Raw genomic sequence first — 113739 nt, forward strand, 5'->3', positions numbered from 1 at the left:
TGGGGCGAAGAACGGAAAATCTATCATAATGAAAAACAACAGTTGGAGAATTACAGTAAGCATACAGCGGGGTGAACAGTGGATGGTTTTTATTCCAACAGATCAGTTTATCACAGGAATGATTGAAATTCAAAGTAGACACGGTTGAAAGTGCAGGCACAGATGACTGAAATGAGATTTACCTCAGACACAAAAAGTCTCCAGAAGAGCTACAGGAAGCCTGGCAGAATAACAGTTTGGAGCAGTTTGCTGTATGCTGGTATTATGCGGGATGGTGTGGCATTATGGGTAAAGCTCAGGGAGGATAACTTGAAGGTTGCTTGATGAGGCACTGTATTAGCGGTGCTTGCTAAGTACCAAGGTAAGACCAAATAAAACATCCTAGTACCACACTGTATATTTCCCTTGAAAAGGTAAATATCTATTTATAAATTTAAAGTTCCTAAAATAAAAAGCCGTCATCATTTATTCACCCTTGTTTCATTTAAACTTGCATATGACCCGTAAAACAAAAAAGAAGATATTATGAGAAATGTTTTGGCACATACAATGGAGGTCAATGAGGCCCAGTGTTGTTTGGTTAACAAGTTTCTTCAAAGTATCTACTTTTGTTTTCTGCACAAGAAAGAAAGTCATACAGGTTTGAAATAAAAAAATATTTTTGAGGTCAACAATCACTTTATTCTTCCTGCAATGATATTGGTTAACTGTTATTATTATTTTTGCTTTTACATAATTAACATTATTTGAAGGTTTCTAATTGTAAAACACACCTCACTTCACATCAAAAACATGCCTTAAATTCAACAATAAGCAACAATTAACAATAAATAAGTTGTGTGGAATAAATAGAAATCACCAAACCAATATTCAAATCAGAAGAGGCAAGGGGTCTGAAAAACGCTTCCTTCAAATACTTCAACTGAGTTGATCTCCATACTGTTTCCGGAAACAGTCTCCAACAGGAAAGAATTCCCAGCAGCGTTCCTGGAACATCTTCCAAACATACGACTCCTGTTGAGTTTAATGGAGTTTAAATTAAAAAGAGAAACTAAAAAGATGGTTTGTATGTACACCAAAATGTAGCCTTGTGTCATTTTCATCCAAAATATAATTTTTCAGAGGTTGCACATATTACTTCAGGCACACCATACTTTTACTCTCATGAAACATTTATTTATATTTCTTTAATAAACAATACATGACATTTGATGTTGTACCTGTCCTGTATGTTCTGTTACATCTTTATTGATGAGGTACATCAGAAAGAACCTGAAGCGCAAACAAAACAAAACCTAATTTAACTTAAAATAAAAACAGCCAACGTGTCCACCCATTTTTGTCTGGTTATACTTTTAGATATTTTTAAATCATTGACAAGAAGTATAATTTGCATTTATTACAATTTACTTAGAATACTAAGACTAAAATACTTATATTTAAGCCTTAAAGGTCCAGTGTATGTGATTTAGCAGCATCTAGGGGTGAGGTTGTGAATTGCAACCAACGGCTCACTCCAACCCTCTCTTTCGAAGCACTGTGCTGACTGACACAGAACTAAGATGATGTCACATTTTTCCCTTCTTTGATGAATGAGATAACATATTTACAAAACGCCCTTTTAAGAGCAGTTTGTGCGTTTAGGCCTACTGTAGAAACCACATGGCAAATTCCATGCAAAGGGACTCGTGGTGCATGTACATAGTAATAGTTATAAAATAAAAGAACGCTTCATTATGTAAGGTCTTTATACACCTCTGAAGACATAGTTACTGTTTTAATATCAAATTTCTGTAAATAGATCCTCCAAAAAATTTCACACTGGACCTTTAACTCATAAAAGTCAGTAATAAAAGACAAAGCACTGATCTTTGACCACATGTTTTCAGTGGCCCAGCAGTACTCACAGGTAGTTGGCCAGGTTGTGCTCCTGAAGCGTGTGCAGCTCAAACCCGTGAGGCACCGTGTCAAAATACTCGCTACCAATGCCACAAATAAAACACTTAGTCTGAAAAAGAAAAAAACAAGACTTAATGGCACACCACATTCGCTGTTAAATAATAAATGATCAATTGACCGAAAACAAACGGTTAGTATGAAGAGCTGTTGACAGAGATTAATGACATATTTACCAACAGAAAAATAATATATATGCACACAGACGCGGCGCAGCTCCCCATCATAATTAGGAAAATGTTTATTTTTCTCAAAATTAATTCACTGCGCTAAATGGAATGCGAGACGACAGGCATCATCAATCTGAATGGATTCAACTTCCATTTCGTTTTCAGATTTACCTCCATGTCCTCTTTAACCTGTTCCTGTTGGTCTCTCAACTCCCCAAACGCATCGATGATCAGACCTGAAAGAAATGACTTGGTTTCAGAAGACATCACAACGGAGCAAGTCACAAAGCACAGTGACACTTTGAACGGTGGGGATTTTTTCGCTCCACACATAACACATCATCACAAGGTTCTCAGATCTGGTCCCATAAATCCCTTCTCAGTGTGGGGATGAATCTGTCTAGTGCCGCTCAGCACCAGTCCGGCGTTAAAGGACAAACTTATAACTAAACAAAACTCATTTACTGATCGTCCTTATTGAAAGGCCATGCACATGTCATTCGTTTCAGTTTCTAGTTCTGAAGCCGTATGTCAGCGGAGGTTATCTCACCCTGAATGATGGCGAGAAGAATAACAATGACGAAGAAGAAGAACGTGATGTCGAAGATGATGCGATAGTGCTCGAACTCATCGCCGGCTGGATCTTCGATTTCATCTCCGATCCCTCCTCCGGCTCTCACACCAACGTACATGTGGAACATGTAACACTGTGTAGATGAATAAAGTTTCAATAAAAACATTTAATAGAAATAGTTTGAGAGACTTTTGTAGCATCTCCCTCTCTGAAGAGACTGTTTCTTTGCATCTAAAATGGCATTTGTTTTATAGCCTAACCCGCTGAGAGAAAGATAAAAGACACTCACTGTGAGCATATCATCACATTTCATGTCCCTTGATTCTCCTTCTTCACTTTGGTCGTAAAACTTGCGAAAGAAGTTAAAGGCGACCACTGTGTAGAGATACACAACAACAGCCAGGAGTCCCACTGTCAGAGCCAGCTGAAACACATAGACGACAGACTTTCATCTCATGCCTTTTAGATAAAAACCCACACTTAAAGAGTATAAATGTCATGGTATTAGATAACACTAAAAAACAAAACAAAAGGAGAGAAAAACAGCTCATACTTAACTTTTAAGCTAATTTATAAACAAGGTAGTGCTAAATAAAAATAATTGGTCAGTGTTAGTGGAATATGTCCATAGTTTAATACTGTAATAGTGTCTATTCAGGACATTTAAAATATTATACCTGCTTGCCGTTATGCGTAACAGATGACAATATCGTCCGCAGTGTTTTAAAACCCATGGCGATGTCCAATAGATGAGCAGCGAAGAAAAATTTGTTATAATGGCCCAGAACAGACACAAACACGTACCAGGTCAGGTAAAGGAAAGACTGACAGACACAAAGAGAAACAAAGACACAATCTAATGTGAGATTTATCCAATTGATCGCTGTTTAAAGATATTTTCTGGTGTTAGATGTTCGGGTTTCCTACATTGTCTGTGAAAACCACTCCCAGCTTCCATATTTGGTACTTCATATCAATGGTGTTTAATCTGAAATCACGAAAAAGGTTTTTGCTTGTCATATTAACCACTGCTGCCATCATCTGGCATCCGGCGATATCTTTGTCGAATTGAAATGTCTCATTTTGGGTCAACAAAAGCAGGTCTGATTTCATCCATAACTCACAAGGAACCCTTTGGTACAGGTTTCTTCCTCTCCTGAGTGTCAGAGCTGAAATCCAGAGCAGCTTTATCCAAACCCAGCAGTTCTCGAACCTGCGCCGAACCGTGCATCTCTTCGTATTTTGCCATCACCTGCAGCATTAAAAGCCATCAAAGAACACATAGAGTTCAAACCATGTGATTTACTGTCACTTACTGTAAAAACATCCAGGGAAAGATAAATACTACTCATGTTAGCCCTGAAGTATTAAAGTTTGGCTCGTAACTCATCTCACACCATTTGTGCTACGGACGTGATATGATACATCAAATCTTATTGTGCGGGGTCTGCTTGTACTTCTCCAAGCCATTAGATGGATGATTTTAACCTGGCAGATGATAAGGGGGGAAGCAAAACATAGACTTGCTTTGAAGGATTTACTTGAGCCGTATCATGGGATCTGAATTTTAAAAGAGTCACGGTTGACTCTTTCAACTTGGGCCTGTAAGCAAAAACCTAGCAACCAAACTCCCACCATTTGCATAAACTACTCCTTATTTCCAAATTCAAAGCGACATTAAAAATAAGAAATTAAGACTAAGACTAGACGCATTCCAGAACAAGAATAATTTACTTACAGGGATATAATCATCCAAAAATGAATTTCTATCACATTTTTGGGTGAAGTATCCCTTTAAAATGTATTTGATTGTAATTTTATGCAGATGTTACTGTTGTCATATATCATTCCAAAATCTTGTGAGAATATATTTAATATGTTAACTTTACCTTTCTTTTCACAAATTTATCCCAGTAATTACTCGGGTACGATCTGAAATACAGCGAACAAGAGGTAAACCATTTTTACTGTCTCGCACTGAAAGATCCACATTAAATATTAAAATGATTTAGGCTGACAGCCATATTGCTTATGAATGTTTAAGTTAGCTTTTGGAAACTCTTACGGCGTGTTGATCACCATCCTGTCCCACTGGCCTTTAATGTCATCTTCTGAAGGTTGCTCTGTGATGTAGATCCCATCGAACTCCAGTTTACGAGCCAGTTCCTTCTCCCGCTTAAAAATGACTAAAGGAACCTGTCAGCGATCAGAGCATTTCAAACCCAGTTAAAGGACAGGCATGTACCGTGGGGTCCAAAATATATATATTTTTTGATAGCATAGACAACAGACATCCTCACTGTCTATGTGTATGGACAGAAACATTTGTGGTGAAAAAAGGTTCTTCAGGATTTAAAAGGTAAGAAAGAGATGGTTCTTTGTGGAAACATTATTGGCTTCTGTGGCATCGCTGGGAAGAACCTTTTAAAGGTAGTTCACCCACAAATTCTGTCTTCATTTGCTCACCCTCTGATTTTTCCAAACCTGAAAAGAATGTCTTTGTTCTGCTAAATACAAAGGAAGATATTTGGAAGAACGTCAGTAAAAAACATCTCATCCCCCATTGACTCCCATAGTATTTATTTTCTCTACAATGGTAGTAAATGGGGGATGAGATTTGTTTGGTTGCTGACATTCTTTAAAATATCTTCCTTTGTGTTTAGGTGAACAAAGAAATGTATACAATCAGAGGATGAGTAAATGATGACAGAATTTGTATTTTTGGGTGAACTATCCCTTTAAGCCCCTTTATTTTTAAGTGTGTAGGCTGATGTTAAAATTAGACTAAACTGGACTTGCAGAGACATGTACAACTGATGTATGTGTTATATTGTGTGTGACCTTCAGACAGTAGTAGCCTATAATACAGCAGAGCGAGATGAGTGTGTGCAGAAAAGCCAGACTGTGAAGAATCATTTTCATGTAGCCGCTGTTCTCCTCCAGCTCATAATACACTTCCTGTGAATCCTTGCTGTTGGAATCACACACAGCGATCTCCAGATCATCATCGTCGTCGCCTTTAACGGTTGCTGAAACCTAAAAATACAAGAATCATTGAGGCATTTTGGTCCCACTTCTGTGCGAGCAACACAAAACAAGGCTCACCTTGTAGAACAGCAGAATAAAATTGATGGCAAAAGCAAAGCACAGGGCCAACAATCTCATGTTGTAGAAATTTCTTGCAAAGCAGTTCTGAAAAGAAAATGAAGACGTAATGCAGGTCATCAGATAGGGCCCATATGGCTGTTAGAAAGCTTGTAAGACAACAGAGAACGAGAGAAAGCAACATACCAGCAGTTTGGTCTTCTGACAGCAGACTGTTTTCCAAATGAACGATTTTTGGACTTCAGTTTCCTCAGGTTTAGAAGAGCCAAGCTTTCTAATTCTCCCTTTAGTCTTCTTTTCTATCTTCTCGACTTCTTTTCCACTGGGAAATGTAAATGCAATTTCTTTATTTAGATTATACAGCGTCATATAACTCGCAATTGTTTTAGCCAAACAAGCTGTCCAATACGTTTCCACCTACTGTTGTGCAAATATCACAGCTAATAGAAACGAAGCATTGTGGATTTGCATGTTGTTACCGAGGGACTAATTCTCGGCATTCTAAGATATTTTAATTTCACACTCAAATTGTTCAGGTCTGGACAGCTTAAATACCCGCGTGAAGTGTGGAGAATATTAAAACATTTCTTCAAAGTTTTCCAGAGCTGCCCGCAGGGTACAGTAATGATACACTTGAAAGCTGAAAAGCAGCGGTATTCCCTGTTAAAGCAGTGGTATTTTCCCTCATTTAAATGAGTGAGTTTGATCTTCTCACGGTCTGGAGCACTTACATAGTTCTCTCATCCTCTGAAGCCTTTTCTTCTGGCACCTGTCGAAAATCCTCCTCAGTGATTTCCACCTTTGGTGATAACAACAAAGCAGAAATAAATGTGCGCAAAACACAAATGTCCACTTAGTTGACAAATGTTGAAAGTGGATGTAGTGAACACACATATTTTGAAGGTGGACATAAATGTTCACTCAAATTTTGACTTAATCCATGAGTTCTGACGTTACATGACGATTTCGACACGATCGCTCATACTTGCTTTCACTTATTAGTAAATGTCAACTTTACGTACACCAATGTACAAACATGAACGAGACAAGTTACATAACCATGAAAAAGTGCATATTGCATGGTTCTTGTTCACAATTATATGCTTTGAACTACTGACCTGAAATTGAGACATGTGTAGAAGTTCATCCAGGCCGGCTTGTTGGTCCCCACTAAACAACGCATACTTCCCTCCCTTCTTCTTCAGACACAAACCGAAAATATCCGTGAGGAGCTGAGGGTCGTTTGACACCGCAGACAGATCCAGACTCATGCCTTGAAGATTACCCTGAGATGAAAATGCACGCGTGTAACTGTGGTTTTCTCTGACGGCTTCTTCTCCATCCTCTGTGACCTCAACCATGGTAGGATCCCGAAGGTCACCCAAAATGTCAGCTAGTTTCATCTCTTTCGCCACGTCAATGATCCATCCGCTCAAGAAGATGTGGTAGAGCAGATAGAGGTTAAACCAAACCACACCCAAAACACCACGTGTGAGAAGCAGAAGAACCGTTCGGAAGATAGAGAATATTGCTGAGAAGACACTCTTGATGGATATTTCCTTTATGTGCTTACGGATGTTACGTACAGAGAGAAGATTCATCACAGGGAGACGTTGTGAATCTTGGGACATGCTGTCTTCTGAAATGCTTTCGGCCTTTTCTTTCTCTTCATCTTTTGATTTCGGTTCCTCTCCACACTCTGAACCTGAGATCTGCGCAGCCAGCTGCATTTCAAAGATGGTATCTTCGCAGAAGTTGACAAATAGTTCCATCTTTTCCTTCCCTCCTCCACTATTTACAACATCAAAGATGAACTGCCGTTTGCTCTCTTTCACCTAAATGAACATATAAATACTTTGAGCTCACTCACTTTAGCGATAGAAGTTACACATCAAACACTTCCAAAGAGAATTATGTAAGATAAGCAATAGTGGACCAACCGTAAATATTCTTTTATTACCTGTGGTTTCTCCCACTGTGTGCGGCTGGATTCGCTGATCTCAAAGTACACCCTCTCGATCCGTTTCCCGCTACCCAGGATTTCGATTCTTCCCAGGTGAGATTGGAAATACTTAAGCACGCTGTCTGCCAGCTCCAGAAAATTTTGCAAGCGGGCATCATTGGGCATATGCTCGGAAAGATTAGTCAGAAGAACGGCCACGTTGAAGCCGATATCTTTGGCAGGTTCATGAAAACGCGTCACAAACTCCTGGTAATCCAAAAACTCGCTTTCTGCTGTCTCTGCGCAGGACAGCAGAAAGCCCATCTCTGACTGGGAATAACGCTTGAAGCTTTCCATGGCTCGCTGGAAGTCCTTTCTAGAAATGAGTCCTTTGCCATCCGGGTCATATTCTTTGAAAGCATCAGAAGACGTGAGGTCTTTGAGTTTGAGGAACATATCAAAGAACTTGAGGATCATCTCGACATTGCTGGATGATTCGACCAGCATGTCCACCATCTGTTTGCCAATGGTCCCATTTACCACATTTCCTAGAAACACAAAGCAACATTTATACATTGAATACGAACGCAGGACTCAAAGGCATCCACATTGTGACAAACAGATGTGCGCGAAAAATAAGAAAACATCTTTGAAATTCATTCTACCTTCAAGCATGGAAAGCAGCATCACCACCATGTCTTTTTGTAAGTCCATCAAAGCCTTCAGCAGCTCTATCTGACTGGAATCCTGCTTACAAAGTTTTTTTATGTCTCTTTATTTAGTTTTGTATTTGTACTCTGCAAATAATGAATAAGGTTCATAGTAATTTGACCACAAACCTGAGAAAGCTTCATCTGCAGGTGAGCAAACACATGGAGGAAGCCCACTACAGCATCCCACAGACGACTGTGGGCCAGACTTTGCTGGTTACCAGTACATGGTCCCTAAACAACACATCAAATCAGGGATTTTGGTTGCAGCTAAAATATATTACATAACCATTTTTTTTTTTAAACCAAGGGTTTATTGGACGCACACGCCTGGCCCAAAGTTAACGTCCGCTCTAGGTTTGATGATCGTCTGGCTAGTGGCTAATAATACTTCCCCCAAACTACTTATATTATATATAACTTATATTAACTAGTAATTCATTTAAATATTTGAATATATAATAATTGTATTAATTGTGTTTAATTTTATTGTATGTTATTTTATTAAACAAACAGATTGTTGAATGGATCTTGTAACATTGTTGCATTTAAGATTAGCCAAGTAATGGTTCTTCTACTGGTAAATATTTCAACAGCCAACTGGCTTTATCTGGATTACTTTATTAATGTATGTACATAAAGAAAGGAATTTTTTGTGAGGAAAAAAAAATGTGTCTGCTTCTGATTGCAAAACAATCCCAAGCTGTTTTTTATATACATTCCTGCTGACACATTTATTTACAATATGTGTTTTTGTTCACGTGCACTTACCTGAATGTATTCAGTGAGTGTGTTGAACACCTGCTTGGCCACGCTGATGGCTTTGGAGAAGTTATGCTGACCACGTTCATCAATCACATCCTTCCCTGAATAATACCAGTAGAAATCGCTGATGGACTCCTGCAGATATGAACCCATCCATCATTCTCAGTATCACACACAGAAATGGAGGTGGCCTGTCAGCATTGAATGGTTAATGGGAACATTATTCAGCTAGAAAACTGTCTTGCTGTTTCGAGTTCTTCTACGACAAGGAAATTCCATGCTGCAAATCTCCAATCACTTACACCAGAAAACATGCATGCAGACATTAGCGACAGGCTAAATGAAACGGTTAAGAGACTAGTGTTTAGAGTTGTGTTAAAGTTGTTTGTCTCGCCTGGATACGGAGTAAGTAATCCACAGTAGAGATGATGATGTTGACTGTTGTGTTGTTTCCAGTTTGAGTCCTCAGATAATTCTGAAAATCTAGGGAAAGAAAACATCTTTGTTAATACAAGTGTATTTGGTTTCTCTTTAAAGGATCGAAAAACGAACAAACTAAACGTAAATACACTTCTGTAGCCAGCCTGCTGTGACTGTCCACATTTATCAAAAATAACATGCAGAATAAAAATAGCTGCAGCAATGACAGATATTCAATCCACGTCCGTACAAACCTGTGTTGTGGCCCTCACAAAGAAGCTGAAGGAAACGGAAAAGGTCGCATGTCAGCTGTTCATCTGTCATTACCCTATCACCTGAGAGAGAGCGAGAGAGAGAGAGGGAGAAATTCCGCAGGGGTATTCAAAAATATACTCCTTTATATAGTACTCTGTCATATGTCAGTGATTTACCCGAATTGTCTTCGGCACCCACTCCTAAACTCTCGGCTTTGATCTGCCTCTCAAAGGCATTCAAATCCAGCACACTGTGACATAAAAATGACATAACCAACATCAAAAACAAAGCCCTCTTCTATACAAACTAACTCAGCAGACACTTCCACTATACCAAAACGAACAGATTGATGGGAAAAAAGTGATATTATACTAAGGTCCTTTATGCTGATTAGACAGAGAAACTCTGAAATTGAACACGGAGTTAGAGTGACAGGCGATAAATGAGCGAACAAAGCACTTCGCCGTTTTAAAGAGCTTTCAGTTTCAGAATGCATTAGCAAATAACAGCAAACCTGCAAGACTGCATCAGGCCGACCAGACTATGAAAGAAAGCCACATCTCGCTTCTGCCTCAGGTAAACCAGCATCTTCTGGAAGGTCAAAGGTGATGGGAAGTAGTCAACAACAGAGCGCTAGGAATAATCCAAACCAATGTCAAAACTATCATATTGGTGAGCCCATTTTCAAACCCACTTGCTGGACCAAAGTATTTCCTCCATTTAATAATGCGATGCCAAGCTTCAACGTGGCTGCCACCATGGGTCCCATTTCACCTAGTTCATAAAACACAGACTAACATTTGAGCATCCAAAAACAAGTCAGAAAAAATGAAGACTCCACTGACTAAACAAAACTGAGTCGAGTTTGACTTTGCACTGTTTATAAATTCGCATCTGAAGAAACTTGGCTCTAGAATGCAGACAGTTTATGTAAATCAACCCTAATTCCACCCATGAGTTCAGACTGATACCTCTGCTGGCGCTGAGGTTCTGTAAGACCATCTCGGCAGCTCCTCGTTCATGTAGTCGTGCCTGCTGAAACAACAGCCTCTGCTTCTCAATCTCTTTTTCCTGCAAAATCAATTAGTGAATCAATTCACAAGAAAATAAACCACACCAACTGTTCCTAGGCCCATTTTCCTGTAGTCAATCACTCATTATGTAATTAATGCAACAGATGTGTAACGCGCCAGCATCCTCTGTTTCTCCAAGTCTGTCTCTTTCTTCTAAAATAAATCGATAACAAATCAGACAAACTGTCCCAGAACCCTTCCGGTGGCCCGTTGCTGACCTCAAATGTTTTCAGCCCATCTTCGTCCTGGTCTTCCTCGCTGTGGCAACTCTGTAAGGATGTTACAGGTCAGCAAGGTTTTTGTGAATCTTGCATTGGAATTGTGATCAGACCCAACAGCAGCTCTTACCTGGGCCATGATGTTGCCATAGCATATGTACAGACCATCCTCTTCTAGTTTCCTATGTAAAAAGAAAGTAAACATTGGCAGCTAGGAGTGTGACATTAATGTTGTTTTAAAACGCATATAAGGGCTTTTTCACACTGTGCTTAACCCCGGGTTATCTTCATTCTTATCTTCAACACTTGTAATTTTGCAGCGGGGTTATCCCTGCATTTTACCCGGGGTATTAAAACCTTGCTCGGAAGCAGGGTAAGCACCACTTTTGCAGGGTCAACCCCGCATTGTGGTGCCAACGTGTGCAGTGTGAAACAAAGCAGGGGTGGAATGATACGACCAGACGCTTAGCAACGGACACCCATTCAAAAACGGAACAGTGCTTTCCTCATTTCACAACCTGTGCGCTGTGTAAACAATCCTTTGAGTTTTTAATTTATTTGAGTAAGTTAAATCTTAGGAGGCTTTAACACAGCCAATAAGGATTTACGAGGCGTAATTTTTTCCCGGATGCGGAACAACAAGGTATTCGGTGGTTAGAGCATGGAGCTAGCAATGCCAAGGTCATGGGTTCGATCCTGGGGGATAGCACATAGTCAAAAACAAATGTATGATACAATGCAATGTAAGTCGCTTTGGATAAAGCGTCTGCCAAAGGCGTAAATGTAAATGTTGTGATGTACAGTGTGAAACAGGTTATGAATACCCAGGGTTACCTCTTAACCCCTGGTAAATTGTAAGGAGTGTGAAACGTGAAACAGATAACCTGGGGTTTGGAATAACCCGGGTTAACCATTTAAAGTGTGAAAAGCCCTATAGTAAATAAAATTTTGCCTTAAAGGGATAGTTAACCCAAAAAAATGACTCTCCCTGTTGCATTTGACAAGTCTTTCTTTCTTATTATTTTATTTTCACAAACATTGATAACCAAACAACTCTGTCCCCCATTGACTTCCATTGTACGGACACAAAACCATTGAGATAATTCTCAAAATATCTTCTTTTATGTTCTGCATAAGAAAGAAAATCATGTTTGGAAAGGTATGGGTGTGAATAAATTATCACTTTAGGAGCCTTTAGCACTTCAGTTACATACTCCAAAGTTGCCCAACTTATTTATTTATTGGCAGATGCGTACATCCAAAGCGACTTGCATTGCATTGCACTATATATTTTTGTTTCTGACTATGTTAAATTCCCTGGGATCAAAGCCATGACATGTTAGTGCCAGGCTCTAACCAGTGAGCCACAGGAAAGGTTAACTTGTATTTTGCGTGTGATTCATTGTCCAAATAAAACACAAAATAAACAATATTTAAGTTGAATTACACTGATTGGATTGTTTTAAAAAACTTTGATATCGCTATAGGTTTTATTTAAATAGATATCATGATGACATCTCTATCATGATTCTTTTGGCCACAATAATAGTGTAGTAAAAATCTGACATCATCAAAGTCTTACCGGCTTCAAGGGTAAAAAACACAACCTCCAATTCTAGAGAATCAACCCCCCTACATAACGTTTTATAGTCATTACAGGAAACCTTTTTTGCTGGTGTTCCTTTATTTATTTATCTAGCTTAACTAGAAAAAAAACATTCTGGTAGACCATTCTGGAGAACCACCGTAATTTCCGCAGGTTTAATTCGGTCTTTTCAGTGGAGAGGATCTACACACAAAACCCCACAAACACATAAATCCATCAAACACAGACTCACACATACACACAAACCTCCTCTCAGTCAATGCACTTCGTCTGTAGAGATTGATAAGCTGACTGAGCGGATCAATCATTTTGCTTTGCTTCGTTCCCTCTTTTACAATCTCTACACGAGCTGCTTTCTGATGGGTAAAAAAGCATTTTATTTACCACAGAATTCATCCCAAAAAAGTTCAAGGTATAAAATACATGTGAAAAATGACAAATGATAGTGAAGCACTATCGGGCAAGACAGCCTCACTGCTAAATCTTCAATCAGTCTATCCTCAGGTGAGCCACATGCGTTCTTTAGCCAGACTCGCTCGTATCCCTGAAGGAAGAGGTTTCCCGCTTTGTGCCTGAAGAAGAAGACAAATATCACATTAAGTCAAGTCATTAACATTAGATTCAATCTATTGAAACATAACAATGACAAAATGTCCTCTTTAACTGAGTGCTCATTCAACAAAAGCCCTTCGGATGTTATCACTCAGAAAATGAATAATGCAATTTGAACAGGAAATGGACTTGTCATAATGCTTGTCATAATGTCTTTCACTAAATACCTGGGCAGATTGTACAAAGGAGCCATTCTCAAGCACGCCACTATAGCCCGCTTCCTCTGTTTGGACAGCATCTTATGCCAAACAGCCCTCTTCATCTTTTGAGGGTGTTCCACCTGATCACAATCAAACAATCGATAGTTACTATAAGAATAGTTTGGTCAAATGTAACCCTGGAAAACAAAACCAGTCAGATGTGTACATTTTTCTTAATGCTGGAAAAATCAGCTTTCCATTGATTTATTGATTGTTAGGATAGGGCAATATGTGGGCAAGATACAACTATTGAAACTCTAAGGGAATCTGAGAGTATAATACTGAGAAAATCGTCATTTACATTTCTTATTACTCACAAAAATATATTTTTTTATATATTTGAGGTAGAAAATTTCCATATTTCTTAATTTCTTAATTCTTAATCTTTATTGAAAATCAAAAGAATTTGAGGCATAAAAGAAAAATAGATTATTAGGACTCATTTTGTTGGCAAAAATTCCTGTGCTACTTAAGACTGGTTTTGTGAATATTATTAAATATTATATTATTAAATATTATTACTAAATATTATTCTAAAAATTATACTAACAATTTACACCCAGCAAAAGTTGATATTCTACAATTGTTAACTAAATATGAATAAGTTACTATATTTTATATAGAACTTCTATAGCAATGACATGAACAATATACAATGAAAATTTAACCAAAATAATAACAAGAAATATAAAAATTTAAGCTAAACAAGAATTGTAATAAAACTACAATAAACTATAAAAACTCTGTCAGATTAGCCATTATAGTTGTCTAAAACAAAATCCATTTAGACCCTCCTTTTTTAACTATTTATTGAAATAAAAAATATTAAAAATCTGTCTAAATAATATTTGAAAATGAAAAACAATATCAAGAACAGCAAGAAACTAAAATAAGTTTAAATTGAGGCATTCAAATTATTAACTGATGACAAATATAAACTAAACTAAAACTAAGCTTATACAGCAATAAAATAATAATAATAAAATTACAAAACAAATTAGCTAAAAATGTTACTAAAAATAACAATAAGAACTAAAAATATTTAAATTAATGAAATTAATTAACTAATAAAACTATAATAAAAGTGAAAAAACTTTGATAAACCTGTTGCAAATGCATACTTAATTTTTTGCAAAACATTTTATGGTACTTGGAGTTCCACAGAAGATTTTTACAGTAAATAATTGTTGATATTGGGATTAAACATTGCTTAGCCTAGCTATTATGGCATTATGTAGTTACATTACATAGTTTAAAAATAGTGCATAAATGATTATATCTGTGACCCGACCTGATCGAGGTGGTAAAGGACACGAGCGATGGTTAAAACCCTCTCAGCACTGACAGGATCTGCCATGTTTTCACACAGATCCTGATGAAAAAAGGAAAAACAAGTGAGGTGAGATGTCTCGAATATCCGTTTCACAAGACATTATCAGCACATTCACAGGTTGTCTACTGGCTCACCGGTTGCAGGCTGTTTCGAATGTACTCCCTGACCTCATCCTCTGTGTCTCTCTAGAAACACATTCATGTTTCAGGTAAATTAATTACAATATTTGTCAAAATGAGCAATGCACTGATCCTACCAACATTGTTACTATTGATCAGTATGAACAGCAGCCATACCTGTGAGAAACGGCTTTTGGCCAGGGCGACTAGGCCCTGATCGTCATGGCAACATCCATTCAGGGCAACCGAGAGAAGTTTTTTCGGTGCGGCCACAATGAGAGAGGTGTGTGCCGAATATCGATCGCCCTTCCTCTTTACCTTACTCCTCTCCTGCTCACTCACGCCTCCCTTTTTGGAAAATCATATAGTTTAATTCGATATTATTGAACAGCATGTTTGGGTTGAATAATGACCTGTTTATAAAATTCCATGTGTGCTTCTAGGTTTACAGGCCAAAGATTAGTTTTTTGTCAGAGTAAAGAGTTTTAAATGAGGGGAAATTAATCTTGGCTGGGATTAAGAGGAACTATAGAGTCCAAGAGGTGATACAGGGAGTTAATGAAAGGAAAATAATAAATACGAATAATCGAGTATTGGACAGATGATACGAGACCTTATCCATGCGAGTTTTGCTGCCGTTCATCAAAAATGTCATGTTGTTAATTTCATTTTGAACAACGAAGTTCTGTTCCTCCCATTTGAAGTTCTAAAAAAAAACATTTTTAGAAAGAGATTTAAAGAGGGCCTGTCAAACGATTAATTGCGATTAATCACATCTAGAATAAAAGTTTGTGTTTACATAATATTAGTTTGTTCACTGTGCATAATAATTTTGTATTTAAAAAATGTTTTACTATGTTAATATTTCCTAAATAAATGTATGGTATATACAAAATAAATATGCACAGTGCACACAGACATAGGCTATATTGTGTAAACACAAACTTTTATTCTGGATGCGATTAATCCCGATTAATCGTTTGACCACCTTTTTTAAGTAAAAAACATAGTTAGTTACAAAAATCAAGTCAAGCTTTTATTTTTGAAAGTGTATTTTTAATGATACAGCCCCCTTAAGTGGTATATATTAGATTTAAATTTACTGTATGGATTTGGCAGACACTTATCCAAAGTGCCTTACTATATTTCAATCTTTATTTTTTTTATTTTAAATATGTGTGTTTACATTGGAGAAAACCCCTGAACTTTGTGTAGCCCATGCAATGGTCTAACAGTTGAGCTACAGGAGCACAGTATGATGTGTGAGGGTGCTCACATGAGATTTAGCCCAGAAAAAGAAGACTTCAGCTACCAGGCAGAAAAGCTTCTCAGCATCTGCGTTCACCTCTCTCAGCCATCTCACTCTGGACGCCAGAAATTCACCAATCAGACCAGAATGAATTGAAAACACCAGTTGGCAGTAATAAGAAGATGAACACATCCTACAATAGCTTACAAGCACAGTTTCTCACCTGTGAAGGTCTATAAATGGAATCAGTAATGGGTAAAATGCGTAGATATCTTGCACCAACACTGTAAACCTTTCCTGGATCTCTAACTCTTGCTCCGAGACATCAACACGTCCCTCTGTCTTCAAATGCTCCTCCTCCAGAAGCACTGACTCCACCCTCTTCCTCAGCTTTTCCATCAGAGGTAGGAAGTGACTCTTTAAGAGGTATTCCTCTGCCTTGCTGATGATTGTCTGGCCAAAAACTTAAAGAAATATACATGCTCTGTGATTATTTATGTACGTTCAAACGTAATAATTTGAGCCTTACTTACCTGCAAGTCGTTTCATCCAAGCACCATCTGCCGTCCCGAGGTGGGCGTTGATGGTGGAAAGGATATGACCCAATAGGGCATTAGAGTGTTTTGGGGTGACAGAAGAACAGTAGCCATCCTCGGATGAATGGTTTTCAGCCTCTCCCCATCGAGAAATATAGCTACATAATAGAGGAAGTGTCACCTCCGTAACTCTTGTTAAAAGGGCGTGGCGGGCAGCTGGCCCTGCTCCAGCCAGCTCTTCCACCTCTGAGAAAGCTTCCTGCAATGAGGGAAGGAGCCTACAGGCTCTCTCGGCTAATAAAAAAGACACAAACATTAATAAGCATGTATGGCGGCAGAGATATGTAAATGTGCACACTATTTTTGCTTTTACCGTCATTTTCTTCATTAGTCGTAATGTCAGAGATGGAACGGAGGTCATCCAGTTCCAAGAAACACACGGGAAACGCTGCAGATAATGCAGCCAGACACTCCCCAAGGACAGACCTCTGCCTATTACAACAAAAATAAAGGCTGATTGACGGATGAACCGCAGGTCTAGACATGAGGTAATATCCAGGGAGAGCAAATGTTTCATGAACGCCAGACTGAGCTACAAGTCCAAAATAAAATATAACCAGATAATTATATTAAGTAAATAAAATGCAATTGTAATTAATATAAATTGTACAACATGTTTGAATATTACCTCTCGATGAAGGTACCATCGGAGGTGCCAAGAATGTAGAGACAACTGATGATCCTGTAACAATAGGTCTGCACTTCATCCACTAAAACAAAAAAAACCTTGTAACTATAAAACTAATCTATAAAAACAGAAGACTGCACAAAATCCACATAAAAGCACATTTAGTGGAGAGATTTACTCTCAGTTTTGCAATTAGTCCCACATGAGTGAAAAAACAAATCTTCATCTTCTTTCATCTAGTGCGGTTTTATGTGAGCACTCTATTCATGAGGGCCATGTAAAAACAAAAGCCACGATTCAGCCCAACTGCGTAAGATTTATTCATAAAACAGTACAACAGAAAAAGATAAATAAATGAGTGAAGGCTTTACTATCAAAATTGCAAAGCGAATGACGTTCACATATGTGCCGCGCCACAGACTCTTATCTCAGGGAGGCCCGCATTCTTGGAGCAAAACAGTATGTGTAGGAATACCAAGTGTTGTTGGGCTTCTCCTCTTGTTCAAAGTGAATGCGATTCGTGATGGATCTTTTCGGCTAAGCCAGTAAGAGAATTTCACTGTGAAAGGCCATTTTGAGTAAGGTCAATTTACAATCTGGACAGTTTTAACATTGTACTGCCCCAAAGCCAGGTGCACAACAGGTGGTCAAGCACGGGTCTCAATACACCGTTTCCTGTGCACACAGGAAGTGACTGGCAAAAAAGAAGCAAGTGGGAAGGTAAGTAATTTGCTCACCCTGAATATTCTGAATATTTTTCCACTGCTTTACCACAATCTCTATTTACATTCCAGCTCATTCATGACACACTAATCTATTCATTATTCATTCAATTAGCTGCTGCTTTCTTTAATCTAGTTCTCCTTCCTTCCACTCGATCATCTCACCGATCAGTCCTCCTTCATGCCGCCTGTGAAAGTCTTGCTGGAAGAGAGCGGTCAGCACTGGGATGAGGGTGCTGGTGGTGTATGTCACGACCTCACTGTCCATCATGCTCAGGGCTCGGTTTAGCCCGTACTCATCCTGGGTCACATTTTCCACCGTTACCTCTAGATCCTCGGTAGCTGCTTCGAAAAACGACCACAGTGACGTCCTGACGGATTCGCTAGCGGTTTTCATTATCATCCTAGAAACAAGCAACCGACTCAGGAGCCAAAACAACACACGGGGGCTTATTTGTGTAAATAAAATAGTTTTTTTTTTTAATGAATAGAAAATTTAAAATCTATTATTTGTTTTTTAAGATTCTATTATTTATATTAAAAAAATGTCATGCTTAAACATTCCGTAATTGATACTTGTATTATTAATACGTGATTAATAATTCTATAATGTATAGACTTCCAAAATTAAAACAACTCAAATAATAACTTGACCACACATTTGTGGTAAAGGGAATGAGGTAAATTTTGTGTATTGTTAAATCAGTGAACCATACTGACTGTCTGGTGTTAACTACCTGCTGTCCAGGGACTGTGCCAGGATTTGTAGGCAGTTTACCACGGCAAGGGCATCATTTCCTAAGAGCAAGCATGGCATTGAGTTTAGCGTAATCCAGATAAAGCAGCAGCCTCTGATTTATGTTTTCCAGGGAGGCCTGGTAAATAAAATTAATGAGGTATGTGAGTATTCACCTCAGCACTACAAGACTGGGCTAAGTGAACAATGGCAGTGAACCACTAAGAGACTGCGGCATCTGAATATAAAGAAGTGCCTCGAAATGAAAATGATCCAAATAAATTGAACCAGCTTTTCAGTATAATTAGAAAAAAGGAAGTGAGGGAGGGTGAAAAAGTGAGATTCAGAAGTAGAAGTATGCTGTAAAAGTATTGCTTGTTGCTGTTCATGTTACAGTAGCTAATGCATTAACAAATGTCAACAAGGAATGAAGGTAGGACGAAAAAATTAAAGAAAGAAAGAAAAATATCCACACCAACCCTTACCAAACAGAGAGATTCTGCGTCTGGCTAGAGCTCCAAGTTTACAGAATAAACTAGAGAATAAAAGGAGACAGAATGTAAGAGAGATGAAATGAGGGTAATGGAGGGAAAACAACAAGATGGATGGAACAGAAAATACACAATGACAGTGTAGCAAAGGTGAACATGGAAACAAAGTCTCATAGACATGCAATCTGTCATACATGTACACTTGCAGCTGTTAATGGGGTTGTAAATCAAGAATATAATTTTGGCCCTTAAAAACAACCATCTCATGAGATTTGGTTCCGTTAATGTTTCATGTACTGTAGTGTACGTCTGCAGAAAGAACATGATAAAACATTGTGTTTCCTACACTGATACTGTATTAGCAGTAATGCACAAAGACACAAACATTTTTTGGGGATCGGTTATTTAATTAACATCTCAGTGAAGTCATCTCTTTTGGTCATATTCAATCCAATATAAGACCTGTTGGTGTATTACCTAAATTGACCTGAGTTCAATTGAAACCATGGATATAAATATAAATAAATAATTATTATTATTAAATTGAATAAAAAATAATAATAAAAGAATCCTTGTAATGAAATCATGAAGGAACCTGAACATCAACATCACAATCATTACAATAATTATTTCATTCCTTATAATTCCCTCTCACAGTTTCACTAAGTACCTGGTGACCATCTCTTTTTCCTTGTTGGAGGCTTGGCAACTGTCTTTCAGAGAAGTCATGACAGTGGAGAAGTAGACATAGTGATTTTTTAAGTATTGATCTACCAGTGGCAATACAATCTGGAAGAGAAAAAAGCAAATATATGCAAACTTAGACATGAATAAAGAAATGCTCCATTAAGATAATACACCAAGGAGTTTCTGGCTTGGAAGGGAACATTTTTAGTACACATTAATGAGATTGATGGTTGTGTGGCGGTCAGGGAACTGCTGACCACATTTATTGATCTTCGTGTAGGAATGAAAGCCTTTTAACTGGCCGGCAGAATATCGTCTGAGAACAGGAGCAGATACCATCAAGCAAAGCGAAACATGACGTGTAATCGATGACGAGACTGGCAGTGGTATGACCCTCAGTGATGTTCATATAGACAAACACCAAAACCCATTATTATCTGCACGTACACAAATGAATTATGACAGTTACGGGTCGACAGTGTACACGTTCATCTCTTAAAGCGGTCGTGGAACAATGTGTCATGGATTCTGACTTCTTTACAATGTTAAACGTCAAAAAATGAGTTAGGCGTATAAGTTGGAATTTTTGTGCTCCATACACTCCCCCAGCAATCATACAGGTTTCAAAAAGGCTTTTTCGAACATATAAAACTTTTTCGCAACAACTTTTCTTAGGCAGTATTGGACTCCCGGAAAAGCACGCGGCAGGGCCACAGGAGATCAAGGGGAATGAGCATGCACAGACGTCACTTTCACTTGTGTGAAGGGGAGAGAGAAAGCATACGTTCGCGAAGTTCAGGTGTTTGTTTGACGGCATTTGGGTGATGAATGTTATATAAACTGTGGATATAACGTTGAATTTGGAGATCGTTTGAAACTGATATATGGAGACGTCCCATCGCCAAAAGATGCCGGACATGAACCTCATGCTGTGAGTGAAACTGATGTCTGTGTTTTGTTGACAATGGGTGCGCACGTGCTTTGGTTCAGCCTACCCCTCTCCCCCGCACGCGCCGTATGTTTTCGGAAACAATCGTAAAGCTGTATCTATCTTTTATAAATGTGATCAAACTAAATACTCTTCGAAGATACAAAGTATGCAATACTGCTCTATAAGTACTCAAGATTAATATGAGATTGGCAGAAACCCTGTATGTTACGCCCGCTTTAATACAAGCTTTAAAAAATTCACTTTTAGATAGAATGCATATTTGTTCCGACACTTTTACTTTTGCAATTTTACATGTCTAATACATCCATGTGTAGCTTATAACACACCAAAAACACAGAAGAACACGTGTTCGCACCATACGACCCTTTAAACACAAAATACACTGCCCCAACAGACAAAAAACACATTTTCTGTGTGTCGAAGCTGAAAAAGGTATTTTATGGTTGTCTGGAGATTAAAACAGGCAGTTATTTAAGCAAGTATTTCCTCTGCAAGGCTGTGATTTATTTTCATGGCTTTTAACAGAACGTTCTGATCCAAATGTCTGGAATGTGGAAGATGTCTGACCTTAATGAAGAAAATTAGTTCTTCGTGGGATATTTTCTCAGTCCTATTATTCTGCTCTCGGGCCTGTGCAACATCTAGAAAATATAAAACATGACATACACAGGTTCCATTAGGAAAAAGTATGTTCTATATTGTATTTCATAAAAGACTGTCAAGCAAATCATTTTAGGTGAACTGTTTAACATCCCTTGCAGATTCCAATCCTTTAAAATTAGGGATGTAACAATATCAAAATCTCACCGTACGTTAATCCCTCGGTCCACGGTACTATATTTTTTACAAAATCTTAAACATGACAAATGATGACTTGAAAACGTGCCATAAGCATCCACTTTTTTTATCCTCTAATCATAACTGAGGTATGAGTTACAGTATGAGATATGTCAAATTACCTAAAAATCCCTTTCATAAAAATAAAATAATTGCACCAGATGAACCTTGCCAAAGGTAACATCTATAATTTTTTCTAACATTCTCTGCAAGGCCCAGAAAACCTATAGTCTCATACAGTCATGTGAACACCATAATATTGAGACCATTTTTCTATTGCAATAACACGATATTGATAATATTGTTACATCCCTATTTTACATTTACATTTGCATTTAGTCATTTAGCAGACGCTTTTATCCAAAGCGACTAACAGGTGGGTTAAGCAATGGAAGCAATTGAGACAGCATAAGGACAACAAGAAGCAAAAGTGCAGTATACAGAGCTAAACTAGATTGATTTTATTTATAATTTAAATATTTGACATTGTTTATTTATTATGATATTAAATCATTATTATTTATATATTTGGTAACACTTTCCTTGAAGCATTTATGTATAATGCATTATAAAAGTAGTTTTAAAGCATTGTAATGCACCTTTTGTTGCATTGTAATGTTTTATGAATAATTGTTATTACAGTTAATACATTATAATTCATTGTTACAATACACATTTCCTATTGGTCATAATTCCTTTACAACTACATATAATGCATCACAACATACATTATGAAGAATTACAATGTATTTTACACTTTAATAATGCAGTATACATACATGCTTCAAGGAAAGTGTTACCATATATTTGTATTAGGAGTAGTAGTAGTAGTAGTAGTATTAATATTAATAATAAGAATGATTATATAATAAAATATTAATTATAAAAACAATATTTATTATTATTATAACATTCATAATAATAATAGTTGTTATTATTATTATTATTATTATTATTGAAAAGCAATACAGTCATATACTGTATGGCCCTGGTGGTGGAACAGGAAAATATATGTCTAACCCAATTCCAGTAAACGCTGGTGGGCTTGCTCCGTGAGACACAGGGCTTGCTGGAGCAGACCATAAGCAAAGCGGCTTGAGATCTTCGGAGAGTCAACATCTGCCACCTTTCTGCTCCTGTGGGGTGAGAATCCAGTCAATGAAAATAAAATAGGCACTTCAAAAGTATTGTGTTCATTCTAATTTTCGGCATCAAAGAGTCCTCACCTCCTCACCAAGAACCCATTGATGTGGAAGAACTTGAGAACATCTTGAGCTTTGTCTCTTAGTCGGCTCTTATCTTTCAAGTTCAGAGCATCGTATGGAACGAGCAGTGGGTGACTGCCCCCTCCTGGAGAAAGAGATTCAGAGTTTTACATGAGCCAATTTGGCTTTGAGACAACCAGAACCAGCAATGTTAAAAAAATGCATTAGATTTGATTGCATTTTTGAGTGTCCTTTGCTCTTTCATTATATTTTATTAGAAGACTCTCTGCAATAATTGATTGCAATACATTTTTTATAATACCTTTTAAACTGTATACAGTATTTAAGATCTACCACCCTGGCAGCTGAACACCCATGCTATGTATACGTATCACATACAGTACCACTTTACTTCGTCTATTTCTTTCATAAAAATGTAAATTCAATGTTCATTTATTATATGGGTAATTAACCATTTAAAATGCAGGACAAAGCACAGTCAACAATTATTCCAAAAGGAACCCTTTCAAAAGTCTTTTGGGGTTTATTTTGCAACAACTGGCTTTACATTGTAAGAACCGGATACAATATTTCATAATGTATAGTTATATATATATGAAGAGCTCTATTCCAAAATGCATTAAGTGCCAAATTTCAAAAGTTTGTCATGCCATTTTGCTGTGTACTAAACCTATTCACTGCTCCATCAATGTTTCATGCCATATCGCTTTATTTCCTTGTTTAAAATGTACTGCAAGATGCGATATGTCCTCTCGACCAATCAGAATTCGCTCCTTAGTGGTATTTGTATGTGTAATTTCTAAATTATTTGTTGTATGTGGTGGAAAATGTTGAAACATGAAATTGAAAATATTTATTTTATTTTACTATTTAGTTTGTTACTATTTATTTTATTTGGCTGTTATTTATTTCATGAATTTGCATTTATTTGATTTGTATTAATTTATAGTATGAGTCCCTGATGTCATATGTTTCATGTTCTGTTGTTTGTTTGTTTGTTTTTAAAAAGAAATAAACCAAAAATGTTTTGAAAAAAATAAAAAATAAATTTGAATTTATAATCGACAATATTGTTGTTTCATTAAACAATCATTGTTTAACATGTTCAGACTGAGCCAACAGACCATTTTAACAAAATGTATGGGTCTAGGTAAAAAAAAATCATTTTCATGAAAACTATTAAAATGGATTTATAGCGTTTTGGAAAAGAGCTCTTCATATATATAGCTGCAGAAAAAAATATTTCCATTAATTTTGAATAAACCATTCAAAATTTTCATTTATTCAGCATTTTCAGATGTATTGTGGACAAGCCAGTCCAGTGTCTGTTGAATTTTAACAAAATCAAACCTCAGGAGTGACAAAGTCATCCAACAGCAATGTGAAAGACTTAAACCATGAAAAGACACATAACCTTGATTTTTATAAAAAGTTTTCATAACAAAAAAAATATATATTTTTGGACTTTTCCTAAATACGTGTGTATTATTGTTGTATTAGTAAATATGAACTTTCTTTGCAGTATTTGAGTTCTGAAAAGATAAAAATTTTCTGTTATTTTCTGATGTTTCTCAAGTTAACTTTCTGCAAATAAATGTGAAATTTTGGAGAAATATTGTTTTTTAATTGTTCATTACAGATCATCATATTAACTAAACACATAACTATAAATAGTAAATTCAGAAAGACTGAAAATGGTCTTTGAAATGGTCTCTTAATTTTATCCACGAATGTATATATACAGTATATATATATATATATATATATATATAAAACCAAGCCCACTATCAAAGTGAAACATTGTTCTTATATTCTTGACCACCCATAGCGATACAGCGACTTTCCCACACCACAGTAGAGCTATTTCACTGTCTTGTTTCACTGTAAGACGCAGGTGGCTGAGAAAACTGATGTAATTTACAGCATCATCTATCACAGCATCAGATCAATAACACACACCTTTATTCTCCAGTTCCTGCAGTTTCTTCACAGCCCAGATATGATGATAATTCTCAGCCAGCTGCTCTGCCATGACCTTCAACAAGGCAAAATGGCATCTATTATTATTTTTAATTTTGTTAAAGTAGAAAGCTGGTCAGCTGTTTATATATGAGGCAATTTCTAAAATGACTTCCTATTAAAGAATGTTCTATGGCCAACTTGCGTTTTAAAACTGTAAAAGCTATTTTATCTGTGCGAGCAATGAAAATATAACGTCCTTATACTGACCTATGTTCAATGTTTTAAAAAATTGAGGTTTTAAAAAGACACAAGCATTTAAATATACAAATGGATACTCTGTGGATATTGCAGTAAAGTTTAAAGGTCCGAAAGGTTTAAATGACACCAAATTATTCATATCGTCACTGTCCTTACAAAAACTCATGTCTTTCAGGACATGGGAAGAAAACACTTTACTTTGTAAAATGATTGAATGCTGTGTTGTTAAAGTCGACAAGCACTTTTTAATAGTTTTCATTGATTAAATATTTGCAAAACCTAGTGACAAACATAGTAGGTGACTAATAATAATGATTTATGGCTAAATATGGAGATACAAGATTTCAGAAGGGCAGCAGTGATATGATAGTTTCTCATTGGGACAAACAAAGACCATACAATGCAAGAGGTTACATTAAGGTTGAACTTACATACTGATCCCAGGTCAGAGTGACACTGCTGGTGTCCACAGGCTTAGGACTGAATGTAGAGGCTCCTTCAAAACACAACTTTATGGAGATAAAACACAACATATGTTCTCTACAAAAAAAAATGCTTTCATCTGGCTTGATATTGAATAAAGGTCAAATTCACAGTCCATTTTAAAAGCATCTGTCTTATACCTGACCAGATTGTGAGATTCTCCTAGCAGGGTTGTGAAAGCCTTGCAGCTCTCCCTCTTTAGTTCTTTCAATTGTGCAGCCCAAGACCAACATGCATTTCAGCGTCTCTTTAATGGCACTTCTATAACCTTCTTTATCCTAAATGACAGATCATCCTCTAAATGTCAGCCAAATCAAAAGATCATTATGATGTGTGTGAAGGAGGGTTAGTTACCTTCTCAGATAGAGCTCTGTAAGGTTTCAGGAGTGGGTGAACTTTAGAGGTCTCTGAAAGTTGTTCTCCGTGGACCCAACCATTATCAAACTGGGGGAAAAATGACACAAATGGCATTAAAACCACAGAACTGTAGGTACGCTATTAAATAACGAAAAAGCATAAACTAGAGAAACTCTGTACTTTGTCCAGTGACCATCTCTCATGTGTGTGTTCTGCATATTTGTTCACCACAAACTCGAGCCCGTCTTGGATAGTCACACTATTAACAAATGCAAAAACTGTTTCAATAACCAATTAAATAAACAGCATCAATTTATTCCCCAACATAAAATAAATGAACCTCTCAAGTGATAAAAACAGAATCTTTGAGATTTGAGGTCAAGTAGCATTTCATATACTGACACTTATTAGGCTTATGGAAATTATAAGATCTATAATAACAATTTATTCAATTTATTTGTAATTATTCAAATTACAAAGCTGTCCTTCCTGTTTTTTTTTTATTAGATATTAAACTGAAATCTAAAAGCCATTCCGAATTGTTGTCAAATTGGTAAAATACTTTGACTGAAGCAAGTTTTTGAGCACATTTCGGATGTGTCAAAAGGAAAGTTCACCCCACAAAAAAATCTGTCTTTATTTACCCACCCTCGAATTGTTCCAAATATGTAGGAATTTCTTTTAAATTGGATGAAAACAGAGAAGAATATTTGGACAAATGCTTGTAATACTGACCATATTAGGAAAAATAAAAATGATATTAATCATCACCCCAGAAATGTTTGCTTTCCTTCAAAATATCTTCAACAATTTTTCCTACTATGGTATTCATTGGAAAATGTATACAGATTTGGAAAAGCTTGAGGTTGAGTAAATGGAGACAGAAGTTTAACTTTTGGGTGAACTGTTCCTTAAATGTCCTCTGCAACACACTTTGATGTGTCCAATGGCTGAGGACAAAACCGTCTCTCTGTTTCCATCGCCAAGTGTCTCTCTCGCCCTGCCCGTGCAGCTCGGGTCAAGATGGTCAGGAGGGATCGCACCAGCAAGCGCACCGAGACTACCAAGAGCCAGCTTGAACAGGTCTGCATCGTAAGACTGTGAATAAAAAACATTTTTACTAGGACTCTTAATGTAACAGGCTCTTAAAGAGATATACACTATAGGTTCAATTTACTGCCTAATGCATAAACTGTATATGGTAAACGCCTCTCACAGGAGCAATAAATTGTCTGTGGCCTGTTATGTCACATTATTGTTTAATGTGGGTTTCCACAGTCTGCAATGACGCACACGTCTGTTTCTCACCTTTGTAGCAAGAGCACTAAATATACCCCAAAACAGCCTTCTAGTCAAATAAAGCTCTTCTTCTGAAGCACAATCAAATCCACAACAACCTCCGTTCTGACAATAATAGCTCCTGTTCTGCTCATAGTGACTGCTCAACAGCTGCAAGGGAGAATAACCACAATGATAAATACAGCTAAGAACATCTGCTGTTGATTTTTTAATCATTTATGTTTATATTTCGACCTTTAATGGCATCTTGGAATTTTCTGACAGCTGAGGAACATCACACACAAGCTTATGCAGCAGGGACTGCAACAAAGAGGGCTTTAGCTTTCTGAGGAAGCAAAGATATTATAAAGGCAGACCATTTTATAACAAGTTGTACATATATTTACATAAACAACTACTGTAAACAGTATAGTATAGATCAGAACAATAGAACTGTATATCATCATATCTCAAAGGGATAGTTCACCCAAAAAGGAAATTTCTGTCTAAATTTACTCACCCACATGTCATTTCAAACCTGTATGACCTTCTTCTCCAAATCACAAAACAAGATAATTGAAGAATGCTGGTAACCTAGCAACGGCGGTACCCATTGACTTGCATTGGTTTTGTGTTCATACAATAGAAGTGAATGGGTACCGCCGTTGTTCGGTTACCAACATTCTTCACAATATCTTCTTTTATGTTCTGCATAAGAAAGAAAGTCATACAGGTTTGAAAGTACAAGAGGGTCATTAAATGATGACAGAATTTTCATTTTGGGTAAAACTATCCCTTTAAAGTCAGTCTGAAAAAAGGACAAGACAACCAAAAAAGGCTGAACTGAGGTGTCAATGTGCTAATATAGTTGCCAAATTCCAAAACATGTTCAAAACAATTAAATTCATATGTATTGGTATTGTGCTTTGCAGAAAACATATCTACATTACATTTAACATCCTCACCCGCACACAGCCAGCAAACAGTCCTGAATAGAATCTCTCTGTGCCTTGGTCAGTGCACTGGCTTTGGAGAGACCGTACACCCCGTGCAGGAGCTCATCGACCGGCCCGGTCTTCAGCGATGAAGAATCACACAGCAGAGAGGAGTACTTACTCAGCAGCGGCAGTACGGCCGCACATATGTATCGATTGAGGGCCAGTGCCATATCTGTACAACCCAATCCCATCTACCAAGAGAAATTGAAAATACATTTATCATCTCTTTTAATGATGCAAGAATGCAACAGATTCTCTGACTCGCGTCTTATTTAAAGAAAAAGTTCCTCCAACAAATGAATCTTATATACTAATTTAAACTTGGAATGTGTTGTGGGAAAACTTCAGTCAGCAATGCCAATGCAATCTCACAAATCCCATGACCAGTTCCGTATTTAGAGACTTGGCACATCACGACTTAAAATTAAGAACCGTGCCAGGAGGAGGATTTTCTGTGAATAATGACTTACATTTTGGGCTGTTCGTCACACAAAGCTTTTGTTTTGGATTTAGAAGAACTGGAATGTAACCCACAACCGTTTCCTTTCATTGCATGCAAAAATGCAGCCAATAAGATATTTTCATTTCATTTAAGTCCTGTGTGCATTCTTACGGTGTCCATATTAACAGCCGCTTGCAGGTCAGGCAGGAAACCACACTCCAACAGACGAAGCAAGAACTGTTGGTCCAGAACTCCATAGACCCGGTCCAAAAACATAACCATGGCCGCTTTGTGATCCGGACAAAATATCCGAGACATGTCTGGCTCAATCAACAGCCCGTCTAAGCATAATAATCAGAAAATATTTTCAACTACCAATTAATCACTTTAAGACTTAAAATACCCAACTACAAACACAAGTGTGCCAGCAATTCCAAACTTAATTCACCAAGTTTATTTAAAAGCTGAGATCAACCTATTATTAAATTAAACACAATATTTAAAACCAAAATGCATTTTAAAAGAGAAAATAAAATTCTCTGGAAAAAGACTGATGTCACAACACAAATGTATAACTAAGGCTCGAAACTTTCACTCATGCCTGTTTCCACAATCACACACACACACTTGCGTTCACATGTGGCAGCTTGAAAGGAATATTGATGACTCCCTCAACATCGTCTCTGGGAATCAGGGACCTCAAGATTGCCCTGATCCGGATAGCCTCACCTTTCCCCGCTTCTATGAGCTACAGACCACACACACAATAGAGACATCCATTAGTAAACCTTGAAACCTTTAATGAAAACTGGCTGTACCTTAAAAAGTAGATAAAAACCGATAAGCCGTTTCCAACTCAATCTTTAAAACACATTATGAGGCTTATCTAGCTTAACCCAGCGGGTTTCCCGAACACTTACATATGTCTCAGGGGCACAACGAGCCAACAGATCGATCAAAGCGGAGTAGAAAGTCATTATGGCATGGCCCATGTGAATGACATCATCATCTTCATCATCAAGTGTGTCACTAAAAGAATACAAAACAGGCTATGTGTGATATATATATATATATATGTGTATGTGTTTGTAAAACACTGGAAATATAAAGGAAAACACAGAAAGTATAAAAGGAAAAATCCTATGTATACAGGATAGGGTTAAGTATCAAGGGAAAACATAAAAAATGTGATAAAAACAAAGGAAATATGAAAAATAATAGAAAGTATAAAGGACAACATAGAAAGAAATCGGAAAAGTACGAAGGAAATCATATAAGCATGAAGGAAAAACAGACAGTGTGAGGGAAAAGCTAGGGAAGGTATAAAGTACAAACAAAGAAAGTATGAAGTAAAAACAACAATATGAAAATAACACATAAAAAGTATAAAGCAAAAACAAACAAAAAAACATTAAGTGTGATGGAAAAACAGGAAGTATAAAGGATCAAATTAAGTGTGAAGAAAAAAACTAGTATGAAAACAATGAAAGTATCAAGAATAAACCTAAGAAGGAATAAATAAAAACTGTAACACTCACAGAGTTTTGTTGGAACTGTGTGTACTTATTCCATCTTGCTGGTCAGAAATTTTTATGGCTTCCTCCATCGTTGCTAGGAGACCGTGTCCTCCCTCCCCCTGCAGGGCAGGGCCAAAGCACTCGGGCCGGCGAATCAGAAGCCTCACTACAACATAGGCGTTCTCCTCCACGCTCTCACCTTGAAAACAATCAACCAATTGTGAACAACATAATAAAGAAGCTACCAACATTGAGGTTATTTATTATACATGATTAATATTGAAATTTAACATTTAAAGGCATTGTACCATTACAAAATACTGCAAATCGCAGAAAGTCCAGGTATCGTTCTCCTTCTACAGGATTCCAACCAATATCTGGGTAGCCCTTAGAGACCAACAAAGCACAGCTATGCAACCCACAGGCTCCTAAATACCGCACCACCTGTACAAACAGACATAATTAAGTCGAACAACCTCCATATAATAAAACTAGATCTTCACATGTTATGAGGCGCATTTTTGCCAGGTCATTATAAATGGTTGCTACGGTGTAGCTATGGAGATGTGGATGTCAGCCCATTTGTATTCAGCTGGTGATCTGCATGGACGCTGAGCGGTTAGATATGGCTCGGATCCCTCATATAATGGAAGTCTATTCGATTTTTTTCAACTTTTTATTGTCCACATGGTGAAAATGTTCAGACCCACAACTCATCATTTATTTCTCTAGCTCACTCATGCCAGAGTGCTAATAATAAATCAGGGGCCAGTGAGATTTACACATAAAGAGAGATTTGTACATGTGTGCAAACGTGAAAGAGAGAGAGAGACAGTGAGATTTACTTTCTCCAGATCTGGTTCTGTAAGAGCAAGCGCCAGCTGATTGTTGTCCATGGCGGAAGCGGCCGCCACATCCAGCGGAGTCGAACCTCTCATTGAAGGACAAGCTGTCAGGGAAATCACATTTACTGTTAACTACACCCCAACAATCACTTTAATATGTTTGAATGTTATTTGCGAGTTTATTCAGACTTGAGGTGGAGCAACATGTCAAAGATACAATCGGTGTTAATACACAATGGGGTCCAAACGGATTTACTGCGTAATCCTTCCAGAAATAAACATTTTGGATTTTAAATTTAAAGAAACAAAAAAAACAAAAACAGTTGATGAATATTTTCCTTTACACATCTGACAGACACTTTTAATCCAATGGAACCCACAATCTTTGTGTTATTTGTGTTACTAACAGGAACATTATTAAATATGAACTATTTGGCTTTGCTCAAAGTAAATCCAGAAAATCTTCTTCTTACAAATCTGCTTATTATTTGATGCAAACTCAACTTCTCAACTCAAAATCTGAGGTTTGGCATAAATTAACAACATGTTTGAGTGCATGCTTTCATTAAAGCAAAAATATATTTTGTTAAGATGTTTACCTACTGACATGCTGATTATATAATTCATAAAGGAATAAATTTTAATTTGAATCTAATTAGAAACAAATAAAAGCTTAAGACTTTTGGACCGAACTGCATACTGTAGTTGCTGTACATGCCTTTATCAATATATCATTAGCATAAACATACCGAGACCAACATTGCTGTTATCCAGCAGGTAGCTGAGATGATCAAACATGGCCTTCTGGTTATGGCGACTTATTCGACAGAAGTAACACAAGAAGCGACAACAATGTGCAACCATATTGGGAAACATGATTTCCTTAAAGGGACCAGAAAAGAGTCAAGTTAACCAATGGCATTTTCATGGAACTGAATCAAAACACTTTCTACTGAATATATATTTTAGTCTACATTATATGGAGTGGTTTCATTAGTTGATACACAATCTGGCCTTTGGTGTTACGATTACCTTCGATTCTCTAGCACCAAGGACATTCACCATCACCTCCATGACCGTTTCATGCATCCCTAGAGCTTTCATCAGATTAGGGTGCTGATAGAAAACTTTATTGTTCATGATGTCACTACACAAAAGAAAATGAAGGTCTCAGGTGGAAAACAAAAATGCATAGATTACACTGGTCATTTTGGGTACTGAACACAGAATGGTAAAATGTCTGAGAGATTCATGGTGAAACTCAAGTCTCTCACCCTAAACCTTTAATCATGAGCTCCTCTTCTTCTTTACCCATCCGAGCTTTGAGCAATGAACGGATGCGTGCTAGCGCCCACTGGAGGTTGACAGTGTCCTCCACAGAGTTCTGGCCGATACAATATGCTTTCTGTAGAGGTTCAGACAGTTGTCCGCCCAACCCAGTATACTGTTGGTGAAGCAGGTTGAATACAGCACGCACCAAAACTGGATCTTCTATGGTCTTCTCCTGGGCCCAATCTAGCATGGTTTCTGATATCAGCTGCTTCAAAGAGACTAAAAAGTGTGAGGTCTGTTTTAGTTTAAACTCTGCTGTGTAATTGAAAAAACATGTACAGCTTTACCACTACATGTATGACAACATGATCCCAATATAATGAAAAAGAATATTTTAGAAAACCAGTGGAATGAAATGCTCGGATTTTCCTACCAGGTTTGGTCACAATCTCTTCATTTAGACCTGACATTCGCCTCTTAAAATTATTTATTTTATCCACCAGGCCTTGGAGGCGATTCCTAACTGGCACGTCACTCCCAGCCGCATCCCTGGAATCATTATCCGTCTCAACTCCTGAAATAAACAAACCAAAGGATATGTGAATAAATGTTGCTGGAATGCATTTCGTGATGGCTGTAAAATCATGCAATTGGTTGCTTTAAGCATAGTGATTTGTGATTGGCTGTTTACCACAGTGATTCATTAGGTCCTGATGAAATTCCCACAGGAGATCTTGGATCTCTTCAGGGCATGGACATTCTTGACCATCCTCTCGGAAATCCAACATCGTGTTGATCTGAGGAGAAAAGCAACAGGTTCTCTTCAAGAACTGCTTTAAAGAGACCCAAAAATACCCAAAAATAGAAATTCTGCCATCATTTACTCACTCTCGGATTGTTTCGAATCAGTATAAATGTATTTGTTCTGATAAACACAGAGAAAGATATATGGAAGAATGCTTGTATCCAAACAGATCATGGCCACCACTGACTAACATAGTAATAAATAAATGTACGTCAAATAAATGTTTGGTTACACGCATTATTCTAAATTTCTTTCTTGATTAAAGGTGAGTAAATAAAGACAGAATTTAAATTTTTTTGTGAACTGTTCCTATAAGTAATTTTGACTTGTGAACACTGATCTATAAATGACTGGATTGCTCATGACGTCATCACACTGAAGCAACCGTGCCGCCATGTTGGTGTGCCCAAACGTTCTATTAAATTAACAGGGAGTTATCACATATTAATGTTAAAACAGTAACTTACCAGTCCACGTAATTATATCTAAAGACTCACAGTACATCCTTACAACTCAAATGTTTTATGCATGTAAATGGTTAATTATTTAAAGTCGGGAATTTTCCTGTCTTATTAGATATAGAATGAGTCAGGTATTTTAAGATCGCTGTTTGTCAGTTGGGCATACCAAGATGGTGGCGCGATCGCTTCCGGTGGCTTCACCCCCTGCTGTAGGTTTAGTAATCCAGTCTTATATAGATCAGTGCTTATGACACCTATGACCTCTGACCTGTTCCTGAGGGGGTGAACGAAACTCTTTAGTCTTGCGTGCTGTTAGCGCAGCAGACATGTTAAGGGCATCCATGACCTCATTGTACCGGAAGCGCTGGTTTTCTTGGAGACGTTCTACGAATTCACCTGAGAATGCCACTACAGCCTCTACTCTGTGACGTACTTGACAGTCACACAGGTATTGCAGGAGGTGGCAAACCTGAGTGGAAAAAGAAGGGGAAACATTAAGAAAGGATATCTCTTGTCCTATCCTTATATCACCTCAAACCCGAACCAGAAATAATATGTTAAGCTTGTAGATATTCTTACTTGTAACTTGACTGCTTCTGGAAGCTTCATCTGAAGAAGACTTTGATGAGAAACATTACCGTCCCATCCTCCAACCTCCTGTTCCCCTCTTCCTCCATCACTTTCTTCTAGTTCATCCATATCTTCCACTTTGCACATCCCTCTCATGTAACTGACAGGCAGGATGAGATTAAAAACATCTTCCAGGTCTTTCCCCTGATACACACCCATCAGCAGAAGTGTGTGCAGTAAACTGAGCAGAGGAACCAGCAGGAGCTCAACGCTGCCCCCTGCAGGATCCCTAACAGATTGGAATACTGCCTTCACTGCCTCCTTCAGCATTGCTATGACAACAGCTTTCAAAACATCCAATGGAAACTCAGGGCTGTCTTGGCACAATTTACTCCAAGAAGCTCCGCCCTCACCGCTGTCCATCAAACCTGTTCTGTCAGCCCTGATGAAACAAGGTGACGAAAACTGCATTCTCGGCCATAAGGAAGTACTGAGGTCTGTTCCTGGAAATCGTTGCGCTTTTCTTTCGTCTTTGTAGAGCGTAACAGACTGCACGGTTTCGGTCAAAGGCACAATGTATTCGTGATTCATGGCCTGCCTGGCGCTTGCGTAGGCATCGAGGTGGATACTGATAAGGAGATTGAAGTAACCTGTCCGCAGGTGACCTTGCATTCTAGAACACTGTAAGGCAAACAAGAGTTGTGATTGGTCCACGTGGCTGCAGAGGGCGTGGCTCACTTGTGTGTTTCCGTGGGCTGACAGGGCAGAGTAAAGGCGAAGAGTGTGATGGTGGAATTTTAGAAGGTCATTAAGCTCAGACAGTTCCAAAATGTCCACACACCTGCAAAAAAAGAAGGAGGTCAGTCTATTATTTCGACATGTAATCATTTTCTGACATTGAAATCTATTGATATCTAACAAAGTGACCTCTGACCTGTTGTCCTCAGGGATGTGCAAAGTCATGACCTGTTGGATCTGAGTGTAACAAGCTCTCAAGCCGTATCTCTCCTCCAGGCAGGTCATCTCCACAGGCTGAGCGTGCTCAGGTACCCGGGTCCATCGCACAGGTGTCAGGTACTGAACGCGTAGCCTGGGGGGACACCGAGGCTCTGCATTTCTCCTTTCACTCCGAAAAACACCCGCCGACAGTGGCATCACATTCTGCAGACAAGAGACAAAACAGATCTATCATAAACAATACCAGTTAATATAAAGACAGGTGCAGTACTAGTATAGAGATAATCAAGTTAAGGTTTTATCTGTCACATGCAAATCAATACAATAGCAGTGAAATGTTTTATAAGCTAAAAATGCGTGGTGCAAAAAATATAAAAATAACAATATAATAAATATAATACATTATAATTATAATTAACATTATTATAACATAATAATTCAGTATTATAACTGAATACATATAATTTTTTGGGAATTATTTTTAACAAACTATCAAAACCTGGTAAAATGCATCAGTGCACATGCAACACATCTGCGGTTGATTTCAAATTCAGCAAATGTTGAGATGACAGATACTGATTTCCAAGAATTCAAGGGCTTTTTATTATCAGTGGCACACCAGACCAAGCTGATAATGAAAAATAGTTTCTTGCAAGCTTGCGAGCATTCTTGCCGAGTTGAAAGAAACAAATCTCAGATTTATTTGGTCATGCCATTGAGAATTAAACTGATGCAATAGGTTTACCTTAATACAACCCAGCTCAAACTGGAAGACACTAGGGGCAGTAGCTTTAGCAAAAACTGCAGGGAAGAGCTTGGTTCCAGGCTCCACCTATGAGCAGAGATTTGGTCACTTAAACTCATGTGACACAAGCACCTAAAATTAAAAAGATTGTGATTTTTTTTAAATGTACGAATAAAGAGTTAAAAAGTACTTAATTCTTATATTAAAAGCCATTATATTAATAGCCGTTACTAATGACAATAATGTTTAAAGGGATAGTTCACTCAGAAATGAAAGCTTTCATCATTCACTCAAATTTTTGGGTTAAAATTACCCCTCACATGGGAAATAAAGGCAGGTAAAATATACATGTCAAACGGCAAAAACACCACTTCAGAGCATTATGGGTACCTGGTAGTATGATCCCAGTTCCTTGCCATTGGCCATGAATGTTAGGAGCCCTGTTGCCGTGTTGACCAGACAGCCAATCTCCAGATCAGTGCTGCTACGGCTGTGGCAGAGACTGCTGCCCTCTGCTGCACATACCACGTAACAGCTACTACGCTTGACACTGACCAAGACAGATGAACAAAAAAAGTTCATTAGAACCCTAATTGTTTTTGTCTTTGGGCACCCAAAACATCCTGTAGGCAATTATTATATAAATACTTATCACTGACGTTTCATTTAAACTGCAGGGAAATGTTGGAAACATCTCCAGATTTAACATTCGTGTCTAACCTCTCAAGAACTTTGCCCCATTCATCCCCAAGAGTAACTGTGACGGTGCAAATTCTGTCCAGGTCAAAGGTCACATCATGATGCTGGAAATTTGAAGTCACCCATCCCACCCAGATGTAAGAAGGGTCCTGAATGTGAGAGATTCTCACCGAGTAGTAATACTGCATTGAAAGAGTAACAGACCAGTCCACAACTGCAAACTTTACCTCAACAATAGCTTTATAAAAGTCAAGATGTTTGATTTAGTGATCTAATAAACGGATTAATAAAAAGGATTATTATCTACTGTAGTGCTGTGGACCAGGCGGTTGTCTTCGTCTTCTCGATAGCCAGAACTTCCTCCAACAGACGTGCTGACGAATGACTAGTGTTTAAATCCGCTTTCTTCCTCAGTAGAAACCTAATAACACACATAGACAAAATCATAGATCTTGTTCAATTCCCTAGATTTAACCTGAGACTAAAGATGTGTTTGCTCTATTTTAAACATATTTTGGTAAGTTCGATTTTCTTAAGTGCAGTTTCCGAGTAGAATGACTGAACTCACCGCTGTCGAAGTTTGGATGGCTTTTCCTGAGTGTGGTCTTTATGATTGTTAAGTTCATCTCGAGATCCGGCGTATCTGTGAGCGTTCATTAGGATCTCAAAATCAGAATCCGCCTCCCCATCCTCTGGCTCTCTGGGATGGGAGCTGGCCGCTGCATTGACTTCGCCGGGGCTGGAGAAGACCTGCGCACACTCTATCGGCATGCTCAGACGGTAAAACCCAACATCGCTTGTGCCGCTGTCATGCCGACCAGAAAACATCTGTGTGACTTTTAGACGTGGAGTGTGGTCTACTGATCCATCAAAACGAATCACCTGGGAAAAAACGTTCATTTCAAAATCATTTCAGGGCGGAAGTTTTAACTGAATATTATGTTAAGGTCGGAGGAATGTTTTAACAATGCAATGATCTTGAACCTGTACATTAGGATGGTCATCAGGTACTGGAATGAACAAGGGATCTATCCAGCTCATCCACAGAGGAAGATCTTTGCTCATGTTCAGACCAAAGGGCTGGTATCCCTCTTGTAGGCCACACACACTGAAGTATCTCAGCGAGTCAACCTGATGGCCCAAATTTAGACGGCCCACCTGGTTTACCCCAATACTACAAACAGGGAGGAATCCTACAGCAAATGTACAAAGAAATATAGCATGAATACAAAAGATAATACAAGATCTTATAATGAATTAAAAAAGAAATGGGAATCTCACCATCAGACTTATTCAAGTGTTTTGCAGCCAGTTCAGAACCACAAGAATTTAGCAGAAGCTCTCCATTGAGAGTGATCATTATAGTGCATCTCGTTAAGTCCAACAAACAACCAATCACATCACCCTTCTTCCAGAGACCACCCAATCGCTCCGCACCACCGTGCCACCACTGGCCCTACATATAGAAACAGATTAACAGAATCTTAGACCAACAGCAAAAGAAAGAAAAAGTGTACCTTAATATTATTTAGCTTTGTGTTTAAAAAGGCTGGACATTAAAAATGATACCTTACCTTAGAGCCAAAAACAAAGGCCTGATCATCTGACCCAAGATCCACATCTGGTTTACATCCAGGTCGTGCCCAGCCCACTCTCATATCTCCATCAGTTACGGCCTCAAACTCAAAGTACCATTTCCCACTATGTACCGCAAAGTCTTTCTCCACGCGGAAAATACGAAATCTCTCCACATTCAGGGATTTTATGTTGCTTTTTGAAGCTATGGTATAATATGGGATGACACAAAATGACTTTATGCAGCAAATATGACATCATCAGCTTTCTGAATCAACAGATTTTCCTTTTTTGCAGAAATGACAACATATAGGAGAGAAGGATGTTAAAAACCCACCATATTCTTGCTCCAGTGGTTCCACAGTATATCCAAATCCAAGCAGGGTTCCCAGGGCGTCCCTCATGGCCCCTCTAACAGCCTGCTTGCTGTTTTTATCCAAGAGGTTGAATGGTACCAACTGTGTACTTCTCTTACACTTCACATCCTGAAATATAAATATACAGTATAAAAAAACATATTTTGTGTTTGGTAATACAGTCAGACACAATTCTGATCATCAAACATACATGTCTAAAAAAAAAAAAAAAAAAAAAAAAACTTTTGTATGCAGATATATATGCTGACAGACTATACATTTCATAAAACATGGGAATAAAGAAAATTCAATTAATGTTTATACATTTTCACCGGTTTTTAGTTTTCAAGTCCGAAAATAAAATAATGAGCCTGAATTTAGTTACATAAAAATAAAAGTAAGATATTAACTAATAATTATGATTTTTATATTAAAATGTATAACTTTATATTCAGGATTTATACATTTATATTGTATATTATTATATCTATTATTTCCTGTTGCCCCCCATTATTTATATTATGTGCAGACATAAATATCATGTGTATATTTCTAGTTCTAATTTGTTTGAGATGTATCTTCATTACATATATGAAAATACATGAACATGTACATTTTATCTGCGTTTTACATATTTTCAATATGTACATATCTGTTTCTAGTAGGTTATACTGTATAATACAGTACATGTTTATTCTGGATAAATGGACATAATACGATCAAATAACATCCAAAAGCAGGTTTGGCAATTTAATCACAAGTAATGGTCCCTAAGATCAAGTTCTGATAATAAAAATGTCTGCTGTGTTGTTAATTTGCACCTGCTGCGGTCCATAGCTCCAGCCCTGTCTGATCAGATCTCTGGCCCAGATGTTGTGTTCATTCTCTGCCAGCTTATCCACTAACTCTTCCTGAGCAGCTGTTAGAACAACCCGAGACTGATCCACAGGTGCAGGTTTATACCCATTACATAGCTCGTACCTGAACAGGAATGTTTTCACGGTTCATTTAGCAGTCATTTTTCAACAAAGTAATAACTGTAAAAAAGTCTTGTGGGAAAGATGAGATTGTGATATACTTATTTGAAAGTCGAACATATTTCACATTCTCCTCAGTGTAATCGTCAGATAGTCCAATGTGCACACCAAGAGCCAGAATTGTGCTTCAAAACAAAAAGAATAGAAAAAATGAAACTATTATCTATATAAGTCCACATTTAAATTCATAATACAATTAAAGCGGAGGTAACGTGCTATTTCATGCTTTAGGACTTCTTTACACTAATACGCGTGCTGTCTTCTCAAGCTTAACATGGTCAATTTGTCAAAAAACAAGTTGAACATATGACGTAGTATTTCTGTGCTTGATTCACTCCGCCCAGGTTCGTACAGGATTAGGAAAGTTTCTTTCGAACATGGATTCCCGATTCGTAACAAGGGTCCTTAGTCCCTTACTGGACCATTTTTCTGGAAAAGCACACCCACGCATCATCCAGCGAGTAAAAGAGCATGCCCATGCACGAGCGTGAGAGCATGCCCATGCGTCAACCAGTCAGCGTGATAAATAGCACGCCCATTAATGCCGCTTCACTAGGCTGACGGAAGTTTAGCTGTGTTTGTTTGCTTACTGCACTTCAGTGATGAATGTTATATAAATGGTGGATATAACTCTGGATTTGGAGATTGTTTGATATGTCTGTGTTTTGATGGCAATCGATGTGTACGTCGCCTTTTTCCGGAAATAATTGTACAGCTGTATCTATCGTTTATAAATTTGATCAAACAAAAGTACTACTGTATAGGTACTGAAGATTCATATGAGATTGGATAAAACTAAGTGTGTTAGCTCATCTTTAACATACCTGAGAATGTCCTCTGATGACTGAAGATTGTGAATTCTTTCCTGATCTGGAAGTTTGAAAAACTCAACTAGGCACGGATGTACTTTTTTGCCCTCATCTTTGACCTTGCAGAAAAAAACTGTTTCAACAAACAAAACAATTATATTAAGTAGCTGAATGGATGTTACTCAGAAAGAACGTGACTTACGGGTCCATAGGTCCAGCCCTGCTCTATTCTGTCAATGAGCCAGAGTTCATGAAGGTTTTCTGCTAACCTCTCTCTGATCTGCTCCATCTGTGGAGGATATTCAACCTGACAGGACACAGAAGAGTGCTCAGAACTACCAATTTAGGTTCTGTGAGGTAAAGGTTATAACATTCGGTACCTTGCTGGTATCCACTGGAAAGGGGGTAAAAGTCACCGGTGTGACAGGTAGAACAGGCCCTAAAAGGTTACGCTGGCTTCCAGTATAATCTTGGGTGACATCATGGCACAATTCCAATCTAAAGTGTGTTTTAGGGAGGAGAGCTTCTGCACATGGAGAGAAACCGGCAGGAGGCAGAAACTTAAAGTCACCCTGCCGCCTTCCAAACAGCATGCGAACCCTGATGGAACAAACAAACATACAAGCCTAATGAAGCGTCTGTGTGTATATTTTAGCAGCATCTAGGGGTGAGGTTATGAATTGCAACCAATGGCTCACTCTACCATTCAGCCCTCCCTTTCAAAGCACTAATGTGGCTGACACTGGACAAAGGTGTCATCACATTTTTGCTTCTTTGCCAAAGAATATAACATATTCATGAAATGAGCTCTGCAGAGCAGTTTGTCCAATTAAGGCCAAGCCAGTTTAATACAACTCAAAATCAAAAAACAGTTCAATTCAACTCACTGCACTCCAGCTGAGAAGCTGACTACAGGAAACAGAAGCCCATCTACACTGAAGTTTTCCAGCATGCCCTGAACTGGTTGCCCATTGACCCGGAAAGAGATGCACCTCGCACTGAGGTCAAGGCAGCAACTAACAACATCATCCTCCCTCAACAAATGCTGATTGGGTGAGCTGACTCTTCGACCCACATTTCCTATTGAAGAAAACAACAGCATTTAACAAATTTACAAACACATCAGCACATTGTGTTATAATTCTGTTATTGTTCAGTTCAGTGTCATCTTACCTGTCCACAGGTGAAGGCCATCAAAGCCATAGGAACACAGGTCATCTCCAACACCATTTGACCCCCAGCCGTGACCCCCTGTGGGGGAGGGACAGTAGCCCTCAGTACTGGCCCAACCCACTCGCAGGTGAGTAGGCTCAGCGGTCACAAAATGCTCTGCCTTCTCGACTACCACCTCATAATACCACTTCCTGTACTGGGCGCAGTCATCACTTGCACACAGGAAGACGTTTGGACGTACACTAAACAAAAACAAGGAACATTTTTTTCATTTGTTTACATTGCAACTCTATCTCAACTTCTATAATAGCTTAAACTAAAAATGTTTTTTAATAAGGTTCAATAAGTTATTTTTGAGTTTGTTGGTGTTACCTGATAACTTTGTTAACTAGTTTTGTCTGTAGAAGCAGGTCTCTCTCTGACAGCAGTGTGTCACAGATTAAATGCTGGTTAGAGCGTATGGCCATGCCATGACACACACAGAGCGAACACAACACATCCAGGATCTGTAAATACAAACACACCACTCGTGTCAAATGCAGCAAATATTGAACGATGGTCATTATAGCCCAAACACAACATACCTTATGGTTCCTTCCGTGTTTATCCAGGAGTGAGATAATAGATTTGATGTGCTCTTCTTTAATAACATTTAATGCTTCCGGACTTTCTACTAGGACACAATGTAGCACTTCCAAAATACCTAGAGAAAAGAGAAGAGAATGATATGAGTCAAATAATCAAAATTGTCTAATTCAAGTCATTGAAAGTAATTTTGTGAGACATCTCCTGTACCAGCAGAAGCCTCCAGTTTCTCAAGTCTCCTAACTAGCCAGTCCAGAGATCCAGAAAATTGGGCACAATTTTTCCGATTACCTCTAATCAGGGCAGCTATAGAAAAAAGGAATACAAATTTATTTTGCAGAATAAAATGCAGGCATTGCTATACATTTTTTTGAACAACTTATGTAATACCTAGCAGCTCATAAAAATTGTTCAAGACTATTTCCCAAAATTCTCCTGCATCTTTCCCAGCAGCCTCTGCAAAATGGACTGCACTGTTATAGAAATGCATGTGATCAATGCAGTCCAGAACCAGTAAGATAACATCCTGAGAAAGACAACAAAAAAGACAGCCAGAGCAAAAGTGAGGAAGAAAATCAGACATTATAGCAAACTGTGATTTGCGTTTGTATGTTTGTTGTTATATTACCTCATCTTGGAAGAGGTTTTGTCTGTTCTTCAGTGCTCTTATATCTCCCTGTCTGACCTCATGACCCTGCCCCTTTTCAGGTGACTGAAAATAACCAATCAAATCCTGGAGGGTCAGACAGACCCTCTCAATAGGAAGATCCAAGTTAGGGATGTTTTCTTTCTGGCTGACATCATCTAGCCCCCTTCATAAAGTAAAAAAAATAAGAAAATGAATCCTGGGACTCATTAAAACTACTAAAACTCAAAGCAGGCTAAACCTTTTGTTTTTAACATTTACCTTATGAACTGTGAGAAAAGAAGAACGGAGCTTCGAATTAAACAAGCAGCATGTGACTCCTCCCTCTGAGAGCGAGAGAGGGTGAGTCCATCATCCATATGACCTTCTGCTTGCAAAACGGCCTGCGGGACCAAAGCATTTCCTCTTTTTGCATTATCCCCCCAAAAATCCTAACTACAAAACTACGCACAAAGTCAGTATAGTTTTTTATCTGGTAAAGATATTTACCACAGACTGTGAGCTTACCTGTCTACTTTCCTTCTGTCTCCCAGGGTTACTGGTCTGATATGTGAGCCAAAGCCCAGTGTCCACATGCTGGACATAACATAAAGAGTCTCCGTATCTGATCTCAGGGGCACCCATACCATCTCTCCTCTCAACCAAATCCGATCTCTCATGGCTATCTTCCTATAAAAATAAAGATTTGATTATTACACGGACGGTTTTAAATTCACACAAAAGTATTAACAATTTATTGGGTTTATGTTATGGTGTTACCTTTGATGCACGTAGACAGAACGCGCTACTTTTAACATCACCTCTCTCCCTCTCCACCAGCTGCAGTCCATAATCGTGAGTCAGTCCCAGGTATGATCCGGTAGTGAGGTGCTGAAGACGGAACGGTTGACCCCAGTGGATGTGGCTACCACTCCAACTAAACAGTCACAAACATTTACAAAATATTACTATACGGAAAGACTATCTACCTTAACTGTAATCACACTCTAGTTGGCGGTACACCTACGCAACATGTAACGTCTCAAGCCTCCATAAAGACCGAGCCTGAAGTGACACCAACCCTTCTTCAAAATGAACAGATCTAGACAAAACAGAGTGCAAGTAAATACATTTTGGGCAGTAAAAAGTTACTTTTATTGATATGGTAACCTCTCTGACCTGTGCTCCTCCTTTCTGTGTCCAGCCGCAGAAATGGTCAAACACTCATTTGTGTGTCCATGTAGCAGACGTACAGTGTCACCTCCTCTCAAATGACCTACAGGTAAGGATGATTTTACATGATGATGCAAGTTCAGATGACTTAGATCAGTGGTTCCCAACCTTTTTTCTTGGGCCCCCCAGCTACACATCGAAGCCCCCCAACCCTCATATATGTGTATAATTGCTACTCACACAAATATAAATGGTAAATATAAATAAATTATTTTATAATAAATTTAATGAAACGGTAAATTTAAAAGATTTTAATGACATTTTTACTTGAATACTCAAACAAATGTTCGGATTATTTTTCAGGCTACTGTCAATTACTGTTTATTTTTAAAAGGTGTCTTTTCATTTTTCTTGGTTTCATGCTGTCGTATACCAATTTTTCACCACAGAACACACATTCTGGCCGAGTCCTTCAATAAAACCTAAATTTAAAAAGGTTTTGTCAAAGCATCTAAACTTTTCCTTCATTTCTGACTAAAAATCACCGCATTTGCGTTTGTAGCGAGCAAGGCAGGACGAGAGCCGTGATGGAACGACGTGTTGCACCGGTCTCGCATCTCTCACGGAAGAGATCGGAAGTATAAAAGGACGAGTTGTAAGCAATTTTTTTATTTTTAAACATACTAAAATGATTTTATATAAAATGATAAGTGAAACTTTTTATGCAGCTTTATTTAACCTAAATGTATGTCAGCTCCCGTGTAAGGCTTCCCAGGTTTGCAACCACTGACTTGTTGAATGCTGTTGTGTGATTGGTCATGTACCTTGTGTTTCTGCCGATCCAGAGGATACAGGGGCTACGCTCCACAAAGTTTGCTGGAAGGCAGCATCTACCCGTCCAATGTCGCAGTCGTTATTCTCACTGCTTCTCCATGACACATGCTAACAAGAAGAGAAGGAGATTGAAAGAACAAGACTATGAGAGATTCAAGTAGGCATGATCGCTCCGCCCGAAAAAGAAACAACATGGCAGACAGACTTACTAGGTATCGCTCAGAAGAAACGCTAACTAGGATGAGGTCATCTCCCACTCTGACCTTCTCACCCTCTGATCTCTGCTTGGAGGCGGGGTGAACCGTCCACCAGCACACCTCACCTAAAACCAGACAGCATGACATCACGGTCGGTAATGTAAACAAAACTGCAACCAAAAGTTAAATGAAAACATGGACCGCAGTGTGATCGATTCAATTAGATTTTGTCTTTACCAGTTGTATCAACCTGCAAACCAACATCAAAAGCCAGTTTGTCAGACGAGAGCCCGGATGTGGACAGACAGCACAGGTACTAAAACAAGAAAGCCAAAATCACGTGTTGGACGTTGACTTGCTCTGGTAGCTCTTGAAAAAAAGGATTGGTCTGACTCTCACCATATCGCTGTAGGCATGTCGAAACAGCACCGCCTGACCGTAGAGCAGAGTGCGACGCCCACCTGCTTCAGGTGACTGAACAAAACAAAACTGTGATATTTGACCACCATTTCAATACTTAACTGTCTGAGCCCCCATCACTCACCCCAGCTCGCAGGTCTTCACGGTTGGCCAGCATCTCCTGTAGTGCTCGGACTGACAGACACTGGTCAAGAACAAACACGCACACGGAAAGGTCTGCTGGAACATTCTGTGAAGGAAAGGAACCCGAAGGTGTTTTTGAGGTTTGCATTATCATTATTTTGAACACGCTTTTAATCTAAAAAGTTATATTGCTCAAGCTCACAGAACCCAGGACCCTCATTTCAGAGGCGATGTACGATGTAAACTGTAAGTATCTTACCTTTGAGTTGGAGGTGGACTCTAGAAAACACAACCGGTTGCCGAAACCCTCTGCAGCTAAACAGAGTTTTTGCTGATAAGGGCCGGATAAACAACACCTCAATACCAGCTCGTCCCTCTGAAATAAACATACCACATCATAGATGAGGCGCAATGTTAAAAGTTGGCATAACATTTACATGGATTTTCTCAGTTGTCTGGCAGGAGCAAAGCACAGGTCATTGGGATTAGCTCAACAAAGATTCAAATACCTATTCGAAACATATTACAGTTAAATGCATGATCTATGTCTGAATTACAGTACTCTGGTATTAATACATGTACAAAGAAGAACAAGAGCACTGTATTAGTAACCTTATAAGGACTGAATATAAGTGTACTCTTATCAGTACGCGAATGGCGAATTCCAACACCTCTGGCTTGTCATGTCAGTGCTGTGACCAGAAGTGTCTCTCTCTCTTTCTCTCTTTCTCTCTCTTCCTATCTCTCTCTCTCTCTCTCTCTCTCTCTCTCTCACACACACACACAATTCACATAACATTTGAATGCAGTAATATTGGTACAAATAAAGTATGTGCTAAATCCTTAGTGAATGGATGCCTGTGTGCCAGAAAGGGTGCAATTCTCGGTTTATCTTTTTTGTAAAGATATGAGGTTGAGTGACAGCTCACACATCCGACATTCAGTCCTTTCACTGATAATACAAAGTAAAAACATACAACGGTGATGTGAGCCAAACTGTCTCAAATGTTTCAAATCAAGTCACCAAACACGCCAATGCACTTTGCAATCCTTAACTTTCTGTATGCATAGACAATTATCAATTGCAAAAACTGATTGATAGTTGAATTGAAATAAAACGAAAAAATAAAGCCCATAATAAGTGTTATTGTTACAAATTACATTGTAGCCTACGTGAAGCAATTCAAAACTTCATCGACGCTTTGAATCATGGCTGTGTCTGTTTACATGTATTTCACAATTTTATGCACAAAAGGCTAAGTATTTTCTACCAACCTTCTTGCAAAAAAAATAATACAACAATTTCTGAACAACGATTAAGATAACATAACATCCATCTGATATTAAATCTAATGTTATAGTTTTCATCCGCCGGAAGTTACAAATGTAGCTCAGCGTAAATGTAGCACTCAAAGAAACTTGAATAGGCTACTTAAATGACATTCTTTCACTTACTGTTCGCAGAAACTGAATTTCATCTTCCCCTTCTCCCGTATCCATGTTTAATGATATTGTTTCTCTCTGAATGTCTGATCAGGGATCGGTGCACACAAACAGAAGAGACTGGTCCACTCCGCACTCATCCAGTCGCAGGTGCTGGATACTGTCCCACCCATCATGAGATAAGATTTGATAGGGTTAAAGTTGGAAACGTGTATTCCATGTTTGGCAAACTAAGAAAATTATATAAATCTGTTTTCGTTGCAGATTATGCTACGATCTATCAAATTCCTGTTACTATTAAAAGCATTAATTTATGTACAGTTTTGTGCCTTATTCTAGTAGTATTAAAGGATGTTATAGGTTTTCATCCACCAAAAAACTACCACAATGTATCTATCATATTGTTGAAACATTTTAATACCAATGTAATTCCTGTTATAACCATTGAAATGTGAAATTATTTAAAAAAAATCTTCAGCAGGGAAAAAAGGAATATCAATAGGCATCAACAAATTAATTTACATCAAATATTTTATATACAAAAATCTATATACTTATATTAAATAATATAGAACTAAATTTGTACATTGTGACAAATTCAAATTAAGCTTTAAAATCGAAGTTGGGAGAAGGCAAATTTGGACTCCCATGAGATTTTTCTGATTTGTTCATACACAGGGGAGTGTGCTATAGGATTGGTCCCTATCTTTAAAGCCCACCCCCATCACCAAATCCTAAGCATTTCCTTTACCCTAAACTCCTCTTCTGTTTCAATTTACATATTTGGATCCTTTTATGTAATCCACAGGAAGGGATCGAGTCCCTCTCTAAAGGAAAACCAGGCAAAACAATTATACATATATCAAGACTGTGTGTTTCTGTAGCTTGGTTAATAGACAGGGTCCCACACATTGATTAAATGTAAAGCTTGAATATACTGCACGTTGCTTTGAATAAAAAGTGTCTGAGAAATGTATGACATACAGAGTCTCGGGTCATTTCACAATTAAGGTTTATTTTCTTGTCATCACAGTAAAACACTCAAATTTGTCTTTCTTGCTCATAGCAAGTCACTTTCATTTTTGTGCATTAAAATAAATTTGTGGGTAAAATGATTCAGAATGCAAAAGTACCATACATGGCAGATGTATATTGCAGATAATTTAACAAAGCAGTTCATAAGAATACCCGGTGAGTACTTTGCCATTTAAATCAGGTGTTTTAGTTATAAATATTTAGTTTCACAAGCCCATTAGTACTTTCTACAAAAGCATAAATGTCTGCAGTTCAAATGTCCTGTGAAATGAAATCTATTTGAGAATGAAACCTCTGTTTATACTGCATGAAATATTATTGTCTATGAGATTTAGGTTAATTATGTTGTAAAAGAATCTCTCAAGGTTTTCTCTCAGCATAACACTACATTCTGTATTTTTTAAAGAATACAATTATTTTATTACCACCCATAACAGATTAATTCAGGGAAAGAGAAAATAATGTAATTTGTACTATCAGTGCATCTACAGCATATTACTTTGCAATACTATTGATGTTTTATACAAATTCTTTGTTTGCTGTATGACCAAAGCTAATAGTATAGGGACAGTAAAATAATCTTACCTTAGATTTAATTGTTCATATAAGATTTAAAATAACTCTCATCCTTTCTTTGCATTGGCTGCATTTCAAATGCATTTGAATGACTAAACAAAGCCACTTCATATAAACAACTGAGAACATAGTGTTAGAACTTCATTATAATTTACTTTTCATGTTTTCATTTCTTGGTGCATTTCATCTTCCGAGTACAGAATTTACTGGACTAACAAATAAGGTATTTTAAAGGTGAAGCCAGGTGTTGATATGGTTAAAGGTCACTCTCTCCATACAGGGCCGTAGAGAAGGCGGTGTAGTCCAGGGCTCCACTCAAAGCTCCAGGTCCCGTGTATGGAGGCATTCTGCTGATGCAGTACTCTGACTGATCTGGTGGAAGCTCTCGCCTCAGCTCATCCGCCAGTATATATGGCTACACAAAGATAAAGGACACAGCACACAGTAGATAAGGCGTCTGGAAAGAGCTTTATCAGGAACTAGATATAGTGTTCCAGAGAAACCGTAGCTCTGCATTTGTGGTTAAAGAAACGGTTCACATATCTATATCAAATATCTATAGTATTTAAGGTAAACTTTTTCTTGTATAGCACACCTTGTCAGCGGCAAGGATCCTGAAGGAAGCTATGACCTGTTCCGCTGTGTCTGTGTCTGCGGTTTCCCTGGTCATGAAGTCAATGAAAGACTGGAATGACACAACGCCTATTGAGTTTGGATCAACCAGCATCATGATACGAGAAAACTCCACCTCCCCCTTTGAACACAGAAAAATACACACATTTACACACTACAATACTGGCCCGTTATTTCAGTGTGGCGAAGAGCAGTTGGTAATTTGCAATACTGTTCACAATCTTTAAAATTATCAGAGATCCTTAAGATACAGTAGCAGTAAACTTTTTGTCATTAAGAATAAAATATTTTGCTTTTTGTAGTCATACATCTGAATTGCTGGATTTATTGGAAGTCTTAGTATCTTAGACAATTTAACTTCATGTTAACTTATTTAAATATAAAATTATTTTTTTAAGTCCTCTTTAACCTACCAGATCATAGCCCATCGAGATGAGACAGGCTCTAAAGTCATCAGAATCCATTGCTCGATTCTTCTTCTGCACAGCCAAGTGTAAAGAGCAAATAGAGAGGGTTGATGATGGAGTCACAGTTGGAGAAACAAAGAAATGGTAAGTAGGAAAACAGAAAGCACCTAACACAGAAACACACGTTGACAAAAATAAACACACACATACACAAAAAACAAATATTTGAGATATTTCAAAAGCGCAGTAAATATGATGTTCAACCAGTGCAACAAACTTCATGTTGGGTTAATGGTCATGCTGAGGAGGAATGTGGTTAGTACCTGTGTATCATTTCTCACAGAGCCAAAGCTGATCCGGCCTGCTTAAAATTCATTAGAACTGAGTTTACCCTCCTCTTCCTGAGAGTGGGTTACAACAAACACACACACAGACACACAGACATGCACAAAAAGTGAAACGGATTGCCATTATTTTGCTTTAAAATAAAATCATCACATCAAATTATGCTATTGTAATTTCATACGTATATATATTTAGCATATGGTGTTCCATTATAAAATGATAGTTCAACCAAAAACGAAAATTCATCATTAACTCCTTATCATTTCAACCCTGAATTACTTTCTTCCAGAGAACACAAAATAAAATATTTTTAAGAATGCTGTTTACTGGCACCCATTCACTTGCATTGGTTGTGTGTCCGTATAATAGAAGACAATGGGTGCAGATTCAGTTTAGGGAAACTTTCCTTAAAATAATTTATTTTGCGTACTGTGAAAAAACATCCACATTTTGAAATGACAAGAGGGTAAGTAATGACAGAATTTTCGTTTTTTGGTGAACTATCACTTTAACGTTTCCCCTCCATATTGCCACTTAAAAACGAAATACACAACAGGTCGCATCACTAAATGTGTGAAAAGGTGATAACTCTAGTCTTGTAAATAGAAGTGTGCACAAACACAGGTAATTATAGCAAAAGTGTGTGTCTCAGTTAACAAAAATATAAGATTTAGAAGTGTTTAGTATTTAGTATATAGTATATAAAACAAGGCTTAGTGTAGCATCTAATCACACTAAAGAAGATTTTAGTGTAGCTAATAAACAAAGACAGAGTACAGCACCCGATCAAAGTGATTGAAGGAAGATCGGAATTCATTCATCTGCTCCTGGCTGATGCCCTTTGCGTCCCGTGTCAGAATCTGAGTTTCAATTTCATTAATAGTACGAGCAATCGTAGTCAAAAGGAGCTCCCAGCCGACACGGATATGCTGCAAAGGAAACAGATACAAGATCAAGACACAAATTATGTGTTGCAATGTGATGCACCTACACGTGATTATGCACAATTGACAGATGCTTTGATCCAAAAATCAAGGTGCTATAGAACCATGAATGATGTGTGATTTTGTGTGCTTACCTCCATGGTGTAGTTAGTGTGTTTGTTGTCAAAGATAAGCGATTCTTGAATGAGTTGGTGGTCTCCCTCTAATCGGTCGATGTTAGGTTTGTAGCTGATGATGACATGCTCATACTGCTTCAGCTGGGTCATCTGATCCTCCAAAGTCCCACCAATCACCATAGCGCAAAGGCCGATCTCCTGTCATTTAAAAAACATGTAAATCAATCACTTGTTTTGCTTACTAATTCCATAATGATGAAGTTGATGTACAAAATATCATGTAAGAATTGTCTTGTTTGCTCATGCTAGGGTACCGACCTCCATCTTGGTCTGTATCCAGGGTCCAATGAGGTTGGCCTGGGCAGCAAACTGCCGTCTGAGCCTCTCATTGGCATGCTGTCGTGCTAACTCCTCCTGCAGCGCACTGTCACGCTGGGGAACCAACTTCTTCACCTGAAGGAAAAAACAGTACACAATCAAATTAAATTATATCTTTTTTGTTTATACATGCACAAAAAGCACTAAACACTGTCAAATATCTCCAGGTTGTGTGTTTGACCTTGTCCCACTTGGTGGCAATCTCTTCTGTAGATATGGTGCTGTAGGGGTTCTTGAGGTCTCCACGAATGCCGTAACTTTGACAGATCTTCAGAACTTCCTGCCGAATGCCGAGTATGGCCTGCCTCTCCGCATCTGCCTCGGGAAGCGTGCCTTTAAACTGGTCGTGGGCAGCTATCAGAGTCTAAACGCAAGGAAAGATGGAGCAAGTAAATTTTAGAAGACAAAACTTCTCTTTTCCTGTTGAAAAGGACAGCCAAGATTAGCTGTTTTGTGCGTCAACGTATATGCATTTCTTTGTGTGAACGTATGTACCTGGACCTCCTCGATAGTGTGCACTATAAACATATCCTGCAAGTCCTCCATGGCTCCCTCCATCCAGTTATTAAAGGGTCCAGATCTCTTGGCATATTCCAGAAACAATTGCTCCACTGTCTCTAAAAGTTTCTCTGTTCTCTGCAAAAACGAAAACACAGATTGCTTTCTTATTGGATGCTCTGATGTGTTTCAGAAGATGTCCTAGACCAAAAAAAATAAAAATCCCACAGACCTCCAATGCCTCTCTGCGTTTCTGGGTGAGCGTGCCTAGATGGTCCCATAGGTCACAAATGCTTTGACACCTTTGATTCACTGATGCCACATCATGATAGTCCAGCTCACTTTAATATAATGAACAGAGAGAGATAGACGGTGTGTGTGTTTGGTGAGAGAGAAAGAGAGAGCGTATATTACATTAAAACAGCTTTGAATAAGGGAACATGTGTCTCCCTGGGGGGGTAATAAAAAGAATTCCGGACTATTCAAATTAAACGAGTTCTTTGTTCATCTAAATGGTCGGATTCAATAATTTGGTATTTTTTGATCAACAATAAAGCTTGTCAATAACCACTGTTTTTATCACTTAATGGCTTGAATACATAACAAGACTTTTAAAACAGATTTTTTTTCATACACTTGCAGACTTTTGGGAAGTTTCAGATAGAAGCCCACTAACTGATCAAATCTGCAGACTGGCACAGACTTTCTGCGACTAGTCCAGAGCTCCAGACTGAAAATCTGGGAAAAATCGGTCTTGTAGTGTATTTTAGCCTTAAAGGGACAGTTCACACAAAACAGAAAATGTTATCATCATATATTCACCCTCATGTCATTCAAAACCTGTATATGACTCTTTATTCTATTGAACACAAAAGAAGATATTTTGACAAATGTCTCAGTTGATTTCTGTCCATACATCAGAAGTCAATGGGGCCCTAATGTTGTTGGAACGTCAACGATCTTCAAAATATATTTTGTGTTCATCATAAATCAAACAGGTTTGGATTGGGATTAGGAATTGATATGAGATGGATCATATGTTTATGATTATCATGTCACTACCATGTAGATTTCTGAATGAGGCAATGTAAAGGTCACAAGCTGTCAGTCACAGACACACACCTCCAGGGAGATAATGTATGCTAAAATAGAAAGCCAGCAATGCAAACTACTAAGCGTGTTGAAGGCACATTGTATGTATGTGTGCGATTAGCTGTAGACAGCAGTGTTAGAGATATGAAGATATCCAGTCAACAGAAACAAGACAGGTCAGTCACAAGGACAAAATAAATAATAAATCAATTACAAACAGATCAAGCTATCGAAGTCAAGCCAAACACATTTCACAGTGATATACATTCAGGGAACACAGATTTTAATGTGGACGCTCAATGCAGAAGGTTTTGGTTGAAGGTTCATACTTAAGCTCCTGAGCTATAGCAGCGATTTGCTCGACTCTGTCCTGATGAGCGGAAAGGTCACTCTCGAATGCTTCATGTTTCCGCAGCAATGCTCGGATCTCCATCAGAGATGCTGACTCATAATCCTTCTGGGTCAACATCTCCTCCTTACCTATGGCACAACGGACACAAAGCACAAGATTATTTCAAACAAAATAACAAACCTGCGATGTGGTTGATATTTCAATGACATCGGAATCAATTGGTCAGGCCTTACCTGCAGTCCAGGTCTCGTGGTTGGTGGATTTCTGTCTGAATTTCTCTGCTAGATGATCCACTCTTTGCAGTCTCCTGATTTCAGTCAACAGCCATTCTTCAAAGCCCTTCTCTGCCTGTTCCAGACCCTGCCATGCACTGGCTATATCCTACGCAAAAACACACATATTATCAAAAGATAATGTGCATTTAGACATAAGCATGTTTACTACACCGACAATATGTCAATATAATTTTCCCTTAGGGGTTGGTTTACATTTGAATTAATCTTTAGTAATTTGATTTATGTAGAAACATAAATGATCATGTAGCTAACTAGGTTAACATTGGACTTAACACTGATACATGGGTGAATGCTTCTTGTGTCGTTTATAGTTGTCAAAGTTGTTTATTAAGATACAACATAAATAAACAAAGTACAGTATTTATTTGCTTCCAAACATTCTAGATAAAGGTTCACTCACCGACACCATCTTTCCCTCTGAGGGCATAAAGGCAGGCCGATTGCTGATGCGAAGTTTGGTCTGCAGCGTGTTGAAGTTGATCTCCAGCTGACACTTCTCCTGCACTTTTGGAGGTTTGTGCATCATGCGGTAATCTCTGAAATCCTCCAGCTTCCTCTGCATCTCCGCCATGGTCTTATCCGAAACCCGGTTCTCCAGCCAAGGAACGGTACGCCGGATCCACTCCAGCAGCTAGAAAGCAAAATTCAAGGGAGGAGAAGATCATTTTTATGAGTGTGTAGTAGCCGGTAGTGATGAGTGTATGAGGAAGGTAGTACAGTGAATCTTCTTACCTCACTAGCAAGCCTTTCATAGTCCTCCATTAACTTCTCGTTTTCCTGATTCACTCCAAGGACTTTACAGATTCGGTTAGCGGCAGTTTCAGCCTGATGGAGAGAAGCAGTTAGAATGAAAGGGTGAATGAAAGAAGGGAGTAAACAACTGGATCTATCAAGATCAAGCTATTTTTCCAGCACTCACAACACTACCTGTTCAGCTCCAGCAAATGCATGATAGAAGCAAGACACATATGTCATAATGGCTCTCTCGTCAGGTTTAGGGGTGTTCAAAATGTCTAGAGGAGAAGAGAAAAGAGAAACAATAAATCAATCTCGAATGAACTCTGGGGACACATGTATCTTCTGGGCCTCTGTAAAGCTGTGTTACTGACTGGAGACATAAACTTCATCATTGCCCTTTTATCTGGCTTGTCTGTGCTACTTACAACGGTGAAGCAAAAGCCATATTTTCAAGTAATTTTAGTTAGGGTGCCATTTGAGAAGTTATAAGCATGTTCACTACACTGTTACTACACGGTCATCGTATTCATAATAATGTTTTACTCCTCGGGGTTGTGATTATATTAGAATTAGTCATTAGTTAAAGTATTTAGTCTCTTAAAGGAACAGGAACACACAATCACCCTCAAGTTGTTCCACTTTCTTTGTTCTGATGAACACAGGGAAAGATATTAAGAAGAATGCTTGTAACCAAACAGTTCTTGGCCACCACTGACCACAATAGTAGGAAGAATTCCTTATTATATTTTTTTGTTCTGTTGAACAGAAAAGTAGATAATTTGAAGAATGTAGGTAAGCTTACAGTTCTGGGGCACTTTTGACAACCATTGTCATTTTTCCTACTATAATAGTCAATGGTGGCCAAGAACTGTTGGTTCTAAATTTCTTGTTTATCAGAACAAAGAAATGTGTACAGATTTGTCACAACTTGAGGGTGATCGGCTAGAAACACATCTCTTTCGCCAACACCTGACCCCTTGATACAGACTTTTATTTATTTTCTACTTTTTCTTCCCTAAAAAAAATGACACTTGGCTTCGGATACTGTGATAGGCTAACTGAGACCAGTTGTTTTGCACTTTTGCATCGTTGTCCTTGTGTTTTTCTAACTGCTTCTGTTGTTTACCTCATTTGTAAGACGGTTTAGATAAAAGTGTCTTCTTAATAACGATGAAAGACATTTTATTTTGGGGTAAACTGTCCCTTTAACATGATTCTTCTTCTAAATTATGTTTCACTTGCTCTGCACTCTTGAACGTTCCAAGGAAATGATTAAATAATCCATGGTCATTGTTTACCTTCTGCATCCAGCATTTTGGGAATGTCCAAATGTTTTTCAGCAACGTCAAATGCCAGATTAAGGTTACCCAGAGGATCATCCTACAGAAACATGACAGAAAAAAGTAGTGTCTCAAAGAAAACCTAAATAAACTGCAAGTTAAAGACTTTTTTTCATGCAAAGGTGAGTGTCAGTATACAGGTGCCACCAAAGGGTAGGGACAAACAAAATAAATAAGGATTCAAGAATTTAATACTTTTAACCATAAAATTGAGATAAAAATAAGAGTCCAGATGTGCAACTTTTGCAGTGTATTATTCTCAAATACCAATTCATATTGCATTGTGTGTTACATACACAATGCCTAGCATGTATTTGTGGATGTCTGTCTGTATGTATTTTAAGCAGGGCTTGGGGATCAAGCTTTTGATCTCTGTAACAATAAAGCGCCACATTGCGGGAGACAAGCAGCTGCAGGCGATCCATGATGTAATAGACATCCTGATGTCTAGTACAACAAGGTCCACACTAAAGACCGGATTACCCCGTTCCAGCTCACCTGGAGCCGACAGCAACAGCTGAAAGTGGAACGGAATGTGTGTGTGCTCTCATAGTAAACTAACTGACCTGTATAAAGCTAAATACATCCTTGATCTTCCATGATCCGATCCAGCATCTCTTTAAAAACCATACCGCCCATTCACTCAGACCTGAACCAGACCACTCGGTCTGAAGAAAACTATGTCTGAGCTTTAACACCTGTATGGATCTTGATTCAATTCAGCCTGACACACAGTTTTTAGAACTCCCATTGCTGGTTTCTTAGAAAGCATCTTTAGAAACAGCTCTGGTGCTACTGGTATGTGGATCACTTTCCCAAATTCTATTCCGGGTCAGGATTATTGTAAATCCATATGGACCTCTGGGAAATGTTGTATGCGCCAGCTCTCTCTGTTTACCGCAACAACTAAAAGGCATACACGTGAAACCACATTCACTCACAACAAACAACTGCTGGCTTATTTCTAGTTAAAAACGTACAAAGATAAAATGATTTGGATAAAATAATTTTCTTTTACATACGACGGACAAACCTACTACATTACTCCAGAACTCAGTTCCAACCCTGAAACAGACTCCCAATGTGAACTTATTTCAGAAAACACCCAAAACAACGGACGCATATTTTTTCAGTTAACCACAAAAAGGACAAAATAGTTGCATGCAGTAAAAATGGAGTGTAAACAACAACAGATCAAGAATCAAGCAACATTTTCATTGGATTCCTGAGGGAGTTGATGTGAATAAGTCATTGGCACACAATAAAATGTTAGCTTAAACAAACACCAACCATTTTAGTGTGATATAATAATAGGGAGCATAAACATTTAGTGGTATTCACACTAATTTTGTGAAAGGGATGTTAGAATATCCCGGTTAATCTGAGGACATCCTCAAGACCTTGTTGAGCTTGGCGTAGTCAATAAGATCGGGTCTGTGTCTGTGGATGAGAGCGCACAGCGCCAATCCATCCTTCCAGCTTCACCGAAGACAGAGAGAATCAGGGTTATGTTGAAATTAAAGATTGAGATCTGACCATCAAACCAACCATATAACTAAAATGATATTACACTAATTTAGTTTTCTTAAAGAATATAGTTGATACTGGCTTAAAAAAATGATAAAAAATTTAGCATCACCTGACGTGAAAGTTCTGAACGTTGACATTCCTATAGGGAGCGGTCTTTCTCTGACACCACAGTAGAAGTCCTTCTTTGGCTGAGGTTTCTGAAGGAAAATAAATGAAGCATGCATCACTAATATTTAAGTTAATAAATCATCCTTTTTTTAAATACTGTTTATTAAGTAATAAAAAAAATATTTGTGACTCTTTGTGCATCGATTGATTTGGTACCTTCCACAGAGATATCCTGAATGGCGAAGCGAAGGATGATGGTCCAGATCATTCCGAGAGTCATCTTCACATTACCATCCACAATTTCTACCAAAACACCACAGCAATATCATTATTTCTCCAAAACAACAATAACACTGCTGAATTCACCCATGTCTCACCGTGTTATTTAATCTAAATGTATTCATGAATAAGAACAGGTGTGAAATAAAGCAAACCTTCAGCTCCAATAGAGACCAGTTTCACTCCTTTGCTGGTGATAAAATCAAGGGCTTTGTTGACGTTGGCTATCTTGTGAAACCGCATCTTTCCTCTGTCAGGCTTGGGTAATCTTTCACCTGTGTGGTTTGGAAAAAAGATTTCGAAGAGATGAACCGATCTGAACTTTTGATTAAGTGTTTGTAACCTAGATGTATCAAGAGTGTGTCTACCTGAGATGACTTCAAGTAGCAACATAAGTTTCAGGCCATTTCTAAAGTCGTCCTCTATGTTATCGATCTGCGTGCCAGCTTTCCTCAGGTGAGAATTACACCAGGCTGTGAATGTCTGAGAAACAGAAACATTGTTCAAAATACATTCCTCGAACGTCCTCTGTTCTACCAGACACTATGCACTGGGTTTCAAAAGGTTTCCTTTTAAAAATCTATCTATGTGGATAAAAAAAAACTTTGCTCGGTTAAAGATGCAAGAGCAAGTGAACAATTTCTTTTGTAAACTGGTTTATGCATATGTTCTAGGTTCAGTTCTTTCAGTAATGTTTGTTTGTGTGGAGATTCTGTTGGTTTTGGTATTAATGTCGGAAAGACAGAATCCTATTACAAACACAGACTACATGAGACAATAGAATGGTGATATCATTACAATACTGCCCATTGCACACTAATAATACACATGATCGCAACACTTCACTTGTACCGAGTTCATTATCCAGAAATAGAAGCACTTACTGACAAATACACCACATTGCTGAAAACTACCAGCTGCTGTACATTATACTTTGCATTATGCTCTGACTGCTGCTCTGAAACACACTTAAAAGGATTTGGGCACTCATTCATGGGCATAAACACAAATTATAACTCGACACAGCCTTACAATTATGGACAGACACAAATCTAAAGGACGAATGTTGTGATAGCCATTACCAATAAGCCAAAAATAGTAATGTTGTGAAGTGTTTCATGGAGCAAAATTTGTCTGTCCGGCTGCCCACATCTGTATTAGGTTGCACTTTCAAATCCGCCGATACCTTCGGCCAGATTTTGGACTCGATGGACTGTATTTTTAATCCCTTAAAGCGGGTTCACTACGTTACATTCATTGCTGGTCAGATGAAAGCTTTACTGTAGACTCCAGAGTGCATTCCTGCGAGGTAAGAGTGTAAATTTAGCTCTCTCTTTGCAGAGTATGCTTCTGATAAGGAACCTGATGAAGTAGCTCACATTGAGGAGAGAGATATGAGAGAGAATGCAGAATTTATCACGTTTGTGTATCATATCTGCCTTTCTGAATCAGACAGGAAAGAATTTAATTTATTCTGTAAAACTTTAGACCCTGGTAACAAGAAGATGTCCGTGTTGAGTGATGGTCTATTTTTGGCAACGAATGCTTATCAGTGAATTTAGAAGTAACAAATGAAGGTTGGTTTGACATCATCCAAGTAGGTCTGGTCACTTGAATACACTACTCATGTATAAAGGCATGCGTTGTTTTTTTCATTATATGAATTAAAAAGTTATTCTGCAATATCTTCTCATTTCTAACTTGCTGAATCACTTTCTTCCTAAGAATAAAAAACGAATCCGTACAAAGTGCACGTATGTGGTTGATATTTGGCTGTAAGAGGACTGAATCCAATCCTTAGAAGATAAAGACACAGTGAACAAGCACAAATCCACCCAGTTTGTTAAATGTCCTATATGCCAAATTAGAACACAACAATAGATGTGAATCTGTGTTTGGTTACCAACATTCTTCAAAATATCTTTTTTTAAGGTTCTGCAGAATAAAGAAAGTCACACAGATTTGAAATGACCAGATAGTGAGTAAATGATGAAAGAATTTTCTTTTGTGGGTGAACTGCCCCTTTAAATTATTAAAGGGTGGAGAGCAAAGGCTCTATGCTTGGCTAACTAAGGAGGCTACTACCTATATTTCTGAAACTACTTTAACCTATAAAACAATAGAGGTTCTGTTTCATATACAAAAGAATTTCCCACCAAGGGCACTGGATTAACCTACTATGATGCCTTTTGGTTTTAGAGTTAAAATTAGCCCCTGGATTCATTCTAATCCAAAGGACGTCATGTTGTGTTGGAAGCATCTGTTGACAGGCCGCATTCCTCTCGTATCAGACACACAGAGCCCTCTCTGCTGTGCTATTGTTAGTTCGGTACCCGCTGCATCGATCCCACAGCATGAGTAGATCCAGACCCCGCTTTGACACAGCGCCATATTAAACTCACCAAGCCGTTTGATATACAATAAAATGGTGTGTCTACAGTAGATTTCTACAGTAAACATACACACATATTGGGAATACATAGAATTGGAGGGGACAATTAAATACCCTATCAAAAAACTACAGAAATTGAAACCCAAAAAGTCTAACTGTACTGGTTTAAATGGAAAATGTAATGGTCTCAATGTATATTTACATGAAATGTGTTGAGTTTTAAGATGCTATGATATCTGGTGGATAGGAACCAATAGTCCTTGAATAAGCTCCAATAAATAAAGGAATTTTGTGGTCTTAATGGTAAACAGTTGGTCTAATCTTCTATGCATTACATCACAACAACAAAACATAATAGAAGCTCTTTAATAAATGTTTAATGACATTTCTAAATTGTTAACTGTTTTGTAAAGAATGATGTAGCGTTTGTAAATGAAAGTTTTAATGTATCGTTATTTTTAATACCAAAATCAATATAGTGCACTTTCTTGTAAGGGACCAAACTGTCTCTTACCTTTCGTTGCTGTTTTTCCCAAGCGGGATCCAGCAGTAAATCCCGATCCCAATCATCCTCCTGTAACATGTACTCGTCCTGCTCGTATCCATTATCATAAGGCACTGAGAGCTCGATCTGATTCATTTTCTTCGTTATATACTCTTGATCTAGTAGTTTATAGTAAAACTGGGATCGTTATTGTTTCAGGTGTATCTGACTTTCGTGCCTCCCGGCCGCTGTGCGCGTGCAGTAATCGTCTGACGGAGCGGAGATTTGAGCGACAGTCAATTAGTACTGAGGGGTCACATGACCGGTACGTAACCTTCTTAGTGCAAGACCCCACGCGTTGGTTAGGGGATGGAATTAGACCTGACTGCAATTTTGCAAAGATTTCCTGTAAATTGCTATTAAGTTTTAAACTTTGACAAATTCCAAAATGTCCCACCTTAACTACCCATTGAAATAACTTTTTTTAAACATTTGGGGGGGTTACCCGGACAAGGACTACTAGTCCTACATTTACATTTAGGCATTTGGCGACTTACATTGCTTTATCCAATACATTTTACATAGGTATTTGCAATCCCCTGGGCTCGAACCCACAACCTTGCGTTGTTAACGCAATGCTCTTAGTCCTACACTAAAATAAATGTTAGCTGTCTAAACTGAAACGACTTGCACTGACATCATCAATTGCAATGTTTTTTTTTAAGGCATGTTTGTAAAAACTACTTTAATGTCCTGATTTAACTGAACCCTAGTCCTGGTTGAACACATTCCCTAATCCATAATAAACTAATCCCTGTGTGTGAAACTGCCCCTTATTGTATTTATACTCTAATATACTATTTAAAAAAACATGTTTCATTCATTAATGACATACAAAATGGTTGACATTAATGACATTAAAAAACTTTGGGGTAACTTTTAAGACAACTGGTTGGGTAGAAATGGTTGCACAATTTATAAGGTTAAAATAACCCATAGTTGAGAATGTGCTATACTAACCTTTTGGTTTAATAGCAGTCATCACTGAAAAATTTAATTGTAAAGGCTTTTGTCCACATCTGTTGTAGTATGTTGATTTATAAAATAATCTGGACTAGGTCAAGATCCACCCATTCGGCTCTGCTGCAAGCACCCGCTCAGACCCCACAACACTTGCAAGTTCTTTTAACATAGACAAAATAATACATTCACAATAACCATAAAAAGCCTTACACAGCCTAAAGAAAACATTTTGAGTCAAGCATTATCTCTATATGTGACCCTGGACAACAAAACCAGTCTTATGGTTAAAAAATTTCGAAATTGAGATGTTTTCACAGTCTGAAAGCTTTCTATTGATGTATGAATTGAAACTCACGAATCTGAGAGTGCAAATACATTGACCCACACAATATATTTTTGTCTATTACTAAAAATGTTGCCATGCTACTGTCAGAGTGTTGTACTAAGTGGGTTTTGAAGCAAAATTATTTGAGTTACATACAGTATACTATGTGTGGAGAGCATTCATCTTAATCTTATTTTTGACGGAGGCGGCTATTGGATCTGAACTCTTCACATTTCCATTTGATTTCTTTGAAGCCAAACAAAAGACAGTTTAAAATGATGACATAGATTTTAATTCTGTAGAAAACAACCACGCTTCAAAAAACATTTCCACACATACAAAAGTATATTAAAAAGATCTGGGACAAATTTCATTGTCTTGAATTGGCCCCAGAAATTACTAAAAAGTATTATTTGGTACTACTGTGTAGTAGAGGTTTGCTCAAATTTTGATGTTGTTGTTAACAGGTTGCCCCTCAGGATGTAAGTGGATTCACGTTTATGGTTTCTGGAATGTTCAGTGGTTTTATGCAGAACTTAAGCAACCCTCCTAAAAAGCTAGAGTTTGAGACAAGAGAAAGTGCAAAAGCAAAATAAGGGGATAAAAAACAACCCCAAATAAATAACTAAAGTAAAACCTTCGCATATTCATGGTCCCTTGAATGCATTCTTCCCAGGATGTTTGCTATCAAAGGGGTGATACAAAGATGGTTGATGGCCTTTCACGCTTTGTAAAGACAGACATTTTATACTTAACAAAACTGACAGTGTGATGTTAAACAGAAATATGACAAATGAGAAAGTGATCATTTCGATTCAGTTAGGCCACAGGGCCGTCTGAATTCTTGTCCTCGTTCATGTATCCATTTGTTTGATACTGGAAAATAAAAATGAGAGAAAATGGAAGGGTGATTAAATGGAAGAATATTTTGAAAAAGTATAAAATGTAAATGTTTAAGAACGATTAGAGTGTATTAAATTACTGAAGGTTGCTCTTGATGCAGGAGTGTGGTAAGTGTGATCAAGCCTACTCACCCCACTTGTTGCCTACTAATACTGGACAGGCAGCATGTCTTGTGCTGTAGTCTCCTTCACCACTGGCAAAAAGGTTATACCAGAAGACCGCTGTACCCTGTCAAGATACCAATCACTGAATATGAAAAAGGCTGCACATGTTTGATGGGACAAAATATCTTTTGTTGTACGTTTTACCTTTTTGGGCCACACTGCTGCTCCTACATCTGTGAAGACAGTGGCGCCCCCTGCTGACACATCACTCATCTGCAATACAGTTAGTGCAGGATAAATCAAACTTTATGGCCCGGTTTCACAGACACAGTCTAGCTTAAGCCAGGACTATGCCTCAGTTGAAATGTCTCTTTTATGAAAAAGTCTTAATTTTTGGTCTTCATCAGAATGCAGATTCATTTTAGTCTGGGACTAGCCTTAAGACTTGTTTGTGAAACTGATCCTAAGACAAGTAACAGTAAATATATCAGTATTGTTACATAACTTCAAATAATTTTAAACTAATAAATAGTTTTCACTTATGAAATATCTATGAAATGAACCCAAACATAAATGAAGATTTTACTAAACACAAATATTGTGTGAGACGAGGCGAGTTACTCACATAAAAGAGCCATGTCGCGATTCTGTTTCCTGTGCCCAGTTCTTTAAAGGCATCTGGTTCATCTTTCTGTGTGTATACAAAACAAGTTTGAAGGGTGAGAAACACAGACACAAGCTTATGTGCCAAACAGTGTACCACTGCCATGCTGACAGGTTATGCAAAAAAAAATGGCATTTTAATCTTTTAGGACACAGAACTTACCCTTCCAAAATCAAAGTGAGGTTCATATTGACCTCCAACTCCATAATTTGCAACCTGAGATAAAAATCACAAAAGGAAAAACCAGATTGTCACCACGACATTTTCGTTCATGATAAAGTGGATTCTAGTTATATTAAGGCGTCACAATTTTAAAAGCATCGGATTGGCTAGTGGAGTCTACAAGCCCCTCCCACATACCTGCAGCTCTTCCGCAGTGTCCATTTCAAGACCTGTCACATCTTCAATACGCTGGTTAATCCTCTCAATCGTGGAATGCTCATATGCAGACAGCCAAGCACTAGGAAGCAGGTTGGCAGGTAAGGAAAATATTTAAAGTTAACTAATCAAAATATACTGCACGACACATATGACAACAAACCAGATGGCATTACATGGAGACATGGACAATTTTTTTAACATAAATGTTAAGTTACATAACGGACAAGATCAGTTTGATTTTTTAGTAAATTAGTTGAAACTAACGTTAAGATTATAATAAAGACGGAAATGCAGATAAGACCACAACGGATGGAAAAAGGAACCAAAGATGAAAGATAAAAGGCACCCCCTGCGACAAGGCCACTCCCTCGCTTTTCTATTTCAAGAACAGTTGTGGCTTTACATTCAATAAAGTAATGACGATAACAGTTTGTGAGTGTAACCCAGGCTCGAACTTTACTTTGAATACACCCAGTCTGAGACATGCATTCTCAAACACACACACACTCATAATAACTGGGAGAGGTTAAACCACTGTGGTATGGGTGGAAATATGACTGAGACAACTCAACTATGTTTAGCTCTATTAAAGGTTATTTTAGTGCATAGACTCAAGCGGCTGGCCACGCAAAGACACAATGACAACACACTTCCTGTTTGGACATTTCCAAGCCCTTCAGATAGACAAGAAGTATGAATAGACATGTAAAGCAGGAAAAATTATGTTCTTTTCAAACATACAAACTAACATTTGCTGTCAGTGTGAATATGGACAAATGGAGGTCTGCCTGCCCTAAAACATTCTGTGTTTAAAAGAAGAGGCCTTTGCCTAATAACTCTAAGTAATGTGTGTACGGTCCATGGAATATGAAAAATGTCCGATTTCCACCAAAAAAAAAAAACATTTTGAAAGCATGAATGTAAAAATGATGTCAACACTCTTGCAACATGACATTTTGAACTGACCAATCGATCTCTTGTTTTTCATTTGTGTTAAATGAAATTGAATTGGCGGTTTGATTAAAACAAGGTTAAAACTGAGTAAGTTCTCTGTTATGACCTTTTCACCCCTTACCTCTTGGAGACTCTGTATTGTGCAGTAGTGAGTTTTCCCGTAATGGGATCATGCACCGTGGCTCGCCTTAGCTATTCCCCATTTCACAAAGCAGAAGAGAGAAGAATACAAACACAGAAAACACCCCACATGGAAATAGAAGAGACAAAAGGACGGAAAGAGAGAGAGACAGATAGAGACAGAGAGGTCACTTTTAGGTGTCTTTTTCTGAACTAAAGCCATGTAAAGAGCAGGGACAGATTTGTTCACACTCTATGATGCAAAAGTCTAACTGAATGTTTATTGCCCCAGCTAAAACGTTCTCAGTGTGATACTTTATATCACAAACTACCACAAAGGGCGAAGCATTTTGCATAACAAATCACTTTTTTAACAACTGTCTCTGTGTTTACAACACTGTCCCTGTTCAATGACTGCTACTGCAATAAAAACACAGTATTGCTTCTTTCATCACCGCATGTAAAAAAACAGCAATGTACAACTCCTCAGCATAAAAACAATATTAAGAATGCATTTCAAAGCAGCTATATCGAAGTGGAATTCTCATAATTTCGTAATTGTTTGTATCTAACTTCAATAATTAAAATACTATATTAATTCTATCAATAATGTGCTCTTTTACATTGTTTCTGCTAAGGAGTTCTTGAATTCGAAAGAATTTCAAGAGCATGACGGTAATGTTGGTGATTCTCTAAATTCTCATGCCTTACCTCTTACTGATCCTGTAGGGGGCGGTTTCCAGAACGCCCGTGATGGGATTGGATATAGTAGCCCTACGGAGCTAAGGAGCCAGATATGGGGTTACACATTGCTCTGTGTTTCCCACACAGGCTCCCGTACATCAACCCCTAACTGACTTTGACTAAACCTCTATAACAGTATAATCATAGAATAGTAAACACTTCTAAACAATAGTATTTGATAATTTGATGTCTGTTTAATCCTATGGGTTGAGCTGCCAAGAAATCAATAACCAATTGTTCACATTAGCCTTTTAAATATGTGATCAATTAAACTAACAGCCAGATTAGATTTAATCTTTTTTAAAGATCTCAAAATAAAACACAGTTTAACTAAAAACTAAAAAAACAAAAACTCACTCTGGGTTTTGCAATTTCCTTCACAGTCTCAATTTCACTTTCAGAGATGATGTCATGATAACGAACAACGTGAGGACGGTCCCACTCATCTTCCATTTTTACTGGAGCCAACAGCAGTTGTGGATTGCGGTTGTTGTCAAAGTAACGGCAAAAGAGGCGGCTCTGTCTGCGGGGCGTCTACAGGAGTAAGAAACGAGAGTTTTAAACTAGAGTAAAAATAAAAGACAATGACCAAAAGTCAAGAGAAAATGTCATCTTTCTTCTCACCAGTTTCACTCCCTCTCCTCTGCACAGCATTTCATATTTCTTCCTCTCTGGCAGAGGGTCTTTGGATCGTTTCCTTTGAGCTTCACGTTTGTCCAGCACTTTCTCCTCTGATTTGTTTACCTCATTTTCCTTCTTTTCTTCCACTGCATTTCTCTGCTTCTCCAGCTGGGACTCAAAGTACTTTAGGTTCCCATTGGCTCGATTGTGATTTGGGTCTGAAATTCACACACAGTACGGTCAGTTTTTGTTATCCGATCTATCAAAAATCATTTTTTCACCCGTCTCATTTTTCAAAACCTTGTCTTTCCATTAATTCCTTATAATTTTACAATTTCAAGGGGACAAATCATAAAAAATGCCCTTTTTTCCAAAATACCTCCAAACTCTACTGTGAAGAAAAACGTCCTATAATTTGATTTCATCTTACCCAAGTTCAACATCCTCTTGGTAAGTTCGAGAGCTCGATTTAGCTCCCCCTGTTGGTAAATGGAGTAACTGAGGTAGTCCATTACTGTGACCTTGTCTATGATGGATTCCTCGCCCTCATCCAGCTGTGTGAGGGCTTGAGCCATCCAGAGCTCGGTGTGATAGTAGTCTGCTTCAGAATATGCGATCTTGCCCAGCTCAAAGCAGTCTTCCACAGTCATCTGGCTCTTATGAACAACACCTGATTTCACACCGGAAAAATGAAAAGAGAAAATCGTTTATAATCACATATAATATAAAGACTCTATCCTGCTATAAATGCATCCCTTATTTTAGACCTCAGTTACTTAAAAATGTTGACACGTGCACTCACTCACCAGGCAGGTCTCCGGTCGAAATGGTGTTGGCAGACAGCTGGTACGTGTCCTGCAGTCTAAGCAAAGCTTTGGCTGCTCCAGTCTGGTCCTCATCTGTTGGAAAAAACTGTCTCTGAGTGGTCAGATTAGAGATGAACCCTAAGAGAAGAGAGAAAACAGATCTATTAAAATCAATTTTAAACATGACACCTCTAAGATCTCATCTGACATTTTATTTACAATGAATTTGTAATTCAATTCGATGTCAGAAAACTCACTAACCATTGGTGGTGTCTTTCAGAACCAGGCTTTCCAGGTCAGCCCACTCACTGTTAAGTCTTTTCATTAGTTTGAAGGCATTGACCGGGTGTCCCAGGTATCCCTCGGGGTCCTGCGTGGCTGTGTTTGAAAGCGAATCCACCTTATCTGCCCACCTGTTGCAGACGATACACAACAGAATTAGAAACAGCTGCTGCTAAGGAGCCAGAATATTAACTAGACATTCATGAGCTGTCATCTGAAAGAAGCCCTTGAAAGTCTTTACGCATTGTGTAGTTACTGTATATAAAAAGCGTTTACAAACAATAGCAGGACACTTCCTGGGCGCATTTGTTTGCACAGCTGAGCAGGTTAACAGAATGTTTAGAGCACATGTTTTATGTGTGTCCATTTCCACTTACTGTTTGACTTGATCTAGTCTGTTCTCCTCTTGCCTGATGTATTCTTTCAGAGATGTCACCAGGTCCTTTTCGGTGTATAGTAGGTCTGTCATCTGACCTGATGATCAAAAAGTTAAATCTGGAATTAAAACTAGGTTGTCTTACAAACTTGAGTGGGCTGCTGACCGGCTAGGCCAAACCTCCCACTTACAATTGTAATATTTAAGCTATTTAGGGACATCCTGAGTTGTATGTTATGAAGGATGGATAACCTTTTAAGGAATGGACAGGATACAGAACAGAAAAAAACGATGGACATTAAAAAAAGCAATGAATCTCACCTATTGAAGTGAAGAAGTCCCTGTGGGCATAGAGGGTGTGGATGAATAAAGTCAACAGGAACCAACACCGCACCATCCTGAGACAAAGAAGAATTGGCATTTGTGATTTATAAGATATGTTGTTGCTAACTAACTATCTGCAGTAAATTGTAGTAGTTACAATAACATTTTCTCGTTCATTTCTGATGGCAATATTCAATGTTTATTTAAATAGGAAACAACAGCCAACTTTGGGATAAAGTTTATTTTTCGTGTGGATGTTGGGTGCCGTTATTTATTGTTGGCTCTAAATTTTGGCACAAATGTGGCATCCAGTGGTTAAAATGACAGAGAGGATTGTGCCAGCAATTCGGGAAACTCTCTGTGTGTTTAAGCGAAAGTGTCTTGTGTATACAAGAGGTCACGCATTCTTTTGTGAAACTTTGCCGACACACAGGAATTCTGGGGGAGGGACTCACTGTACAAATACACTGATAACCCCCAATAAATAAAGATATTCAAGCTCTGCAGGTGATTCTTTGAAAAGTGTGTCCAGAAAATCTTTAAAAACAGTACAGCTCTTACTAAATATATAATATGATCTTTAATGTGTTGCACAAAAATATCATAATCATGTAAAGAGACATATCATGGCATGTATGTTAAATCCATCTGATGCTCGAGATGTTCTCCAAAAAATGCCCTAAGGGGCCAAAAAACAACCTATTAGCTTTAACATTTGTTCTGTTTTAGGGATCCAATGTTACTCAAAAGGGGAAGGTATAGCAGAGCCTCTTATATAAACTCATGTCAAATCCATAAGTGAACGCTTTAAAGTTATGAAGGACGCAATGTGACCTTGCATGTCTCCGCATAGACATATGAATTATCATAGAGAAAAATCCTTATCACACTTTGAGAAATCTACGTTCATACAATCCATGTGCTAAAAGTTAGTTGTGAACTGCAAAACTCTATACAAATTACATAGGCCGCTTACAAACAGGTATCAATGCCACCTTATTTACTAAAATCTAAAATACTATGGTTTGTAAATCCCACTGAACAGTTTAAATAATTAACAGTGTGAATAACATACATTCTGTAGTCTTCGTTCACTTTAAACTGATAAATTACTCAGTTTAAAAAGTCAATGTGGTGGCTTGGCAACTGTGTTTCCTTTCTTTCAAGAGAGTTCGTGAGCTCGTGAGGGTCTTCCATGGAAGCCGAACGAAGTTCATTGGGTCCGGCGTAACGGAAGTGCCACGTCCTCGCCCCTCCCTCGCGCATGAATCGGCAACAGGGTGCAAGAGTTTAAAACTGACAAAAACAAAAACATCTTCAAAGTAGTTGAGTAGGATTGTCACGTCTTATCCACTTTAGGAATGTGGCACCTTATGACACGAACGCGCGCTGAACTAATGCGTTTGTGTCAACAACTACAAACACCTTCTACTATCTGATCCACGTGGAAATCGGTAAAAGACCAGATATTTATAATCGCAAAGACATAAAGGAAAACACAGCAAAGACTCGTCCCTAAAATTGTATCCGAAAGCTGACTATTACTCTGAGTGATACTTCTAGAAGAGTCAATACACATGTTATTGTATGTACACATAGCGGAAATTCCTACATGCAACTCCCCAAATTTTGCCGACTTTAAGTTATCAGTGTATACTGAACATATAATGTGTCGTCATAGCCTTGCTCTACCAATAATAATGAAATAGCACATCAAACACATTAACAAAAATAAACCCTTAATGAAATCACGCTTTAGACAGTGTAAAATAGCAAAAGTCACTTAAGCGTTTCACGTTACCTGTATTTTTTTCGAGCTGTCAAAAAGCACTAAATCGATCCAGATGTTCCTCTCCTGATGCTAGCGTGGATGTGGGACGCTTATGTTTACAATGCCTCTGGTATGCAGCTGAGCTTTATAGGAGAGCCTTCTTCTCATCTGTCCACAGAGCTACGTGCAGAGTCTCACACACTTCCAATTCAAGGAATCTGGCATTTTTGGGATGGAATAAGAACTGCGCATGCGCATTCTAAATGTAGGCTATAGCAATATGGAGCACTTAATGGATGGACCCTATATGGTCTAATGCACAGTTTTAGTTGTGTTATATTTAAGACTTAAAGTTCGCCCAAAAATAAATATACTTTCATCGTTTACCCAACTTTATGTCATTCCGAGTATTTATGACTTTCTTTTTTTCTGTAGAATGCAAAAGATGAGATTTTGATGAGAACGTTTACACAACATTGATCCCCACATTGCATGGATACACTGAAGCATTTTTCAAAATATCTTTTGTGTTCTACAGCTTCACGTTTTGAGTGACACAAGGGCTAAATTATATTTAAACTATATGTGGCCCTGGATCACAAAACCAGTCTTGAGTAGCACGGAAACATTTTTAGTAAAAGACAAAAATACATTGTATGGGTCAAAATTAACGATATTTCTTTTACACCAAAAAACATTAGGATATTAAGTAAAGATCATGTTCCATGAAGATATTTTGTAAATTTCCTACATTAAATATATAAAAACTTTATTTTTGTGAGCGGATGGACTTCAGCAGTGCCCCGATTAACAACTTCAAAGGCAATTTTCTCAATATTTTGATATTTTTGCACTCTCAGATTCCTGAGTTTTAAACCGTTGTATTTTAGCCGGATATTGTCATATTCAAACAACTCAAAAAACAGTAGAAAGCTTATTTATTCAGCTTTCAGATTTTGTAAAGATCTCAATTTAAAAAATTGACCCATAAGACTGGTTTTGTTGTCCAGGTCAGGTCCAGGCCAAATATATTACTATGTTAGGTTCCAAAACCTTTGTTTTACAAACTCCATAAATGTAAGTGTTTTTATTTTGAGAACCGTATCTGTTTCACCATTTATTTTATTTCATTCTTTTCATTTCTTTCATTCTTTTCATTTCTTTCATTCATTCTTTCATTCATTCATTCTTTTCTTTCTTTCTTTCTTTCTTTCTTTCTTTCTTTCTTTCTTTCTTTCTTAACGCTAAATTATATTTAAACTATATTAGGTTCCAAAACCTTTGTTTTACATATATACTCCAGGAATGTAAGTGTTTGTGCCATTTAAACTATACTAGAATGCCGGCATGTGTCTGTGAACCTTTATTACACGAAAATGACAAAATGGAAAGTCATTTGTTTTATAAATAGACCTTTATTAGCACTCTGTGTATATTATTACATAAAAGTATTCTTTAAAACATTACATGATCAAATAAAATTATATGTTTAATACGTTATAATCCTTTGTGGGTTTTTCCTTTTTGTATTGGTTTCCTTTTTAAGAAATGATAACTTTCGTTTTCTTGTATGTAATAATATTTCTGCCTTTTTGCTTCTGCCATTTGACTAAGAACATGTTTGGATCACTTCACATTGACTCTTATGAACATCATCTAGGTCCAACAACCCTGCTGCACCCAACAACATTCTGTGCAGTTTTTTATGTATTTCACTGTTCCAAACTTCGGATTAGTTGGTATTCCTTATTGTGTTTGTATATCTCCATGTATATCTAGTCAAGTCAAGTTTGGGTCCAGTTCATTGCATTGTCTTGTTAAGCATTTTTGTTCCTTCCTTGTACCTATTTTAGAAAGCCTTGTTTGTTTTTTGTTTTTGTTCTTGTTTGCCCCCTTGTAGGAAGTTTTTGTTTCTATTTTGAAAACTCCTTAGTTATCGTGTTTTTCCCTATTGTGGTATTTTGTCTTCATTAAAAGTCATTTTTTCTTATATGCTGTCTGCTTCTGGGTTCTGTCTCCTCTACATTCTTGACAGAGAGAATGCAGATGCATGAAAATTGTACAAAAATAGTCTTATGTCATCTATTTTTATATCCTAAAAATGCAAACACAATAACATTAGTATTGTGTTTAAACATGAATATGGACTTGTTTTCTTTGCAGTGTTCAAGATCTGCAAACATTCAAAATATATTTTTTTAAGTGATAACTTGGATTTTTATCAGTTTACATGTGTCTTGTTATGCTTTCAGCCTTTCATGTTGCTGAGGTTTGATTTTATTGAAATGCAACAGACACTGGACTGAAATGGACACAATACATCTAGAAATTCTGATTAAATTACCATTTGCAACGGTTTCTTTATTTTTTACCGCAACTGTATATAGTTAAAAAAGAATGTTATACCTGGGCTTTGGCCTTCCTCATCACAGAGCAGTATAATGGAAAACTCTTGAAGCTGAACACAACTTACCAAACAGCCCAGTTCAGGATGCACTCTGCTGATATCTGCACACATACAAGGCAGTTAGAATCAGACTAAATCATGTGTTGGACCTGTGTGTGTTTGGATGAGTAAAGTAAACACCAATTTGACCTCTCTGCTGACCGGCAGTCCAGTATAAGTATATAATATACATCATGCAGTGAGGGTTGGCTGGCTTCAGCATTGAGGAGATTGTATACTTGCTGTGGGGTCATGCAACACCATCTGTAATTGCTTTTTCTGGAAATCAAAAGCTCTATCACACAGACACATAGACAAGAAAAGACAAAAAGACAAAATCAATTCCACATTTACAACAGATTGTTTCTACTGTGATTTACAAAGAACAATCATGTTGAATAATGTTGAATAATCCTGATTAAAAAAACATGACATAATATACCTTCGGTGGTCTGAGATGATTCAATAATTTTATTTGAGATATGTTGACTGTGCCATTCATCTCGCTGCAGGAGGCATTATTTTGAACCTGCAGAGAGTCTCGCAAGCCAGTAGAGTGAACCAAAGGACATTTATCAGCTCTGTGTGAACGGATGAGGGGTAAAAGAAATCTTGCATTTGCCATGAATTCACTGAATATCTCTAGATAATGATGTAATCAGCAGTTTCACATATTGTAGATCTACCACCATAGGATAAATGGTGCACCTCATATACTAATCAAACAGGTCGGAATGTATTTTGAGGTATTTAAATAATTGCTTATCCATTGCTTGTTTTTCTTTTTTCATTTTTGTGCACTTCATTATATTTGTAGACAAGGTACACATTGCTGATAATATCAGAGATTAAAAGATAAATAACAACAGTTTTGCCCATGGTTTTGTTCAGGAGTCAGTCAGGATGTGTAGCCGAAGCTTTCTCTCTCTCTTCTATGGGCCAAAATGTAAGAGAGAGCATGGAACCCTTTCTAACACACACACAAACGCTCAAACCAACACCATGATACACACTCCTTATAGCATTTCTCTGCCAAATTCTCCCAAAAAGAAAACATGCAAAAAAATTTACATCCCTATGGTTATTAAATCGTTCTCTGTATGTCACGGTGTATACAACAACATGGTTTTCTTTTTTTCTTTCATTCTACTATCTCCCTCCTCCTTGTCAGGCTTATTTAAGTGTGTTGCCAGGGTAATAAGAAAGGCTTAAGTGCTCTACATTAGCAGAAGCGAGCTGGCCTTGACAGGTCAGGGTGTCAGTCGCAGATACATACACACACTTTTGAATTAAAATGAAATATCACAGTCATTTTATATCTATTCCACTGCACCTTTGTTTTAGGCCCTACTGCAAATTATTTGTATTGCATGCAGGTTCTTTTATTCTGTAAATTGCTTTTGTGTGCTTTTCACATTTAGTAGGCTATTTTTTCTTTGATTTTTTTTTATGGGTAGTTAACAAATAAACCGCACGTGTCCTGTGGTGTGACTGACATATGTAAAGTAAAACCGACATAGATCTCTCTTATATTTTATATTACAAATATACCGGCACACCATAAGGCACACGATATGCTTTATTGGTCAGCTACCCATATTTGCTGTCTTTGTAAAATTTGCATGATGTATGACCTAATAGATTAGAGTTGAGTTGCCATGGTTATATTGGATTGTCTATTGACAATCTGTCATGTCACCTATATATATCGCCTATATATTGTTCTTGTTTGCCTATAGTACATTTCAGCTTTTATTCAGTTGCTTGAGCTGCTATCTGAGTTCTTTGCTAGCAAGCACATGCATAATACCACATGCATAATACCTGAGCAAAGATATTTGTTTCGTTATTTGTAATTATTGATGATTTATTAAGACAAGTTTATTAAGCCAAGTCTGGGCTTTATGTCTAACATAGGTCTAATTGGAGGCTTTAAAAACATATACATTTTTGCTCTTAAAGAGATAAGGAATGCAAATAGAGCCCTATGCCATAAAAGCCATGTGTTAAAATGGGGTTAAGAGTTGAACGTTGTGTAAAGAACTAGGCATATGATGATGAAGTAAAAAATTACCTTTGCATAACGCTAGCATGGCATAAGCTGAACGATTTATTGATTTATTTTAATAAACTGATGATTTAGCAAAACACCACAAAACAATAATTAATGTATTGATACATGCCACATAAATAATAAGTTGAGGGTGAGGGGAATTGGTTTAGAGGTGGCATGAGATGAAAGTGTCTGGCAGGCAAATGTGCCATTATTTTTTATGTTTTTAGATATATATATAGGCCTAATGTTTTGTGGTTTTGTTGTATATTTTTATTATTGCACTTAACAACGACCAAATGTCTTTGAACAGTTGTTAATCCCTTAACGAAAATTAACCATTGTTTTATTTATAGTTGCTATGGTATTACTACACAAATCTACTTAAACAATGGTTAATTCTCGTAAATGTTTTAAGTCTGGCCGAAACTGTCAGGAAGGTGCCTGTGTCAACAGGACTGTTTACGCAGTGACCCAATGCGCGTCCACGAGATGTTCTCGAGCATGCTTATGTCCTTTACAATTTTAAACGAGAGTGAGAAAAGAAATAATTAGTAGCTTATTAAATCCAGGATAAAACACTGGATCTACAAGGCACCGAGTCAAACGGGGTGATGGAAATGGCTCTTAGACGCAAGTTAACCAACCTCTGAACAATTTTTATCATTTTGTAACAGGGTAAAGGATCAATGTCCAGCCGAGGTTAGTTCCTCCTTTTTGACACCGACTAAGCAGTTTTTTTCTGTCCACGGTGAAAAAACTTTTACATCTAAGCTACACGTCAGCCTCGGCAATTGAAGAGAGTGATAAACAACGATGAATTAATTGATGGGTTATGAACAGTAACTATAATGATCGAGACCGCGCGAAGCGTTCGCTATAACGGAATAACACGAGCTCCTGACAAACAAGTGATGTAAGTTCCCTTTGACATATTTGTTCATCTTTTTTTCTTTCTTTTCGTTAATTATGCTTTAAATAATTAAAAACTGAAAACATTTGATGATGCTACTTAGTATTTCTAAAACCTCTTCAATATGCTTATTTTCTCCTAAATAATACTGTATTTGTAGGCCTTTGTTAGGAGCTAAATCAGTAAAGGAGTCATAGGTTTTCCCTTTCATAAATGTTATTGTCATATACGTATATTATTACTCTAATATTCTTAAATTTTAGAGAAATGTTAAATGTTTGACTGCAATCATTGATGAAAAACATGGAGCTATCATGGTCAGTTTTTTTATAGCTGATTATAGCTTTCAAAAAGCTCATAGTTTCACAAAGCCGGTGCTTGTTCGTATCCTTAGAATTTGTTTACCTGATTTTATTGTAACATTGTTTTGGCGGATTTATTACCATTTGTAGGCTATACCAGTTTTACATCAAATATTATTGTTAAACAAAGACTGCTATACAGGAATCGATGTTTTAGTAACTTAAAATATGGTTACTTTTCGAAAGTGTTAAAAGATACCAAGCAACCATATTTTACTCATCGTTGATTTCTTTTATTATTTTTTGATATAACCTTTACTTTTTACTGGATGAAATCAAGTTGTTTTTACAAAAAATACAACTCGTATATCCAGATATAATTCATTGTCCACTTTGGTGCATATGTTATGCTTATCTTTATTTATCTGTGTTATTTATTAAAATATTATAGCCCTTATTTGTGAATTTTCTCTAGGGTGTTTGCTAACTCAGTCTGTCTTGGTTTTATGTTTATTATTTAACCCCTGATGCTGTAAAGGGGTTGTAGTAGATCAAAATAGGATTCCACCACACCAGTCCTTGTGCATGGTTGGACTACCAGTATGGACCCCTGGCAAACTTTGGTGTCCAGATGGTGAGATCAGATATATGACAGATGTAATTTTAGTTATTACCCATGTCATGTTTTCAAAATTGTGTATTAATGCTTATGTCATTATATTACTCTGTATTGCTTTTTATCAGATAAATGGTGTCTGTTTTCTCTTTTAGTTCTTCGTGGTGGCAGGTGCATACTCCACATGCGCTGAGAGCTTGTCTGTATAAAGTATGTAAACCCTTGGTGCCACTGCTGCTTTGCATCGCCGCCCTGGTGGCTGTGATTCTTTATGCTCTGGCAGATGATCTACACAGCTTTGTATGCAGGATCTTCATTCCTCAGTATCATTACCCTTATGCAGTGCCACTTGCATTCATACAGGTATTTCGGCTCTTTAGTTACATGTTTATCAATACACTAGTTTTACAATTGCCTATTATCGGAAAATGTCATATGATTTTCCTGATGTTTTACACATACATTTGGGGTCAGGAATGGCAAAGATTTAAATGGAAATTTATAATAAAAATAAATTGAATTGTCATCACTAACAAAATCTCATGGAAATTCGTAACATATAAGTGGCTAATTGAACAATATTAGTAGTTTATTTTAGTACAATTTGCTTTTACACCAGTGATGTTAGGATTAGGGGTTGGGTTAGGGGAGGCGCTTCATTATTGCTTTTTTCTATAAATTTTTGTATGATTCACATTGTATGCATTCAAATGAATTAGCCATGTGAAAGCTATGAATTCCCATAAGATCGGGTTGTCAGTAATGGCGACAAACATGGATATCATGTTTTTCAATTAACTGTGAAATACAAATTTTCTCTAAACAAATGTGAATAAGAAAAGTCGATGTTATTGGACTTATCACTGGTATTGACCTCAAATGAAGGCAAGAATGCCAAAGCCACTATACATTTACAAATGTACAAGGTAATATGAAACCTGAATACCATAGATTAATTATTAAACCCAGGGTAAACTATGCACACCGTGAATGATGAAACATGATAACCCAGGTTAAGAATGACCCTGGGTTAACAAAGCTTTGCATAAATGTGGAATTTCAATAGATTCCAGGGTGTATATCACATCATCAGTGTTATATCTGTGTTTATTTGAAAAATGTAAAACAGCAAGACTGGGTATCTCTCAGCTGAACCATCAGGTGTGTCTCATGTTATCATTGGATTGGTGGCATAAACTTTATTTTGCCAGTATTTGCATAATGACTGGCCAGATAAGATAAAGGATGTGGATACATCATTATATACTGTACATAGGTCCCTGGGATTAGTATGTATGTGAGTTGATGGAGAATAAATGTCATACATTGATCAAAGGAAAGTAAAACAAAACACATTTTTTGTATAAACTATGCCTGCAATGTTGTCAGTACATTCCCATTCTTAGTTGCTGTTTAGTTTACTTCAAGGTTGAAAGGGATAGTTCACCCTAAAATTAAAATTCTTTCATTTATTCTCATGTCATTACAAAACTGTACGTTTTTTTCTTCTGCTTAACACAAAAGAACATAATTTGAAAAACATTGGTAACCAAAAGACATTGGACTCCCCTGACTTTCAATGCATGAACCAAAAACCACCAAGACATTTCTCAAAATATCTTTCACAGAAGGATTACGTCTCTGAATTAACCACTGTTTGCATTATGACCATCTAAGAAAACATTTGTGTAAAATATAACATGTCATATACCGCATATAAGTGGGCAATAGCATGTCACAACGCAGAACACGTATGAGCTATCCATGTGCTGTTGTTATCAGTTTTCTTTTGAAAGTGGGCTTGGTCTTTTCAAAGCACAAACATTTTATGGGACTAAGGTTTTCTCCAGGTTTTATGACATTGTATGGCATGTGATGATTTTAATGTGTTTTTAGGTGTATTGAACTTTCTTTTATGCATTCATACTGTACATAATTTTCTAGGTATTTTTAAATCTCCTGGCGCTACTAGCCTTGCACGGTGTGGGCCTGGTGCACCTAAAGCCGTTCTCTCTGAGGCTGGCCGAGCGTTTGTTTGTACCTGCTGTCTGTGGGAGTGTCCAGTGTGTTTTGGCCCTATGGGCTGAAGCCAGTGCCCACTCTGGTCTGTACCCGCTGATCGCCCGGTTCCTCCCAATGGCCAGTGTGAGTCTGGGTCACCTGTTTGCACTCAGTTTGCCTGGTTCCATCCATATTTGCTGCCTTCTGACAGCTGTTACTGTCACCTCTGTCAGCGTCACAGGTATGATAGCTTCTTAAGGTAGAACAGAGGATGTAAATTGTCTTTTTGAATGTGTTTGTTTGCATAAACGGGATAGTTCTGCCAAAATGAAAATGTCATCATGTGTGACATCATTTATTTGATGTTGCAGTCCTGTATGGTTCAGTCACTGAGGCTGTCAAGCTCCAAAATGACAGTATTTTCTGATATTACACTCTTATGAGCAGTAAACAAGACCTGGAAGTCAAGTATCGGAACGGTTTTTACAAAATATCAAATTTGTAAAATGAATGAAGAATTTATCGGAAAGATTACAATATTTCACAAATTACTATTTTTCCTATACAATTTTTTTTGAATTTCAAATTAAATTATCATATTTTTTCAGATTACCAATGGTGTAAGATAATACACCAGCTATATCAAGTACTAAATAATTGATATGCTGTTTAAAGCTTGACAGACCTTGTCCTTAATCATTTACTTTAACTGAGTTGCCAAGTATCCCTCGAAAAATCCCCTTTTTTGTTCCATTGAAAAAAGTTTGATATGACATCAAGATGAGGGATTTGATTATTTGCTGAACTATTTCTTTCATTTCTGTATGCTTTTTCTTTTAGCATGTCAAGGCCTGTATACGATGGAGCCGCTGGAATATGTCTACTCTCCTCTCAGCCTTGTCCTCCACTCTCTGTCTCTTGTCTGGCTAGCTAAAGTCGTCCAATCAGAGCGAGGTCATGGCTCGACCTTTGACCTTTACTACACTCTAACAGTCACACGTTGCCTTTTACTAGGGTTCCTGTGTGTTGTGCACCCCGATGGCCCGAAGGCACTGGGTCACGGCAGCTGGCACAGTCTCCTGTTTTTTGGATATATGCTTGGAATGTTGCTGTTGGGTGCTGCACAACTTTTCTTTGTGGATGTTACCGCACTTTATTTTTCTGCTGTGCCGGCAGCTGTGCTGCATGCAACCAGAGGGCTGGTTCAACCCCTGTTTAATCTGCTATAGGACAGACTGACCAAACAGAGTTTGAGTTTGCTCCATTCTGAGGGGCACACAATGAAAACTGACTTGAGTGGCCAAACATAAGCAATCAAAGGACTGCTGTATCATTGATGACAACAACAGTATGAAGACTGAGCGCAGATTTTAGCAACATTAATGTGTGACTTTGTTGGCTGAAATCGATGAAGTGTTGATTTGGCATTGTGACATTATTTTCATAACAGCGGAGCACAAATTATCCAAAATTAGTAGAGTAATACAAAAAAGTCAAAATATTTATATATTATGGTGATATGTTGTACAACGTTGTATTTATGCTGACTTTAATCGAAAAAAATCATGAAACCACAGGATGGTTAGTTAACAAGATAATTTACCTATGAGAATTACAAAGTAACTACTAACATCTGAATCCATTATTCTAATTGGTGGGTATACTTTGTTGTCTTGTGTAGTGTATGAAATAATGACTCAATGCAAAAAAAGAACCAGATAATGTTTAAATGGTCGTCAAATAAGATCCTTAATTGTTTTAGAATGGCATGCTCTTGACATTTTTTTTAGATCTACCTTAGCATTTAAGTTTATCAACAATATTTAATAATTCAACAAAGGACCATGATAGCTCCATGTTTTTCATCAATGATTGCAGTTAAACATTTAACATTTCTCTAACATTTAAGAATATTAGAGTAATAATATACGTATATCACAATAACATTTATGAAAGGGAAAACCTATGACTCCTTTACTGATTTAGCTCCTAACAAAGGCCTACAAATACAGTATTATTTAGGATTTATTTATAATAAGCATATTGAAGAGGTTTTAGAAATACTAAGCAGCATCGTCAACTGTTTTCAGTGTCTTTATTTTTTGTCATGTCAAATAATGTTATATATTTTTTTATATTTACAAAATGCTTTCATCCAATAAAGTTAATTTAAACTGTTAAACTTTTATCAGTACATTGCTTTGGGTGTTGAACCCCCGAACTTGCTAGGATCATGCCATCAGTTGAGCTAATTTTTGCTCATTGTCCATAGTGTACAGATAAATAAAAAAGCTCAACCGCTTAATGTAATTCTTTTCAAAGAGGTTGGAAAAGTTAAAAACCACCAGAACTTCGGTGGAGCTTTGCAATCCCATGTCACTGATCTGTCCACCTGCTTAATGTTACACAAGTTAGCAATGTGTTGAGATTATCAGTCATTTTAGTGCAGGTAAGCAAAATAAAACATTCCTTTTTCTTTTCTGTTTAAGCTATAACTGATGCTTTGTAACTGATGTGACTTACGGAGATCAACTCAATATGGAAATCCCAGAAATATAAATCTTTATTTACGAAGGTAAAAAAATACACATTTACAGTGGGAACAGTGTTTACTAAAGAACTGCCCTGACATGATTATGAAAACAATTCCCACACGAAAATCAAATTCCACGAAAGACCACCATTGTTAATCTATTATTAAATTCACATTCAGTACCATACAGGTACTAAAAACTGCCGTAAACCGTTATCACGATACGTCCTTTTATAGCTGAGAAACAATAGAGATCTATACTAGGAAAAGTGACATTAAAGGTCTGGAAATCGATTCAATGGGTTTAATTGATTTTGTTTGATTGCTTTTGTCGTCATTTATGACTTATCTGCATCGGGGGGGATGTGAATGCCTAAACTTTGCAGCAGGTTAGAGGCAGGCCCAGCTAGACCAGCCTGAGAAGCCAATGACTCGAGCAAATTTGTAACAAGATTGAGGTCCACATCGAGTGGCTGGATCTCTTCCTCAGCAAGTTCAGAGCCTGCCGTGACCGATGAGCTTTTAGTCGTATCCGATTTATTACCAACCTGCAACAGAAAACCAGGAGGATGAATAAAATAAAATCTTTAGCGTACATCAAAAGAGGAATATCTTCTGGATTCTCACTTTATTAGTCTGACTGAAACTTTTGCCAATATTTGTGCTTTGCAGCTCATGGTCCATTTCGTCCATGTACTTTCTTAAACTCTCCAATGTCTCTGCGTCTGTCTGCTCAACAGAGTCGTCATTCTGTACTTCTTCATCCTTATCTTCCTCATCGCCATCGTAGTCATCCTCAAAGTCATCAGAATCTAACTCATCATCCTTATTTCCTGCAAAATTATTAGCACACAAATAACGGTGCACTTTAGATTTATAGATAAATGACTAAGAAATGTACAATTATTTTTAAGGACTTTTTGATGTTGAATTTCCACCAAAAACAACTATGTTGTGATTTTCACTATGTATGATATACGTTTACCAAATGTAAAAATGCATATATACCAAATCTTAGGCTTTAGTGACTCATATGGCACATCTCTACTCACCAAGTAGTCTATCGAGTGCACTGGTTACTGCATCTGGATCAAAATTGAAGGGTTCAGACAAGCCAGATCTGCAACACGGAGAAAGATCAATTCTTGTGGTGGTCACAATCCAAACGTTTATTAAAAATGTTCTTTTAGGTCAAATAAAAAATGACCTTCCATTAAAAGATATTAGATCCCTAATATAGTTGGTAATGACAAACCTTGGAAATTCAGCTCCTTCATGAGAGGACATTGCATTGATGAAGCTCTTCATGCCTTGTGTAACGGCTACCAGACTGTAGCCAGTTTCCTCCTCTTGCTCCTCATTCTCTGGTCCTACAGTCTTGATTGTGCTGTTACTCACCCCACGGCCTCCTCTCTCCTCAAGCAGCCTCTCCAGCTCCTGAGGGGAGATGTCTAACCATGCATCACCTACAGGGGGTGTCAGAGGACAACACTTCTGATTCCTGCTGATAACTGTGTTTTAAACATACTATAAAGTATTTTCTGATTAATGCAGTTTATTTAGCCTCTACAATTAAGTGGGTAAAAAACATCCCTCTCGATTGGTGGCCATGCAAAATGATCCAATGGGGGTAAATTCCGGATAAACAACTACAATTTAGATAACATTTTCAAGGTAATACAGAGCTCCTTGGACTCATTTTCAATGGAGTGACTAGGTTCATTTCAAGAAAGTAAATGCAGATAAGATTAGATTAGATGTGTACACTTTTAGATAAAAATAAAGTGGTACATACTGTCCTCTGGTGGTAGATGTGCTTCTTGTTGTTTTAAGTCTTCCAAGCTGTAGGAAGCATCCTTTAAGATTTTGAACACCTCATCACCGGGATTATAAATATCAGGCCTTCAGAATGTAAAACAGTGATCGATTAGTTATGATAGATAACATTTCCGCAAGTAAGAAACTTAGTTTTTGATAAGTTATGGTTGACCAAAAATAAAGTGTTTTACCGGTGTGTGCTGGTTATTGACTGTTTGAAAAAGTTCTCTGCTGACATCATAAGGTCTTTGTATCGAGCAGATCCTTCAAGTTCAGCCTGGATGCACAAAACCCATAAACAAGATTATAAAACCCCAGGCAAAATGACAAAAAAAATTCCTTTCAAGCAAAGAAATCGTTGTATCTTTTTCAGGAACTCTCTGTGCACCTTAAAGTATCCATTCTTTTTGAGGCTATCAAGAAAGCCTCTCCAAAGCGGGTTGCTGCTAACAGATGGTTCCTGCACCGATGAGGACTGCCCACTTTTAGAGCAAAGGATTTCAAACCCATGGGCCTTGGGTATAAACAAAAAGCATAATATATTAATACCACAGGCAAGATCAATGGAGTTTTGGTAGAACCAAACACAGAACCAGACACCTAATACACACACCAATTTCATGCCCAGCTCGTGAGCCCTGTATTGGGGATGAGTACGGGGAGGAAGGGTAAAGCCACTCCTCCGATCTGGAATAAAACTCTGTTGATTAAGCTGGGCATATAAGCAGCGAGTAAACTTCACCTAAAAAGAAAAAAGAGAAACAAGAAACTCAAAAACTGTATGTGCTGATAGATGACAGAATACAGCAGCTTTTCTTAACAAAGAAGCAACATTTAAACTTCTCACCGATGTCATAACTCTGGTGTCAGGCGGAAAGGTGCGAAAGGTTCGGCAGGCCTGAAGGTCAAGCGGGTCCCGCAGATAGAAAGCAGATACCGCAGGCGCTAAGAGGTCAGGGCTTCTAGACAACACTGCAGCAATGCCGGCAGGTATGTAACAGTGGGCATGATGGAAATTCTGCTGGATTTTATCTGGGTACCTGAACACACAAATTGAAAGTACAAATAAAGGTTGTGCCAGTGCCAACAAAACTCTTTAATATCTGTAAAACAAAACATTTACTTAGTTATTTGAAACATTTGAGAACTGCTATTGATGTTAGGCTTACCCATCAAGCCTTCTGGCTAGAGCTGAGCGTATGTGTTTCCTAGCCAGACAGTGCTCTGTGTGTAAATGGAGCATCTCTAGTGCCTCAACCACAGTGGGCACTGAGTCTTTGGGCCAGCCGATCTCCCCAGGATGAAGGCGGTTGGGTAATATGTGCAGTTCTCCCTGGTATAGGAACACCTGGCACAGAGAAAAATTGTAAGCCAGTGGGAAGACATTGATCTTTTTCTAGCCAAACACTGAAATCCCAAAATGTATTAGTGTAGTATCTTTAAGCTCTATGATGATAGAGATGATACTGTGGTACTTTGATGAATACCATGGTGCAGAATGATTAAAATATTATTGTATTGGAGCATTCACATGGTATTCCAATCCATCAACAAAGTTAGTAGATCCAAAACATCAAACATGTCCTAAAAAACATAACATCTCAGTACTTTGTCATTAGTGTCTGTTTATATTTTGAAGACTAACCCTGTTTTCACTGCTGTCAGGGTCCAGCCACTTTGGCAGATGTTCAGCTGCTTCAATCAGCAGAAACTGTCCATCATTGTCATTTACAACTGCAGCAACTTCTTTAAAGATGCATGTGATGCATTTGAGCAGGTAAACGATGAACCATTCATCTTCCACATTGTCACCAAACACAGTGACACCACCCAGATGTGCTGGCTCACCCCCTATAGAGAGAATAGGATAAGATGCTGTGCCTAGCAAGCAAATAGTAAATACAAATACCTACAACATTCACTTCCTTTTGTACATGACAGTACTTACAATTAAACATTTGTAAGACCAGATAACTAAGAAATACAAACATTTTAAAATAGATAAAGTAAAGAAACACTACCATGACATGAGTTTTTTAACATAGATCTCACCAAAAGAAAACTTTATATAGATTCTGCAGAATCTCAAATACTGACCTTTCTCAGGATGGTATGTTAGATTAAAGGGCTGATGTTGCCAGATATACTGCACAAGAAGAGGGGCGATCTCGGCCAGGATGTTCTCCAGAAGCTGCTGCAAGGATTTCTCATTAGCTTCTGCGTCTGATGGGTCAGGCTGAACCAGAAACAGTTTATACTGGACCGCATCCTCTGGAATGGCTGGTCTTCTCAAAGCATCCATGTTCGTGATGACGCCTTGTGAAATAAAATGAAGCACATGTCACTGGATCTGGTTTAGAACTTGCCGACCAAGCGCGACACATTTTAATGATTTTAGCACTATTTAAAATATATCCGTATATATACAATTCCTAGTTACCTATAAGCGTTTAATGATCGTTATGGGATAATCAACTGAATAAACTCCATATGAATGTGCTCATGCGGGCAGAGTTACATATTTTCATCAGGCAGTCTTGAGTTTAAGCTCCCGGGACTTTTTTCTTACACGCTCCGGAAGTAACATTGTTCAAAATAAAAGTCATCAAAGATCGAAATCTGAGCGCATTTAAATGTATTTATATAGAATGATATATAGTATATAATTAAGATATATAGTATTTAAAATACGTTAGTTATAAAAAATGCTATAATTGTTATTTTTTTAGAAAGAAAGAAAGAAAGAAAGAAAGAAAGGAAGAAAGAAAGAAAAAATGCTATCAATCCAAAGTAAATGGCTGACAGTCTTTGTTACGAGATTACTCATCTCACCTGCCCCGTGTTCATCGGCCATCTGGGGTCTGTTTTGACCATTAAAACACAACATAAAATGTATCTCAGACATTAACCCAGTCCATTAGCAAGGTCCCCATGGTCGCTCTTTATTGTTTCAAAAGAGACAAACTAACCCCAGGTGTGCATTAAGACATTCAGAGAGAAGCATGCACCTGCCCTGGGGTCTCAAACCTCCTTATGACGAAATGGTATTACTAATTTTCAGAGGATTATATAAAGGAGATCAAGAACAACACACTTCATCTTCACAAAGACAACAGGTAAGACATTTTGAACTATCACATTAATATATAAATATCTGTACAATATTTAGACTCCATATTCATTCTGTCTTTTTGGCAAAATAACATCATAGCTGCCTATAGCCATTCTTCAAAATACACCGAGTGATGCTCTATCTTTGTATACATTTCCTTCCACTGCCTACATCCTTCAGCTCCTAAAATGTATAACAAATTGGTCAGATCAATTTCTGTACATATTTTCAAGGGTTTCGCTTGTGTAAAAATTGTTGATGATTTTGAATTATTAAATGATGTTCAATTTCATCATATAGTTAATATGTTTATTGGTTTGGCTCTGTAATACATTGGGTGATACGTGCAGAACTGGGTTACTTTCTTCCACTATAGCTGGAAGACAATATGTTATTTTGTCTAACAACTAGACAAAATGTAAATTTCAAGTCAAACCAAATCATAATTTAAACAAATGTCCTCATGAGAGTACAATGTAACACATGTCTTTGTTTCAGTTCCAATATGGAGTGGAAAGGAAGGCAACTGGTCCAGTTGTTATTGCTCATGTTTGTGCTAGAAGTTACTCTTTGCCAACACTGGTCATACGGTTGGCTTCCTGGTGGAAAGAGAAGTGTCGGTGAAGTAGAGGCAACTTTTCGGGTGAGATTATTTATCTTTTCATTAAATAGCACATAAAGTTGTTTGTGAGCAAGCAATAACTAGATACACAATATACTTGTTGAGATGTGTACAAGTAAGACATCTATATCTATAATCTTTATAATTAGATGATGGATGGTGGTGAGTCAGTGCTGTCTATTCCTGCCGACTCTCCAATGGATTCACTTCCACCCATACACATAGTAAGAAGAACTCAAGTGTTTTTCATTCTTTTTGAAAAAACAGTGTGAAATTGTTTGTATTGATCAGTGATGTCCTTCGATTATAATTTCAGGTGAATGAGGTGGATGCTGAAGGTTTGCCTCTGAAGATGCAGAGATTTCCCAACAGACGAGGAAGAGTATAAAAATAAAATATGTATCTTTAAATCAGTTCAAATAAAATTAGTTTTATCATTTGGAAGGAAAATGTCATATTGAGTCCTGTTAAATGTAAAAACATTCCTGTTAAAATATCCTTTGTCTCTGGATGTAATTAATAAATCAATGGGGGTAATTAATTAGTTTAAAGTGTACTTATAATACAAACATATTTATTAAAGGTATTCAAAGAACGAAAGCCATTCCACAAGTTCTAATCCACATGGTGGCACTCTTGTAGTACGATATATATAAACTAAATCTCTCTCTCCCTTTTTACAAGTATATTTCAATTTTTTGTGTATTAGGCTGTAATTAGTTAAATCGTTAAATTATAGCTGTTTAAACATGTCTGCTGTGATCAATAAACATACCATCAATGTTTACATATTCTTTCAGTTTTCTCATTGGAAGTGTACATTTATTTTAACTGAAAGAGGATAAAAGATTAAAATTTGACTTACAAGATTATAATTAAATAATACATTAAAAATACAGTTTAACAGTTCCTAGGATTCGAACCCCCATCCTTAACATTTGCTATGCTTTGATGTTTAAAGGGATACTTCAAACAAAAATTAAAATTCTATCATCATTTACTCACCTTCGAGTTGTTCCAAATCTGTATACATTTCTTTGTTCTGACACAGACAAAGATTTTTTGAAGTATGCATTTAACCAGACAGATTTTGCTTCCAGACCATAGTAGGAAAAAATACAATGGTGGTCAAAAGTGCCCCAGAACTGTTTGCTGTCCTACATTCTTCCAAATGTCTTCTTTTGTGTAATAAAGTAATTTTTCCTACTATGGAAGTCAAGATCTGTTGGTTTTCAAGCATTCTTCCAAATATCTTTCTCCGTGTTCATTAGAACAAAGAAATGTTAACAGATTTGGAACAACTCGAATGTGTTTTAATGATGAGAGAATTTTCATATTGGGGTGAAGTATCCCTTTAAGCCTGTGAGATGAAAATACATATTTTCAATGTCAGTTGAAGTATGGCTCCAAGAAAGTGTGTCAAGCAGGTAATCAAATAGCTGAGCTGGCTAACACAACTACTGATCCTTTTCAGATGCTTCTACATTTAGATTTTGATAAAGACATTTGGCTTGACACCTCTGATAGTGATAACTCTGCTTAATAGCAAATTAAGTGCACAAAAGAGGGTGGTTGAAGGGTGCTGGTTTAACATCATGGCCATGCAAACAGAGTCAGAGGTGAGATTTGGGACCACATGGTGTGAACTTCACGACCGTGTAACACATTAATCATATTAAAGTGCTTAGACGTTATCACCTCTGAGCATGAACTGCCATGCAGTACCTGCGCAGCATGTGCACTGAATTTGACAGATATAGGGAAATGTGTTTTTGCCATATTATGAAATCTGCCGTATAGTTTGTAAATCTGAACCAGTTCTTTAATTTCACCTAACACATAACATGCTTTGAAGATTAAAACACCAGGGTGAGGCTTATGTGGAGGGATCACATTACAAATCACCATCATTCTGTCAATCAAGAGAGAATCTTTAAACTGTAATCTTAGTTTATTCTCATTCTGACCCATAATCCAGTTTGATCTCGTCTTTGATCTCCGACAAACGATTTAGAGTGATTCACAGTTAACTAATTACAAGTATACTCCCCTTGGTGTATATCCCTTGTTTAAGTCTAGTGTTAAATGACCTTACCAAGTTTTAAAATTTTAAGCGTATTTGATGGTATGTGGTCTTTTCCCCTGCAGATTAGTTTTTCAACTATGGTGACATCGCTTCCTAATGTATCTGTGAATAGGCCTACATCTGTTCATATATTAACAGATAACACGTTCTCAGGTATTACATCCGCTTCTGTATCCCACAGAATGGTTAGAAATTACATGAAGACGACAGCACGTGTCATTTACTGAACATGATCCCATAGATTTATTCTGGCAGGCACAAATTGCTCTTTTGTAAAATGGCATAAGGCCGTATGTGAAGGTTTAAAGAAGCTGTTCAGTGATCAGCACTGCCCGAGGGGGTGGAAGCAGAGCATGTCACAGATGATCAAACACAATATAAGATAGCATCACAGGACTGACTCGAGAACTCCCCAGGGACACAAATCTTTCATTCTCCCATTAGAGAGATTATGAGTGTATGTCTGTGCTTGTATGTGTCTGAGATTGTTGAAACATCCTTGCCTGACCACCAGTGGTTCATAAATGCAGTCGATACTTCAAGTCCCATTAAACTCACAAACAATTTTGAGAATTGTTGATGTGTTAACTGGGAGGGAGCTATGTTCTTTATACCTCAGTTCTTAAATACACGTTTCATCAAGGATGAACTTTAACTATGGGGAGGAAGCAACCATATATGCTGAACATATTGTCTCTCATAAATCTTGCAACCCCTCCCCGAGTAGCCTATGAAAATCAAGGCTGCATGTCGATTAAACGCCACTGTACTCGCAAATCCATTTATTCATTTTAAATGCTTAGATAATCCAAGAAATATATTCCGTGCCTTCAATTTAAATTAATGACAAAAAATATATTTTAGCGGATTACAATCTTTTAAAGTGCAAGGTATTTCGGTGACAGAAAAAAATATACACGTAAGATGTAACAGAACAGCAAACGTTGTCTATGCAATTTAAATGAAATAAATATAAAGTAATTCAATCCAACGACTGGAGGGTTTAACTTCAGCGTCCACAGGTCAGCAAGACTGACCTAACGCAATATTATCCAATCACAGAACTGAGCGCAGTTACGCTGTGCTCTGATTCGTCGTTAGTCTTGGCGCAGTTCAGCCTCCTTTCAAAGCAGGAAGTGGACTTCTGAACACACGCTCGGTCACTTTTCGGTTGAAATTGAAGTCTTTCCAACCGTGTTGGGTAAAACCCTTTATTATTTAACCGATTGTTAATCAAATAAGAATGCAACAAATAATAAAATAATACAAATGTAGCACACAAAATAGCGGTTTGAGGTTTATTTGTTTTTATTCGGCTTTCACTCAGTCACACAGTGCGTTCGAACTAACTTTACATGCACATATATCAGCATCACTATATGTGTTACCTGAGAATCGAACCTCTGAGCTTTGCGTTGCAACTATAGAATGCTGTAACTGTGCGTAAGCATGGACGCGTTATTGACAACTTGCGTCTGTTTGAGAGCAGGTCATGATGTCTGGCGCGTGTTTGCTGCGTGACGTGTCTCTCTGCTCACCAGTAGGGGAGATTATGCTGACCGGCTGTGAGATGGGAGTACACACCATTGACATCCAAGTGGAAAAAAGATCAAGGTAAATTCTAGAATCCAAACGGAGGATCCAGCCATTTTCATGAATATATAGATTTGATTTGTCAGTGTAGTCAAATGTGATCATGTGTTGTGTTCTTTTCCAGTCGCTATTGGCTTGCTCAACACATGGTCTCTAATGGGCAGTCAGAAATAAGCTCTGAATTACAGCGCTGTGTTGATTGGCTTCAGTGTTACTTCATCCACCCAGAGTCTGTCAGTTCTCTTCCTCCACCTGCCTTTCACCATCCACTTCTGCAGAATGGTTAGTCCCACAATTTTGGAGAACAATGCAGTATAAATAGACTATAATGCTTTTCTCACTTTCCAGATTCCTTTACTGCAAAAGTACTGTGGACACTGTTTAAGAAGGTGGAGCTCGGTAAAACTGTCACATATAAGCAGCTTGCTGAGATGGCGGGAAATCCAAAAGCTGTACGAGCAGTGGGAGGAGCCATGAGAAGAAACCCGGTGGGCTTCTTGCAGTGATTTATTCGACTGTGTTATTTTCCACATCTGTCTGATGTCTTTTCCTCCGTCAATCTTTCAGATTCCTCTGATAGTTCCATGTCATCGGGTGATGTGTAGTTCAGGAGAGAGTGGGCGATACATGGGAGGGAAAGGAGATCATATTAAAGTGTGGCTGCTCACTCATGAGAAGAAAGCTTTAGAGGAGGTCAATCCAGAAAAGACTGAAGAATCCACCTAATGACTTTCTTTTTCTTCACTGCTTGTTCAAAGAAAAAAGTGAATATGTTGTTCTCTTAAGAGAAGAGAGTTTGAGTTTGAAGAGTTAAGAGTTTGGGAAAAAACCTGCGTTCAATTTGAGAAAATTGACTCCTATAGTCTCTTTATAGATTTGAGTACTTTCTTTGTGTTAAATTCGAGAGCATGCAGTTTCATTAGTTGCTAAACTGGACAGTACAGAATTGGATTTCGGTTTATGTTGTTTAATCTATTATTGTTACATTAACATTGTATATATGTTATTGATTATCAGTACAGTTGTGCTTGTGGATAATCAAGCTGTTTTATTTAATCCCAAGGATTGTGGAAAAAGTATGGAAATTGTAATTTCTTTATTAAGTTGAATATTTTGACATCCTCATCGTTTTTTCTCTGATGCATATTGATATTTTTATACAAAGATATTTTGTAGACGGTATTTTATCTTTTGCAAACATTTTTTTCCAGGGATAAATAAAAAGTGTTGAAAGAAAATAAACAATCTGTATTTGTTAAATGATATCAGTGCAAAGAATTACAAATATCCGTACAAAAACTCATGTACTGGGTAGAATTCTCCATTTCTGTTATTACTCAGTATGTATCCACATTTTGTTATATATTTAAAATAGATGCAATCAATTTAAATGAAGTTACTTACCAACATATATTCTGTCTACAGTTATACAGTATCTTATACTGTGAAAGTTTATGTATTTGTTTAAAGTGGTGCTCCACCATAAAATGAAAACTGCCATGAATTACCCTCAAATCATTCAACAAGCCTAGAACATCCGTTAATCTTCGCAATGCAAATTATTATATTCAGAATGTATGTTGCTGTCAATGGGTGGGAGTCAGAACGCTCGCTGACCTCATCAAAACTATTTTAATTTGCCTTGCAAAGATGAACAGATGTCCTAAGCTTGTCAAACGTCTTCAGTGTGAGTAATTTTTGTTCCCCTTTAAATTCCTCCTGAATATACAGAGTCGAATGAAAAAATTGGATTGCCGAGGTCTCACCTATACCTACATATTTTATATATCATATTGTAACATCAGAGCACAGAAAGTACAACAATACAGTACAGTAGTTCTTCCTGTTTTACACCAGGGGTCACAGCAGATCACTACAAGGTACACACATCTTTGCTGACAGTAAAAAAAATCAATTTCTTTTTATTATTGCGTGCATTGAGATCATCATCCGGTTCAGAATGGAGATTGGCCATGTCTGGGAGGTTTGAAGCTTGTTGCTAGTCCATGCATGGCTGTTAAAGACACAAAAAAGAGAATTTAAATCTACCATGAGTACCTTTCTGAAAGTGTGTGTATGTGTTTAAAGTGTGTTTGTGTTGCTTGCTCTCACCCTACAAATAGGAGGTGGACCATGTGTTGAAGAGGACTGTTGCTTCAGAACAGGAGCAAATGCACTTTTTTGTTTCACTATAGAAAAATCAGAAAGATGAGTGTGGGAAATGTGTGGGCTATTTTAAAAGGTACCAATCATACTTATGTTGCATTGTCTTTTGTAGAGATGCAACTCCGTCACAATTCAGTTTAATTGTAATATTTAAGTAGAATTCATGCTCATTTTAAAATCAGATCAATGTGCTTTTACACCCCAGTTATTCTTACCAATGTAGCAATGTGTGTCTGCAGTGGGACTGTTGAAGACACTGTCGAGATGTGCTGCTTGCAAAGCCATTGTTTAAACTCTGACTGAAACCTATTGAAAGAAAGAGATTATTAAACAAAAACATACCATATTCAGTTGTCATATGCATACACACCGCATACCTCTTTCTGCTTCCTGTGAAAAGTCTGTGTTCATAGTTAATTGTCTGTCAAAGGAGTTGACTCCCATAATGCTGTTCAGGTTTGGGTGGGGTGGGTTTGAGTTCCGTGGGACTCTGTGCAGGGCACCTGGTATGTCAGACGCACGCTTCAGGATGATTTCCTATAGCCAGATGCACAGACATTATGAGGGGGTCAATACTACGACTTACGATGAAAAAATGTAAGTGTTGTACTTACCTGGTTGTTGCGAGGCGTTCTATAAAATGTCTCTATAAGGTCAGCTGCTCTCTTTAGTAAGACTTCCTGTCAATGATTATACATGCAAGTGCAAAAGGAAGGTAAGCTGGTGTTCAAATGTACATTCAGCTTAAGAAAAACACTATATCAAGTTCCAAATAAAGGCTCAGGGGAAAATTGTTGCATCTAATTCTGTCTTTGAACTCAAGATTATATTTGCAAACTGGCATCCCACCACCACAGTTATTCCTTCCAGGATTCACTTTAACTGAGCATCACTTCTTGTTTTTTTCCTCTTACTTTCGGAAGTTTATCCACATCGCCCAGTAGACGTGGCATGACCCTTTGCAGTCGCTGAAACCCATAGTCGATGGTTGGCTCATGTAAAGCTTAGAAAAAATAATAAAACAAAAGAGATTGTCTTGTAGAAGCTTCCAGGAATGATGTCAGGTAACGCTATTTTGTATTCTTTAAAGAAAAAATTACAATATTAATATTGTTACTAAATAGCTCATCTACACCATGGTGTTTTCAAAGCACCCCCTGACATAAACAAATATTAAATGAAATTGATTTTATTTTATATTTTATCTCCGAGAATGTCAGACTTTACATTGTACTGATATGAGCACAAATTTTGGCATGCACACACATATTAAACATAACTCTCACTAGTGAAAATAAAGCGCCCCGGAGCTCCCCTGCAGAAATATTTCGATTTGTAGGACAGCGTAACTTCGACAACACCAGGAACGTGGTGAGGTGGAGTCTGCACACGAATTGCATGCGGTGTGATCACCTGTAACAACATTTTCATTTCCCATAAAACAAAAATTGGAAATAATCTTCTCATGGGGTCATTTTATTGGAAGATTTCACTAAGTAAAATGAATATGTAGATCAGAACATCTTTAGATCAGAAGTGTATTTGATACTGTGCCACACACCTCACTCCAAACCAGAATTGATCCAAAAACCACCTCCAGACCATTAAAGAACTGTTCTCCAATAATAATAACTGAAGCTCCACCTGTCGTCCAACCCTCACTGGGACTGATCGCCTTGATGCAAGGGATCTCACCTACATCCATGAACACACACACACAAATATCAGTTTATGAATACACACTTCAAATTATACGTGCACCAATAAAGACACTGTTCTTTAATATAAATTAATATAAAGCTACAATGCATGTTTGTAATTTCTGTACCTTCAGCAAATTCCAGTCGTCTTTCTCTTCTGCCATGTTTCGAATTGTTGTGGACAAACATGTTATCAGAAATGCCTAGAACGTGGCCCATAACAGAGACTGTGGTGGAAACCATCACCTGCAGTGCACAGGTTTTACAGTTAGGGACTTAGAGGTCTACTGCAATGACAGTAAACATCGATTTTTTTATACGTTTTTGAAAAATATATTAAGTCCTAAAATTCCTAAAGAAATTTGTGTGGACACACCTGAAAACGACGTGTGTCTCGTGAGTTCCCTGCATTCTTCAGACAATTTTGATTACATTTGAGAAATAATTTTAGGAAGAACCTGATTTAAAAAAAAGAAAAAGATTTTAAAATGACATTTAGAAAATTTGCTACTTGATCAAGAGTGTGTGTCCTACCTGTCAATAATGACAGGGTCAGATGGGGTCTCTTTCCTGTTTCCACAACTTTTCTTATCACAACATCGGCTATAAAATAAAAAGATTGTATTATGTGTGTGTAAACGATTGTGTATATCAGTGTGTGTTGTGTCGTTAAATTACCTGCATATTGTCTCATGTGTGAGAAGAACACGACACATTTCTGGATTTTTATCTTGACCTTCAAACACAATTGCCTAAGAGAGAGACAAAGTAACATTATTACATTAGTAAAAACATTGGTAACATAAATTAAACACATTTGTTTTGCATCAATAAGAAAAGTGCATAGAATTATTTACATCTTTTGTCACAGAGTCGATTAAACGGATGTAAAGATCTTGTTCTGCCTTGACACCTGAAGAGATAAAACAAAATGAAATGGGAAACATGCATCATTGGTACAGAATATTTGCAATTATTATACATTATTATGCAATAATTTTTAATGAGAATTGTAGATTTTGAAAGGCTTAACTTTCAAGCAATTCCTACCAAATAAATACAGACACAAATACTTGTCAATATCACAATTAGATTTGCACTTACCATTATTGTACAGTAACTGGAGTTTGTAATGAATTCCATTGTTAGTCTTCTCATTTTCTGGCTCCTATTTCAAATATTATATTGATGATTAAATAAATGTAAACTCATCAATGTAGGATTTATTTCCTTTTGGGTTTGGTTTAATATTTTTCTTAGTAGTTTTAATTAAACTGACCTTCTCCTTTTCAACAAAGCCCACAAACGCAGTGCGTTCAATTTCCACAGATTGACCCTGACTATCATATAAGGCCAAGACAAAGTGAAAGAAGTTTGACTTCCGCAGATTGGCAGGTGGCTGTTTCTCGAAGTGTGCCCGGGCGAGACCCACAGCTCTGTGGGAGACATAGACAGCCTGACTGCTGTTTTTCAAGTGTGATGTCATTCTACACATCAGAATACTTATTTTTTTTAAGATTGCATATAGGAAGATATGCACACTTAAGTACAAATTTCTAAACAAAATTTCTAAATAAAATTGCTTTATTATTGCTAATAAAACTCAAACTCAGACTTCTAGACCCCATTGCATATTGATGAAAAAATAGCTACCATAATTTATCTTAAAATTTTTATTAAAAAGGACTGTGCTTACAATAACTATTCGACTTTTTTCATTCTAAAAATACACATTGATTACATTAATTTATGCAATTAAGCACAAGTATTAGGATATTTGTCGAATAAGGGATGCACCTGCTTACCTGTGAGTACGAGATTTGGCATGTACGGACTCATCTTGCACCCAGGGGTGAACTGACCCCATACCAGCCAGCGGCTCCTCCTTCATGATTCACGCGAACTTCCAGCTCTGAGTCCACAGGGAAACGCGAACAAACTTATTTTCCCTCAGGTATGCCAAACCTCTTAAGAACATGGGCTGGATGTAATGATGTGTTGCATATAGGCGGGGTTGAGACATATAGGGACATAAAGCTGTCAGACAGATGCTTTAAGAGCAAAACAAGTGCGCGTCAAGGATGGGATTTGTTTCCACTTCATTAAGCAACACGACCAATACAAGACAACTCTTTTAAAAACATAATAACAGCAATCTATTACTATCTAATGCGGATTTTATGTTAGAAATTGTTTTTTTCCATATAAATTGTACATTTTTATAATGTAATGTGCATTTTTGTATTTCAAGTAATTATAAGGCCTGCATTATAGGAAATTAAAAGAAGATAAGGAAATCAATCTATGTAGTACATGATATGGGATGTCACAATTATAAAATTGACATCTGGAGGTTAATGTCGTTAAGTTCTGCTGATCAGTGAACAATTTTGAATATGTGAAACGCATTAATATGGCTTGTAATTCACACCTTGGAAAGGCATTTATAATGCATTTTTTCATGGTGCAAATCATCAGTAATATCTCTAATGTCATATTTTTTCATTCTTTAATAACTCACAAACATAGATACACGTATACAGGAGTTTTTTTAACAACCAGCATGCACGTTGCTCTATAAGTGTTACTGTTGTGGTATTTAAAATAAAATGTTTACATTTTGTGATGTTAATGTTGTTCAAACAAACGGAAACTTTTTATTCTTGCACACATTTGAGGTCTACAGTGTAATTAAAAGAAGCTATGAAGCAGCGGGGTTTTACTGCCATCTGCTGGTCTGTAAGCAGTCTTACGATCATTTATTTTGAGTTTTTTTAGATAACAGATTCCATCTAGACTGACATTTATTTATATGGATGCAAATCATTAAAATTTCTTTAAATGTAATCCCTTCTCATAACAAACATCACTTACATCACTTAATATCGTGGCCCTTGATTTATTGTCATTATAATGAATTGAACGCATTATTTGCACTTTCAATAGCGTATCATTATCAGAATATGAAAGATGAGAATTTCTTTATTTAGACTAATCAAGTTTTTTTGCTTTAATTTTCAAGAATAACTGTTTGAAATGTTACAAAAATCTGGTCAGCGTAAGAGCTACAATATACCCTGACTGCTAAAATAATGTTCATGTTTATATCATTAACATACACTTTAAACTCAAAGTCATATTTTCTGCTTATAGTCATATCTACAGCTCAGAAGTTGGCTACATTATGTTCTGTGCCAAACATTTTCGCTGCAGGAAATGGAAAGAAAAATAATTATTGCTGATTTTCATATTTTCACAGTGTTCGCTTACAACATCCAGAATGTCCAGAGAACAAAACGATGCCTAAAAGTTGTAGATGCTTTCTTGGGTCTGTACCAAAGAGACCCTGACACAGCGAACACAAACATGTTTGCTTTGACTCAGATAGTAGAACACTGGGTACTGAGACGTCGTCCTATACAGATCCTGCAGAGAGAGAGAGAGGGAGGGAGGGAGGGAGGGAGGGAGAGAGAATGTGTATAAGCATTCAATTGTATATATAGTGTCAACCTATGAACAAAAAGATGGACAACTGAGAAAGACTGTATACATTCAAAATGTTCCTTACCCCAATCCAAGCATTAAGATGTGCGTAAGGACTAGGGATGGAAGCATAATCTTTAGCAAATGTGTGTTCATTTCCTTGTCAGTTTTAGTCGGGCTTTTGCTGTTCACTCGGTTCCGCTTTGGCCGTTTAATTAGAAATGCTGCGTGTGGTACATTCTCTGGCCGGCTGGACCAGTCACAGATCCTCATGACAGCTTCTGTTTCCTGTTTGCTCTCTTTTACAACTTCCTCCTAGAATAAACAGAACAAAAATTTAAAATAACATCTGGTTTCAGTCTGGTAACTCTTGAATTCTATGTGATCTTCATGATGTGAGCTCCGCAGTGACAGACATGCCCCAAAATAGTGCCCCTTGATTTTTTGGAAAGGTACTTTTTGATAAATGGAAACTTAATGACAAAATCTTTTACCTGTATAGTGATGTGTGTGTTGAAAGAGGCAGGACTGATGAGTGGAGGTGTCTGGACTCGTCGAGGACTACAGAAAAACAAATTGTAAATCACCGGGATTACACTGAATTAGAACACAATTTCTTAATTCTTAAAGTGGAGGGTTATTACACACCTGCTACAGTGAGAGCTTGTTTGTGAACTACTGCTGGACTCGCGTTGGGCTTCCAGGAGCATTTTTTCCAGGTCTGTGATATCAAACATTGTTGGGGTGGCCTCACTGTGCTCACTGCTTGAATCAAAGTGAAGCTCAACCCACGAATCTGGAAAGAGAAAAGCAGATCAGTTTGAGATTAATAATGCTCATAGTTTCATTTAGAGTTAATAAATGCCTAAATTAGTCAATCGGATTATACAGCGATCCAAACTGTTTACCACCCTGTGTTTAAAAAGCTGGACCAAACAAGAGTCATCCAAGCTCCAGATAATCATTGTGTAATTGTGTCAATAATAAAATACAAATTGTTTTGAACAACCCGTTTTGAAAAAGGGAGAATCCCCTTGTCACTAATACGTTTTTGTATCTCAAAAAGAGTTTTAAATAAGAAAGAAATGTTTGCTTTGGGAAAACAAGAGGTTGCTGACTTGGCACTGTGACCGGATGCTGTGCCGTAGAGATTTACAAAAGAACATTATTTGCACTGTTATCAAATCCAATTTACCTAGCAATGTGAGCTAATGTTTTATGTAACTATCAATATTCATTCTTTTTACAGATGTTGTCGATGTAGGTAACGTTCATCAACCGTGCCAATGTGTTCAACTCACCATGAAGACCATCCTCCGGAGTTATAAGCTTCTGTGTTGACATCGTGGTTTTGAATGCTGTAATTTGATTACGCTTCTAGATTGTAATGAGATCTGCAGATTGGTTTTATTTGTTTGAGAATATAAGATAAAGAAGCTCTTAAATTTGTTAGCTTCGAGGAACATACGGAGAGCTCCAGCGCCCTGAAAAACAATGACGAAATCTTTTGTTTACAGACAGAAGCGGCACTCTGATTGGTCGGTTGTTAAACCAACCATTAATAGGAAATTTGGGGCGACCAATGTGTATTAAAATCAGATTTTATTCAAGTTTAATTACTACTGGTATTAAATGTAACATTGTGATTTTCTTATTCATTGTATCATATTTAAGAGATGGATGTTTTCCCTGTTCATAACGTAATATTTTATCGGCAACCTCGTACTGTGGACCGAAAGAATATTATCAAGCTGTGTATTCAAGCCTTTGTTTACAAACAGATATTTACCGAAAGTTCAGGCAGTCCGACTTTCAATTTAATTTAATTTTTGGTTCAAATGTAATTTTTAAAAACACCACAATTTCTAAACTTCAACGCGCGCGAGAAAATTTTTTTCGTAGGGGCTGTGACGTCACATCCGGAAAGAGGTCGAGTCGGTGAAAGGAACGCAAGATAACAAAGAACGGGCGCTTTTTATTTATTACAAACAGTAGTACATGGACACATAAACTCTTTACTTTCTCGATATTTCATATAAACATATAACCAGGAATCTTTAGAGGTAAGGCATATGTTAAAGGAATACGCGTTTGTCATGCTTTTATGCATATAAACATTGGGGCCTTGCGCTCGGCTTCTTAGCACGAGCCGCTGATTAGCATTTTTTTTCAACCTAAGCAAAGATTTTACGTTTAATGAGAACGTAGTATATAATTTATTTGTAATTATACGTACATAAAAGCTATATCATATTCATAATTAGTTTCTTCAGCTGTTATTTTAGCCTCTCTGGGGGTAGTTTGTTGCTAGTTAGCAGCATAGCATCGGTTAAACGACGCTAACGTTACTCTTTTATTGTTGATGGCTGTGGTATTACCCGTGAAATTTGCGTAGAGCTGTGACATTAAAGCTCTTTATGAACAATAAATGAATTATTAATGTTTCTGCCAAAGTAGCGTACAATCTGCCAAGCGAATTAGATGCTCATGTATGCAGGAAAGACGTGACCTAATTAAATTTGAGATATATTTTTATTTTGTTTTCTATGTGTGCCACTGTGTTAACTCTTCACATTCCTTTCATTAAAGATGTCTGACGAGTTGGTAAAGCAGTTGAACAATTATAAGGCACAGTTGCAGCAGGTGGAGGCTGCACTTTCAACAGATCCAGAAAATGAAGATCTGCTTAAATTGCAGAAGGACCTTCAGGTTTGGAGGAGAACTATCCAGTGTTTTGGGGGGACATTATTGGCAATCAATATTTTTTTACTCTGCCTTTAATATTTAGCTTGTATTAACAGAACTAGTGGTCTGCCATGTTTTTCAGGAGGGCACTTTTTATCACTTAAGCCTCAATTTGCACCATAATAGAGCTGGCAAGACGTAAACTCTTCAAAGTAAGTATATTTATCTTATCATTGCTTTTATATGTTGTTATAGGAGGTGATTGAGTTGACAAAAGACCTGTTGACATCACAGCCAGCAGAGAGTGTCACTAGCACCAAAAGCTCGGAGGCCACCGCGTCAACTCTCGGATGGAGAGTCGGAGACCGCTGCATGACTGTCTGGAATCAAGACGGACAGTGAGTATCATACGATCACGCACACAGTGCTGGGTGATTGGGAGGGATGTTAATGGGTGGTGGGTGGTCAGCAACTTTTGGGGGAGGGATTTCAGTATATATCTGTACTCACCTGCTTACAGTACTGTGTGATTGACAGGGTGTATGAGGCAGAGATCGAGGAGATCGACGGTGAGAATGCCACTGCAGCAATCACCTTTAGTGGCTATGGCAACGCAGAGGTAGTGCCTCTTCAATCCCTCAGAGCTCCAGAGGAGGGCCAGAGCAGGCAACAGATCGATGGAAAGCCTAAATCCAAGTAAGTGGATACTTGATAGAGAGTATTTAAAAGTCTATTTTGATATACAGCAATTATTTCAGAGATAATGAATGAAATGATGTAAAGATCTAAATTCTCTCTTAAAGGAAAGAGGTACTGGCAGAGCAGAGGGAATATAAGAAAAAGAAAGCACAGAAGAAGGTACAGCGCATAAAGGAGCTGGAGCAGGAGAGAGAGGATCAGAAATCCAAATGGCAACAGTTTAACAATAAAGCCTATTCCAAGAATAAGAAAGGGCAGGTGTGTATGAGATTTCCACTTAAGAATTTTGTTGTAACCTTTTTATAAAGCTAATGTGGTTTGATCTTCACCTTTTAGGTGAAGAGGAGTATATTTGCATCACCAGAGAGCGTGGACGGAAAGGTCGGCGTCGGCACGTGTGGTATTGCTGATAAACCCATGACTCTGTATAATGACACTTCAAAGTACAATGTCAGGCATTTGATGCCCCAGTGAATGATCTGTTCTGTTTGTCGGTTTCATCCCATCAACCTCAACAACCACTGTTAAACAAATGGATAAATACCGGAAATGAGTTCCTAAGTTTGATTGGACATAATATGAATATAGTAGCACCTTTCCAGAGTTGCTGTATTTCCAGTTAAAGCGGGTGCTTAAAAATTTGGATGTCTGAGCTGTACTGTACTGAAAGTTTTTGAATGTTGTGACTAATAATACAAGAATCCAGCTACTTATAAGTAGAGCACAGTTCCCACAGCTACTGTTTTAATGTATCTTATGGATCTTATTATGCTATCAGGACTGGATCTGCACACTTCTCATGATGCAGAGAATGAGAACTTTGCCCTCTAGATATTTTTATTTACTGGCCACCCACATACATCGATTCAGGAAAACAGGTATTGTCAAACTGATGATTCCGTTTTTGCATTTTTTTGCTCTCTGAACCTTTGTGTCTAACAAGCATTGTGCTTCAGTCCATTTGTTGTTGAATTTGCTTTTCAGTTTTGTATATTTACATATTTGAGAGTATTAAACATTGATTTGTTGACATTTCTATATCAAGAATTTATGCTTTTTTTTGGTTGTGTGTTCAATATAACATTTATGTATGAGTGTTAAATACAGGATTGTTACATAATTGGTAATGTCAATGAATATTTTTTTGCAGAGCTGTGACGATTCGGTGAACATGAGTTTTCAAAGATATTAGATGTACAATTGACTATCTTTACCTTTATTGAAGAGAAAACATTGTGACAGTGAAACTGCAAATTACAGAAGCAGATTTTACCTCTGAAGACAAAAAACATAACTATAAACATTAACATAACATCTTACAACAGTGTACAAACATACAGCAATTCTTTATTATCTATCAATGATGCAAAATTGCAATACCTTAAAATATCATCAAATATTCATGACAAGCAGGAATCCAGTCACACAGTCTCATATAAATCCATGATAAGGTTTCTTGTCTTCACTTTGACTGATAAATTCATCACAAAATTAATCTAAACATACAGTGACATCAAAATGTCTTATCACACGATACTTCTCACATATAGCGTGTAGTACCTGAAGGATTTTACCACAATTTATTATTACCTACTGTCATGTGTGTACAGTTTATAAAAAGTGTAGGACATTGTGATGAATTATCTTATTGAGACACTTTTAATGCGCTAGTTATTACTATAGCTGTAACAAAAAGTGTAAAATTAAACATTCTGTGTGTGTAATATCTACACATACAAATCATTGCTTCAATTCAAAGGTGAACATACATACTATACATTTATCACAGGACCCTACTGAAACTACATTACCCACAATTCCCTTCAGATCTCATATTCATCCAGTCACCACACTTTTACATAACCTTTCAATCCTTGCATTCTTTTTCTTCCTCTATTTCCTTACCCTCTTTTTCCTTTTCTCGCTCCTTTTCCTTAGTTTTTCCTTTCTCCTCTTTCTCTTTCTTTTTGGACATCCTCAAGAAAGAAAGAGTACGGAATTTCTTTTTCTTCTTTTTGGGCGATTTTTGACTTTCAGAGGTGATTGAAATGTCATTGGCAACGGTGGTTGTTATGGAGACCTGCATCTCTTTAGTGATGCTAAGCTCTGTTACTTCTAGAGTGAGGTCATCATCCTGGGTTAGCTCATCGCTGCTTTGCAACAGGGCAGAGAGACTGTCTGAGGAAAGAGAGAGAGAGAGTTTTTTAGGTCAATGATGTATTTGACACTTCAACTTGTTTGGTATTCAAATAGAAGCAGAATAAATTACTCATTCAGTTCCAGCCAACATCTCTGTGTGGCCTAAAAATCTAAGACTCTAAATAGAAATACATCTATTTAGCATTTTTCTGGTGTGATACAGCTTTCTTTATCAATTTTATCAATGGACCTTTTTCACATGACTATGAAGACGTGTTGAACAACGGTCATCAGCATCATAAATCCTCAAAAATAAAATGTATGTAAGTTTATAACACTAAAGTTTGTATTACATTACTTAAAAATAGTTAATGCCAATGTGATGGTGTTTCTTAAACCACGTCTATGGAAGTCACGGTAAATTTGACATCATTCTGTCTTTTAACTGCAGTTATAAGACTTTTTTTCATTTTGTTGAAAGTACTGGAAACGCAATCCTTTTCTTTTGACTTTCTTTCACTATTTGAGCAAATGAGAATGCAGAAAATATGTTTTTGGTAGTCTCCCTTTCACTTCTATATACGTTTACCCAACTATGACGACTTCAACTGCTGAGAAACGTGAAAAGGATCAATTATATAAGCAGCAATAAACATTTTAATGAAGGTTTTCACCAGTTTTAAAAGATGATTTGAACGTTTTCAGAAATATATTGTGTGCTTCAAAGAAACCACATAGATAACTCAGGCTTCTGATAAAATTAGCAAAAGGGTCAAAGCCAGAAATGCATAATCTTGAAAGTTCTTCATAATTCTTGAACTTTGTTTATGCATCCACGATTTGTGCTCTCAGACATTTGGACCCCACTGCATATGAGACATCATCTTTACCTCCCTTCTCTGGGCTCATGAGGGGTGAGATTGACAGGGACACAGTGGATCCATCATATGTGGTCATTTCCCCATCGGTCAGATCCTCATCGGCCTCTGAGTTGATACGTCAAGAAAACACATCAGAAGGTTGAAATGAAGGAAATAACATGTGTTTTTTACGTATAAGGAAAAGTGTGTGCTGTATTTCAGGTGCTTTGTCTGTTCAACCTTTAATGTATGTTACATTTTAGTCATGCAACTTTTAAAGGTAAGTAAAAGGTTTTTAAGTAAACAGCACATGGACAGTAAATACATACATGAATTATTAAAATGTTGTTTACATGTAGCATGTCTCACTGCAGGACACTGCTGTCACTGCTTGACATTTCATGTCAACTACATGTCAATGTCCTTTTGTTAATTTTCTGTCATACAGTATATGTGAGATAAAGAGAGTCTGTGTACCTGATTGGTTGCACTTATACTCCACAGTTTGCGTGTATTCCTGAAGCTCTGTCTCTGATTGGTCGAAAGGGTTGGGCGGTAAAGAGGTGGTCTGCTCCTCATCCTCATAAATGAAAGCCTACATCAGAGCAATGAGTTTGACTTGTGTCCAAATTTTACCTTGGGTTGTATTTGCCATTTTTTATTCTAAATGAATTCAGAAGTATTGTGTTGTGCTAGATTAACTGGTATAGTTACGTACAGGACCGGAGGGTTTATCGATGACGATATCTGCCAAAAGCTGAGACTTTGGTCCTGCCGTCATCAGATCCACTCTGTTCTGCTCCCGAATCTAAACCACCGTAAACAAAGCAGTGCTTTAGTGAAGGGTACACAATCTGTGGGCACAATCTGTTCTGTGCTCTCTCTCTCTCACACACAGACACACTCACCTTATTTCTCTTTTCCTGTACTTCAGTGGGGTTGGTGTTTAGTGGGACAAACTGGTTGGGGTCATCAATCTTAATTGGGGTGTCCTTGCAGCTTCCAGACTCCTCTGACTTCATCCACTAATAAATGAATGTGTCAACATTAAACAAAATAGAAACGTGTGGTAATGGTAAAAAAAAAGAAAAGGATGATCGCTGAAATGATCTGATATGGACAAGCAGTTTCAATCATTAAAAATATGTATCTAGTCATTATGAATGTATAAAAAAACCTCAAAGATATTTCTTAGGGCTGACCATAAAATATATTACTATTTCCATCACTTTGACTTGTCCAGACCTTTAAAGAATTTATGATATTTTAAAGTTCCTGTGATCATGTTAGTCCTGATTAAAAATATACACATCAATGCATTGCCTTCAAATTTTCTAGATAAAAAAACTTTTTTATATTTAGATTTATTCCTATACTGATCTTATCTGGAAATAACGTACACAACTTTGATGGTTCAATCCGCAGAGTTATCCAAATCTTCCACAGATGAGAATTTCTGGTCATGACATTCCCTGAAGCAGCTACTGATTTTTATTTATGGATGTAATACAAATCCTCATCCGTCTAAAACCCTGATATTGGATTTTGTGTTGGTACATGTTTGTTTATGTGTTTATACCGTAGTTTTGGTACGTGGGCTACAGGTCCCATTGGTGGACTCCTCAGGTACATTGACTTTTAGGTAGCTGTTGGGTGAATTCAACCATCGTATCCTCTCTCTGTCTCGTCTTTGTGCCTGTAAGTGCAAAGGACTCGGCGGGCACCCGTCTGCTTCCCTCCCAAACCCAGTCACTGTTGCTGGGATCTCCACATCATTATGGTGTCTAGGCTTCTCTTTGACAATGGGATGGCGGTATGTGTAACCAGTTCTGTAACCCTGGTAAATCAGGCAGAAGCGTGTTAATAAACAAGATGGACATGAGTGGAGTTGGCCTGTCTTTTTTGTTATATACTAATTCTACAAAAAAGATCAAAATTTTACAACAAATAGTTCTAGTTAGTAGTGCTGAAGCTTAGGTTGACAACGCAGGGACATTTCACTGTTTGCATCACTAAGCTTTTTTATGTTTGTGATTTTCCAGAGCAGATCATTCCAGACACAGGGAGGTTGTCAGTCTGTGCGTTTCTTGGAAACAAGCTAATCTAAAGTTTTTTTAAATTAGCCAATTTTATAAGAGTTTATAAATATTATCTGAATTGTTATAAAATGAATATCACGCTCATTCTATTGCACTGAATATCAACATGTTTGTGTTACATATGGAATTGTAAGAAAGGTTTAAAAAAGCCACTTACTAAGTTATCCATCATTCTCATAAGGGATTCAAATTCTGCTTCTCCAACCCTCCATCTGATCTGTCCATCTGACATTTTTCCACTGGGATTAATGGAAGGAGCTGCTTTAAGACTCGCCCTGTCTAACACGCACAGGTTTTCAACACCACCTGCAGAAAGCAGAGCACTAACCTGCAGAAAGACATAGAAAAAGAAACAGATGATGAAGTTGGACTATTTTATTTGTTTGTTTGATTTATTTGTTTACATTCATGTACCTGTATCTCACAGGCTTGGTGGCTGTGGTACAGATAATGAAAGGCTTCTTCTGTAGTTTCTCCAAATGCCAATAAACCTTGATTCCTCAGCACTAACACCTAAAAAGCAGTAGAATTACATCAGTACCTAGTAACCAAAAAAGCAAGAATACTACTATAAATATTAACCCAAATAAGTTGACAATCATTTGAATTACAGTGTACTTTGGATGGTTGTCATGCCAACGAGCACCAGAATTCAGAGACCTTAGCAGTGGGACCCAAAGCCTTCTGCAGTTCCATCCTCTCCTGTTTGTCATCTTCATCACCATAGTAGCTAAAATAAGACACCTCCCCCAGCAGCAAAGCTTCATGAGAAATGGGTAAGATGCCACATTTCATAGAGGAGACCTACAGAACACAAAGTCTGTTTGTTACATTTTTATGATTCATTTCAAATGTATTTATATAGCTTTCAAGAAAGATATCACAAACAATGCGATGTTTAGTGTGTGTGTGTACTCACTGCAGCTGTGGTTGGTGTGTATGTATGTATAACACACTTTGCATCTGGTCTAGCACAATAGACTGCCGCATGCGGTTTGAATCCTGAAATATCCACATTTAGTGTGGTTGCCCCCTGATCGACCACTTCACCAATCAGATTCACCTTCACCTATGAACAACATAAACATTAAACTGATTTACCTTTATATACAGTTGACGAATTTATAGTATACGATTTGTACACTGGTAGGATCTGTGGTGCCCAGCTTTGTAGTTTAAATTCAGTTTAACATAAACTACAAACTGTGTCCGCTACTATCTGTGTATGTGAACAGGTTTCCATCCATTGTGCTGAATGTGTGTGTACTGTATGTGTACCAGACTGGCCGCTGTGGCTTCTGAAAATGACAGTCCTTTTGGAAGAATGAGAACGTGATCCTGCTCTTTGCTCACACGTAGCTTAAGAACAAAAATGATGGACAGAGACAAAATGTCAGTGAAGGTTAGAATCAGTTAAAGACAATCAAAGTAAATGAATGAGTTTAACAAGATACAATACGAGCAAAGTATAAGTACTCACAGTAACGTAGGTATTTGGAAAGTGGGCGTTTCCATACAGGTCCAGTAGGCGGTACAAACATGCCAGTTTACAGCGACCCTGCCTCTCAGCTTTAGAACAATTAAACCACTCCAAACCACACAGATCATTCACTGGACTTACTGACCCCACGCCTGGAAACACAACGTGACAACACAAAGAAATATTGGTTTTGCCTTTTTTCTACACTGAGCAGATAGCAAGTTGCATGCAAACTTCCACCATCTGTTGACCAGAGCCACAGTAAATAATCTTTAATGGGTCTGTAAAGCACACTGTCAATAAAAGTGTGTATGCACTTACTGCTGGGACTGTACACGCCAGTGTTGCTCAGCGTGTTGCTGATGATGAGGTTCGCGATGTGGCCTAGTAGACCACCAGAGTTACTGCCCTTAGAGTATTGATCCTTTACCATACCCTCCAGCTCATCTTTAAAGTCCTGTGATAAACATTGATACACACATCAATGTTTTAGTGCTAGATGTACTTTAAAAGTAAACGATTATTTATACAAAAGTATAATTTTACTTTGGAGAAAGACATACTGTGTTTTATAAAAAAATGACATCAATTGTTTGCCTCGTGAGATACCTCTTGACTTTCAAACTGTTCCACGCAACAAAAATCAGAGCTTTTTAAGTGTGGCTAAAGGGCAGGGGCATCTCAAAAATAGGACATTTCTGATTTGCTCATAGCATATTAGTAACAGTACTGAAAAGTCACTGAAAACAAAACCGGCTTTATATTTAGTCATATGTATAAAATACCGTAAAATCATTCATGTTTGGGAACATCAAAGGTTGAGGCCTGCACCCTATGAAAGACTATGCTCTGTGTCAAAAGTAAAACCAGGACTTAAATGTCATGGTTATTGTGTATGCTACACTAAATTTTGCAAAATTTATAGACACTAAAAGTACGAGGTGGACTTTACTCTCTTGCTGTCCGAGCACGGGTGGACAACACAATCCAGGGGAGTAAATACGGTGCAAACCTCATAGAAATAGTGGCCTTAGAATGCTTCTGCAGCATTATACAAAGAAATCACGCTGGGTCCTTTATTTATTTCATTCGTTTCTAGCAATTCTGATCATCTATGCATGGTTACTAAGGGCAACCGATTTCCACTTGTTGGTTGTTACGCAATCAAACACAAGCGTGGGCTCCTTTTAATAATGCAGAGAGAGAGGAAAGAGAGAGAGAGAGGAGAGAGAGAAAGCATTCTCGTTTTTGTGTAAGTGTGTGTGGGAGTCTTACTGGACTTTGAAGAATCTGTGTAACTCTCTTTTTCTGTTCCATCATACTGAAGTCCTGCCTCAGGTCAGGCGACATGGCGCTGAGCCTCAGAGACTCTGGAGAATGTAGTTCTTCTGTGCTATCACCATAGACTTTCTTCACATTTAGACTGGATGGGGGGCGGATGCTACCCCCCTCTACATCACCCACACTCATCTCAACGAACTCACCCGCGCTCATACATAAACACACAACACTCTGTAGAGAGAGAGAAAATGAAAGGGTGGGTTGAGTGATTTTTTTCTGATCCTCGTGAAGCTGCATTTGCTGTTTGAATGTAAAAGGTCAGAGCACTTTGGATTACATTGAGTGAATTGTCTAAACACATACACGCAAGTAAACACATTTACACACACACAGATAAACACATTCGCACACACCTGTGTGTCTGCTCTCCAGCTGACAACCCGTGCAGTCATGAATATCTGTCTGCACCCAACCGAGAACAATTGTCACCTTGAACCCCCCTTCTACCCAAAATCACCCCAACACCCACCTCACACAAACGCGTAAAAGTTCCTATTGTTTCTTTTGAATCTACTTCTATTTCTATTTCCAGGACGTTTGTAAGCATTGTAAATACAATCATTTTAAAACTCGAAGTCCTGCGATACGAAAAAACGCCCCAATCGTTTGTTGCGCGTCTCGCTGCCATCGCCTGCGCGCTATTCACAATGACTGTGACTCAAAACTTAGCAAAGTGTCTAGACAGGATTCTTCGCAACAGCACACGCATACAACATTTCTGGTTAATTTACGCAAGAGCAACATTTTTGGGAATCACATGCGCGCGCGCAACTTTTGGGAATCGTGCGCGCATGCAATATTTTACGCTTCATAGGCGCACGCAGCGCATCACTGCAAATCAATAACCAAAATGCTTTTAGGTAGGCAGCTCACAGCATTAAGAGATATAGCCAATGTAGAAAAGCTGCGTTATATAACCATATATAAGATTAAACTTCACAACCCAATAAAATAATACTTTAATATTTCCAAATGACGCACTTGCTATCTACTATATATATATATATATAGACAATACAGAAATACAAAAACACACAATATCTAAACAAGTCTAAGAAACACATGCTCACCTTGCACGTTCTCAGCTTCTCTCCAAGTTTATTCTCAGTAGTTCAACAGGAAACATATCTCCCAAAATCACTTTCGGCAAAGTGAAAGAAAAACTAGATTTAAACAGCAGTGGTCTCAGTTTTTAGAACAGTTGCGAGTTTAGGGCAGTAAGCGCGCACTGGATGCGCGTGCGAGCGTGCCGTGTTTTGCGTGGGAACTTGGTGAGATGATCACGTGACCAACCCTTTCCGCCCACTCCTGCTTGCGCCTTGGCAGGACCACCACGACCTCCAGAGCTTTATCTTTTAAACACACCGAGAGTTTATACAATCGCAAAGATGCGAGCCAGATGTTGAACATTAAACACATATACATTTAAACGACCAGATTCTGGCTTGTTAACCCATTTTATAGCTATTCAGTTTTTTAACACTCTATAAATAATACACATACACACTTTACTGTAATGGTGGTTACATCTTACAGATACCAAACATCAAGAATAGCCGAACCAGCACACACTGATTGAAAACATACTCCAAATTGGCCTTAAAATCCAACTATAATAAAACATGTCTAAGAGAATCTGGTTTCTTGTCAAATGTTCACTTTTTTGCACTTTTAATCTCTTGGTTTCACAAGAGCATACACTTTATATCCTTGAGCCAACACATACAAGCATATCTGTGTCATGCTCTGAACTTAAGCGTTTCCTCTTGGATCTGACATTACTCATAATTGGCTCTGTTCTTTTTTATCTGCCATTGTTCTCTGAGTTAAACTTTTAACCCCGTACACGCCAGCATCATGTGACTGTACTCCTGTTTGAGGGAATAATTACTTGAGTACATGAGCAAAAAAAAATGCAGATGAGAATTTTCCTGATTTTTGGATATTCTTAACTAAACGTTAATTTTTTGGGAGTTTGTATTAATCTTTGGATTTAATTTAAATTAGGAGAAAGTATTTGTTAATGGAATTTTTATAGCATGGTAAGATCACCTAAGTACTTGTGAACATTTGTTTATAGTAGTAAGTCTAGTTACAACGATCCTTTTAGAATGATGAAGGCGGCATGAAATGTGACTTATTGTCCCTTGTGTATATTGCTCCACTGATGACGTTTGGAAAATAGTGTGCCTGTTGCATCACACTCATGAACTCTATCCTGACCTCAAGTAGGTTGGGATTCTGGTTTACATACTAAGAGTTTATCAATTGTTATAAAAGCACTGTTGAAAGGAGGTGGTTGCTGAGTTTCCAGATGGATAAATAACTGAAGTGTAGGGGTGTAAAAATATATCAAAGTATCTAATATCGCCATGCAAAAATATTATAATATATATCATAGATGTATTAATGTGACAGTTAATATTTTAATATTAATTTTTCTCATATTTTTATGTTCAATGATTTTTGTCGGTGACAGATCTCTTCAAATTTTTTGAGTACCTAAAATGGTTGAATTAAACCTTAAATATTGTCAATTCTCTTTAAAATAATAAATGCTACTAAAAATGGTTAATTTTTTTATTTATTAATATGGTGATGCAATCGTAATCGTATACACAACATTGAATAGTGAGCTGAGCGTATCGTTACAACCCTACTGAAGTTTACATACGAGGCAGACACAAAAACTAAAAAGTCTCAATCCTCAAGTAAGGCACATCTGGTCAATTTCCCATGAGGATCTTGCATAACCTCTGGCTGTTTATCTTTGAGACACACACACACACACAAACTGCTGCTTTGCAGGATTTGATGCAGAAGATATGTCCTGACTCTCGTCTCCCCATTCAGCTCTGTAAAACTGAGCAGATGTGCTCTGGTGTTGGTCACCATGACATCTTATGACTGTGATAAAGCTCTATTCTAGCTAAAAATGGCACACACTGACATTTTCTAATGCTGTTTTGGAGCTGGAGTTTGTTAACCAAAGCCTGATTCATCACAGTTCATACTCAGATATCACCATATAGAAAATGCATGTGCACATACAATCATTAGATCCTGCAAACGTAGCAGTGCAGTGTTGCTTTGATATTTTTGTGTCAAATCCTTGTTGAATATTCTCTGTGAACGCTGCATACTGAGGCAACTGCTACATTTGCAGGTTCTTTCTCTTTACAACCTGCTCTCACCTCCGCCTACACACACTCGATACAGCACCGTGACTCACTGTTAATGTGTGTTTCTGGGAGACAGAAAGACAAAGAGGAAAACAAAGAGAAAGTCGGATGAGTGTGTTCAATTGTATGCAAAATAATGCAGCTTTGTCCCTCTGTCACTCAAGATTTATGATTCAAAGAAGCTTTATTGGCACGATTTTTTTTTTACATTGCCAAGGCACAAGAAAATTAAATATAAACATGCACAAATACACTCACTCACTTAATTGACTCACTCACTCTTTTTATCTTTCGTAGTCAGGTAACCCACTCTTGTCTGACAGTGATTAAAAGACCATAGTGCAAGTGTAGTATCACATGTAGAAAAACAACGCTGACCTCAGATCAGCTCTTTCTGCTTGCCAATTTGTTTTTATCGGGATAATAAAGTCGCCATCAAATGGAAGTTGCGATTGACTTCTTTTCCGTATCGCGACGTATATCCGAGTGAAAAAGGAAATGAAAGCACACTAAGACCAACCTCAGGGTGATTTTTCACAAGAAAGTAAAAAGTTTACAACATGTGATCCATCTCCATGAGCCTTCGACACGCAAGACACAGACGACGTCAACACCTTCATCCAGAGAGATGACAAAACTATCCTATAACACTGACTCTACAGTACCCACTAGCAGTCATGATCTTGGGCAGCGAAACCTCCGACTACAGCGGTTAGGTTAATCTAACAGCTGCACAGAAGAATAGAGATTTTCTCTATAGAGATAGACTTTCAAATGTCATGTATGATATTTAACATATGCCATGCTCTTTTCTTCAGAATATTTTGTATTAGAGAAGATGCATTCATCTTATATCACCTTAATTGAGACCTTCAACTCCTCTGAGGAGTTTTATGCCAGTGAATACTTGGCATGAGCTAAAATACATATCCAGAGGTATGTGGTCATTCCTGAAATTGGATAACCTTTAGACTTCTACTGGGGACCTAAAAGTTTCTGAATTGTAATGATCTGCATTGATCCACTTACAGATTTTGATGAAGAACAGAGCTTGAGTCCTCCTGCATCCTTCACATTCACCAGCTTCTGGTCATCTGCTCACGCACCTAGATGCAGGAGCTGTGAGAGGTAAGACAGGAAATGATAAATGTTTGGACGGTCTTACTGTGTGATGCCTGATATAATATTGATTGAAACTTTAATGTCTTTACAGATCTTCGCCGAATGCATGATGACTCTGTTTACGACGAGTAAGTACAAATATGTTGTTATTGAAATCAAAGCATTCGATGGCCGTGACAAGCACTGTATAATGTATGTATGGCGTTATCTTAGCCTTATAATAATTAATTAAATAATTACAATCACACACGCTAACCTGCACATGTTCATTAAAATGTTTAAAGAGTTGCTTAGATACTTCCAGAATACTTTCCAGAAATCTAATATTACCAACTTAAATTTGTCTTTGGTCTTGTTTATCTTTCAGCTGTGGTAACCAAAGTTGCTCTACAGGAAGTCAATTACCTGTCTTTGGTACTGATTCCTCAGAAGTCCCTCACCGAGAACCTACAGCAGTACTTTGCAGCGATTGTCATTTCCAAAAGAGTCAAATGATAATAGTGATACTGAGATCCCATGATTTGGTTGACTTTTCTTTCAAAGACATCTCAGTTAGAGTACCGCTG

At 37.6% G+C, this 113739-nt stretch overlaps 11 protein-coding genes across 12 annotated transcripts; 4 read left to right on the forward strand and 7 right to left on the reverse strand.

Moving 5' to 3' along the window:
• Positions 1 to 461: 461 nt before the first annotated feature.
• ryr2b (ryanodine receptor 2b (cardiac)) lies at positions 462 to 47315 on the reverse strand. Its single transcript, XM_056767874.1, is given in 105 exon segments — positions 462 to 1014; positions 1221 to 1272; positions 1908 to 2008; positions 2298 to 2362; positions 2677 to 2833; positions 2990 to 3124; positions 3378 to 3524; positions 3628 to 3688; positions 3825 to 3952; positions 4590 to 4632; positions 4766 to 4896; positions 5542 to 5736; positions 5806 to 5892; positions 5992 to 6127; positions 6537 to 6604; positions 6924 to 7640; positions 7766 to 8295; positions 8413 to 8494; positions 8587 to 8691; positions 9229 to 9357; positions 9617 to 9705; positions 9897 to 9977; positions 10074 to 10147; positions 10412 to 10488; positions 10592 to 10671; positions 10869 to 10968; positions 11189 to 11239; positions 11319 to 11370; positions 13041 to 13150; positions 13270 to 13366; positions 13574 to 13686; positions 14898 to 14978; positions 15074 to 15124; positions 15236 to 15406; positions 15672 to 15764; positions 16335 to 16422; positions 16531 to 16771; positions 16841 to 17137; positions 17217 to 17335; positions 17532 to 17613; positions 18419 to 18657; positions 18991 to 19051; positions 19475 to 19524; positions 20151 to 20269; positions 21687 to 21760; positions 22977 to 23092; positions 23183 to 23306; positions 25142 to 25217; positions 25834 to 25911; positions 26026 to 26163; positions 26240 to 26329; positions 26423 to 26501; positions 27176 to 27238; positions 27240 to 27340; positions 27551 to 27691; positions 27776 to 27866; positions 28486 to 28709; positions 29132 to 29301; positions 29588 to 29708; positions 29881 to 29989; positions 30499 to 30676; positions 30786 to 30921; positions 31323 to 31426; positions 32072 to 32204; positions 32355 to 32469; positions 32597 to 32873; positions 33028 to 33168; positions 33286 to 33391; positions 34129 to 34329; positions 34440 to 35271; positions 35365 to 35591; positions 36133 to 36219; positions 36523 to 36682; positions 36853 to 37013; positions 37139 to 37170; positions 37173 to 37252; positions 37400 to 37713; positions 37816 to 38024; positions 38113 to 38287; positions 38406 to 38611; positions 38744 to 38891; positions 39584 to 39743; positions 39841 to 39924; positions 40624 to 40727; positions 40811 to 40915; positions 40989 to 41208; positions 41496 to 41688; positions 41782 to 42023; positions 42154 to 42287; positions 42366 to 42484; positions 42577 to 42672; positions 42757 to 42892; positions 42995 to 43178; positions 43274 to 43395; positions 43520 to 43681; positions 43772 to 43928; positions 44019 to 44093; positions 44171 to 44267; positions 44989 to 45106; positions 45208 to 45320; positions 45433 to 45511; positions 45595 to 45669; positions 45740 to 45844; positions 45998 to 46114; positions 47194 to 47315. Coding segments are annotated over 105 exon segments (14640 nt in total). The 5' UTR covers positions 47239 to 47315; the 3' UTR covers positions 462 to 918.
• An 861-nt stretch (positions 47316 to 48176) lies between these two features.
• actn2b (actinin, alpha 2b) lies at positions 48177 to 61007 on the reverse strand. Its single transcript, XM_056767223.1, has 21 exons — positions 60755 to 61007; positions 58217 to 58331; positions 58004 to 58123; positions 57786 to 57872; positions 57571 to 57658; positions 57332 to 57410; positions 55890 to 55971; positions 54781 to 54866; positions 54586 to 54678; positions 54254 to 54484; positions 53791 to 53938; positions 53535 to 53685; positions 52346 to 52454; positions 52111 to 52251; positions 51797 to 51979; positions 51556 to 51690; positions 51256 to 51435; positions 50960 to 51106; positions 49839 to 49904; positions 49388 to 49546; positions 48177 to 49207 (listed from the first exon to the last, which is right to left on the reverse strand). Exons 1-21 carry the CDS (start codon positions 60878 to 60880, stop codon positions 49049 to 49051), a joined length of 2685 nt encoding a protein of 894 aa, XP_056623201.1. The 5' UTR covers positions 60881 to 61007; the 3' UTR covers positions 48177 to 49048.
• A 1334-nt stretch (positions 61008 to 62341) lies between these two features.
• Positions 62342 to 70335, reverse strand: p4ha1b (prolyl 4-hydroxylase, alpha polypeptide I b). Of its 2 annotated transcripts, none has more exons than XM_056767225.1 (15): positions 70153 to 70335; positions 68349 to 68425; positions 68029 to 68125; positions 67631 to 67782; positions 67370 to 67507; positions 66994 to 67233; positions 66567 to 66781; positions 66300 to 66476; positions 65200 to 65270; positions 64104 to 64203; positions 63906 to 63959; positions 63705 to 63770; positions 63284 to 63352; positions 63107 to 63203; positions 62342 to 62948 (listed from the first exon to the last, which is right to left on the reverse strand). In XM_056767225.1, exons 2-15 carry the CDS (start codon positions 68422 to 68424, stop codon positions 62878 to 62880), a joined length of 1623 nt encoding a protein of 540 aa, XP_056623203.1. In that variant the 5' UTR covers position 68425; positions 70153 to 70335; the 3' UTR covers positions 62342 to 62877. The 2 variants fall into 2 exon arrangements, with proteins under 2 accessions (XP_056623203.1, XP_056623202.1); XM_056767224.1 differs by lacking the exon at positions 65200 to 65270 and adding an exon at positions 65910 to 65980.
• A 4777-nt stretch (positions 70336 to 75112) lies between these two features.
• Positions 75113 to 80635, forward strand: si:ch211-248a14.8 (uncharacterized). Its single transcript, XM_056768469.1, has 5 exons — positions 75113 to 75537; positions 76375 to 76470; positions 76608 to 76815; positions 78397 to 78694; positions 79294 to 80635. Exons 2-5 carry the CDS (start codon positions 76439 to 76441, stop codon positions 79680 to 79682), a joined length of 927 nt encoding a protein of 308 aa, XP_056624447.1. The 5' UTR covers positions 75113 to 75537; positions 76375 to 76438; the 3' UTR covers positions 79683 to 80635.
• A 359-nt stretch (positions 80636 to 80994) lies between these two features.
• Positions 80995 to 85369, reverse strand: ecd (ecdysoneless homolog (Drosophila)). Its single transcript, XM_056768468.1, has 13 exons — positions 85245 to 85369; positions 84902 to 85120; positions 84450 to 84655; positions 83974 to 84152; positions 83652 to 83844; positions 83418 to 83546; positions 83193 to 83318; positions 82996 to 83081; positions 82782 to 82888; positions 82242 to 82452; positions 82039 to 82106; positions 81614 to 81819; positions 80995 to 81534 (listed from the first exon to the last, which is right to left on the reverse strand). The coding sequence occupies exons 2-13, from the start codon at positions 85104 to 85106 to the stop codon at positions 81325 to 81327; spliced, it is 1926 nt and encodes a 641-aa protein (XP_056624446.1). The 5' UTR covers positions 85107 to 85120; positions 85245 to 85369; the 3' UTR covers positions 80995 to 81324.
• Positions 85370 to 85630: 261 nt separating this feature from the next.
• On the forward strand, positions 85631 to 87204 carry gnrh3 (gonadotropin-releasing hormone 3). Its single transcript, XM_056768076.1, has 4 exons — positions 85631 to 85920; positions 86415 to 86559; positions 86688 to 86762; positions 86855 to 87204. The coding sequence occupies exons 2-4, from the start codon at positions 86422 to 86424 to the stop codon at positions 86924 to 86926; spliced, it is 285 nt and encodes a 94-aa protein (XP_056624054.1). The 5' UTR covers positions 85631 to 85920; positions 86415 to 86421; the 3' UTR covers positions 86927 to 87204.
• A 2537-nt stretch (positions 87205 to 89741) lies between these two features.
• On the forward strand, positions 89742 to 91406 carry mgmt (O-6-methylguanine-DNA methyltransferase). Its single transcript, XM_056767495.1, has 5 exons — positions 89742 to 89825; positions 90114 to 90238; positions 90342 to 90499; positions 90566 to 90705; positions 90785 to 91406. Exons 2-5 carry the CDS (start codon positions 90117 to 90119, stop codon positions 90941 to 90943), a joined length of 579 nt encoding a protein of 192 aa, XP_056623473.1. The 5' UTR covers positions 89742 to 89825; positions 90114 to 90116; the 3' UTR covers positions 90944 to 91406.
• On the reverse strand, positions 91299 to 96824 carry ebf3b (EBF transcription factor 3b). Its single transcript, XM_056767493.1, has 16 exons — positions 95889 to 96824; positions 95363 to 95519; positions 95188 to 95251; positions 94941 to 94996; positions 94762 to 94835; positions 94618 to 94686; positions 94460 to 94541; positions 94212 to 94329; positions 93945 to 94078; positions 93670 to 93796; positions 93298 to 93386; positions 92998 to 93063; positions 92761 to 92920; positions 92599 to 92689; positions 92330 to 92406; positions 91299 to 92231 (listed from the first exon to the last, which is right to left on the reverse strand). Exons 1-15 carry the CDS (start codon positions 95972 to 95974, stop codon positions 92331 to 92333), a joined length of 1449 nt encoding a protein of 482 aa, XP_056623471.1. The 5' UTR covers positions 95975 to 96824; the 3' UTR covers positions 91299 to 92231; position 92330.
• Positions 96825 to 97047: 223 nt separating this feature from the next.
• On the reverse strand, positions 97048 to 99050 carry bnip4 (BCL2 interacting protein 4). Its single transcript, XM_056767496.1, has 5 exons — positions 98868 to 99050; positions 98215 to 98362; positions 98061 to 98127; positions 97652 to 97881; positions 97048 to 97509 (listed from the first exon to the last, which is right to left on the reverse strand). Exons 1-5 carry the CDS (start codon positions 98908 to 98910, stop codon positions 97464 to 97466), a joined length of 534 nt encoding a protein of 177 aa, XP_056623474.1. The 5' UTR covers positions 98911 to 99050; the 3' UTR covers positions 97048 to 97463.
• Positions 99051 to 99469: 419 nt separating this feature from the next.
• smndc1 (survival motor neuron domain containing 1) lies at positions 99470 to 101988 on the forward strand. Its single transcript, XM_056767494.1, has 6 exons — positions 99470 to 99629; positions 100156 to 100275; positions 100507 to 100649; positions 100789 to 100947; positions 101055 to 101208; positions 101287 to 101988. The coding sequence occupies exons 2-6, from the start codon at positions 100156 to 100158 to the stop codon at positions 101422 to 101424; spliced, it is 714 nt and encodes a 237-aa protein (XP_056623472.1). The 5' UTR covers positions 99470 to 99629; the 3' UTR covers positions 101425 to 101988.
• A 182-nt stretch (positions 101989 to 102170) lies between these two features.
• Positions 102171 to 110123, reverse strand: add3b (adducin 3 (gamma) b). Its single transcript, XM_056767601.1, has 15 exons — positions 109940 to 110123; positions 108804 to 109040; positions 107850 to 107985; positions 107529 to 107680; positions 107327 to 107407; positions 106968 to 107117; positions 106709 to 106852; positions 106463 to 106561; positions 106206 to 106376; positions 105529 to 105786; positions 104858 to 104974; positions 104668 to 104757; positions 104427 to 104544; positions 103980 to 104075; positions 102171 to 103128 (listed from the first exon to the last, which is right to left on the reverse strand). The coding sequence occupies exons 2-15, from the start codon at positions 109020 to 109022 to the stop codon at positions 102818 to 102820; spliced, it is 2142 nt and encodes a 713-aa protein (XP_056623579.1). The 5' UTR covers positions 109023 to 109040; positions 109940 to 110123; the 3' UTR covers positions 102171 to 102817.
• Positions 110124 to 113739: the final 3616 nt, after the last annotated feature.

The sequence above is a fragment of the Triplophysa dalaica genome, chromosome 15 (genome assembly GCF_015846415.1).
Source record: "Triplophysa dalaica isolate WHDGS20190420 chromosome 15, ASM1584641v1, whole genome shotgun sequence".
Lineage (NCBI taxonomy): Eukaryota > Metazoa > Chordata > Actinopteri > Cypriniformes > Nemacheilidae > Triplophysa > Triplophysa dalaica.

Bases quoted from the DNA above. Each gene is read 5' to 3' on its own strand.
- add3b (XM_056767601.1), bottom strand. From the start codon at position 109,022: ATGAGCGCGGGTGAGTTCGTTGAGATGAGTGTGGGTGATGTAGAGGGG. The intron at 107,986-108,803 runs GTAAGACTCCCA...TGTTTATCACAG, and splicing joins CACAGATTCTTCAAAGTCCA to GACTTTAAAGATGAGCTGGA. The intron at 104,975-105,528 runs GTATAAACACAT...TTCATTTATTAG, and splicing joins GCCCACGTACCAAAACTACG to TGGATGAAGTCAGAGGAGTC.
- si:ch211-248a14.8 (XM_056768469.1), top strand. From the start codon at position 76,439: ATGGACCCCTGGCAAACTTTGGTGTCCAGATG. The intron at 76,816-78,396 runs GTATTTCGGCTC...ATAATTTTCTAG, and splicing joins TGCCACTTGCATTCATACAG to GTATTTTTAAATCTCCTGGC. The intron at 78,695-79,293 runs GTATGATAGCTT...TTTTTCTTTTAG, and splicing joins CACCTCTGTCAGCGTCACAG to CATGTCAAGGCCTGTATACG.
- bnip4 (XM_056767496.1), bottom strand. From the start codon at position 98,910: ATGTCAACACAGAAGCTTATAACTCCGGAGGATGGTCTTCATG. The intron at 97,882-98,060 runs GTAAAAGATTTT...TGTTTATTCTAG, and splicing joins ACACACACATCACTATACAG to GAGGAAGTTGTAAAAGAGAG. The intron at 97,510-97,651 runs GTAAGGAACATT...CTCTCTCTGCAG, and splicing joins ATCTTAATGCTTGGATTGGG to GATCTGTATAGGACGACGTC.
- ebf3b (XM_056767493.1), bottom strand. From the start codon at position 95,974: ATGAAGGAGGAGCCGCTGGCTGGTATGGGGTCAGTTCACCCCTGGGTG. The intron at 94,079-94,211 runs GTACAGAAATTA...TCATGGATGTAG, and splicing joins ACGACTGGAATTTGCTGAAG to GTGAGATCCCTTGCATCAAG. The intron at 92,407-92,598 runs GTAAGAATAACT...ATTTTTCTATAG, and splicing joins AGACACACATTGCTACATTG to TGAAACAAAAAAGTGCATTT.
- mgmt (XM_056767495.1), top strand. From the start codon at position 90,117: ATGATGTCTGGCGCGTGTTTGCTGCGTGACGTGTCTCTCTGCTCACCA. The intron at 90,239-90,341 runs GTAAATTCTAGA...GTTCTTTTCCAG, and splicing joins CAAGTGGAAAAAAGATCAAG to TCGCTATTGGCTTGCTCAAC. The intron at 90,500-90,565 runs GTTAGTCCCACA...CTCACTTTCCAG, and splicing joins CCATCCACTTCTGCAGAATG to ATTCCTTTACTGCAAAAGTA.
- gnrh3 (XM_056768076.1), top strand. From the start codon at position 86,422: ATGGAGTGGAAAGGAAGGCAACTGGTCCAGTTGTTATTGCTCATGTTT. The intron at 86,560-86,687 runs GTGAGATTATTT...CTTTATAATTAG, and splicing joins AAGTAGAGGCAACTTTTCGG to ATGATGGATGGTGGTGAGTC. The intron at 86,763-86,854 runs GTAAGAAGAACT...TTATAATTTCAG, and splicing joins CACTTCCACCCATACACATA to GTGAATGAGGTGGATGCTGA.
- smndc1 (XM_056767494.1), top strand. From the start codon at position 100,156: ATGTCTGACGAGTTGGTAAAGCAGTTGAACAATTATAAGGCACAGTTG. The intron at 100,948-101,054 runs GTAAGTGGATAC...TCTCTCTTAAAG, and splicing joins GATGGAAAGCCTAAATCCAA to GAAAGAGGTACTGGCAGAGC. The intron at 101,209-101,286 runs GTGTGTATGAGA...TTCACCTTTTAG, and splicing joins CCAAGAATAAGAAAGGGCAG to GTGAAGAGGAGTATATTTGC.
- p4ha1b (XM_056767225.1), bottom strand. From the start codon at position 68,424: ATGGTGCGGTGTTGGTTCCTGTTGACTTTATTCATCCACACCCTCTAT. The intron at 67,508-67,630 runs GTTAGTGAGTTT...CTCTTCTCTTAG, and splicing joins TCTGAAAGACACCACCAATG to GGTTCATCTCTAATCTGACC. The intron at 66,782-66,993 runs GTAAGATGAAAT...TGTGAATTTCAG, and splicing joins CAAGAGGATGTTGAACTTGG to ACCCAAATCACAATCGAGCC.
- ecd (XM_056768468.1), bottom strand. From the start codon at position 85,106: ATGGATGCTTTGAGAAGACCAGCCATTCCAGAGGATGCGGTCCAGTAT. The intron at 84,656-84,901 runs GTCAGTATTTGA...TTCTCTCTATAG, and splicing joins AACATACCATCCTGAGAAAG to GGGGTGAGCCAGCACATCTG. The intron at 81,820-82,038 runs GTGAGTAGAGAT...ATAATTTTGCAG, and splicing joins TGCACTCGATAGACTACTTG to GAAATAAGGATGATGAGTTA.
- actn2b (XM_056767223.1), bottom strand. From the start codon at position 60,880: ATGAATCAGATCGAGCTCTCAGTGCCTTATGATAATGGATACGAGCAG. The intron at 51,980-52,110 runs GTACATACGTTC...CCTTGCGTTTAG, and splicing joins ACACTATCGAGGAGGTCCAG to ACTCTGATAGCTGCCCACGA. The intron at 51,107-51,255 runs GTAAGCACACAA...TTTCCTTTGCAG, and splicing joins ACACTAACTACACCATGGAG to CATATCCGTGTCGGCTGGGA.